At 33.9% G+C, this 142,345-nt stretch overlaps 13 protein-coding genes across 19 annotated transcripts; 9 read left to right on the top strand and 4 right to left on the bottom strand.

The window, feature by feature from the left end:
- Positions 1–831: 831 nt before the first annotated feature.
- Positions 832–19,261, top strand: LOC117917095 (histidinol-phosphate aminotransferase, chloroplastic-like). The gene is made up of 11 exons (XM_034833322.1): positions 832–855; positions 2,189–2,275; positions 4,955–5,038; positions 5,206–5,360; positions 5,493–5,590; positions 5,844–5,952; positions 6,216–6,373; positions 7,514–7,519; positions 15,834–15,970; positions 16,188–16,328; positions 18,901–19,261. The coding sequence occupies exons 1-11, from the start codon at positions 832–834 to the stop codon at positions 19,030–19,032; spliced, it is 1,131 nt and encodes a 376-aa protein (XP_034689213.1). The 3' UTR covers positions 19,033–19,261.
- A 1,730-nt stretch (positions 19,262–20,991) lies between these two features.
- Positions 20,992–37,115, top strand: LOC117916081 (armadillo repeat-containing protein 8). 4 transcript variants are annotated; one of them, XR_004651503.1, is made up of 9 exons: positions 20,992–21,394; positions 30,045–30,761; positions 32,042–32,137; positions 32,217–32,300; positions 34,336–34,570; positions 34,976–35,136; positions 35,832–36,110; positions 36,216–36,397; positions 36,874–37,115. XR_004651503.1 is itself a non-coding variant. In XM_034831904.1 (8 exons), the coding sequence occupies exons 1-8, from the start codon at positions 21,059–21,061 to the stop codon at positions 36,270–36,272; spliced, it is 1,965 nt and encodes a 654-aa protein (XP_034687795.1). In that variant the 5' UTR covers positions 20,992–21,058; the 3' UTR covers positions 36,273–36,637. The 4 variants fall into 4 exon arrangements, 1 of the variants encoding a protein (XP_034687795.1); XR_004651502.1 differs by having other exon boundaries at positions 36,869–37,115; XR_004651501.1 differs by having other exon boundaries at positions 36,836–37,115.
- A 244-nt stretch (positions 37,116–37,359) lies between these two features.
- LOC117916082 (chaperonin-like RbcX protein 2, chloroplastic) lies at positions 37,360–41,810 on the bottom strand. Its single transcript, XM_034831905.1, has 5 exons — positions 41,177–41,810; positions 39,319–39,410; positions 38,832–38,889; positions 38,047–38,112; positions 37,360–37,688 (listed from the first exon to the last, which is right to left on the bottom strand). Exons 1-5 carry the CDS (start codon positions 41,516–41,518, stop codon positions 37,566–37,568), a joined length of 681 nt encoding a protein of 226 aa, XP_034687796.1. The 5' UTR covers positions 41,519–41,810; the 3' UTR covers positions 37,360–37,565.
- A 2,658-nt stretch (positions 41,811–44,468) lies between these two features.
- On the top strand, positions 44,469–47,024 carry LOC117917142 (heterogeneous nuclear ribonucleoprotein F). Its single transcript, XM_034833386.1, has 2 exons — positions 44,469–44,570; positions 45,990–47,024. The coding sequence occupies exons 1-2, from the start codon at positions 44,557–44,559 to the stop codon at positions 46,750–46,752; spliced, it is 777 nt and encodes a 258-aa protein (XP_034689277.1). The 5' UTR covers positions 44,469–44,556; the 3' UTR covers positions 46,753–47,024.
- Positions 47,025–54,373: 7,349 nt separating this feature from the next.
- On the top strand, positions 54,374–54,706 carry LOC117917094 (cyclin-dependent protein kinase inhibitor SMR9). Its single transcript, XM_034833321.1, has one exon. It carries the CDS (start codon positions 54,374–54,376, stop codon positions 54,704–54,706), a length of 333 nt encoding a protein of 110 aa, XP_034689212.1.
- A 6,933-nt stretch (positions 54,707–61,639) lies between these two features.
- LOC117916880 lies at positions 61,640–62,146 on the bottom strand. Its single transcript, XM_034833086.1, has one exon. The coding sequence runs from the start codon at positions 62,097–62,099 to the stop codon at positions 61,815–61,817; it is 285 nt and encodes a 94-aa protein (XP_034688977.1). The 5' UTR covers positions 62,100–62,146; the 3' UTR covers positions 61,640–61,814.
- A 3,653-nt stretch (positions 62,147–65,799) lies between these two features.
- LOC117916114 (nuclear transcription factor Y subunit A-1-like) lies at positions 65,800–75,102 on the top strand. Its single transcript, XM_034831972.1, has 6 exons — positions 65,800–65,887; positions 68,044–68,360; positions 71,082–71,197; positions 71,361–71,432; positions 72,945–73,109; positions 74,318–75,102. Exons 2-6 carry the CDS (start codon positions 68,090–68,092, stop codon positions 74,729–74,731), a joined length of 1,038 nt encoding a protein of 345 aa, XP_034687863.1. The 5' UTR covers positions 65,800–65,887; positions 68,044–68,089; the 3' UTR covers positions 74,732–75,102.
- A 589-nt stretch (positions 75,103–75,691) lies between these two features.
- LOC117916113 lies at positions 75,692–84,738 on the bottom strand. The gene is made up of 5 exons (XM_034831970.1): positions 84,554–84,738; positions 81,394–81,708; positions 79,295–79,496; positions 76,415–76,643; positions 75,692–76,237 (listed from the first exon to the last, which is right to left on the bottom strand). The coding sequence occupies exons 1-5, from the start codon at positions 84,650–84,652 to the stop codon at positions 75,967–75,969; spliced, it is 1,116 nt and encodes a 371-aa protein (XP_034687861.1). The 5' UTR covers positions 84,653–84,738; the 3' UTR covers positions 75,692–75,966.
- Positions 84,739–93,914: 9,176 nt separating this feature from the next.
- Positions 93,915–97,349, top strand: LOC117915890. The gene is made up of 2 exons (XM_034831631.1): positions 93,915–94,218; positions 96,924–97,349. Exons 1-2 carry the CDS (start codon positions 93,939–93,941, stop codon positions 97,079–97,081), a joined length of 438 nt encoding a protein of 145 aa, XP_034687522.1. The 5' UTR covers positions 93,915–93,938; the 3' UTR covers positions 97,082–97,349.
- Positions 97,350–99,483: 2,134 nt separating this feature from the next.
- On the top strand, positions 99,484–106,920 carry LOC117915835 (calcium-dependent protein kinase 8-like). 2 transcript variants are annotated; one of them, XM_034831543.1, is made up of 8 exons: positions 99,488–100,626; positions 103,297–103,420; positions 103,555–103,698; positions 103,809–103,961; positions 104,074–104,189; positions 104,348–104,515; positions 105,410–105,640; positions 106,440–106,920. In XM_034831543.1, exons 1-8 carry the CDS (start codon positions 99,901–99,903, stop codon positions 106,578–106,580), a joined length of 1,803 nt encoding a protein of 600 aa, XP_034687434.1. In that variant the 5' UTR covers positions 99,488–99,900; the 3' UTR covers positions 106,581–106,920. The 2 variants fall into 2 exon arrangements, with proteins under 2 accessions (XP_034687435.1, XP_034687434.1); XM_034831544.1 differs by lacking the exons at positions 105,410–105,640; positions 106,440–106,920 and adding an exon at positions 104,702–105,370 and having other exon boundaries at positions 99,484–100,626.
- Positions 106,921–108,646: 1,726 nt separating this feature from the next.
- LOC117915637 lies at positions 108,647–124,576 on the bottom strand. 3 transcript variants are annotated; one of them, XM_034831251.1, is made up of 4 exons: positions 124,383–124,575; positions 122,393–122,938; positions 122,068–122,285; positions 113,949–114,671 (listed from the first exon to the last, which is right to left on the bottom strand). In XM_034831251.1, exons 2-4 carry the CDS (start codon positions 122,457–122,459, stop codon positions 114,651–114,653), a joined length of 306 nt encoding a protein of 101 aa, XP_034687142.1. In that variant the 5' UTR covers positions 122,460–122,938; positions 124,383–124,575; the 3' UTR covers positions 113,949–114,650. The 3 variants fall into 3 exon arrangements, 2 of the variants coding, with proteins under 2 accessions (XP_034687142.1, XP_034687143.1); XM_034831252.1 differs by lacking the exon at positions 113,949–114,671 and adding an exon at positions 115,315–116,274 and having other exon boundaries at positions 124,383–124,576; XR_004651426.1 differs by lacking the exon at positions 113,949–114,671 and adding an exon at positions 108,647–109,172 and having other exon boundaries at positions 122,068–122,938; positions 124,383–124,574.
- A 588-nt stretch (positions 124,577–125,164) lies between these two features.
- Positions 125,165–130,525, top strand: LOC117916454 (midasin-like). Its single transcript, XM_034832506.1, has 3 exons — positions 125,165–125,393; positions 126,369–127,916; positions 130,224–130,525. Exons 2-3 carry the CDS (start codon positions 126,455–126,457, stop codon positions 130,244–130,246), a joined length of 1,485 nt encoding a protein of 494 aa, XP_034688397.1. The 5' UTR covers positions 125,165–125,393; positions 126,369–126,454; the 3' UTR covers positions 130,247–130,525.
- A 4,755-nt stretch (positions 130,526–135,280) lies between these two features.
- Positions 135,281–140,607, top strand: LOC117916208 (sulfite reductase 1 [ferredoxin], chloroplastic). The gene is made up of 8 exons (XM_034832125.1): positions 135,281–135,587; positions 136,750–137,535; positions 137,618–137,914; positions 138,139–138,336; positions 139,096–139,230; positions 139,352–139,468; positions 139,586–139,744; positions 139,968–140,607. The coding sequence occupies exons 1-8, from the start codon at positions 135,423–135,425 to the stop codon at positions 140,172–140,174; spliced, it is 2,064 nt and encodes a 687-aa protein (XP_034688016.1). The 5' UTR covers positions 135,281–135,422; the 3' UTR covers positions 140,175–140,607.
- The last annotated feature ends 1,738 nt before the right edge of the window (positions 140,608–142,345 follow it).

Genomic DNA, 142,345 nt, shown 5'->3' with positions numbered 1-142,345 from the left:
ATGTCATCAAAATCCTTACAAAGGCAACAAGTAAAAGCCCTACAAAGGTAATAACTCTGAAGTTAAAGGAATAATCGAATGAATATTAGTTAAGTTTTTTATTCCCGATAAGAAGATTGCAAGAAAAACCACTTCAAACTCAAACATGTTTTGCACCATCAGAAGTGCAATGTCTAAACCTCCAATCCCAATCTCAATTCTTAAAAATTGGCTAAGTTATTGGCCCGTTGTCAGGAACACACATGTCAATCTCCAATTGGATTTGCTAAGACACCTAAGGCTCAACTCTATCACAAGCAAATGATCTAAAAAAGAGTTATTTTTAAGGCCTTAAACAACCATATTGGGCACTTCCAAGTAATTTCGACTACAACAACACAACTTAACTCTTTGATATCTTTTTCAGATCAATACTTAACACTTAAGTAAAACAAAAAATGACCAAGTACGAATTAGAAAACTAAAGAAGACTAAAGACAAAAAAAGAAACTACTTAAAGATCAAACCTACAAAGGTCAACATCCTCAACATGAGATAAATCTATTAGTAACTATCTAAAAGAACTCATCACACGCCTACTAGAGCTAAATTCAAACAAAGGTCTCCATGACAATTTTCAATCAAGCTCAAGCAAACTTATTGCTCCAATATGACTCCTTATATTAGAGCTCAACATCTTCATAAAACTATTTGATTAGAGATAGTTCATCAAATATAAAAAAATAAAAAATAAATAAATAAACTTAACCTTTTAAGTAAGGACCAACATAAGAAACAATTACTTGGACCAATGTCAGTGCTTAGGGCGAAGTGGGGGGTGGGAGGGTGGCAATGGGCAAGGGCACGAGGAAGGAGGTGCTAAAAGGATAAAAAAAATGATGAACTTAACCTTAGGGGAATTAACATACCCAATAACTTATCTTGACAGATATACCTAATATTTGACTAATTGACTTAAATTTAACTTAAAGTTGGAAATTTATGAAGAAAATTACCTTAAAGAGTTGGTCAACTTTGAAAAATATTTGCATTTAAATGGCATAAGACATGTGAGACCAAAAAATTATATAAAAAAAACCCTTAAGCTCCTTCAAAGGCAAGTCATCCTCTACTAGAGAAATCCCTCACTATACTTACAAAAATATATGAATAAAAATGCAACTACTCATTGAAGATTTTCAACATCGTCACCCGCCACTTCTCATACCTCACTGCTCATAAATGTGACTCTAGTTCACAAACAATATTTTCAACATATTCACCTACCACTTCTTATACCTCACTGCTCATAAATGTGACTTTAGTTCACAAACAATATTTTCAATATCTTCACCTGCCACTTCTTATACCTCACAGCTCATAAATGTGACTCTAATTCACAAACAGTTAATATTTCGTAACATATTGCAAAGTCTTCTTTACTCTCAAATCTCAATCCCTTAAATAACTCATTGGATTCATTACATGATCTAGTACATGATATGAGAGTCTTAGTAGTTGTATTATCTATTACATCCCAATTCAATTATTCAATTATATTATTTATTACACCTCAATTCAATTGTTTAAACATAAGGAAAACACAATATATTCATTTTTTTTATCAATAATATTATATTTTTATACCCTTAATTAGTCAATACATTTGTTAATTAGAGATATACTTAAATTTTCTATTACACTATTAAAACACATAAAATAAGAAAAATATTCGACGATTTTTCATGTAAAAAATCTGTACCAAATAAAAAAACATAATTGATAAATTTTTTTGTTAATTATATTATCATATTATTAAAATAACTAATAGAGAAAAGAAAATAAAAAAATAATGAACAAATACAATTTGATAATTTTCATTATTTTTCACGAAAAAAAAAATCAAGATAAGTTTCATGCATTTTATTTTTTTAAAACAATTTTCCCTCTTTTTAACCAAAGGCATTCTTAAGAAACGAAAACATAGAAAATTTATATATGGTGATAAATTAATCTATATACAGCATGCGGACGCGCGCGCGTGCGCGTGCAGGGTGCGTGGGGTAACCAGACTCCAGACACGAAGCCCTAACCGAATCAGCCGGTGGGAGAGCGAATACGACGAGAGTTGGGTCTCCAGACGGGAAGATTTCGCCGGCGGCTTCGCGAAGTTGGGGAACCTCAGGACCTCTGATTCGAATCGCGATAGATCTCTGATTTCCTCCGCCCACAATCCCCACGGTCTCTCCGCTCTCACCGCTTGCACAATTCTACTCCGTTCCCACGGTCTATTGAGGTTAGTTTGGAAATATATGACATGTTCCTATGCATTGGAATGTCTCTCCTTTTTCAAATTTAAAGTTGTGAGTTAAGTGGTGTGGGTTGAAGGTTTCATGACTGCGGGATAGAGGACATGTCTTGGTAAATTATGGTTTTTCATGTACTACTGATTACACATTCTGGGGTCTGTGTTAATATCATTTTGGGAATTTGCCAAAAGAATTTAGCTTTGTAGTTTATCGTGTGATTTGTTCTTGGCAAGGATGTTGTTGTATTTAAATCTGGTGGTATACATGTGTTTCCAAGAGATGATTGTTTAAAATCAATTTTTAGTGTGAGATCTATGAATGCCATTTGTGTAGTCAGTAATAATGAACATCTCTCTTGTGGTCTTGTTTTTTCTTCCTTGGAATTTTGATGTCCAACCAGATTAATGTTGGACGATTCAAGTGCAGGCAAATATGTCCTGCGTGGTTTTCGTTTCCACAAGTTTGGCGGTTGCGAAATCACTTTAATATCCACTTTAAAGGATCCTTTTATATAAACCCGAATTGATAGGCATTTAGTTTCAAAATAAATAAACCCACTTCAATATTCGATTGGGCATAAGGCCCAAAAATGAGTTCTGATGTTGGGCTAAAACCAGTGGGCAAAATCGAACCAACCTGACATTAAAAGGTTTGATTTGCTTCAGTTTTTCAGTGAAAATATATGGTTCTTTGGAATTCATAAACTATGTCGTTCCAGTCAATTTTTTCTCACAAAACTGATGGGACCAATCTTATTTACACCCCTAGGAGGGGCTAGCAACAAACAACTGACTCCTCTCAGAACTGTAGGAGATACTTGTCCCTTCTCTGCCATCACTCTGCACTATTCATGGTTGTTGTCATTGTCATCTCTTGTAGTTGACTCTATCTCATGTCTTTGGTACAATTCTCTCTCATATCTGGTAGCACAACCTCCATCTATCATATGCGATTGGATTCATCCCCAAAAACCCAAGGATTTGGGTGGTGTTTGGTTGTCGTGAAATGGAAAAAAAAAAAGAGAAAGAAACAAAAGTCTGGACCTCTCCTTTCTTGTTAGTTATAGATTAAAGTAAATGGCCAAGAGGATGAAGGCCAAGTCCGAAAAATAACCAAATCAAATTCTGAATGCTGGTTGTTTCCCAAGAAAATGAAGTTATGAACATGTACTAAATTGAGCTTGTGTTGAGCTCATTGGGTCAGTGGGCTTCTGTTTGAGGATCTTGTAACTGGTTAGACTTGGGTTGACCTTCACTCCAAAGAAGCCTCCAATAATCTTACAACAATAATTATTGTTATTATTTGGGATAAACATTGCCTAGATACAATAACGCTATTTAATTTTGGCCTTGGTTTAATAGAATTTTGCTTACTACTGTGAGTTTTTTAATGTTTGTATGTTTTTATCCATTTGGGCAGGGGTGTTGGGAGACCCCCCCAACCCCCCCTTTTTTTTTTTTTTTTTTTTTTTTTCTGATAAGTGGGTGTCAGGGAGCCCTTGATTTTCAAGACATTTCCATGATTTGGAACTTGAAGGAGTGGAGGCCTTTTTACGGAGATTGCAATCAAGCTCGATTAGAAGGGGTGAGGTGGGCAAAATGGTTTGAATGACTCTTAGAGTGGCAAGTTCTTAGTTAATTTTTTTTTACTTGGCTTGTGGTGGAAAAGGGTCATTCCTTGCAAACATAGTTTAGAGACCTTGGGTTCTATCAAGGGTGGGGTTTTTTTGCACAGGAAACAATTTTGAAAAAGATATTGATGTTAGATCAACTCAAAAAAAGGGATGAATAATGTCAAATAGATGTTAGCGTGTAAAGATGCAGAAGAATCAATTTATATGCTCCTTCATTTTTAAAAGGCAAGAATTCTGTGATAGTTTATTTTTTCTTTGTTTGGAGTAGCTTGAGTGATTCACTCTTCCATGAAAGGAAACCTCATTGATCCTTTGCGGAGAAGAAATGAGAGAAACCTTGGATGATTGCTCCCTTGTGCTTGTTTTGGACAATTGGACTTTATGGAGAAAAAGAGATAGGAGGGCCTTTGAAGATCTTGAATAGATGGATTGAGCCATCAAATCTTCTTTCATGTGTATTTTTTTTAATAGGTTCAAGTGTACATAGATAATCATTCAATGAGTACAATAGGTTTCATTGATTATTTGACCTTCAAGTAAAGGGAGGGAGCTTGTATTTTGTGTTCTCTCCTCTTTTGCTTGCTTGCTGTTTCCTTTTTGTATACACTTTGTGTACTTTGTTGCCCTCATCATAGATGCTTTTAATATAATTTTTTATTTGCTTATCAAACACACCCCACACCCCACACTACCACACACACACGCACACACACACGCATACACACATGCACACACACACACACACACACACACATATTATCCAAATGGATTGAATGTATAAATAATAGAGTGGAGAATTTGTTCATTATGCATATGTTCGTTTGGGTGTGTCTTTTGTGTTTGATTGGTTATTGTTGTAGTATTGAAGTTTCTTATAGAATTTTGAAGTTTCTTATGGAATCTTCAATTTTTGGATAAGTGTGCTATAGGGCACTTGGTAATTATGTATGGTTGATGAGGCACTTGAATGAATCATGATGTTAATTAGTAATTCGCCTTCAAATTGAATGAAATGCATTTATTATTAATTCAGGTTTTGTCATCGCGTCTTGGTAGCAAGCCTGAAGATATTATCAAGCTAGATGCAAATGAAAACCCTTATAGTCCACCCCTAGAGGCAAGTGAGACATGTGATTGGAAACTTTTTTTTAGTACAAAAAATGTTGCAGATTTTATAACTTTTTAATCAAGTTTTAAGACTTGATTTTGAAAGCTAATTATACATTTTTGGCACTTCTAACTGTTACTTATTCAATTATGTACTTCTTTCCCAATGTTATGCAGGTCTTCGAAGCTTTGGGGTCATTGAAATTCCCATATGTTTATTCTGATCCTGAAAGCTGTCGTTTACATGCTGCACTTGCAAAAGATTTGGGCATTGAGTCTGATTATATTCTTGCAGGATGTGGTACAGATGAGCTCATTGATTTGATTATGAGGTTAGAAATGGAAGATTTTTTGTTTACTTTATCTTTAAAATTATATTGATCTTCAGTTTGTAGTATCTATCTAATTCTAGTAATTCCTAATTATTTAATTTGTTTGTTATTGCATTGACTTCCTGATTACAGATGTGTACTGGATCCTGGAGACAAGGTTGTGGACTGCCCGCCAATTTTCACAATGTATGAATTTGATGCTGCTGTTAATGGGGCACTTGTTCTCAAAGGTAAAGTTTATGCCTTTTAGCTTTCAATTATATTAGTGACACCTTATTACTGAAAGCCACATTTATTGACACCCTTTTTTGAATTTTTCTACTTTTTAGTCCCACTTCTTAAACATGGTTTCCTGCGCTTAACTCCTGTCATCTACATTTATTTGCTAAAAATCTGCCATTTATGTTCTTATTTGCCTTATTTTTTTATTGTCACATCATCTCAAACAATTGTAATGCCGTAAATTTTCATATCACACTGTAGTACCGAGGAATTCAGACTTCAGCCTGAATGTAGAACTCACTGCTGATGTTGTTCAGAAGGAGAAACCAAAATGCATATTCCTAACTTCTCCTAACAATCCAGATGAAAGGTAATTCTCAGTTGTTACTGTTTTTTATGAACGTTATTTTAGGGATATAAAGAACCAAAATGGTGACATATTTTCTACTTGTTTACGTAACTGAGCAATGGTTCAAGTTTTAGATTATTAGTATAATTAAATTGTGGTTATGCTGATCCTGGGAGTTAGCTACATGCTTTGAACATATGATGATCGACACTGTATGCTATTATTTTATCAAGTGTTTTCAAATTCTGATACATTTTATTGTTGTCTTACTCCTTATTTTGTAGTATAATCAATGATGAAATTCTTTTGAAGATCCTTGACTTGCCTATTTTTTTTGTGCTGGATGAAGCATACATTGAGTTTTCGGGAATCAAGTCTAGGATGGGATGGGTGAAGAAGTTTGAGAATTTAATTGTCCTGAGGACATTTAGTAAAAGAGCTGGTATGTTCATAATCTTTTTGCCTACATAATGAGGCGATTTTATGTAGAGATGTACGTGTAGAATGGGATGAATGAAAAAGTCTGAGAATTTAACTGTCCCTAGGACATTTATAAAAAGAGTTGGTGTGTTCTTAAATATTTTTTTTGTTGTACCAATGAGCCAATTATATGTTGAAACATGCATGTACATAATACTTTTTGTCAGTAATTAACCCCAATTTTGAGTTTTTTTTTTTTTTTTTTTAAAGAAACAAGAATTGTATTATATAAAAAAAATGAGTTAGCAAAGAAGGATGAGAGATCATTTATAGTGATAGGAGTACAAAAAGAAAGATAATAGAGAAATAAGACCGACCTAACACGTAACCAACCAGCAACCATACCCCAGCCTAGAACTAATAATCCAATACAAAAACGAAGGCAGTGGTGAAGGTAAAGCTGGATGAATGCCCTTGATGCTTACCAAAAAATTTGGAAGAAATGTTGGTCCTTTAATTGAAAGGGTTCCATTTTATCTTTTTTTAGATGGTTTAGGTTCAAAGAAGGAAGAAGAACAAAAGAAGAAAGTAGAGTTTGTTGTCAGTGAGAGACATGAAATGTCTATACCTATTCCTTTATTATTTGTAAGATTTGAATCATTACCTGCACAAAGCGACGTTGCCCTTTGTAAGGAATATTTCTGCATATTTATACATTCCTCTTTTTGCATGTGCTATGGCAAGGGTTGTTTGCTTTAGTGGCAATGAACTTGGTGGTATGGGAGTGGTCACCTATCAAAGAGAAAAAAAACTTGATGGTATGGGAGTGGTCTCTCAATTTTCTTTGATACGTAAAATTTATACGATAGATGTCAAAAGGGGATGCAGCCCATGTGCATGGTGTATATACAATGATTAAAAACAATAGAAAGAAAAAAGGAGAAAAGAAGAGACTCTTCTCTCCTTAAGACCCAAAATATCAATGACATATATCAAAGAAAGGCTTCTGTTTCCTATTGATCTTCCGACTGATTCAAACAAGAATTTATAAAAGCATTTAGGGTGTGTTTGATATGTGGGAATAGGAATGGCAATAGGATGAGAATGGAAGTCAATCATGATATTGTATAGAAGAGAGGAATCAAAGTCCTAATGGAAGTAGGACTTGGTTTTTATAAAAATGAATTTTTTATTCCTACTCCCATTCTACAAAACAATCCAAGTACATTAGTGAATAAGAGATGATATTGATTTCCTATTTCTATTCTCTATTCTAGCATTTCAAACATAACCTTAGAGGAATCGAATGTAGGGAAACCTAGATCCTATAGTATTTCGTGGTGCTTGTCCCTTTTTTGGTCATATGGATTTTAAGGAGTTATTTAGAAGTAAAATCATGGATGATATAATGCTCTCATATAGTATGTTGCTTCTTCTAGGCTGACAGTTAGGATGGCTTTATTTTATTTTTCATTTTTTATTTCTTTTTTCTTCCCAAGATTATTGTATACTTGCCACTATGTGTTGGTTTCTACTGGGCCAAAATCATTATGATCATGCAATACTACAAGATCTTGAAGTTAAATATTTTTAGTTATTAGTGAATACTATAAATGAAATATATGTTGTAATAGGACATGGATATTGCAACATTGGTATTACCTTAATGAATGAGTGTTTTTAAGTCTAGCTTAAGACACATGTAAGAAGGTGGACACACCTTTCTCTTGTGGGTACCTTATGTGAATATTAGCTGGTCTTATTTCAGTTGTTTTATTACTTTCAGAGCAACATCTTCCCCCCACTTTTTTTTTTCAAAATACTATTCTTAGGTTCAAGAAGGTTTAGTGCGATCAGTATCCAACATATGGTGTTTAACTAATAGAACTGAGTGGCTTTTCATGTATTCCAATTCATATTGGATGTGCTAATCTTGTGCACTGACATATAATTATGCTCTGACTTCTGTCATAAGTGATATAGTTTTTTGACATTCTATGGTACTTTGTGTGCACCTTGGAAGATCAATATGTATCTTTATTTTCTTGTTGCTTTATGCAGGAAATAAGCAGGATTCCCATGCAATAGTAGTAAATCTTAAACTAATTAGTACAAGCTGATAGTATCAATGTATTGATGTTGTATTGAAATTTACATTGTAGCAGTTGATTATTGTCATCACCTTTAAAATTTGGTTGAAATTTACATGTTGTATTGAAATTTACATTCATAACTAAAGGTTGAGATGCAAATATGAACTGTGCATCCACAGATATAGTGGATATTATAATTTGGTTATTCACCAGTGTTGGACCAATCCTTTTTCCTTTCCTTAGTTGTTTTTTGTACAACTAGACATTTAAAATAAAAATTATATGCAAATAGTAATTTTAATTTATGCAAAACTGCTGGTTCAAGTACTGAAACATTCATTCTTTAGTAATCCTTTGTCATGGGGTAGCACGTATATAGAAGTAGGCTCAATATCTCTTATTGGTTTTGTTGATTGGGTGGGTTTTTGGTGAGGGAGGGGTTGGTTGTTTTTTGGGTTGTCCTCTCCCTTCCTGTATAACTTGTTTTATCGCATCCTTGTTTTGTTTTTTATAAAATTTATCCCTTTACTTATAAAAAAATTTCAATTATAAAGAAACTAAATTCATGGATCTTTGCAAGTTATTTGATTAAAATTTATCCATGTTGTCTCTCATGGTTCATGGATAGACTTCTAAATACACCCCTGAATTTGTTTCTCAAGTGCATGTCATTGAAGATGTATTTTTTAATACCATTATTTGTAATGTCTCAATTTTCATATCAGTTTACTTGATGTAGGTTTTTCATGTGAACAAGAAAATCTGACATTTTCTTTTCTCATATACATTACTTTTTATTATGTGAATCATGTCATCTTTGCCACTCCTCCCATACATGCCTTCAACTCTTTGATCTGTTGGTCTGCTAAGTAGCCACCTTCTATAGGGGTATTACCTTTGGCCTATTAAAAATAAAAATAAAAATAGGGGTATCACCCCTAAACTTGCAACCATAATATTTATCTTTGGAAATAAAGGGACTTGGATGACTATAAGTAACATCATAAAAGAGTTTTTTCTTTCAAAGTTAAAATATAATATTTTCTAATTGTAAATAAATGGATTGTGGTCTCATTCATGCATAGGATACTAGTTTGGAGGTATTGAAGATAGAAGTTGGTCCTATGGTTCATCTCTCATATTAATTTTTTTTTTTTTGATAAGTAAAGGATATGCATTAAAAAAGGCAAAATGCCGCAAAGCATACAGGAAGTATACAAGGCAGCTTAGGCCTCAAAAAACAAAAACAAAGAATCACCTCCCTTTAAGTGGAAGCTATCCACTCTAAGAAGCCTATAAGGGAGAACGCCTCCTCACCTACATATAATTTGGCCCAACTCCACAAATTACAAACAAAAAAATTCTTTAACTTTTGAACATTCAAAATCCCTCCCCTAAAAGCTAATCTATTCCTCTCCTTCCACATCGTCCAAAAAATACACAACGGAATGGCATCCCATATCTTTTTTCTTTTCTTTCCCACAAACGATCCCCTCCAACTAGCTAAAACCTCCTTTACAGTTTCTGGAAAAACCCATTTCACATCAACTAAACCAAAAACAATATCCCATAAAGCTCTAACCACTATACAATGTATAAGGATATGATTTACACTTTCTTCCTCACAGCCACACAAGAAGCAACGATTTGGCAGTTGAAGTCCTCTTCTTTGAAGTCTATCCAAAGTTAGCACCTTCCCCCATGTCGCCTCCCAGGCAAAAAAAGCAACTTTAGTTGGCACCCTTGCCACCCAAATGCTTCTTGAAGGAAAACCTATATCATCAGACTTCGCCAACAAACTATAAGCTTCCTTGACCCAAAACTGACCACTTCTTCCTTTCCTCCATAGAACTGAGTCTTCCTCCAAGGAGGGTTTGAAACCCCTCAATATGTGGAGAAAGTCCCCAACCAACTCCAACTCCCAATCATTGAAGTCCCTCACAAAGTGTAGGTTCCAATTTCCTTGACCCGAATTTTGATCCCACATTTCCTCAACCGTTGAATTCCTTTGCATAGCCATACCAAAGAGATGAGGGAAACACTGAGACAATGAAGATTCTGAGCACCACACATCTGTCCAAAATCTGATCATGTTGCCCTTCCCTACTTGGAATGTCATGTTATCCCAACACCACTCTGATTCTTTCCAAATCTCCTTCCAAACCCCTACTCCAATGGCCCCATTTACCTTTTTGGGCCTTCAATCAAGACCCTCCTGCCCATACTTCACCTTGATCACTTGTCTCCACAGATTATCTTTGTCACAGGCATACCTCCATATCCACTTGCCAAGCGAAGCTTTGTTCAACAAAGCTAGCTTCCTAAGTCCTAGCCCACCTTTATCCTTGTCTGTACATACCACCCCCATTTAACCAGATGAACTTTTCCCTCCATATTTCCCCCTCCCCACAAAAAATCCCTTTGCATTTTCTCAATCCTTCTAACAACAATCTTGGGCATTCTGAAAATAGACATTTGATAGATTGGCATGCTAGCCAAAGTACTTTTTATTAAGGTGACTCTTCCTCCTTTAGAAATATATTACCGTTTCCAAAGAGCTAGTCTCCTCCTTACTCTCTCCTCCACCCCATCCCATATATAAGGCGCTCTGTTTGGGGCCCCTAAAGGAAGACCCAATTACTGAGAAGGTAAAGACCCCACCTTGCAGCCTAGCTCAATAGCCAACTCCTCCATCTCCATCACCTCTCCAACTGGAATGATTTCACTCTTGGCTAAATTAATCCTTAGCCCTGAAGCCGCTTCAAACCATAATAAAATCCAACTTAAGTGAGTTAGATGATCCTTTCTGGCCTCACAGAATATAATTGCGTCGTCAGCAAAAAACAAGTGAGAGATGTTCAATGGGGGACCACTTCCACCCCTTATGTTGCATCCTGATAAAAACCCCCCCTCCACAGCTCTCCTGATAAGAACATCTAGCACTTCCATCCCCATAATGAAGAGGTAAGGAGACAAAAGATCCCCTTGTCTAAGGCCTTTAGTGCTAGGGAAGAAACCTGCAGGCACTCCATTAACCAACACTGAAAATTTAGCTGAGGATAGGCAACTCCACATCCACCCCACCCACTTAGTCCCAAAGCCCATCTTTTGCAACACCTTCAACAAGAACTTCCAGTTGATGCTGTCATAGGCTTTCTCTATATCCAATTTGCATATAATACCCTTTTCTTTTTGTTTCTGCCACGTGTCTATCACTTCATTTGCAATTAAAGAGGCATTAAGAATTTGTCTTCCCCTCACAAAGGCATTCTGAGAAATGGAAACCACCTTACCTACTACTTTCTTCAATCTATTAGCTAGCACTTTAGCCAATAACTTGTAAAGCCCCCCCAAGAGACTAATAGGTCTGAAGTCTCTAAGCTCCTCAGCCCCACTTTTCTTGGGGATCAATACCAAGAAAGTATTGTTGAGACTCTTGAGGAAAGAGCTGTGATCGTAGAAGTCTTTGAACATTTCTAAAATCTCCTCTTTAATGAACTCCCAACAACTTTGCCAAAATGCCATAGTAAAGCCGTCCGGACCGGGGGCTTTATCCCCATTCATCTCCATCAAAGCCACATGGATTTCATCCTCTGTAAAGGGCCTCTCCAAGTTCTCAGCCTCTTGTAGGCTGATATGATCAAACTGAAGATTCCCTATGTCCGCCTTCCACCCCATATCTTCTGAAAGCAAACTTTGAAACGCATTAGCTATTCCTTCCCTGATTTCCTGCTCCTCTACCAGCCACACCCCATTGATCTTTATTCTCTCCAAAGAGTTATTTCTACGGTGAGCGCTTGCCATGCGATGAAAGAAACCCGTGTTTCTATCCCCCTCCTTCAGCCATATTTCCCTAGAGAGCTGTCTCCAATGAGTTTCCTCCATAATCACCCATTTTCTATAATTATCCTTTGCCTCTTTTTTAAGCTCTGTTTCCTCCACAGTCAGAATTCTTTCACTTTCCTCCCTATCCCAGAATTCCACCTGCTGCAAGGCTAAAGATTTGTTGCTTTCCAGCTTTCCAAAGACTTCTCTATTCCAAACTTTCAATTTCTGTTTGATTTCCTTCATCTTAGTAGCCAATCTGTAACTAGCACTGCCCCTAACCTCAATTCCTTGCCACCAGCTGTGAACAAGATCATTGAAGCCCTCAACCTTAAGCCACATTTTTTCAAATCTGAATGGAGTCGGGCCTCGTCTTATCCCCCCCACTAACGTAATTGGGAAATGATCGGATACCGGACGAGGTAGCCTACACTGATTAATCCCACTGAATTGGTCTATCCAACTAGGGGATACCAAGAACCTGTCCAATCTTGCCCATGCCTGATTGTTTTGTCCCCCATTCCAAGTAAATTCGCCCCCTTGAAGGGGAAGGTCCACCAGCCCAAGATCATCCACAATTTTAGCAAATTTCCTCATTGCTGAATTCATTCCCCTCTGGCTACTCCTTTCCCGCGGAAACAGAGTAATATTAAAATCCCCCCCTGTACACCAAGGGTCTTCCCACAACCCTCTAATCGCCCCAAACTCATCCCATAATGCATCCCTTTCCACTTTGGAGAACAGACCAACACTCCCGTAAAAATCCATATAGCCCCATTTTCTACGTTCCGGAACCTGCAAGATAACGTAAACTGACCCTCTTCCCAATCTAGAATATCCAAAGACCTTCTATCCCAGCATATCAGAATTCCTCCCGAAGCCCCTTCCGCATTCATAGCTTTCCAAGCTAGGAATCTTCCGGATCCTAAACTTCTCGCAATGCTATCCGACATAGCTTGAATTTTTGTCTCCTGAATACAGATTAAGTCCACCCTCTGGTTCCTTATGAACGTCTTAATAACTTTTACTTTGGAGCTATCATTTGCTCCCCTCACATTCCAACTCAGAATTTTCATCTTCATTGGACAATCACAATCTGGCGCCCTTTGCCCTGTACCGAGCCTTTCTGTTTAATTCCCCCCTCATAATTAATGGAGCATTCCAGTCTTTTTAACTCCCTTTCGAACTTAGATTTTTCCAGTAGCTCTTTACTATGGATTTTCTCCCTTCTTTTTCTGATTTTGGTCAGAAAATTCAGGATTTCCTTCTCCAACCCCTCCGTGGGGAAACCCAAGAATTGGCTGAATTTCGCCAAACCACTCTCCTCCCATTTGCCCTCCTGCTCACCTCTCTCTGTTTGGGTATCAAAAATATCTCCGACCCCAAACATCCCCCTGCCCTTATCACTGCTACTTGTATTTGCTCCCAATTCCTTACCTCCATTGCTTCTTTCATTACAGCCCTCATACACCGTTAACCACATTGTATTATCAGCCCGAGCTTCCTCATTCCAGTCCCCAGAATGATCGAAAAACTCCCCCCCTGGAGTCCGATCAAAAAGAAAAGAATTGAGATGAGAGGTCCCCAAAACCCTTTTCCCCCAAGAGCACAATCCCATTCCATACCTCATTGACTCCTCTTTAAGCGCCTTATCCGTCTCTGATATCCTAGCCACTCCATATAACTTCCTCAAGTCCTCAGTCTCCCACGCAACAAAAGGCTCTGGCACATGAGGATTACCTGGAACGGGTCCTGTCGACAATGAGTCCTTCTTCTGAGAGTTATTTTGATCTTGGGCTGCTGAGGAAGTTGGGCCTTCCCTTCGCTTTACAACTAAATCAGACCGATGGGTACATCCCTTTGGGGTTGGGCCTTTGTTTGACAATCGGGCTTTTGGCGACTCTGGGCCTACAGTAGAGCAGCCCACTTCATCAAGCCTATGCGACGGGCCTGCTTCTGGGCTTGCAGCCACACCTTTCATCTTCAAGCCCATGACTCCGCTCTTTAAACCAGGCCCACCAACCCCTCTTGGCTCCTTTGGGTTCGCAATTGGGCTTAAGAGGTGCATTGCACCAGTTGGAGCCCAAGACCGGGATGTCGGGCTTCGAAATACAACCTGACCCGATCCAACCCCCTGCTTACCCGTCCCATCATCTGACGGGTGCAGGGTCTCGAGACTCACACTCACCCACCCCTTCCTCACTCGTTTCTCCCCGCGTGAGATCTCTTCACCCCTAACCTCACTGCTGTGACGACCATCTTTTTGTCTGCAACTCCTCCTTATCACCGGACGACATTCCCACCATAAGGATACAACATAGACCTCATCATCCGCTTCGACTTCCAGAACACTCGGTCTAGCTTCGCCTCTCCCTTTCACCAAGATTCTGGCCCACTGGAGCTCGCCTATCGTTTTCGTTTGTTCGTCGACTGTGATAAAGCCGCCACATTCATCCCCCACCTTCTTCAAGACCTCTGGGCTCCAAAGCGAAACTGGGAGCCCAAATAATCTCACCCAAACTTCCTCTGTCTCTTCCTCCTCTGTCCAACATCCACTCCTAGGACTCCAAAAATCCAGCCCTACCTGGACTCCATCCATCGTGCGATTTCCGGAGGATACAACACGACGAGCCTCTTCCAAATCTTCAAAGTCCAGCAGAATCCTTCCTTTTTCCAACTTAGCCAGCCCTAAGCTACCTTTAAGCTCCCACAATTTTGCCCAAAGCTGTCCCACCTTCTCAAGGTCATCTTCTCCCCTTGAGTTGTCTTTCCTGCTCGCCACGACACAATGTTCCAATTTCTTTAACAATCCTATTGATTCCTCCCTTTTCACCTTCACTACGATTGCGTTTGGGTTACCCGACAGTGCTCGTTTTGCTATTGTTGCATACGATCTCCCCCCAACAGTCTTCCCCATGTCCTTTCCTTCCTGGGTTTCTGGTCTACTACCAAAAGAGCCTACCATCTGGTTAAGCTTCTCCGCCATGATCATCCACCCCTTTTTATCCCTTCTGCCTCTCGGGATGAAGATGCAGAACCGTTTCCTCTCTAGATCAGAGACCCCTAGCCGAATAAATCCCCCCGCTTTGTTTATTCCTCGTGACATGGAATACATTCGGCCCTGCTCTTTCCATTCCCTTCCCCATCTTGCTTCTTTCTCATCCTTGATGCAGAGATTCAGTCCTTCCAAGAAAAACCCTAGACTGTCCGATCCCAATCGAACCCATGACGAAACCCCTCCCTTCTTCTCCACAATGAGGACCTGGATTTTTCCTTTTCTATCATCCACAATGATCTCGAACGCCTTGGATTCCACTATGAAGCTGCACTCCTTCCTTCTGCTTCACGGCGCCGACCCCTCCTCCCCCTCCTCACCATCACACTCGCCTATGCACTCTCTCTCGCCTTCTCTCGCTCTCTCTCTCTCTCCCATTCCTTCTGCTTCAAAATGCCATCTCTCATATTAATTTTATATTCTACTTTTGGAAATAACTTCTTTTGTTATATTTTCTTTCATATGAAATTGTTTCTTACATTTCAACTGAACATTGGCATAGGATTAAGCTGGACTCCGTGTGGGATATGGAGCATTTCCTTTGAGCATTATAGGGTATCTTTGGAGGGCAAAGCAACCATATAATGTTTCTGTAGCTGCTGAAGTTTCTGCATGTGCGGCATTGCTGAATCCCACCTATTTAGAGGTACTTTGGTCTTTTATTTTAGTATTATTTTTGTTGCATGTTTGGCTATATCCTCGCATTTTGAGGACCAAACATTTCAAGATAAAGGGATAAAATAGCATCCATTTATCTTGAACACTACTTCTCTTACTAGTTCCCAAACATTCAAGATAAGGGATGAATCAGTATCCCTTTAGCTTGAACATCATTTCTAATACTAGTTCACTGTATCTTCCAGAAGGTGAAAGAAGCTTTGGTACAAGAGCGGGATAGGCTTTATAAGCTTCTGAAAGAAGTGCCATTTCTCAACCCATTTCCAAGCTATTCTAATTTTATTCTTTGTGAGGTTATGTCTGGAATGGATGCTAAGAAGCTAAAGGTAAAATTACTTTTTGCTTCCACGTTTTATGATTGATTCTTTTGGGGTTGTAGTTTAACATCGTAACGGTTTGGATTGGGATTAGGATTTGTGTACTTCATATGTAACACATGTACTTTGTTGTGCTGTTTGTTAGGTGCTATTAATATATTTTTTTGCCTGCCTAATACAAAAAAGAGAGAGAGAGAGAATCAGTTCATGATTTGTTCTTCTTCTAATTTAACATAGTAATGGTTTGCATTGAATTTAGTAAAGAGATCACTAATCCCACACATTGTAACTGGGATGTAGGCTAACTGTATGCAATGTGTGTATTTGTGTTTCTTTTTTTTTTCGTAGATCTTGTAAGTTTGCATAGACTTCTACTTTCAAAGTTAGCTAAGGGAATGAGACTCTCCATTGCTTCAGGTTTGTGACCTCCCAAGCATTTGCATGTGGCTATAATGAAATATCAAGAATTAGGCCTCTATCCAGCGCATACTTTATCTAATGAATAGCTGTGCCCATTTGGACTTGGCTAATGATAACTAAGAGGGTGGTCTGTAGATCCTCACTCGCTTCTTACTTATACCGCATGGACTAGGAAGAATCAATTTTGTGTAGTATTAATTCTATAAGACTAAACCATCACAATTGTGCCCAATGGCAAAACTATTTTGGATCGACTAATGATTGTAAAGATGGTGGTCCATAGCTCCTCTAGCTTGTTATTTATCATGCATGGATTAGTAAGAACCTATTTCTGAAGGATTCGATTCTATAAGGTGTATCTGTCAAACAACTTCTTCTTGCGAAACGACTACTTCTTCTTATTTTAATTTTAATTATTTATAGAAATTTATTGTTTTCCCATAGTTGATTTACAATTCCAGGTTATAGATGAGTAGTAAGTTAGTAACTTAAGTTATGTCCCTTCAGTGGTAGGAGGGCAAAAGCCCATAGCTTCATGGCAGAGTGAGGAAACTAGGGAGCATGCTTGAGGGCAGCTGTAGTGATCATGAGAAGCTCTAAACCATGTTTCAAGTCTAGCTTTGATTTCAAACGTTATATGAAGAGCTCTCGGACATATTTTCCAAGTGTCTGGTTTCAATTTTTTTTTTTTTTTTTTTTTTTTTCTTGGGGGATGGATAAACAAAAGAAAAATACTAAAGGCACCAACTGAAGGTGCACCAAAGGACAGGCCGTATACAATGGGAGCTAGGAAAGCAACAAAAACCAATGGCCCATTCAAGATGAACCTAACCAGTCTTTAAAACCTACCGTGTCTGGTGTCATTTTATTAAGGGTTGGCAAATGCTTGACTCCTTTTCTCTGACATTGATTTAAAAAGAACTGGCTTAGGATCTCCTTGTGATTTTATTTGTAGAGGCTTTAAAGATTTCCTTCTGTCAAACAAATTTGTGAGAGTTTTACGAAATTTCAGAAATCCTCTCTTGGGTTGTGAAAACTTATTTGTAAGGAAACCAAGAGATTCCTAGCCACATGTCATTATAAAATGAAATATTATTATGCGGCTAAAATGTAGCACCTACAACTTCTGCTGTCGACCTGGTTGTGCACTTCTTTAACAGAATCTGAGTGTAGAAGTTTGGAGCAGGAAGTAGGAAGCTCTTGTCTTCAAGGAACTCAAAGTTTAGGGGCATCTAGGAAGCCTCCCAATGAACATTTGGTACCAGACACATAGAATCAAAGGTTTCATATAATTCCCTTGACTGGTTGACTCCTATCTTCAAAATGAAGGACCTAATGTCTCTCGAGTGGTTGAAAAATTGATTTGTTGGATTCCTCCGATTAACGAAAGATTCAAATTAAATTTTGATGGTTCAAGAATAGAGAATAAAAATGCATTAGGATGGGTTATTAAAGATTCTAATGGAATTATAAAAATGGTTGCAAGTAGACAAATAGGTAATGCATCAATAATATTGTGGAATCTATGGCTTTAAGAGATGACGTGTTAGCTACTAAGAACAATGGGTTTTTAAACCTAGAAATTGAAAGAGGCTCAAAAATAGTAATTGATTGTTATAATAAAAAATGTAACACTCTTTAAGTTTTATTATGATATTAATGGAGGATATTTGGAAGTTATCTTAGGATCTAAAAATGTACAATTGTCATCATATTTATTGGGAAACAAATAGAATAATAAATTATTTAGTTAAGAAAGGTATTTGTAATATATATAATCAATAATTTGGAGGTCAAATTTTCTTAGAGATGTTATAAAGTTTGGTTTCGAAGATTATTGTGTTTCATCTTTTAATCAAATTTGTAAAAATTTTGCTTTGTATTATCTTTTCAAAAAAAGAAAAAAGAAAAAAGGTTTCATATAATTCTGAAAACACGGGTGGTAATGTAATTATTGAATGTTCTCTGCTTGTTTTCAAAATTTCCTGAAGTTGACCAAAAGTATGCTACTCATAAGAAATAGTCCCGACCTGAGCCCAGAATTTGAAATATGCCACTCGTGAAATGTTCATCTTTAAAGCCATCTGGTGACAACTGAAATATGCACATAACCTTTATTGCTATGTTCTGATATCTATTTTGACAAATGATTTTGATGTAGGATGATCTTGCGAAAATGGGCGTGATGATCCGTTACTACAATAACAAAGAACTGAAGGGTCATGTTCGCGTCTCCATCGGGAAGCCTGAACATACAGATGCCTTGATGGCTTGTCTCAATTCCCTTTCTTGACTGATTTCTGGTGTTAAAACTTCCTAAAATCATTCAATTGCTTTGATTGGAATGATCCTGAGGATGCCTTATATATATTATATGAAAACTACGGACAATCAAACCTATTTCTTGATGCCAAAAGGAGTAAATAGGGTCCCAAATAACAAAAGACATGTAAAAAGTAGGTTCGATTATGCCTATTCCTAATCCTAAATGAAATGTAACAACATGGGGATTCTTATGTAAATATAGTATCTTTTAAGAAGAATGGTTCCTTCAACCATTTACAGATTTAGGCCCCACAACTCTTTGACTGGGAAAATATTGAAGCCTAGTGATTGTTTTGATTCTTTTGAAAGACTTTTCCAACTTTATGGATGTGTAAGCGGTTATGGAGGCCTCATATTCATACCTTGAATTACTTTCATTACCCACCTTCCTCATAGGCCTTTGGCCTTTGAGCCACCATTTGGTTCAGGAAAATATTAGACACTGAATAGACGGGAAAAGTTGGAGGAAAGAAGTGAAGAACAATGAAAAATTAGATTGAAATTCAATTAATTATTCTTATTTCTTATTTGAATTTTATTTTAATTCTTTTTTTATGAAGATTATATAATTTAAAAATATGTAAGTTTTTAATTATATTTGATTTTTTGTAGTTTTTTATGATAAAATCAAACATTAGAAAATAACTTTTTTAATTATTTTTTAAGATTAATCTAAAAAACTATTTTTTGATAACTGTTTTGAAAAACAAATGGTAGGTTTTAAACTGGTTTTGAAACTCACATTTTCAAAATGCCACTTCCCGCCATTTTCCCTCTACTATTCCCATTGCCCTCTTCTCTATTATCTGTATTTCTTGTTTTCTTGCATTCAAAAAACTAAACCTTAGCCCTAAAAGCTTCAAGCTCTCCAATATCTCATTTCCCTGATTCAATTGTTCTTTGAGTTGAGATCCTATTCCTAAACCTTTATATTCCAAATCTTATATCCATGTTTGATACCTTTTATATTTCAAATCTTTTGATCATGTTTGATTAATCGGATATAATTTGATGTAATGATATTATGATAAGAATTTTTTTTTTTAAATTTCATATTTCTATAATTTATATATATATATATATATTTCCTGTAGACCTGTTCATGAATTTGGCAGTTGAGTGTGTGCATATATGAGAATTTATTGATAAGAATTTAGCATTATTTTAATTCAGGATTTAGGGTTTTGGGTTTAGCATTTTATTTGAGAAATTAGGAAGACTCATTATAATTTTTTTGTATGTTGTCATAAAATTACCAAATGAAAAAATTATTGACATATTAGATTAGGTTAACAATTTGTTCCATTATAATAACTAGTAATAATCGCTTTCAAGCTACTTTGGGGTTAATTTATATTTAAGGTATGCATCTTATAAATATATTAGAACATGGAAAATACTATTAAATGTGTATTAGGTGAGATTTCACAACGAATATAAAAGAACATGCCAAATTTATGAATTTCATAAATTTGAACATGATGCATAGGACATTGAAATGTCTCTGGATAACTCAAATGTTCCATCAGTATTTAAATGTCCCTATAAAGGATTCAAATACGGATACCTTCGTATTTTTTGGGTTTGTTTTCGTATTACAAAGGATATTTTAAGTAATTTTGATTTTGAAAGATCTCTCTCAAATGATTTTTTAGTATTTTGATATAAATATAAAATCTTCTAAATTTAAATAAGCATAAAAATATATTCACTCTATATATATATATATAAATTCTCCATTTTTCAAAGATTTCAAAAGCAATCTTAAAAGAAATTTTTGCTTTTTTTTTTTTTAAATTTCCATCTCTGTAAATAAATAATGGAATTTCCATTGAAACGAGTCTCATTCCATTTTCACCCCTGAAAAAGGCTATATTTACGGAATCAGACCGCTCTCTAAAAGAAAAAGAAAAAAAATTAACTCCAAATCAAGCCCCATTTCTCTTTGTCTTCTGACACACGTGTGGAGTTCGCATGTCACACCGCCGGCGACCATGCCTACGTCAGCGTCGACTCACCGGCCGGAGGACCTGCTTACGCGGCTGCGCTCCGCCAACGCCGAAGCCGACGCCAAACTCAAAGCCCTAAGGGAGGTCAAGAACCAGATCATCGGTAACCGCACCAAGAAGCTCTCATACATCAAGCTTGGCGCCGTCCCTGCCGTTGTCTCCGTTCTCGCCGCTACCGCCGACGACTGCTCCTCCGTCCTCGTCCAGTCCGCCGCTGCCATCGGCAGCTTCGCCTGCGGCTTTGAAGCTGGCGTTCAGGCGGTGCTCCGCGCCGGCGCTTTTCCTCATTTGTTGCGCCTTCTCTCCAATTCTAATGGAAAGGTTGTTTCTCTACTGGTTTGATTTGTTTTGCATGTCGAGATTTCTTGCTTGTTGCGAAGAAAATGGAGGAAAAACGATTAAATCCTAAATTTTTTTGTTCGGTTGGGACCTGGGAAAACACATGCATCTCCAATATAGTGCGGCTAATTTCTTGTGCTTGCTTTCTGATTGGATTCCGAGAAAAGAGGGTGTAACAATTGGTTCTTGAATATTTAACAGTTCGGAATTGAAGTGAACACATTTTTTTCCGTGTCTGTTTTTTTGTTGATTTCTATTTGATTTCCTAAAAAAGTGGGGAGAATAAAGGAAACTGAGGGTGAAGTTTATGTCTGTAGAAGATAACACTTCTAACTCTACTAATCCAAATGGTTGAATTAGGTTCATTTGAAAGGTATTTTTTTGTCTGATTTGAAGTGTTTTGGACCAAGATTTTTTAGTTGGTTGCTGGGAAAATGTAGTAAATCAATTGATTCTTGAAATTTTGTTTGTTTGGCAGCAGATGATTTGTGAGAATATGAGATTCTCTCTTTCATGAAAAACAAAAATCCACTCTGAAGAATGCCTAATTTCCTAGGCAAACTAATAGGAAAAAAAAATGGAACTGAAATTTATATTGTTTAGTTTTCCATAGGCAATAAGAGAATATATAGCACCTAAGCAAAAGGCGCAACAAAGTATACACGATATATACATTTTGTAGCCAAAACAGGCAAGCATCCAGAAACCGTTGCATTAGGCTCTACTGATCAAAATAGTTGCAATAGGCTCATTTGAGTGGAGTTGTTTATCTTCCCTGCTGTATCATGAAATAACAATACAATGTAGTTTCAATTCATTTGATCTGTTTTCCATCTCATGGTCTTGCTTGGTTACCAAGAAAATTTAGGAAGAGAATTGAATCCTAGGTTTTTCATTGCCTGATAAACAAGAGAGAAAAATCTGTTCCAAAATCTGGCTACTTTCTTGTGCTTGATTACTTTCTGTTCTCCTGCTGAGAAATCAGAGGAAAGGGAAAAATGTTGAAATTTTGACTCTTAGGTTTTCTATTGTTTGTTTCCAAAGAAAAATGAAAATTAAGCAATGTAGTTGTATTAGATTATGTGTAATGGAGGTTTTTATTTTTATTTTTTTTGAGTAGTTATATTTGAAATTCAAGGATTGTAATTTTTTGTTAAGATGTGTTGGTTAGTTAAATTGGCAAAATGCAGGAAAGGAAATAAATCAAAGTTTTAATCTTGGATTTTCTGTTGTTGGGATCAAAGAGAGGAAAAAAATAAACTTAGCTGAACCAAATGTAATTATTTGGCTTACTTGAGTTTATGTTTTGGTTTTTTGGAAAGAAGACCGATATGGAATATGTTTCATTGATAGGCAAAGTTAAAAAGAAAATATATAAAAGGAGATGGAGGATTACACAATCTTGCCCTAACCTGAACCCTCCATTAAATTCCAAAGAGATATGTCAAGACCCCTAATGGACCCTAGCTCGGTCAAAAAATTTTTAGGAACCCATCTTTTACCGACTAATATAATCTATCCTCCTCTCTAAAACTTTTTCTATTGTGGTTCCTTTTCGGTGCATCAAAATAGCATAGAGGGACTACCTTCCATGCCAATGTTTTAAAAGTCACACTTAAGGTATGCCTATGTGCTAGGCAATATGATACATTTTCCATAGTGTCTCACCTAGAGGCTCAAGCTAGGTGTAGTGTCTTCAATAAGTTGCCACTTTAGGTGCTCGGGTGGATGCTTGGAGCCAGCAAAGGTGGACTTTTTTGTCTTTATTTATTTATTTTTAATCTAGGCCAATATGACACCATTTTGAAACTCAATTTTTTTAAAAAAAAAAAAAATCAAATCAACATCACTTTGGATTTCTTTTTCTTAAATTCCAAGGTAGAATGAGACCTTTTTACCAAATCCTTCTAGTCACCATGAATGCCCAAGTCCCTCAAACCCAACTTGGGCTAGCTTGCTCCATAGTCCTAACCCCTCAAACTGAACCTTGTAACCATTCTCTTTTGTTGGGACTTGTGAGTGCTTGAGCTCATGAAGAAGAAGCCTCAAACCCAACAAGCCATTCTCTTATCCTAGGGCTCATGTCTGCTATGACTCATGATGGAGATGTAGTAGCAACATACCTAGATGGTTGACTTTGTAGCACTATGTCATGGACTTAGGCCTTTCCTAAGTTCAAGTGCGGTACTTAGACAACTCAAGACACTTGACATTGCTAAGTCAACCTTTCCCACCCACTTAGCTAGATAGTTTAATTAATGTACACAACTTGGAAGCTAGAAAGCGCAACAAAGGCAATAGTTAAGAAATGAAGATTTGTATTGTACAAGGAATGTTTTACAAGGCTAGAAGCTCTCAACTTGCTCAATGTTTTGGCTAAATGAGACCACTTCCTAGTTATAAGCACCTGTGGAACTCTCTAGAACCAACAAAAGTTCCATTCTATCCTAAAGTTCTCTATACAAAGGCTATGTACAACATATGTACAAGAGTACTCTAGAACTCTTTGGAATGCGCCACACTTTTTCCTTACCTTCCACCCTTGTGTAGAGATGTGAGGACATCTCTAGGCTTCTCTAGAAGTTTCCACACTTCTCCACTATTAGCTAAGTGTAGATGGCTCTAGGAGATTTCAGAAGCTTCCTGCTTTTCTATATAAGTTCCAGGGATGGTCATTTGAGTAGGTTATGACACTTATGTCACGACTTGCTCAAATGACCCTTCCTTGGGTTTATATAGGTGAGTAGAAAGCTTCTAGAACCTTGGAGTCATCTACACTAGTGGAGGAGTGTAGAAGGTTCTGGAGAGAGTTAAAGGTGTCCACACATCTTTACACCGAGGGTAAAAGACAAGGGAAACCTATGTGATGTTCTAGAGACTTTTAGACATGCCTTGTAAATACTTGTACATAGCTTTTGTATAGAGTTTTCTAGATAATTCTAGGATGGTAGGAAACTTTGTGGGTTCCAAAGAGTTCCTAATGTGCTTATAAATAGGTAAGGGTCTCATTTGGCCAAGGCACCACCCAAAACCACCTAGATCACATCCTAACCAAGCAAGTAAGCTTCCAAAACATTGTAAAGCTTCCTTTGAGTAATAAAGTTTCATATTCTTTAAGTGTTGCCTACGGTTCTCTTAGTTTCCAAATCGAAAATATTATGTATCGAAAAAGTTCGATATGATATATAGGTAAGATATATCGTCTGACGGAAATATCTGTAAATATCGGTAAATATCGACAATATGTCGGTAATCACGAATATATCAGCGATGCAAGCAAAATATCAGCCCTAAATGGGAAAAAATCGTTGAAATTTCGGAGATATATCGGATATATCGGGGAAAAATCGGTAAAAAATTAAATTATTATAAATAAATTAATTTTAATTATCTTATAATTTATTTTGTATACTAATTAAATATAAAACAAATATAAAATCATAAATAAAATTATCAATATTTTTAAATAGAAATCATAAATATATTTAAATCATATAATTAGTAGATTTGCAATAATTTAATTTTAAATTAATAATTTTATTTTATTTTGATATTCAAGTGTAATAATACTATATTGAGAATAAATTAACTTAGTAGATTTTTAAATTAGTATAACATTGAATTTAAATTAGTACATTTTTACAATTAATTAATATATTTTCAATAGAGGTAAGTAAATTAACTTAACATAGTAATATATTTGAATCACATAATTAATATATTTGTAATAATTTAACTTTATAATGAGTGTATACTTACAAAATTCACATTTCTTATCAATCGACACTATATAATTAAATTTAATATCGCAAATCATATCATTCACATATCAATTTCTTCAACAAAACAACTTTAAAATGTCTATTATACTTCTAATATCATTTTTAAGAGTTTTTTTTTTTTTTTTTTAGATTTTCATAAATTTTGATAAATTTTTTGTCTATCGATATTTTATGGCAAAATATCCGCCGATATATCCTATATATCCTTAAAATCCAAGTATCGATATATCCATGATTATTGATATTTTCATAAATGAGTACAAGGAAAAGATTGACTTAGCAACTTCAAGCGGGGTGAGTTGTCTAAGTGCCGCATGTGAGCTTAGGAAAAGCCTAAGTCCCTGACACTTAGCTGTCTAAAGATGCTTTTTGTTTTCCTTTCCTTTCATATTTTATTTGTTTGGATTTTTCTACAAAGTATTTAGTCATTATTTTATGTATCTGAGTGAACTATGTTTTTTAATATATATTGTATTTTGTTTGTCTGTTTTTAAATTTGAAGGTGTTTGGATTGGCTGATTTTTTTATTTGCATTGAGTTTTTTCTTTTCTTTTCTTTTTAACTATATGTATTTAACATAACTATACTTCAATGTAAATAGAATAATATATATTAGTTAAGTAGCTTTTTTAGGTGAAATTATATTGCATTAACATCGACAATCTAGGAATATATATATATATATATATATATATGCACTTAATATGAGTATATGAAAAAAAAAAATGCATATCCAAAACTACAATATTTCATGAAACTACCCATGTGCCTTATGGTGTGCCTCACTTCACTCACACACACACCTTCACTCGGCCCTAGAAGGTCCTTGCGCCTCTTTGAATTTTGCTCCACACACTACTTTGCATTCTTGCCATGTTAGGCTAAGAGCACTTTTCTTATAGCTTCAAGGAACACCCAGTGAAGACCAAAAGGGCAAGCACAAGATCCTAAAGCATATAGGCTATGTGACACAATGGACTAGAATATTATTTGTTGACTCTTCCATGACCTTGCATAAACAACATTTATTTGCTAAATGTTAACCTATTTCATTAGTTGATCAACTACAAGGATCTTTTTCTACATAGTGACCCCACTCTAGAAAGAAAGAAAGAAAAAAGGATAAAAAAAAAAACACATCCACAAAAGAGTCTTGAAGTCCAAATCTCTTTAGGGGGGAACTTCGCAAATGCTTTAAAAGATAAGAATGAGTAAAATTATTTTATAAAAATCTATCTATTCTCCACATCCTTCCACACTAAACTATTTTCAGTAGTTCCTTGAAAAGGGACAGCATGGAAGGGTAGCAATCTTTTATTGGGGTTCCCATAATATCTATCCAATCAAAACTTAATTTTCCACACATTCCCACTCAAGGTATGAACTCTGAGGCAAAAGTTGTTCCAGCAGGTCCAATGGTCTTCTAAAGGTCCATTCCAAGTGCCTCTTCTACCTCTTTGGAGTTGGTTTTTATTTATTTATTTATTTTTATTTTTATTGATTTTTTTTTTTTTTTGAGTATCAAAGAAAAAAAAAAAAAAAATTCCTCCTAAGGGTATTGGAGATATGGTTATCATTTCATTTAGAGGATTGAGGAATTCAATCAGAGGCAAGATTCTTTGACATATCACTTGCCCCACTATACCGTGGATTGTGTGATAAGAGAGAAATGCTAGGATTTTTAAGGAAAAATTGCAGAATAGAAGGGATGCCGTGGGATCTTTTTCATTTCTACTCCTCCTTTTGGGCCTTTTGTATTGCCGCTTTTAGAGGAGTTCCACTTCATGTTCTTCAACTTAGTTGGTCTTCGGTTTGTAATTCGAAAGAGGTGGATAACGTTGAGAGAGTTCGATTTTGGTTTTTGTGATATTTTGTGCATGCTTTTATTTGTAGTCCTCCTTGTACGGTGGAGTATAGTCTTACTTTGATCAGGTTTTGCATTTTTGGGAAGGACCTCTCATCCTTTTCTTGAACCTTACTATTATGAGTATATATATTGTTTCTGATAAAAAAAAAAACAGGGAGAAAAAAAAAAATCTTGCCAAGCTTACTTGCAATACCTTGTCTCCACATACAAATATCATCTGCTGAGGTACCTACACAATCATTTTCCAAGAAGAGTTTGGTTTAGTTTCTCAGAACTTTTGATAGCAGGGCCTCCATTATTCTTCTCTTTCCAGACAGTGTCCCACTTCACAAGGTGCAACTTTTTCCCTAAAAGATTGTGCACCCACAAGAAATCTTGTTGAATCTTCTCCTGCCAGTTTCTGACTACCTTACGAATAATAAATAAAGATTTGTGATAAATAGTGGGTTGTATTTGGGTGCTTTTGGTGGGAATCGATCTACCTCCTTTATAAAGGTATTGCTTCTTCCAAGAGGTATGCCTTCTCTTAATTTGCTCCTCTACCACCTCCCACATTGCACAGGATCTGAAAGGGGCCTTAAAGGGAAGGTATGTATAAGTAGTGCACAAAACACATGCCTACACTTGGTTGTCAATGCCCATCTCTCATTATCAAGGATCTCCCCTACTGGAATAACCACTCTCCCAAAAATTGGCTTTCAAATGAGAAATCATTTTAAAGCAAAAAAGCACCAAGATGCTAGCTGGTCAACATTTCCATTACAGAGGATAAGAGGACATAATCTGTGTAAGGAAGATAAGATTTACGCACTCTCTCCTCCTCTTCCTCTCCAACCTTAGAGCCACTGATGAAACCCCTTGAACTGCTTTGGTGATGCAACAACTAGGGCTTCCATAATCACCATGAACATGTAAAGAGAGAGGGTCCCCTTGTCCTAACTCCTTGGAACTCTAGAAATAGTCTACCAAGGTCCTGCCAAATAGAATAGAAAAATATAACTATAGAAATGTTGATTCTCGTTCAACTCAGCCATTTATGCCAAAACTCATCATATTCAAAAGTAAAAAAGGGAAATCCAAATTCTTGTGGTCATAGGGCTTCTCAATGTCAAGCTTACTAGCCACCCTCTCTCTCATACTATTTTTTCTTAGTCAATTGCCTTAAATTCTATCAAGACGGCCTTAAAGATTCTGCTTGTCCTTTACAAATATATTTTGGTACTCAAAGATAACTTTTCCAATGGGGTTCTAATATAGATTTCAGGGGGGAATTTTATGAAGGCTTCCCATTAAGGTTGTTGGCCTAAAATTGTAGGCACCAAAACTAGGGAAGTAGTATTTAGGCTTCTCTCAAAATTCCTCTTTTGAGGAACTTCTCTAGGACGCCAAAACCTCCCCTTTCACTGGCCACAGTTAACCCATTCAGGCCCAGAGCTTCATCATCTCTAAAGATCAGCTAGAGCATCCAAAATCAAAGCCTCTCCAAAAGGACACTCAAGATCCTCCTTGTCAGCAGAAGAAATAAACTTTAACTGCAAATGCTCAAAGCATGTCCTCCTAACCAGAGGATATGAGTACAACACTTGGAAGAAGTTAGCCACCCCCAACTTAGATGCCTCATCCTTACCTGTTCCAATTTCATCGACTCTCAATCTTCTAATAAAATTTCCTTTTTGGTGCACACTAGCCATTCTATTGGATTCCTATCCCCTTCTTGAATCCAAAGTGCTCTTGACTTTTGTCTCCATGAGGTTTGTTCCATGATAGCCAACTGACCATAATCCTCCAGGACTGATCTTCAGACCTCATCCTCCACTGACAAAGTGAACTCCCTCATCTTGTTATCACAAACTGAATTTGTTCCAAAGCCACTTATTTGCATGCTAAAACATTATGAAAGATTTTTTTGTTCCATCTGTTCCAGTTCTCCATTAAAGCTTCTGGTTTTCTGCCCAAAACAAAATAATGGAAACCTCTGAAATCATAACTTTGCTCCCCAAGACCTAATCAAGTCACTAAAGCCTTCCTTCTTCAACCACATGTTCTTGAAACTGAACAGACTTTTACCACTTCTTGCACCATCACAATCTAGAAGAACATGGCAGTGATCTGAAACTTCCCTCGAAAGAATAGATTGGTTGACGTGCTCTGCTATCCCATCCAAGCAAAGATGAAAGGTGACCAGGTTGATGACCACTCTAAGTGAACCTCCAGTACATAAAGGAATGCCAGGAAACTGTACTCCTTGATGCAACCTGGAAAATCTCTCATTGCTTTGGACACAGATCCTTTCTTTCTGCCACCACCACCAGCCCATGCACCCAAGAAAACACCTATAGAAAACCATCCAAAGTTTTTCAACCGAAAGGACATGGAATACAGTACTACCATCATTTCCAAACACTCCCATGACTCTTAGAGTCCCAAAAACACTGTAAGAAATATGGTTCAAAGCTTTAGTTTATTTTATTTCCTTGATTTCCTCAGCGCTTTTAGACCACTCCAAAAGAGATTTAATAAGGATCTCTTCAACTTTTGGTTGTGGAGCTCTTCCTCATTGAAGATCCTTCTATTTCTTTCATGCCACAAAACAAGCAAAGTGGAGCCATGCTCCAAGCCTTCTTCTATCTTTTATCCATATACTTTACCTTTCAAGTTCCAACCCAAAAGGAGTTCGTTCATGGAATTTGGGTACAACCACTGCAGCCCAAGAATTGTGAATGACATGTCCCACAACTTTCTAACTCTATCACAATGGATAAAAATGTGGATTCCTCACTGACTTTACCTAGACAGCATCTGTTGGACATCAACCATCCTCTTCCATAAGGACATCAATGATTAGGATACATATTTTTGATGGAGAGTTCTGTTATATTGATCTCATCTGGATTAATCACTGAATTAACTATTTTTCTTCAAGTACTCTTTATCTGTCTGTTTAATTTTGAATGTCATTTGGATGGCTTTGTTTTTTCTGCAGGTTGTGGATGCTGGTGCTCGTTCCCTTAGAATGATTTATCAATCAAAACTGGCTCCAAAGTATGATTTTCTTCAAGAGAAAAACATGGAATTTCTTCTTTCATTGTTAAATAGTGAAAACGAAAATGTTACTGGACTTGGTGCAAGTATCATTACACATTCTTGTGAGACAAGTGCAGAGCAGAACGCATTGTGTGATGCTGGGGTCTTAAAGAAACTTATTGGTCTTCTTCAAGGTTCTCTAAGTCAGAGAGATGCTAGTTTAGAGTCTATTGCCACAGTTATCAGGAGCAATCCTGAAGTTGTTTCAAAGTTTGTGGGACCTGAAAATGGAAGAGCCTTAAGTGCCGTAACTGAGTTAACAAAGGATAGGTACCCCCGGACAAGGTTACTTGCCTGCATGTGCTTGATTGTTGTAAGGAACACTTCTCCTGGCTTACAGGATCTAGCAATTCGAACCAAATTGATTCTAATACTACTTGAGCTTCTTGATGATCCTGGTCAAGTTGGAGATGAAGCTTCTTTTGCTTTGTCTAGTCTAATTGCAGAAAAGGAGGATTTACAGAAACTAGCATTCGAGGAAAATGCTATTGATAAACTTTGCAACCACTTGCAGAAAGGTTCTTTACAGGCTAAACGCTTCCAAGGAATATTGCTGGCATTGGCTGATCTATGCTCAAAGTTGGAAAACTGCAGGTCCAGGTTCCTAGCATTGCAGGTTTGTTGTTTCACATTATTTCACAGGATCCATCAAATTCTTCATGTAATTATTTTTAGTGCTGTCCTTAGTTTTCTTTAGAATAATTTTTTTTTTGGCATGCTTTCACTTCTGAATTAATTAGCTTAATCACTTCTTTCGGTGAGTCATCAGGAGACATTGACCTAGATTTCTGATCCATCTTCTTAGCCTGTTCACTTGTTTGACTTATTATATGCTCACCTCTCTCCTGAAGAAAGTACTGCATTTTTTTTCAACTAAGAAAATTATGTAACTTAAAAATGGGAGGGAATATAAAAGGGGGTAGACAACAGAGATTAAAGGTCATGTTTGACAACTGTTTTTGAAAAAGAAAAAACGCAATTTTTCTTTTTCTGAACAGAACATTTTTTCAACTTAAAATGCATGTTTGACAAATTTTGGACTGAAAGTTTTTTAAGAATTTGTTCTGAAAACATGGTGATTTTCGAGAACAAATTGAGATGTTTTCAAGTTTATTTTTGTAAAGTATTATGAAAAACAATTGAAAACATAGAGAAGTGGTCTGGTACATGTAATCTATACATGTCAATATTGCACTCACTAAAAGTAAGCCGAGACAACTGTTTTTCAGAATTAAGTTCTCAAACTGAATTTTGTTTATGAAAAGAACAAAAAACTATTTTTATGAGGAGTTTTCAAAAACTAATTTTTGAGAATTGTTTTAAAAAATATTGCCAAACGGACCTTAAGGTTTTCTTGGTTTGGCTCAGTTTCAGTTTGCATATTTTTTTCCAATAGGATGAGGTCAAGGAATAGCTTATTAGTAGTAATGGATATTCCTATTAAACCCTTTTTCCCAACCCTGGTTTCAGTGGTTTATTTCCTCAGAATGAGATATTAAATGCTTTTGTATGAACAATGTTTGTTGACTTGAGCTGTACAAGTGGTTGCGTGGTCAAATATCCTTTGCTAAACTGAATTATGTGGGACTGGAAATGTGCATTCTATTCTAGAATATCCAAGAGGCATTTGTGTAGGAGCAGCTAGAGAAATGGTTGCAAACTTTTAATGCCTGATATAACAGTTCTCATCATATTTGGAATCTTTTCCCATATATACTTATTAACTATAGCTAAATTAGTTATGTTTTCCACCTTGTAAAGCCAGAAAGAACGTTACTGATGACCCAACATGTAATTTCAAGAAATTAGAGTTAATTCAAAGATTGCAGTTTGAAAATATTTACCATGTGAGTGCTTGAGTTACTTGTAGCTTGTAATATATTCTCATGAATGTAGGTCATGAACTCGGTAATTGATGCATTAACTCATGATAGTGGTGAAGTACGTGCTGCGGCTTGCATTTGCTTAAGAAGTGTCTCTCGGTCGGTCAAGGTTTGAACATGACCACCAAATTTATGATATTGAATCTGATTTAAACCGTAGGGACTTTTACTAATAAGATATCATTCAGAACCTGAGTGCAGGTAACTTTATGAATGAAACAGTTGTGATTCCCTTGGTTCAGCTTTTATCCGACACTTCTACTTCTGTTCAGGTGTGTGTTTTCTTATCTGATCAAAGATCATTTTTGTAGCTTAGTTGTTTTATTATGATATCTCTACAGAATGAACATGTGGAAGGGGTAGCTGAGTTTGCAATGCACATTTATTTGGTGTTACTGGAACTGAGAGTACCAATGATCAAAAGAGCCTATGATGAAAGTATTTTTTAAAGATGTCTTGATTGTGAATTTGGTTGGACATCCATTTTTTTTTTTTAATACTCAAATAAGAGTGTATATTAATAAAAATATTAAGGGTGCCAAACTAAAGTGGCAAACATAGTATACCGGAAGTATACAAGTGAGAGACAAAAAAAAACCAACTATAGTAGCTACAACCCCATTTTAAGAAAAAGAGCCCAACCATTCTATAAAAGATAACAAATAAGTTGGGCCTTCTTGCCCGTCTCCTAGTAGGAACCCTTGAGACCACATATACATATTAGTTATGAGGGAATCCTTGAGAGTTTCGATTGTGCGCTGCTCCCCTTCAAAAGTTCTTTGATTTCGATCCCCTTCCAAACTGTCCATAAAAGGCAAAGAGAGATTGTTCTCCAAACCTTCCTCCTTTTCCTACCCACAAAGCTATCATGCGAACCCTCTAACAAATCCTTAACGGAAAAATGGAGAACCCACAAAATGCCAAAGAAGTAGAAGAGAAAGTGCCATAACTCTCTAGCTATCCTACAATGGATGAGAAGATGGTCTACCGATTCATCTGCATCTTGACACAGAAAAAAAACCTGCCAAAACCCATCCTCTCCTCTTGAGCTGGTCCATAGTTAGGATCTGGCCCAAGTCACTTCCCAAGCAAAAAAAACTCACTTTGGTAGGAGCCTTGGAGCCTCATATTATCTTTAAAGGAAAAGTCACTTCACCCCCTCTTAGTGGATGTGCTTCTTTCTTTGACATTTTTTAGAAGAATGCTGCCCCTCCCAGGGTGGCTTTCTTTGTGTTGACTGTTGTCTGAGAGAATTTTGACTGTGGCCCATATGAAGGTTCAGGCATGGTTAATTGGGGTCTGCCAAAAGTTCGCTTCTCTAATCTGTTTTCTTTTCTTGCCATCTGAATACTTCATGTGTACATGGGTTGCCCCATTTTACACTTCCTCTGTAAATTTCAGTTGTCCTTAAAAAATTATATTATTATTTTAGTTTTTGCCTAAATTTTGTGATTTCAATCTCATTTTCAGAGTGATTGGGGATGGTTTTTTTTGTGAGACAAAACTGTGAAATAATCACAGTATGCTCCATGATGAAAAAATTAGTACTCAAACTTGTTTTTCTCTTCTATCTCCTTATGTGGAGGCTGAAGGCTGGAGTTTGGATGTCAGGTTCCTATTGGGCTGCCAAAATGGGGCCCAGCCACACTGTGCCAGAATCCAAAATTTCATGGAACTCCATCAAGGAAGCCTTCTATGCTCAACAGTTGATTGAAAATATATATTTCATAGTTGTAAAAATAAAGTGATTGTGTTGATTTTTGGCCTTATAGAGCTCTTTGCATCCATTGTGTTGGCAGTGCAGACATAACTTCAACAACTTGGAGTTTCATAATGATCTAAATCCAAATTTTCTTTATGTGATGTTTTCTTTCCTCAAAATGGTGTTTGGATGGCAAGCTGAAATATTTGTGTTATTTCAAAATGATGTGTTGATGTCTGGGTGCAGAATTCTTGTGAAGCACATGCGGTGAAAACAAAAATCTTGCAAAGTCACATTGTTTGAAGGCCCATAAAACAGTTATATGTAATAATTGAAAGATGTTGGGAAATATTGCTTCTTTCCCATTATACCCATGCCATTTAACTGCCTATCAGAGATGGTTATATTTTCAATTCTTATTTACCCAAATATTAGTTGTGAAGAAACCATATTAATGAGATCACAATTAATCTCAATTGACTAAACATCTTTGTCATGATCATGTCATCTATAAAATTAGGCTCTTCTCACATGCTTGAATGATTGCTTCTGAATTTTTGTGTTTCAACATTTAATGAGCCTCTCTTCAACTCTATCTTTGCCAGGTTGCAGCTCTTGGTGCTATTAGCAACATAGTAGTTGATTTTACAACACATAAGTCAATTTTTATGCAATGTGGAGGTGTTAAGCAGCTTGTTCAGTTATCAAAATCAATGGATCCAACAATCAGATTAAATTCCGTATGGGGTTTGAGGAACTTGATGTTCCTTGCGGATAACAGGTGCAAAGAAGGGATCTTTTTGGAGCTCACTGCATCCTTGTTAGCAAGCCTTATTTGTGGTAATTATGCTAATCATATCTCCGTGCTGGTTGCAATTCATTTTTAGTATGATGATATGTGGCATTTGCTTCATTTCCTTGTTTCTTTTTGGGCTTATTGTATAGACGTTTTTAAACCCTCCCATTTGAGTGTAATTCAGCTTAGTTGGCTCTTGATTTGTACACCTTAGGGCTGGGTCTACAAGGTCAGGGGCTGTTACACTTGTGTAGGCTTCTTGTTCTTTTTGTATAACCCCATTGTATAGTGGAGGTTTACTCAGTTCTTTTTTATCAGGTTTGTTTTTCTTGAGGAGGATTTCTCATCCTTCTCATGTTCTATTTATTCTCAATTAATACATACGTCTGTTTCTGATATTAAAAAAAAAAAAAAAATGTACTAACAAACCATCCAATTGTGCTGTGCAGATCCCGAGCCATCTGTCCAAGAGCAAGCCCTTGGTCTTGTCCGCAATCTTGTTGATGGCTGTATCAACTCTGTTGAGTATGTATTTGTTGAAGATAGTATTATATTACAAGCTGTTGGAAAGCAATTGCAAAGCACTTTGAAAGCTGAAGTTGGGATTCAGGTCAGAAGTTTTCCCATCCTATTTTAGTAGGAAGGTTTCAAAGTAACATTTGGTAATACTCACATTAACTATTCAGAATGAGAAGTTAGATTACCATGTTAATTTAATTTGACTTGATTATTTATATTGTGACATGCTAATATTTTTATAAGAAATCTTATATTGGTAGTTGCTGTTACATCCATTTGATGTGTCTTTTTTGAAATTGCTTCAATGTTTTGTGAAATGAAATCTTACATATTTACCTCTTAGCAAGCACTCTGAAATGCTGCAGTTTTTAAAATTGTCTCTACAAAATTTTCCTCAAAGATATTTTATTCCCAAGACTACCAAGTTGCAGTGTCACATACCAATTAAATGAGCTTGGACACGTCATTGATAAAAAAATTCTAGTATGATTTTCTTCTAACTGAACAAGTTGCATCTATAATTTAAACTCTTATAGTCAGAAGAAATCTGAAATACTTACTAGCACGACATATTAAGGGTTTTATATGGTTTCCATACTCAACCCTCAGTCCTGTATTGGCAACAGAAGTGCTACAGAAATGCTGAACATATGTTTTATATACCCATCAAGAATGCCTCTTTTTAATGGAATTATGTATGTCTTTCTGGTAGAGAAAGGAGGGGAGAAGGGAAGGGAATATCGGTTTCATTGCTAACAATATTTCCCCCAAATGATTCTCTTATAGGGAATGTATGTGCTCAGCAATGTGGCAACTGGAAATGAGTTCCATAAGGAAGCAGTAATGCATCAACTTTTTCCACAAGCAGGCAACAGCACCCAACCTATTATTATCAAATTTTTGCAGAGTAATGACAGCAGGCTACGCACGGCAGCAGTCTGGACAGTCTTAAATCTCACTTTTCCACGCAGTCTCGGTGCCTATGGTCGGTTTGTAAAACTATGCAGTGCTGGCGTATTATCTCAAATAAAGAATATGGCCAATGATCCCTGCCTGGATGTAAAGGTAGTTAGTAATATATATATATATATATATATTTGAACTTAGATGAGTTCTTGTCATTTTTTGAACTGCAAGCTGAAACATAATTCAATTCTTTACTTGATGCAGCTTCGTGTTAGAACAGTGCTTGGGCAGTCTCTGACTTTTGGTGATGGATCTACTTGATGCTGTTTTATCTTTCATTGATCCTGAGAGCTGAGGAAAGAATTTTGATGCTATCTGGTGCTTGGGCTCCACCCTGTTTTGTAAGATATCATACACCCTTTTTTGCGGAGGCCTGCTACGACATGGTATGCTTTAGTCAAGGCTTATAATGACTTCTATTTATGGTCTTAGAACTCGAGGCTTTCGATATATGTACCATTATAATGGTTAAAATGAGATTCTTTTGTATTGCATTTCTGAAGATAGATGCTATTCATTATTTCATTGAAAAAAGGTATTTATTACTCAAATGTGGTCATCAACAATGGAACAACAGCTGTTCTTAAAACATCAAATCCATATATAAAGGTTGTTTTTTGAAGTCATTTCAAATAGACTACCCTCACAATGACACTTCACACAAATGTTTTAAGATTACATGTCAGTTTTCGGTACCTTCAACCTGTTTATCACCAAATGATTCTGCTTGACTAATTCAACTTACCATGAAGCTTTGGTTGTGAAGACCAGGTTTGATATGAATAAAATCTCTGCTTCTATTTGTTAGCCTTTCCTTTTTGCAGGTGTAACCCATTGATTTCAGTTTTTCCATCCAGAGCAGTGGTGTGGCTTGCCAGGCAAATGGGTACTGATGATCAGTTTCAAAAGTCCCGAACCATGATGCAGCCCACATTCTTGTTTCTTGTTTTCTGATAATGTAACACTGTACCTACTGCCTTTCAGCATTTATCAGATTATTAAAGCTGTATCTTCGGGCTACCCTCGCAAAAAAACTGTTGTATGGAGCAGATGTTCCTCTCTTTTTAAATTTAAAGGCTTTAGGTATGCTTTGAAATTTGCTCAGAAAAGTGTGGCACAAACTCCCCATTCTGCTCTTAGGTTTCTCCTGAAGTAGTAGTAGCAGAATAATACTGTGAATCCTGCTTTTATGATTTGATATGGTGATGTCATGTGATTGGTTCTGGTTTTGATACTGTAACGGGAGATCATTCAACAAGTACGAAAACTATCGAAACCTGAAACTGTAATCAGTTACCACATTCCTGCCATCCAAACAACATTTCAGTCATCATGGAAGTCAGAGCAGTTGAAGTTAGCTGATCCAGCAATATTCAATGGGATGGTATATATTCATGTATACATTGTCCATAATACGATGAGGCATTTCTTATTAGTTGGGTGGCAAATAATATAAATGAGAGTCTTTCTGACTGCTTCTATACCTAGACTAAGAACAAGGGCTGCTGAAAAGACGAGACAATAAAAATCAAGCCCATGACAATTTCCAAATTTTCACCCAATTTTCTCTGTGTTTGTGTCGTCCGACGGCCATTTCACTGTTTCCATGAGTCGTTCCCGCATCAACTCCAAGTTTTCATCCGATATCTCCTTGTATATTTCAGCATGGTTGCATTTCTGCATCACACAAGCGCAAATAAAACTAGAACTTGTTTGATAATGTTTTCAAAATAGTTTGAGAATTTTAAAAAATAGGTTTCAATTGTTTTTAAAAACAAAATTCTGTTGGAAAGTTCAAATATGAAAACCAATTTTCTCCTCTCGCATTTATGCATAATACAAAAATTTTCGAGCTATTTTCCATGTTTTCAATTATTGCTGAGAAATAACTAAACACCTAACATTTATTTCAAAAAGCAACGTAAACTATGAATTTTGAGTTGAAAATTGTTTTCTGTTCTAAAGAACAAAAATCTGTTTTCAACAACAGTTTCTAAGCATGACCTTAAGCTCTAGGAAGATTAAAGTGCAATACCTTAATCCATTTTCCATACAAATGAAGACGTGTAACCATCACTCTCTCAGCGAGCTCCTGCTTCTCCTGTCAATTGTGATGAAATGAAAGTCACCATATGAAACTTGTAGACTATGTTTGATTATCGGAAAGTTTGAAGAAAAATGCGAAAGAAAGAAAATAAAAAGAAAAATGATTTTAAAATGTATAAGTTTTTTTTATTAATTTTAATTATATTTTACTTTCTTTTGTATTTTCTATGGTAAAACCGAACATGAAAAAATTATTTTCTTTAACATTTTTTTTTCCTTAATACTTTCGAGACCAATCTAACCATAATGTCCCATTTCCAGCTGAGGAAAAGTCAAGAAAACTAGAACCTAATACAACTTGAGTTCAGTTTTTGGGAACCAAAAGAAACGAAGAGTTGAGATTCAAAGATGCTTTTTCTTTTCTTTTCTCTTCTCCTTGTTTTCTCAGCAACCAAATAGAATGTACTGGTGCCATGATGCTCCATTTGTAGCTGAGAAAACCCAATAAAACTAGAACCTCAACTCAAATCATTTCAATCTAATGTTGCTTTCAAGTTTCAGTTCAGTTTTCCATATTCTTGGAATCCAAAGTTTAGTAGACATAGGATTTCAACCTGATCTGTGGCAGATCATTTGAATCTAATGCAGCTCTGAGTTCAATATTCCATTTATTGGAACCAAGGCATAGGATTCAGAATTGTATTTCTTTTCTTTTCTTTTCTTTTCCTCATTTTCTCAGCAACCAAACAGAGTGTAATAGTTTCTAAAAACTACCTTCACAAGAATGCGGATGAAACGCTTCCCCTCTCCAGGCTTGTTTGCCGCAACGAAACTGGAAGAATTAAGGATTGAAGCAGGAATTAGATAAAGCAAAATGTAACAGCTAATAAAATACAGAGTTTCCAAACAAAGGCCAGAGAACATGAGACTTGGCACCAAAATTCCACCAAATTCAGAATATCTGAAAGTGACTAATTGCCGATTTTGGAATCATACTAAAGTATAGCAATGATCATAATGTACACTACAGAAAATTATATGATGAACAAACCCATAAGAAATTTCAATACTAGCTGATCAGCATGGTCTATTGAACCGGAATGTTTTAACAATTTTCCCAAGCCTACTGACTCTGAGGCCCTAAAAGCCATTACAAGTATGCCTACTGAATTGGAAACCATGGAGCAAATCACAAATTGTTTGAAGTTGAAACTAGTGATGAATGATATTTGATGGCGAAAGATGATGATCTCACACTTACTCGTATAACCATCTGTATTGTGTTGGATTCATCTCATAAAGCTGGTGCATAACAGTCCTCACGGCTTTGTATGTGAAGTAATTGAGTATTTGCTACAAGAAGAAAAAGTATCAGTCAATCAGAATGGCATCACTGATAATTGTGAGAAAGGAGTAAAGACATGACAATAGTTGAGCTTAAAATTCACATTCATGCATAAATTCTAAGAAGGAAACCGAATAGGTACATGCAAAGTTTAATAGTATAAGATGCCTAAAAGAGGGTTTGTTCGATTACTGGTTTTGTGAGCCAGATCTACAGATAATACACTTGGAACCTTAGAAGAAAAGGGCTTCCTGATAAGTGCATGATTGCTTGTTATAAGCCAAGGGCTTCTATAAAAACTAGATGAGTACTAAGTAGAAATGGGATGTAATTCTATCCTAAAGAATCTAAACTAATTGAATTGTAGCCATTTTATATAGAAGAACAGGGGCATGGTCCCAAAACTTATGTAGCTGATGACAATTGAAGAGACTAGTATGGATGAAGGTAAAGCACATTGTAGTGACCTACTCCCTCCCATGTAGATATTGTCCTCTTTAGGCCCAAGGGACCATCACGATTTTAAAATGCGTTTACACAATGGAGGGAAGATCATACATATATAGTGATATAAAATATAAGATATCACAATCATCCCCACATGCAAATACAATGTCCTCTTTGTGTTTGATGGGATTGTGAGATCGGATAGACAAACAACCCTTACGAGGCCAAACAAACAGTGTCCCACACTAGGGTTGTGGATTGATTGTGATACTATTTTTAATGAGTTGTTTCCTTCCATGTAGATCTTGTCCACATTAGGCCTAATGAGCCTGTATGGCTTTAGAGTGCATCCACACGATTGAGATGTGCTTATACATGTATAGTGCCAAAAACTTCTTCCTCTATCTGATGTAGAATATCACAACCAACCCCTTGCTCTGCACCTTACAACCCCCCTTCCTCTCTCTCTCTCTCTCACTCACTCATGTAGACATAGCATCCTCATTGTGTCCCATAGGATTGTAGGGTTAAATAGACAATAGAGCCAAATAGACAAAGTTTTATACATGAGTCGAGGATTAGTTATGATATCATTTGTAATGGCTTACTCCCTCCCGTGTCGATATTGTCCACTTTAGGCCTAATCAATCATCATGGATTTTAGATGTGTCTACAGTTGAGAGGAGCTCTTTACATATATAACACAAGGAACTATTTCCTATGGGATATCACACAAACCTTTTAGCTTATTGTTTTATTCATTTGAAGGATCACAAGAAGGTCCACTGATATTAGATTTAATAGCCATAGGTGTGGTAGATTATCTATAAGTTAAAGTATTGATACTAACATGCATAGAAGATTTTCACTTGTTGTATTGACACTTGCATCGTGAGACAAGCTAGTTCAAAACAAGATACCAAAGATAAGCTATATATTTGTGTATAAATGTGCGGTGGTGGATGTAAGAGAACAGCTAGCTTTATGATGCAGAGACTGATCTCTGAAGGAGTTAGAAATATTGAACTACATGAGCCATTCCATGAAAGAAGATGCTAGAATAATTCTATAAACCTAACTAAACGAAATCTTCCCAGTTTTTTATCTTCCCATTCAATACTTGAAGCATTTTCGATTTCTACTGACATAAACTAAACCATAAGTCCTTAGTTCATGCTCAAACTATCCTGAATCAATGAAATGTGCAACAACTATTTTTCGAAGATTTGATTTCTCAGGGAAGGGAAATTTCATCTTTAGATGGTATCAATAATCATTGAAAATTCAGTTCATGTCGATTTTCCCACATTAAGAACAGTTTTCTCACCGTTTTAACATCCTCAAAACTATCTTCATACTGTCCAGCCACCTCACTGACAACAAGCAGCCTCCTGGCCTTGTGCTGCCTCCTTGAACCCTTATTAACAATACTAGAAAGCACTTTGGCTTCAAGCCTCCACTCATGCCAAGAATCAACAAAGGAACTCCCCATCTCCACCGTCCCCGGCCGCGACAACCGCTTTTTTCCCACTGAATTCCTCTGCCAAACCAAGTCCCCAGCTCCAGCCTTGACACTCATATTGCTTGAAGGCAGTGCATCCAGGCACAAACATGGACAAGTTTTCGGATCGAAAATCGATGAACCCACAACAGATAAAGCTCCCGCCATCCTCCCCTCACACTTCCAATCAAAACCCAGATCAAAACTATTCCCAAATTCAATGCCCAACCTTGTAATTCAATGAAGCAAGGTGGAAGGGCAACCACTTTCCACTGAGGAATTTCAACAAACACAGCTGGCGGTTGCCCAAGAAAATTGGAGAATTAACAAGTGAAGTCAAAGATGCAGGAATTGGAATCTATAAGTAGATGGGAGATTGAGACTTTGAGGAATAGAAGATGTTTGGGTGCAAGGAAAAGGTGAGAAAATGGAGATGTGTAAGCCCTGACCAAAAATTCGTTCTGAGGTCCAAAATTTTCCACCGCCCCAAGGGTTCGGTGTAATTTGGTGGCTATTTTTCCACGTGTAACCCTCCTATTGGCTGCATGTGAATATGCATAGATTTTTCTTACTTTTGCCTCCAAATTTGAAATGGAATTTTGGTTTTAGCCTTTTTGGGTGATTCCATGCCCACGCGCAATGCATGTGGGTTTGTGTTTATTTTCTTTATTTTTTTTCAAATTAAATAGATTTATTTTCAATTTAATTATGTAAAATAATTTTAAATATGATTAATTAATTCATTAACATAAAAATATTTTCCAAATTTTGGAGATGAAAGATGGTTTGATTTACACGATGTGTGAAGATGCGTGAGGATTATAGTAGAGAAAGGGTGGAAGCAACAAAGAATGATTCAAAATTGTTTTTGCTTCTTATTTCTAATTGCCCAAACAGTACACGTAACTCTCAATTTGAAATCGTTTCTGTTCTTCACAAGAAATGTAAGTTCAATATGCTCATTTTGAGAATATTTTTGAAAATGTTATTAAAAATTAGTTTTTAAAAATAATTCTTTTATATATTCTATTATTCAAGACACAAAAAAAATGTAGAAAATTTAGAGATAAACGAATGAAATTTATATCGTGATTATTTTTTTTTATAGTATCTAAAAATTACTTTTTAGATAATGACTTTAAAAATGATAATTATAATGTGTTATTTTCTATATCAACAAACCTGATTCGATTGAAAAAACAAAAGTATTTTATTATTTTTTTTAAAATTTGTTTGCTTAAAAATATTTTATTTTGGTTTTGATTCACAAATCTTATTAAGTTTTTTTTTTTCGAAATTTTGTAAATGTTTGCTTAAATATTGAACATTGCTAGAGGTTTAATAGTGGTATGGGTAGTTGAAATTTGTTTAGTTTGATGAATTTAAGGTTTTTGAAAATTTACTAATTAAATAGCTTGAATGGTGAAGTTGTTGGGTATGAATTTCATGGATGTGAAACTTTTTCCTTATTTTTTATTTAAAAATAAAAAAGTAGTAAATTTTATATAAAATATCCTAATTTTCATATAAAAGTATGAGCTTTCCTTATATTTTTAGAAATTACTTTTAATTTTTTTTTAATTTGGGGTAATAATTTTTTTTAATAACTCAATTTTAAAAAATGATTTTTAAAAATCATTATATAATATTTAAAAGAATTATTACATCTTGTCTAAAAGTTGACATTATTTTCTATTTTAAAAAATAGAAAGTAAAAAGTGTATTCAAATGAATGTTTAAATTTTTCGAGTATTATCATTTTAATTTCAAAAATAACAAATGGAAAACAAAATAAAGGGTAAAGTAGAGGGGAGAGCAAGGTGGTTTTAATATTTTTTTTAAAATCTTCTATGACAATTCCTTAATATAATTAATAATTAGGTATGAAGTTATAAATTTAAGATAAGAAATTTAAAAGCAAATTCTCAGAATATTTTGTCCAAATGCATTTAAAGCTAACTACAAGACTAAGAAATAAAGATATGTTGGACAATATTTTTTGAAGAAAACTTTTAATTACTTTCTAAAAGAAAATTCTATTTGAGAATTTAAAATATAGAAAAACCGTCTTCATGGTTTATTGATGGGCATTTACATATAAGTCAAAAGTTTTCAAAATATTTTTAATTATTTATCATGACATTTTATAACTACCAACTCAAAATACTTCAAATTTATTTTAAAAATAATCTATTTTTAAAAACAAAGTTTTATTTTATTTTATTTTAAAAGTTTAATAGTAAAAATGTGATATTTAATATCAGATATGAGAAAATGTTAATGAGGTTATATATGTATCAGTTTTTTTTTGAATTTGTAGATGTATTTTAAAATCATGAAGGTTCCTTTGAATTTAAACACGATTGAGTATGAGTTATTACAAAATAGTATCTGAGCTGATTCCTAACATAGTGTGAGAGTTTGTTTGGTCTTGTAGGGGGTATTTGTATGTTTAGTTTTACAATTTCATAGGATACAACAATGATATTATGTTTGTCCTACATAAAATACGAGAAAAAACACATTTTCAGATCATAAGGGTCTCTTTTATTTATTTTCCTATTTTTACTTAATGGAAACAAATTATTATTTTAATATTATATTTTTATATACACTCAAAGATAAGAATTAAAATAAAATAAATTCATTTATATTAAAAAAGGAATATGAATGAAAATAAAATATTCATTTACATTCCTCGTTTTCATATATCAAACACATCTTTAGTTAATACGATGGTCATCAAATGATTTTAGTGTTGCTATCATTTTTTATTTTTATTATTTTAATATGTTTACATGAAGCCTAACGTCTACACAATAATATTGCACTAATCTCAAAAATAAAATGTAATAAAAGGAATAAGAAGAAAATCAATTCCCATTTTAGCTATATGAACTGGCCCTGGCCCTGGCCCAGGCCCGGGCCCATTTCAGTAGGGCAAAGAGTGAGCCAAGGCCCAAGAAACCCAGCCTAGATTTGCCACAACAGAAGCCCAGTTCAGCCCAGCCAACATAATTCGCACTGTACTCACCCACAGAATGAAACGACATCGTTTTACACCACTTTCCTAATACATAGATAACCAAAAGAGCGCACCGATATTCATAATCAAAGTCGCACGGTCGCACCCCCCTTCACTCTCTCACGAAGTCCTTTGAAGGGCACAAGCCAAGATCTTTGTGAGGACTGTAGAGGAAAAAAATATGTTCTACAGAGGGTAAGACCAAAGCTTTATTGTTATTTGTTTCTGTTTGTTTAATTTTTAGTTATTTGTGTTTAGATTTAGATTTAGATTTGCATTTCTGTGCTTTGAATCTTTTGATTTTGGATTTTCCGGGTTTCTGTGCTTTATTAGTAAATTTTAGAGTAGGGTTTTTGTTCTTTATCACTTTGATAAATTTTTTGTTACGAAATTTGTGGGTGATAGCTTGGTTTTTAATGCCTGGTGCAGTATTCTTGACTGTCGGTTTTATCTTTAAAGATTGTTTGGTTTTGATTTTTTGTATTTTTTTTGGGTGTTTGTTTTAAATCGTTATTTTATGCTTTATTTAGAAATGTTTTGCGCTGTTCTGATTTCAAAATGTTGAAAAAAATAGGAAAAGGGGTGATTTTGAATATGTGAAGTTCTGGAATTTGATTTTAAATGGGTGGTATTGATGGGTGTGAAATGGGAATGAAATGAAATATTCAAATTTTCTGATAAGAAATTTGATTCATTAGTTAATACCCATAACCCAATTGTTCTTTTCTTTCTTTTACTGGGTCCGGGGTTTCACCTGTTCAATTGGGGAATGTCCAAAAGGGAAGGAAGCTATGAACTTAGGATAAATGAAGTGGTTAATGCATTGGTAATTGGGGAATATTCAAATGGGAAGGAAGCAATGAATCCAGGACAAATGAAGTGGTTAATGCATTGGTAATTGTGATCGTAGTGTTGCTTTTTATGGGTTTTGAGTGGCTGCTGTTGACGGGTGTGACACGTCGTTGATGAAGTGAAATGTTTAAATTTTCTTGTCGTTTGCATTACCTAGCTCATTCTATGTTTGCATTGGCGAAAAATACCCCTTTATTAATATTGTTAGTAAGATAAGGCAAGAGAGGGACTTTTCCAATCTTCATCCATCTTACCATTGCTGGTTTCCGGACACTTGTAGAGGTTGAGCCTTCATAACCTTTTCTCAAATGCCCCTTCGGAAAGTTTCAGCAGATTCTCTTGTATTAGTTAATTGAGATGCTTAGAGGCCATATTTTCCTTATGTTTTGTGCATATCATTTATTGTCATTTATTTACTGCTTGGTCATCAAGAGATTGTAGGAGCTGAGAAATTTCAATTTCAAGTCTTGGATTTTTTGCCCCATTTATCTTCTTGGCTGAATTGAGATGAGATTTTTATTATTTGGAAATTAAAAGGAACATAGGTACAAGACCTAAAATGTTATTGTTATCATCATCATCATTATTTGGCTCAATTTTCTTAGCAACCAAAGGGAGCATCAAGATGACAAACATAATAAGAAATTGATCAGTTAAAACATGTGAATTGAATAATATTTGATTTATTCTTAATTTGTGAATATTAATGGGTGGGTTTCCATTTTCCCTTTTTGTTGTTCTTGTGGATTTTGGTAACTGAAGTAAATATGCGGATGGGCTTGATGGGCGTGATATGGGTCCAAAGCGGCAGCGTATAACTGATCAGGGCTCTTCATTTTATGGGGGTTCCCCTGGTTCAAGTTTCATGTACAATGCTTCGCCTTATTCATATATTGGCCAACCTCCACCATTCCCTGTTGTTCGACTTCGTGGTCTTCCCTTTGATTGCTCGGAAGCTGATGTGGCTGAGTTCTTCCATAGTCTTGACATCGTTGATGTTCTTTTCGTCCATAAGAATGGCAGGTTCACTGGGGAAGCTTTCTGTGTTCTGGGCTATCCTCTCCAAGTTGAATTTGCTCTTCAGAGGAATAGGCAGAACATGGGCCGGCGATACGTTGAGGTTTTCAGAAGCAAGAGGCAGGAGTATTATAAGGCTATTGCTAATGAAGTTTCAGATACTCGTGGTGGTTCACCTCGCAGAACTGCCCCAAAGGCAAAATCTAATGATGAAGGAAAAGAATCAGCTGAGCATACAGGGGTATTGCGATTAAGGGGATTGCCATTTTCAGCTAGCAAGGAAGATATTATGGATTTCTTTAAAGATTTTGTGCTGTCAGAAGACTCAATTCATATGACAGTTAATTCAGAAGGGAGGCCAACAGGGGAAGCATTTGTGGAGTTCACAAATGCTGAGGATTCAAAAGCAGCTATGGCTAAGGATAGAATGACCCTTGGGAGTCGCTATATAGAACTGTTTCCCTCATCACTCGAGGAGTTGGACGAGGCTGTTGCAAGAGGACGGTGACTTCTTTTTGGCCTTCTTACTTTCTTTGATGTTTTGTACTCATTGTTGTCTTTTAATATTATTTTAGGTTTTGGAATTGCGCTTTTGTAGTTTTCTTTGAGGTGGAAACAATGAACTTTGCATTTCTTGCGTTGACAGAAGGAGATATTTGATGTTTAGAAGCAAATAGAAGCTATGCATATGCTTAGACAGTATATCTATTTTGGTTTATTGGCCATTTAGATTTTTGATATAATATTTGATAATATGCATGTGCCATCATGTTTTCTTAATCGGCTAACTCTCATTTGTGTCAACATATCAAAAGAAAAAAAAACACTTATATTATAGCATCAACATAATTTTGTTTTACTTATATTTTTTTTTTTTGATAGGCAGCCATCAATATAATTCTATTCACTTGGTTTGGCAGCAGTTTATGCTATTTGCCTAGTTCCTTCTTGTTCAGGATGCAAGAGCTAAGGTGGGGTGCTTTTCACCTTTTCACCTTCTTTTTCCTAGTAAACATTGATGAAAAATTACTACAGAATTTCAAAATTTTGAGGAACATGCTAAGGATTTTCCCCTTTCCATTCTTTTTTGTTACACTCCTTGGTTTGGATTCTTCATTTACCATTGACAGTCACCACCATTGAATTGGTTTGAACTCTTCATTTACTCTTGACATGTTCCATTACTTTCCTGAACTATGTAATTCCAGGAATTATCAATGGTCATTGGTAAATGAACCGACCTGCTTGAGCTCAGCTTGAGTTTGGCTCATTTGCACTTGTTAGCCTAATCAAGCCAAGCTTGAGCTTAGTTGAATGAGTTGACCTTAACTGACTCCATGTTTACATGGCTCACCTCAGCTCAATGAGGCTTGTTGGAGTAGGTTGCTTCATAGCTGTACTAACCCTCATGAGAGTGATTCTGTCAACATGCCTGCTGTTACTGGCAGCATAATTCTTTCTTAAGTTTTGAATAAGAGGGAGACTGATCTCTGCTGGCACTTGACTAGCCAGTTTGATTAAGAAACCAGTAGTTTGTCTTTTGTAATTTCTTTAAAGCTTTTCTCTTTCTGTAACCATTTGGTTTCCTTATGTTGAATGGAATTCCTTTAAATTTAACTGATCTCTTCATAAATGTGCTGGTGTGAGCACCTCAATTGACAGTTCTGTAAAATGTGGGTCTTCTGTTCTGCTTTTAACTCTTTCGGTTGATGAATTCAACAATTCACATAGTAAGTTTAAGGTATCTCGTTGCCACCAATGTGCACTTCATTTTAATTTTGAGTTCTACAAACTTCAATTCTATGTGCATCAGCTTTAGCATTGCATATGTCCCAAGGTTTTTTTGCTTGTGCAGTCCCTCTAGATAGTCCTGTTTAGGTTAGCCTGTTGTAGAATGTTCTGGCTTAGTATTTAACATTGCCGTAGTGCTTTCAACTCAATAAGTTAGAAATTACAGAGAAGGGAAATAGTTAAAGTATAGATTGATGTCTTACCTCACTAGAGCAAGAAGATTCAGCTTTTTCATTAAGGGTTTGTAGAATCTTGCCTCAAGTATATGTATCTACTTTGTGGAATTTCATAAATGGATGGTATCTTACTGTAGAAATCACTAAGGCTGTTATTTTCTCATTCCATTCAATACCTTGAATGGAGAAGTTGCTAACAGTTAGTCTATGAGTAAATTTCAATAAGGGGTTGGTTGAAGATTTAAATATGTTCCAAGGAACAAACATTGGTACTTAAATGTTGATGTGCTTGAAGGCTGAGCAACTAAGTTGATTCTGAAGACAATGAGGGAAGGTACATCTGAACTTGGCAATTAAGCTTTATAGAAGTAGGAAAGGTTGGCTAAGCAACCCAAGCTTGTAGAAGACATAATGGGGGAAAGCTACAAAAGTTCCCTCATCTAGTAAAATAACCACAACATCCTTTTGCTCCCTCAAATTCTAGGTGTGCAGATTCTGCAGGAAGCCCAGAAATTGGATCACTTATCATGTGGTACCCATGGTAACCCATCAGTCCTTAGTTGGAACCCACATGGGTTTTTCACACACTGACTGTTGCCATTTTTGTAGCTAAACTGCCTCCTCAGCATACAAGTTACAACCTCCTCCTTTGGAACCGCACATGGATGAATAGTTCTTCAAAAATGATGCAAAAACTCAATGCCAGTCCTTGATGTGAGCCTTCATCATTGGAGTTCAATTCTCTACCTTTAATCACACTGATTATAATTTCATGATATTCAGAAGAAAAGTACATGTCTTTGAACATATGAAATGCATATCGGATTCTTTTTTTCTTTCTTATATCCATCATGTTATCCATTTCTGGATCATATAACCTGCTCTCTTCCATTAGTAGATATCATTAGGAACTTCGCTTCATTGTCAATGTGGGATATCACTCTATGGCATAAAGCTGAACTTATTTTTGGATACTCTCCGTTTCTTTTATTTGCTTTGCTCGACTATCATCTCTCAAGGTTCAATATCACAACTCTTAATTGTCTGCATGATTAATTCACAATGTTTGGTGCTAGGAGGCGTCTAGACATTGAAATACTTCTTGGATGTTTAGCTTGAGTGCTTAGAAATCCGGGTGTGACTGCTCTGTTTTATGATCATAACCGTAAGCTGCAATATCAAGTCTCATCTGAATGAATCCCATGCTACAATATGTCTAGTATGAAGCTTCAGAGGGGCCATTCAAGAGCTAAGATTTCCATGGAAGTGATGAACTGCATGCCCTTTATCTTCCTAGCTAGGTGCTCACCTCCTCTGTCAAGGATTCTAGGGATACCCTACTTTATTTGTGAAGGAAAAATCTTCTTCCATTAACTGAATTAGGAGTGGTATATGTATCTTGGTTTGATGACGGAATCTCCTACACTTTACTTTCTCATAACTGGATTAGGAGGAGTGGGAACAGGACAGGCTTTTAAGCAGCTGTCTTTATCTCTTTTCTATTGCCATTCTATATAGACTTCATATGCAAGTGTATATGCCTAAGTGTATAGATTTGCCTTAAAAACAGAAACCTATACTGACATTCAATTTTGATCAAACCCAAGTGCCCGTGTGCTTTAGTCCTTTCAAATTTACAATTTAATTTAATTGCCAATCTTATTGACATCATTAATTGACTAAAACAACCTAATGTCACCTTATTCAAACCCACACTCATGAAGTAAAATGCTTTTTCCAACCAGAAAAATGACACTAAAAATGTGGAATGGGAGCTGAAAAAGAATGAGGTCAAAGCCGCAATCAAAGCAACTCACTATGAGATATGGAAACATACAAATTTTATAGTATTATTAAGAGTGGGAATCAAGATTTTACTCATCAAGAATTGCAAGCCCTATATTGAAGGGAATCTCTTTGAAAACAACCCAATAATGGACTTTTGAAACCCATTAGCCACAAAAGATATTTTTTCGAAAAGATTACAATTTATCATATTGCCATATGGTCCATTAGTCAACCTTTTTAGCTATAAGCATTTTTGTGGTGAAACTTAATCACATGTTTAATGGAAGTGATCAAACAATCATCCATAAGTGTTGTTCGCATATACTTAACAACTTCTTAGGGTGCATTTGGTAGTGTTTTTATTCAAAATACTTTTAGTAAAAAATATTTTTGGGAGAATCACTTATCAATTATTTCTCCATGAAACATTATAAGTAATTTTTTACTTTTTAAAAGTATTTTTTGAATTTTGGCAAATACTTGTTTTTCTTTTATAAACGTTTTTTTTTTTTTTTTTTAACACTAGAAGTGTTTTCTAAAAGCACTACCAAATAAACTATTAGTATAAAAAAATTCACGAAATTTTTGTGTTTTAGGGAAGATCTATCAATATTCTTGGATAAGCAGAAAACTCCTCCAACGATAATTTTTCTCAACAATATTATGCCAATATGGGAATTTTTCACATTGAAGAATTATTGATGATATAATCATGTTTTCATGCAGGCAAGGTCTTCCTACCTACATGACTCTATGGTCATTTTTGCTATTATGGTTGAAGGCTTTTTTCTTTTTTCCCCAAGGCAACCGGACTAGGCCTATTGTGCTATCCACTACATGCAGACTACTCATGAACTAGTTTTCATAATTTGATGAAGTATGTGCTATTATCTTCTTAAAATTATCTCTTAAATCTTTGAGTTACAATCATTCTATTATGTGATCAATTAACACACTCTAATTCACAAAGAGCACATGTCAAATTCCGTTTAAATAATTACTATGATCATAATTTTCTAGATTACATGTCCTTATGATCGCCTAAGAGAACACGTTATCTTAATCCTACAAGTTATCATGATGCCTTTATCGAGAATACCTATTGTCACTAGTTTTCATTAATAGTAATCTAATTTGTAAAAAATATATAATCACTTTAAGATCTCACTTATAAATCAAAGTCTCATATTGACTTCAGCACATACTCAATATCCTTTCAAAATTGAGAATCTATGTAGTCTAATAACTTGGTGAATCATGACCATCCAATAGCTAATATCATGATTCACCATATGTCCTATCTAATGTATAATCATACAAACTATTATACTCTTTATAAGAAAATCATCTCAATGACCAAACCAATTTATCACTGTAGTTTTTTTTAAATATTCTTCTTTTCCCTATGAATGACTATATGATTAGGTAAAATTAATCTACCCTTTTTTTCATCCTTTCTGGGTGTAATTAAAATTTTGGAATTTGAGTACCAATAATGAAAATTCTTCATCTTTGATCATGAATGTAAGTTTTATGAGAAACCATATAAATCATCGTATGCTTTATGTGTTATCTATTTCTATTCTCTTATTTTCTTCCCTTGAGTGTATATATAATAAAGAGAACATTCTATAAATGTATGTTATTAAAAAGAACAATAAATAAGATTTTTGTTAATTACAAATTTAACATAAAAATAAAGTTCCTTAAATACCATCACAAAAATTAAAAAGATAAACTACAAACACAAAAAACAAACAAAAGGAAGACAAATAAATAGAAATAAACCAAAAAAATCAATTAATTACTCTTTCTACTCCACTAATTCCCAATCATCAGAAGAGCTGCTCTAGCCCCCCTCATAATTTCTAGCTAAACAATCCTAGAAATAATATAATAAGGTACAATAGTATGGAAGAGAGTGTATGATTAAATAACTTTGAAGTCCCTACAAAGTATCTACATAGTAAGGAAAAATTATAAGGAAGCACACATTTTTTTCATGATTATATAAGAATATTTTATACAATAAATTTATTATTTAATTATTAATAATTAATAATAAGAGGGAAAGTCTTACAAAGAACATATGAAAAAATATAAAGAGAAAAATATAAAGAAGGTATGTTCCTTTTAATAATATAAGTTCCATATAAGAATTAATTCCTTCATAATGATAGGAATTATTTAAATATATATATATAATAAATGAAAATTGTAATTATAAATTAAGGGGTATTTTTTATATAAAATAAAGTAGATAGATAGATATAGATATATAGTCACTATTCAAGAAAACCATTTCCTAACCAAAAAGTGAAAATTTCCAAAATAATCAGGACTTAAAGCCTTTTCCCAACATGAGAGGAAAAGATATGAAGAAATAACCTTTCAAAATCAAGTCTGAACAGTGGCCATGATGAACATTTGAAGAGAAAAATCCAGGAACCCCCCATGTGTATGCAGTGCTAGGATTCTTGATTAAAAATTTGGGAGTACTTTTGGAAGAAATTTTCCCTCAAAAAGCCAAGAAAGTACGCTCAAAATGCAAGTTGCCATGAGTCCATGACTAAGCAAATCATGCTTTGCAGACTTTAACCCAGAGGCCCAGAACCAGATCAGGCAGAAGAATATGTTCTTTGCCCAACCCACAACCTTAAAGGCACAAAATCCGCTTCTCCCTTGGTACCATTGCTGATTCTCAAAATCCTCAAACCAGTCCCACCCATCAACTCCACACTACCTCATTGTTTTCTTCTGCTAGCTTCTTTTAACCTTTATTCTTTTTTGTTTTTCATATTCCTCTTTCTTAATTGCTTTCTCAATACATCAACTTGTGCTAAGAAACCCATTTGAAAAAAGGCTGGTTTATTCAAAGTTCACCCATGATGTTTGATAAATTTCAAAAATTTACATAGATTTTATACAATTCATAGTTTCAATCTTAAAAAGAAAAAAAAAGAAAAAAAAAAGCCTTTTTCCCAATTCCCTTTTAGTTTTGTTTGGATTAATCAATGAATTGAACTTTAACCCAAAAAAAATTAGCCTAAGTCTATCCAAGTGTGAACACACTTCGTCTAGGATACTCTGTGTGGGATTTGAAAATGTGACAGAAAACGTTAAGGAGGGAAAGGAATCCAAGCATGAATTAAGTTAAAAAAAAATTGTCTGACCAGGTAAGAACGAAGCTAAGAAATTGGTCTCACATGCACAAACAAACAGTCCTCTCATTGTCAACTTCCTCAGTCTTAATTAATTAGTGATTTATATCTTCATGGGCAATGCCCAGTCCCAATTTATCATCTCACATTTCATCTGTCTTTTCCTTTTTTTTTTTTTTTTTTTTTTATGAAAAAAGGAAAAATTATTGATTCTATGGCATGTGATTAACTGTACAAGAGACAAAGTATGATAATATATTTTAGAAAAATGAAACAAATTTACCCAAATTTGTGATGTAATTATGATTTTTAATTAATAAATGTGGGCTTTTTAAAAAAAATTATGGTTTTAAAATTGGGAATTGTCTACATGTGATGTACAATTTTTTTTCACATTTTCTATTTAAAAAAAAAGAAATAAATTTGCTGCCAAAATTATCTCCTATTATCATCATTTAATAACTTCATTTTTGAAAAATATTTTTTCCCTCTCAAATTTTAAATCAAATGTTGCAAAATCTACCATGGGTTAGGCTTACGGCTTACCTATTATATACAGTCCTTTTTGGGTCTCATAATTGTTCCCAATAATGAAAATTTCCTAAAATACACAGAATTTGAAACATCCCTCTCTCCTATTTTTTTTGGGTTTTACTTAGGGGATGGGAGTCATGGGACACAACTACTGCTATTATATAAACCCTAAGAATCACAAAAGTGTGATCTCTCTAGGGTTTTGATCAGGGCTTTTTCAATAAAGTGGGTTCACTCTCTTTTTTCTAAGTTTAGGGTTTTTGATGGGGTTATGAGGGGTAATGATCTGATCATATGGGGTGTTTGCAGATTTCTTTGTGAGAAGTGGGGTTTGTGAAGATTCAACAGTGAAGTTTCTCCCTAAATCTAAGTGGGGTTTTCAACAGAAACACAAGCTGTTGATCTGAGCTTGAAAAGGTTTGTTTCCAAAGAGGTTGTCTCTTCGCTTTTACCACTTTTTTCAGTCAAATTTACTTGCTTTAAAGTACCTCCCCGCCCTTATAGGTTTTCAAGAAGTTTTTCTGCTTTGGTGTTGTTTTTTAGCCATACCCTGGTAAAGGTTTTCAGCACAATTCCTCCTCTTTTCCCCTCTCAAAAACTGCCTGTTTCCGCCCCTTTTAACTGCTCCATCTTCATTCATATATCCACAACTCTGCAGAAGCTTTCATCATCCTCTCCAATGGCTCAAAGGAGGAGAACAAGGAGACCAAGAAGAACCCAGTACAGCAGACCTCCTGTACAGTCCAGTGATCCACAGCCTTCAATGGATCATGCAGCAGATGATAATCCATCCAATACTCCGGCTGTAGAATTGGAGAGTGTGGACATCTCAAACAATGGCTTCTCCACCCCTAAGGCTCAGAGGTTTCGCATACCAGAGATACTAACATGCCCACCTGCACCCAAGAAGAGAAGGCCAAACTACTCACTAAGAAGGTCTCCTATTGCTTTCTTTGCTCCACCAGACTTAGAGCTTTTCTTCTTCTTTGCTCTTGGAGATGTCTCAGTTTGAAGCAGTACTACTGGTGTGTTCATAGAGTATATATTTATAAAATATATATATAAAGATCATTGATCCTTTAGACACGATGATCTTTATATAATGCTCTCTCTTTCTCTCCTTCTCTCATTTTGTTTCTTTTGTTCTTCAATTGATCATTGAAGTATAGTGTGAGAATTGAGTGGTCTTAGAGGAAGAAGTTGCTAGCTTTCTCCTTCTCTTCTTTTGCTAATTTTAGTTGGGTTTTTTTTCTTTTTCTTTTTTTCTTTTTAATTATTATTATGTTCAGGGTATATACTAATATTAGCTAAGTTCTTAGCCCTTTTTCCTTTTTCTTGGATGGATCCTGACTCCTGGTGTTTGGAGAGTCCACAATGTAGTTGGTGGATTTGAGCTTGTGTGGGTGTGGCTTTTAGCTTGTGTTTTTCAAGTCAAATTTGAGGAAGTAAAGAAAGCACATAGACTTCTTTTTTGTGTGTCACCTCTTCTTTCTTTTTTTTCCTTTTGGATTTTGCCATTGATGAGTGATCATGAAACCAGTACTGCATGATACCATATATGTATATAAAATGTTTGAATCATCTCAAGACCAAATCATTAATTTGCTTTATATCAATGTCAAATCTAGTAAAAATAGGCCACCACAAGACCCCATACCCATACCCCATTGTCGGTTCAAGTCTTCTAGTCTAATAAATTGGCCATATCTCAACATGGGTATACCCCATAAACCCTAAATTCTCATCCACCATTCTTTCATTCATTAAAGGGTTTCAAGCAATATGAAGAATTTTGATATCATAAATGAATATGAGCTTCACACATTTTGCCTGTAAAAGCCATGAGCAAAAGGTCATCACATATTCCACTTTTGGATAGGGTTGGAGTAAATTTCCTCATGCCATGGGTAACCATTTGCAGTGGAAATTCTTTTGGGGGTGTGAGCCACAAGGCAGAAGACTTTTGGAGGAAGGAGTTGGGAAAAGAATTGGTCACAAAATTGGGGTGAAACTTTATTGCAGAGAGAGGAATCAGTGTGCAATAAAGGTGGGGGGGAGATGGAGTGTTTTTTTACATGAAATGGTGTAAGGTGAGATCATGGGGGTCAGATTTGTGGGTGTCTGTGTCTGCTGCAGACCCAACATCACAAGAGAATCCAATGAAAGGTCTCGTGCGGCTTTGTGATCATTGTCACTCTCTCAGAATCTCTGCAAATTTCTCTTTCCTTTTTTTTTTTTTTTGGTATTTTTACTTTTTTTTACTCCCTTTGTTCTTGGCAAGAATTTAGGGTTTTTGATTTGGCCACTATAGTAGTAGTATGGGGGACTCATCGGAATCTTTCAATTATAAATTTTTCATCTTTTTGTGGGTGGAATTTTATGCCTATTTGATAACTATTTTTAAAAACTATTTTCTAACATTTTATAAAATAAAATTAGATTTGAAAATATGTAATATTTTTAATTTATTTTTAATATTTTTAAATATATTTCAAAAAATAGTTCTCAAACTAGACATGAGTTAATTTTTTTTTTACTTTGATTCACCACAATGATTTTAAGCAAATACCGTTCTCTTTTTTTAGTAATGATTTTATTTGTTGGATCTTGAACTCCATGACAGTAAAGGGACACGTGTGGATTAGGGAATCTCGAGAAATGTCTTATATTATATATATATATATATATATATATATATTGATAATTTAATCAATGAAATTATTGATGGGGATGTTGAAAAATATATATATATTTACCCTAGTTTGTTTCTTTTGAAGAGAGAATTTGAATTTAGTCATTGAATTTTGAAGTAGTTTTTTTTTTTTTTTTTAAATAATTTCAAATTTTAGAATTTATATTAAAATTATTTGTTTAAAAGATAATATAATGTAATTATGTTAAAATTGTGTCTTAAAACGACAATTTATGTTAGAATTTTGTAAACTATATAGTAAATTTAGAAATAGTTTATTAATTACATAAATCATAAATTACTTTTATAATTATTATTTTTACAAGTATTATATTAACAACTTTTAAAATATCAAAAATCCAAAAATTTAATGTAATTAATTTTAGAAACCTAATATATTGTGAGTGGAGTTAATTTTTTGTGTCATGTAATGTACTACTCAGTAGAACTAACAATTTATAAATAGGGGTAAAAAGGTGAGTCAAACCCAAAACCTCTTGTCAAATCAAATTCTAATACCATGTTGAATTATCAATTTTTTTAAAAAAAATTAAATTTATAGGATTTTGTTTAATATGCAAATTATACTCCTTAACATGATTAGTAGTTCAACACAGTATTAGAATTTGGTTTGATAAGAGGTATAAGGTCTGATGCGAGGGAAAATGTTAAGGAACGGAGAATTGGTAGTTCAATGGTGTCTCTTTCTTTCCCAAGTTCACTACAAAGAAAATGATAAAACTTTTTCCAATCATTATTCTTTAGAATACATATTTTACTTTGGAAAAGCATTTTAATAAAACAATAATGATGATTTTGCTTCAAAATTGAAGAAAAATGATGTCTCCTTCATTTGCAAAACTTCTTTTATGAAAAAGAAAAAAAATACCCAACTGAAAATTTTGATTGCCGGTGGCCAAAATCAACCTTTTATTAACAGAGAAAGTAGAATTTTGAGCGGTGCCCCATGCCCCATGAGTTAATAACACAATAGGAGGGTAAGAATCACTGCTCTAGTATTTGATGATTTGACATAAAATAGGACACTAGTGACTAAGCTTTAGCTTTGAATATTTCTACTTGTTGGAGCTTTTGGGAATATATAATTGCACAAAGAATATTATGTGATGAGAATGGATTCATTCATTACAAGACCCCCTTCATAAATGATGCTTTCTCTCTTTGTAGGCCATCCTTGCTGGTCATATATGATCATTGTGCTTTTCCTTACAACCCTCTCAACAACTTTTTCATTTGAAAAATATGACTTTTTTTTTTTTTTTTACTATTTGTAAAATTGCATGTAAGTGTGCAAAATCAAAATGGGTATTTTTAATTAATTTCATTATTTTTTTAAAAATATTTAAAATATTTATATTTTGTATCTAGACATTAACATATAAAATTACAATAATAATAATATTAGAGTAGACTCTATTGTGACTATTTTGTTTTCTCATTTATAGACATGGATATATAAGGTTTGAGCAAAAGCTTATCAAGTATTTTTCTTTTGATGGATTGAAAAACTTCCTCAATCGGATTAGGTTTAATGGTTGGTTAAATAAAGCTTGTAATTACCCAACAATCATCATGATATTTAAATCATCTTTATTTGGTGTAAAGTCTCCATAATATTATTATAACTCAAAAATTATAAAATTAATGGCAAAAAAGTTAGTTAATATGATTCCCATTAATTTTGAATCCCTTAAAAAAATAGTAAAATTGGCTTGAAACCCAATTACATTAACTAGTGAATATAACACAAAAACTCACAAATCAAGTGAACTTGTGAGGATTGAGGATTCATTGTTTCTTTCTATGAAAAATGTGTGTGAGTTTGGGAGGGGAAGAGATTCTTGGAATGAGGATTAGTATATAATTTATAATATCTAAAAGTGAAAATGCTTATGGATTGATGTCTTTCCCATCTCCCTTTTTCAATTCCAATGATGCCTATTAATTTATGAATTAGTAGAGAGACAATGCTTTGATTAATTAAATTTTAATCTATCAACATGGATGACTTTTCTAGAATCCGAGGTTGCCCCCACCTCTTTCACAAAGGAGATTAACTTCTTTAGCTTTTGGGTCAAAGTTGTGAGAGCTACACTCATTTTGGTGCAACCCATCTTGGCCCTCTAAGGACATTGGTCTCTTCATTTGTACCATTTTAGTGATAATTTATTTTACTATTAATGGATCGATCACTAGGGGCTAATCCATTTGGGAACTTTCTTGAGTGTTGATTTAGATGCAAAGCTTGGTTTTTCTTGATTTAAGAATAATAATAATAATAAAAGTAATAAAGATAGCAATACGGATGGTCTCCTCGTCTCGATCTTATCCCGATAGATCATTTTTCATTCTTATTTCACAAAAAAAAAAAAAAAAAAAAGATAGGGTGGGGGAATGGAGAGCCGAATGACAAAAAAAAAAAAAAAAAAAAAAAAAAAAAAATTCTATTAGGAGGTCTTGACAAAAAAAACTTGTTTTATTATCATCATTATTTATAAATTCATTTATTAAAAAAATGATTCGGATGAACAATATATATACATTCATCATAATAATATATTTTAATGGATTTGGTCATATAAATCAATGTCTTGTAATTAATAAAGGTTAATAAGGCTAAAAAAATATTTATAATAGTTAAAAATATTTTGCAATATGTTAGATTATTTAAGATGGCTTTAAATAGTAGATATCTGCCATTAGAATTTATTTTTCATTTTTTTAAAGTGTTAGATGGTATATTTGATCACAAATTAAAGCATTTTAAAGCAATTTAAAGCCATTTTCATAATTGATTTTTGGAGAATAGTTTCACTTGAAAAAACAAAAAAGAATAATTCTGCCAAGTAAATCTTAAATATTTAGAAACAAAATTAGAATGCTTATAGGATGATTTAATGCCACTGAATCTACATGGACCATGTGTCATGGGAACTGGGCTGGGCTTAAGTAAAGTGTTGGACCTTGGGCCTCCAACACTTGGTGTGGATCCTGTATGGTAAATGGGCCACACCCATCCACAGCATTTTTATAGCATTTAATTAGTAGCTGTGGAGAGGGAGTGTGAGGAGTCCTTGCCTCCAGTCCACCTCCAAATATTGGAGAGTTGGGTGCAACTGATTTGTCTTAAATGCTATCTTTATAGAATTCAAAGGGAATAATTAACAAGATAGAAAGTAATATTGGACCTTCACAAAGAAATATAGTAAGATTTTATAAAGCGCCCACACCCATGCATATGGGTGTGTATGACACAAATTCAGAAAAATAGTATATATATGATAGAATATATTAAGGAAAAGAATAAAACTACATATATTGTCTTGAAGTAAGTAACTTTAAATTAACTAAAATTACTCAAATTCTTATTAATCAATCTATAAATACTTAACTTTCTACTAAAATTATCTTAAATTTCTTTCTATTTATTTATATTCATTTATTTAAAAAATAAAAATAAAATCTACTAATGAAATATTAATTTTATTACATTTTGAATAAAAAGTTAAATTATTCAAACTTTTTAATAAGATTTTATGAATAATCTTTCTTTGAAAAAAAACTGTTTGAAAATGTTTTTGCCATTATTTTATTTAAATTATTAAAAGTTGTATTTACAATTTATTTTATAAACAAAGTATAGAAACTACAAAAAAAAATTGATAAGAATGTATAATAAATAACCGTGGGAGGCTCTACACATTGATCAATTGACTTGGACGGTCAACCGGTGGCTATTATCAAAGCATTGCAAAACCACCATGAAGTCAGGTCGATTGGTCAACTTGGACACTTGGGTACCCTTAAGGTTTTCACAATCTTACAAATTTCTTAATTTCAACTTAAATTAAAGAGGATAATCTGGTTATATGAATTCCTTATTATTTTGAAAAACTTTCATAAAGATATTTTTTTAGCAATTCAAGCTTAAATCTTATTTTAAAAAATGATGATAATTTCATCCTATTTATGAAATGATAAAACCAAATTAAGATCAATTTATTGGGTGAGGTAAGATGTTTTGAAATAGATTCAAGGCAATATCATCCTAGTGAATTAATCAACCTCACAAAATTATGTACTAAGGAGTTTTCAACACGGTGATATCTTTATGATTGCTTTAATTGATCTTCGTATTGCTCTTGATGTGATGAAATTCTTTAAGCTCTAAAATCAACAAATTCGATCTATCTCCCCTTAAATATGGAAATTAAATACCTCTCTAACCTTTTTAATTATTATTTTCATTCTCCTATTCTTTAATTCAAAATATACAAGATATTCAATGAAATTTCAGACTTATGGCTAAATATATATAACCTACAATAAAAGGGAGGTAAGAGAAATTTACAAATCAGTTCATCTTGTTAATCATCAAAATATAATTAAATAAGCTATAGGTTGACATTATTTTCATTCTAAAAAACAATTCAAAGACATCACTACTTGTTTTCTTGTTTCCTTCTTTATTCTAGTATTCCAATCGCATGGTAATGGGAAATTTGGTATATAGTGTTGGTGCATGATCGACAATTCTCCCCTCAAGCAAGTTTCTCACTCCTCCTGTGTTAAACGGATCTATAAAAATGCGTGTTTGAATTTTTGTCATAGTAAACCCTTTCAATGGTTAAGTTAGTTTAAGAAGATATAATTTCCTTAAGAATCAAACTGTGTATCTTGTCCTCTGGGTATCTAGTGACTTTTATAATGGGTAGCTTCTAACATTGCTCTTACCCTCATGACTACCTTTTATATATTAATGTGTAACACTCAATCATTAACCATCAATAACGATTCTTTATTTATAACATATTACATCTGCTTGATTATCCCATAGAAGATACATAATTGACTCACTTATGGTATCTAGTTACTTAGGTGTATGCTGCTTTGGGGTGATCTGGCTTGGTCGAGTGCTAAGCTACCCAAAGTGTCCATTCGAGTAGGTCTTTTCAAGTAATTCACTATTCAGTACTCATACAGGATTAATACAAATGAAAATAGGATGAAAATACAAATCAACCACAATACCAAGAAATGAATCGAAATTTTGATAAAAGTAGGATTCAATTTCCATAAAAAGTTGTTATTCCCATGATTAAACCAACCCAACTAAACTATTGAATTAAAACATGAAAGGATTCCTCATTCCCCTTCTCCATTTTAGCATTCCAAAGCCTTTGACATCCATCCATAAAAACCCCGAATCCTTGAATTAATTATTCTCATGGGTGGTGGGTCAATGTAAGTACTATTTAATTTCAATTGTATGCACGAAATATTTCTATCAATACAAAACCAAAACTTCACACAAACCCCAAAAAGAATACCATTTCAAAGAACAAAAGAATCAATTCCTAAACAAACGCCAAGCTGCCATAACCAACTGTGAAATGCTGAAGAACTCTTAGTATTTATCCTCATCAGCAGTGGCATATTCTCCAGTACTGGGTGCCAGCAGGCCTCTTGATGATCGCGATGACACCTCGCCGCCGGCAGGCAAATCCGAGATGACAGCAAGAATGCGGCGAATGCTAGCAGACCGAGCAGGCTTGAAGCTGAGAGATCTCATCTTGTTCTTGGAGAACACGTCTGAAGAACTCTTAAGGATCAGAAAAACCAGGCCTTGAACAAGAGCGAACACCACCACCTTGATCAGCATATCCGCTGCAGAGCCCTCCATAAATGCCATAGTTTCTGAAAATTTGCAGGTGGGGAAGAAGATTATGAGGAATGAGATATGGGTTTGAGGGTGTGAGCAATGCATGAGAGGTATTTATAGAGGAGAAGAGGCTGCTGCCAAGCGGCCAGTTTGACTTGTAGCAGGCCAAGGGCTTTTCCTCAGGGGCCATGGAAGTCCTTCTTTGACTGCAAGAAAGCATGAAGAAACTGCAAATGGATTAAATTATGCAGGTTGAAGAGGTCATTGAAGTCTTTGGATAATACCATAATTCTTTATATCAATTGGTGTGTGACCCACCTCTTGAATCATTCAAAGGTTAGTGGAGATATCATTTTCATGGAGAAAATGAAGGAAAATTGAAGGGATGTGAAAGTGATTTGCTAGAAAATGAAATGGAGAAAAAAGTATTGTGTGTATATCAATTGTGTATATTAATTAATAGTAGAGAATAATGAAAAGAAATCATTAAACCCACTAGGAGAGAGAACTATAGGTTTTAATTATAATGTAACTCGAAATATTTGTTGTGTTTTCAAATTTTTATTTACAATAATTTATTTTTAATTATTCTCTATGTTTATATATCATTAATTTTTGAAACAGCTCAGTGAAAATAATTTAAAATATTATAAGAAAATACTCTATTTTAAGAATAGTTCTTAAAAAAAAAAACCCACTTTAAGAAGAATTGATTAATAAACATGGTTTTAGATTTTTTTTCTTAAAAATAAAAAATGTTTTTTAAAACCGTTGCAAACTTGCACATATGTTTTCATATTTAAGTTTTTAGATTATTTTATTTTGAAAATAATGAGAACTTTACACTTACATCCTCCACGATGTTTTCTATTTCTCATACAAAGCAAAAAACACCTAAAAAAATTTAGATTTATTTAAAAATATCACATTATTTTTTGAAGATAAATTAAAATTCTGTTTTGAATTCAAAATGTGTTAAATTGAAGAAAATTATATAGATATTTATATATTTTCCATATTCGTTTCTCCAAGGGTTACATATTGATGAGTCCGAGGGATAACAATCTAGAAAGAAAAAACAATGTGAAACCTACAAAAATAAAAGGTTGTGATGAGGTCATGAGGTGACCTTAGATATATGCTTTAATGCTTAGTCTTTGAATTAAGCCTCATTTTCTATATCCACTTTTCCTTGTAAATGTTTTGAATTCAAATAAAGGAGGCTGATTAGTATGAAACTTGCTAAAGAGATAATAACTCCACACAATTTTTATTTTTTTATGATTAAAGGTGTTTTCATGATTTAAAACGTGTCTACAAAGTTAAGAGAAGTTTATATATATATATATATATATATATATATATATATATATATATATATATATATATATATATATATATATATATAGTTTTAATAACTTTGTCATTTATCCGATATAGGATATCACAGACATTTTCAATGCAGACATGAGATTGTAGAACTAAACTAACAAACGCCCCTTATAAGGTCAAACAAACTATCATACTTGGGTTGAAGATCAATTCTGCTACTATTTGTAATGACCTGCATCATACCATATAGATATTGTTCATTTTAAACCTAAAGAGACTTTAACGATTTTAAAACATATTTACAAGATTAAAATGAGTTTATATGTATATAGTTTCAATAACTTTATATTTTATCTAACATGGAAAATCATATATGTATATAGAGGCTATAATAGTCAATCACACAATCCAACACAAGATATAATGCGACAAAATCATTTATAAAATCCTATATTTAAGAAACCATAAATGATTTCTCAATTATTAAATACTCTACAAAATATAAGAAAAAGTAATACAATTTTATTGGACTTGACGCATCTAATGTATAGGGTCTTATACCATTAACACATGCATTCCCTTTTCACATTTATGATGTGGCACTCCTTATGCTTTAGGTGAATTTTTTTGAATCTCTTATTGAAATTGATGTAATACAAGTCTCCTACTTTCATTGTAGTGATCAATTGAGACCTTTAAAAAAATATCTTGAAAGTTTTAAAAGATGAAAGCACAAGCTTATCAAATGACCATCTTCTTTATGTTTTTTATAATTCAACAAATAATCTTTTTATACTTGAAAAACATAAGGTTAATTTTGGAAATAATTAAACCTTTAATATTACCCTCAAAAACACAAATTCAGAATGAAATTGTACTAAAGAGACAACAAAAAAATTAAACGTCCTATAGAGAGCATTTCAACATTGGGTTGAAATGAGTTCAAATGTTCCAACTAAAAAACAATATCAACATTGTTTCTCATGTATTTTCTATTTAATCCATGCCTACGGAATCATAATGTATTAATTTCATTAATTTAAATAACTTTAAATGTACACATACCTCAAATAGAATTGACGATGAGACATTCCAAAAGTCAATTTATCTATTATAAGATCCAATTAAGTATGTTGCAACTTAATAAACAAGAATCAAGATAAAATTGTCAATCATTTAATCTATATATTCATTATGATGTATAGGGACCACCTCCAATTTCTATAAAATGAGTGTCTCGATGTTATGTTTCATTCATTGATGATTATACTCGTTATTAATAGGTTTATTTTATGAAACATTATTTCAATTTTTTGAGTATTTAAAATGTCTTTCAATCCTTTGTCAAAACTCAACATTCTACTATTATCAAGTTCTTTAGGTCTAATTTGGGTTAGGAGTATGTTATCATTGTATTATTTGAATTACTTGTTTCACAACTATTCATCAAACTTCTTGAGACTCCAAAGCAAAATTATGGTGTTACTTAAAGAAAACATAAGCGCATTATTAAAATTTTCCATTCTCTTTTATTGTAAGCATATGTACCCAATAAATTCTAGGGAAAAGCAATTCTTACTGTAGTTTGTTTAATTAATAAAATCTCACTATCATACATCTTAGACTTATCGTCATTTAAAAAATTATATGACTGCTTATTATTACTTTTCTTAAGAGTCTTTGATTATAATTGTATTCTCCTTTGTTCTCGTGTAAAGTATAGTATATCATTTTTTTTATTTTCCTATCTATGTTTTTTTAAGGATATTATGAAAATAAAAAAGGATATTCTTATTCTACTCGAAAATTTATGACCATTTTAAATTGTTAAGAGTTGTTTCTTATCCTTTTATATTTTAATTTAATTAAAGATAATAAGTTAAAGTTTTGAAAAGTTATTTAAACCAAGGCAATCCTAAGTAGAGGATATAAAATAAAATAAAATAAAAACTATTTCTAAATTTACAATATTTTTGTAACTTTATTTCTAAATATGGGAAATGATTAAAAGTAAAATAATATATATAAAAGATATTTTAAAAAATATATAAAATAAGTTAAAAATACTTTAGATTCGAAAGTAAAATTTTTTTATATAAAACATTATAAAATAATTCTGGAAAGCTTTCCAAAAACCTTTTTCTTGAAAACATGTAACAAACAAGGATTACCCTGGTTGCAGCGCTACCGAAATTCAAAGTGAAAATTGTATGATCCCATATAATAGGAACATAGTACAAGTGAGAAAATGAGGGAAAATAGGAAGCCAAATGGGGAAGCAGGAAGGAGTCGAAGTGGAGTGTGAGCCACGTGTCACTGCAGAAATATGGAGGACCTACGTGGGTCCCCAGCTGGGTGACACAATCACTATCCTGTTGTTGGGTATAAAAGCCCAAATCTATTTGCTGTCACTGTTGCACTCAATTGGGAATTTGCAATTGACTTGCAAATTCTTCTCTCCATTCTTCGGGGTTTTTCCTCTCCAAGTAAGGTTTTTTTTTTGTCTCTGTTCAATCAGTTTCGTCGTTTCTGTTTTGAATTTCGATTTTTTACTCACCAACTTTGATTTCTAGGGTTTAAAAGATTTTGGGGTTTTTTTGTTTGAATTCTTGTTTCTGGGTTTAATTTTGTTATTGTTTTGTTGTGAAGTTTATGGGAAAGTTTAGTTTTTGGGGATTATGTGGTTGGGGTATGAGGAATCAGAGCATGCCGGGTTTTCTTTTCTTGTAATTCTTGTTTTGGGTTTATTTCGTGTTTGTTTTGTAGGGAATTTCTTTGGATTAGTTTAATTTCTTGAGATTACGTGTTTGGGTTTTCAGGAATCTTGGCATAGTCGTATGATGTGGTAATTGAATTTAAGATAGTGTTTGTTTCTGAGTTTTTGTTTTCTGTTTTTTGTTTTTTGTTTTTTGTTTTTTTCTTAGTGTTATTTTATGGTGATTTTGATGAGTTTTAGTGTGATTTTCTTGGTAAATTACAAATTTTGGACTGGGGCTTATCAGGGTTTTGTTGGAATAGGCTGGAAAAATTCGAGATAAGCTTGAATGTTTGGAAAGTATGGATGTTTGAAACATGTCTTTTGACTCAATAATTATTTGGAATAATTTGGAATTTCTGAAATAGTTTGTGAATTATTTGTAACATAATAACCAGGGGAATTAGGGAATTATTGAAACAAGGGGACATATTCAGTTTACATTTGTTCAACTGAAATTTGGAGATAAGATTGGAAATAACTTTTGGTGATCTGTAGGCTTATTGTGTTTCTAAATTGTGGGAGTTTGAAGGTCTTTAACCCTTTCAGGGAAACATTTGAGAATATTACATTTTTATTTTGGCATATATACCGAATCTTTGGTTCATCGCAGAAAATTGATCAGTTTATGGTGAAGGTATTGGGTTGCTTCATTTTCAAAATAAAATGAACCCACAAAATTTTGCTGAATTTATCCAAAACTTGCGTCGGTTCAATTAGGGCCCAAATCCTTTGGTGAATTTGTCTCTCCCCCCATCCCCACTTCTCTCCTCAACCCAAACCCCCACCCCACCCCCACCACCCCCACTTCCTTTTTTTTTTATTTTTTTTAGTTTTTATTTTTTACATATTGGATAATTCTTCTTTGGAAAGTTCCAGAAAATTCTTAAGCACCACAAATATATATTGGCACCTTCATTGAATTTTTCAAAGGGCTCTTGCTTTTAGTTTTACTTGCTAGTTTGTGTGTGAAGTTCCAATCCTTGATCTCATTTTGTCATTTTCTGCTATTTGGTTGGTAATAAATTGTTGAAAATAATTTTCAAATTGCCATTTCTACCCAATTTGTTATGGGATTCTAATAATTCATTTCTTTAATTATGATTTCTTGGAAATCAAACTTGGACGTTTATCTGTTGTAGTTGAACTGGTGGTTGCCCCATCAATACAAGGGTTCTATGAATGTTGTTGAGCTCAAGACTTTAAGCACTGTTTCCTTCTTAAAAATTGTGCATGATATAATTTGTCTAGAAAAGTACAGAGAGGTGATCATATCTTGTTCCTCTAATGCTGCATTAGCTTATGGGTTTTTTATGATATGATTTTGCTTTGTTGTTCTACAAAAGGGAACTTACTGGTGTACTAATTCTTTACAATGTACTTTTCAAATTACTTTTTATTTAAAACTACACTCTTGATGAATTTTTCCTAGTGAAATTTGGGTAAAATTCATAATGTCCATTTGGTTTGCTTTGACAACAAACTATTTCAATCCTTCTACTTTTTCCTTTTTCTTATTTGTGGTTTTTTTTTTTTTTTTTCTTTTCCTCTGAAATAATCTTCCATTGAAACAACTGAAGGCATGAGGAACTTTTGAATTTCCCTCTAGAAAGTATTCACTCTAAAATAGTTTTTTTTTTGTTTTTTTCCACTGTATTTTTCCCTTTTCTGATTCTAATTAAAGGAACATATAAAAAATATAATAATGCTAAGGTATTGCTATTTTATCATTGATAATCTTTTCTTCTTGTAGTTGAGGATGTGTGATACTTACTTTTTGTTGTTTCTGCTTCTTTCTCATTAACAATTGATTTATAGTATGTTTTTGTTCTTCTGAAAGATCACCCTGAAACGTCCTTGTTGACTTGAAATTCTTCATTTGTACAGTTGGGTGCAGCATTAAAAGATTGATTGTTGTGAAGGAATTTGAAGCATGCAGTCAAATTCCAAAGGTCCAAATCAAATAGGACCCCCACATACAGCTCCACCTTCCTCTGTTTATTCTGAACCTTGGTGGCGTGGTGTTGGGTATAACCCCATTTCCACAACTATGACAGGGGGGAATACAAACAATTCTCCTTCATCTGAATGTCCAAATGGTGGTTCAGAATCCAATGATGGTCAGTCACATTCTAATGGTGGACTGAATGAGGAAGATGATGATAGTATCAAAGAATCACAAGCTACTGCATCCTCACAATCAAGTACCTGTCTAAATTACTATAGCATAATTCTTATAGCAAACATACTTAAAATAAATGCATAATGATGGTTGGACTGGTGCAATTTGGTTCTCTGACCACTCAGCCAACCATAGGGCCCCCCAGCCCCATTAAGCCACACTTTATGAAGGTCTTTTTGGCATCGATTTTGCTAATTTTCACAGATCTCTCATAATTCTAGAGCATAGTTATTGAACTTTGTTAGCTTTGTTGAGAATTTATATTCCTTTGGTCTACTTTTAGAGGAAATTTGGATAAGAATTTAGTTTTGACGAATATCTTGCAGTTCATTACTTGTTTTTAGCATGATTGTTTGCCAAATTAAGGAGATGGAATTTTTTTTTAGATATATCATGCTTGACTATGTTTGCTTCATGATATTTAGGATTCACATCTCCGTATTACCTAGTTCATGGCCATGTCCTGTTGTTTGAAATAGAAAACATAACGAAGGGTAAATACATGCTGCATCACCTCAATTGTTCCTATAACAGAGGCATCCTTTCACAAGTCTAAGTTATCTTAGTTTCAATGTTGCCACTTTATGGCCATTTCTTGATTACTTTAATCTTTTTGTTTTTTGTTTTTTGAATGGGATCCAAAATCGGTAACTTCTACATGTTTTTACTGTCTATGAGTGTCTCTTTTTTTTTTCCATTGAAAATAAAATGTTGCCTTTTTGGTGTATCCCTTGATTTTTTATATCATGTTGCATAATTCTTTTTGTTTTTTGGTTAATTTCATTTGCCTTTGCTGAGGTTTTACCTAAATACACTTAGCCACCACTAGTTTGAAATTTCATCATATACCTAGTTTGTCCTTCTCATTTGTTAATTTCACTTACCTCTCCTTTGACTCAAAGCAAGGGAGCTATTTGATGAAATTTCAAACTAGTGGGGGTTGAGTATATTTGGCCCAAACTTCAAGGGAGATTAACAAGATTAATCTTTTTTTTTTTAACCCCATTGGAACTATGAACGGGGAACCTCCCACAACCCTACCCCAACCCCTTACCAGTTGTGCCAAGCCTCAAGGGCTTCATAAATTTTGATTTTATATTGTGTTTCATTGACTTTGATTTTATATTGTGTCCTACATGTACTCTTTTCTCCCACATGTTATTTTTAGGTGCATATATTTATTGGATTCTCAAAATTTCTCCCAAAAGCTCATATGACCTTGGGGTGATGCATCTAGAATCTTCTCAATTTTTTTTAACCCTATAATATCACACGAGCAATTTTGGTCAACTAAGCACAGGTGGATCTTAGTACCAACGAAACTTGAAAAAGTTCAGAGTTCACACATCTTTGTAACTACTAATTCACTGCAACAAAAATATTAATAGGATGTATCTTTTAACTGCAGATTGCATCATACACTGTGCTACCTATCTTGTGTAGTGTGATGCAAACCACTGTGATTGCAACACCTACATGGCTGCTTCAACTAATCTGTGTTCCTATCTTGCAATTTCATAAAAGGAACATAAGAATTTGTACTAAAGCATTTTTATGGTCAATTTTCAAATCAAATTCAGAAGATAAAAGTTTAGTAGCCTATCCTACAAATGCAGTATTCAGAATCTTGACAATAGCAATTGAAGTTGTAGGTTACTAAGGACTCATTATACTTCTCCAAAAATTGATGCCGTTGCTAACTATCACCTTAGTGAATCCTGTTTTGTACTTAAACTGCTGCATTTTTTTTTCCTGATAGGCAAATAAGAAAAATATATGAAGTGCTTTGCAGAAGGGGCTGCAAACTAAACAAAGTATAAAAGAAAATTGATGACCAGAAAGGAAAATGTAAATGCTACAGACACTAACCAAGCCTTTAACCCTTTGCTAAACTTTCAATAAAAATTTAATGATGACAGGTTTCGCAACCTCCAAAGGACACAGATTTGAGAAAGTATTCTTCCAGGATCCCCTTCTAAATCATAAAGTATCTTTCCATTTCATTGTTTCATTAACTCTAGAAGAACGCAATGTACTATCCTCTACACCCATTTTCTGCTCTTGCCAATAGCACTGTTGTTCTGACCAATCTGGGTAGCAATTGATCAGTGCAAAAAGGCAAATAACAAGAATCATAAATTATATACACACTGAGGAATGAATATTGGATGTGGTTAGCCGACACTTTTGCTTGCAGAGACAGCGTCAATTAACAAGAATACTACCTCCTCTCATAAAATGTTGGATGATAAGAATCTTCTCCTAAGCAGCCTCCCAAATAAAGAAACCAACTTTAGAAGCACTTGAGCCCCACATCTTCATTGCTGTACACACTTCCACATTTATTTATTCATTTATTGTGCCTTTTTTTATGCCTTTCATATGCTTTGGTGGATGTTAGGGCTGTAGTTCACATTGGCTTGATTTAAATCATCGGCTCATTACCTAATAACTTGATTTTTTTGTCAAATTGGTATTTTAACATGGTCTCAAAGCCTTGGTTTACGGGAAGTCATGCATTGAAATTTCACTGCTTCTGCTTGTTTAATTTCTCTGATGTATTGGCCATGCAAGCCCACAAAAGGTTGTGCATAAGACTGGGTGTTAGGATTGTAGCCCATATCAGCTTGATACACATCATTAACTCATTACCTAACAATTTAAGTTTTTGGGTCATTGTTGGCTTAATAGTGGATATTCGTTCTTTGTTATACATTGATGACACTTTTATTCTTGGGGACAGATGGGAACTATGGACAAGAACATCAGAATTTGCAGCATATTGCACCCAATATACAGATAGGAAGTTCTGAATGCCTCACACAGCCTCCACAGCTTGAACTTGTTGGTCACTCAATTGTTAGTGCCTTTTCTCAACTTCCTCTTACTAATCTAGACTTTGCATTGTGTGCTAATAATTGCTTAACTTGTGGATTCAAGATTCTTTAATATACTAAAGAGAATTATATTTACCTGTCTTTGCAATAGAAGCGATTCCTAGCATTCTTGCAACCTTTTGCAGGCTTGTGCGTCAAATCCATATCAGGATCCATATTATGGGGGGATGATGACAGCTTATGGACCTCAGCCTTTGGTATGTATCAGGCCTTAATTTCCTTCTTAAGCAGCTTGATTGTTGACTTCTGGATGTAACAATTAAAAGCCCTTTCCTGTTTTCATTCTTGAAATCATTGATTTTGCAACAGAAGAGTTTCCTTCTTGAGATTTTAATTTAATTTTGTCAATTTTGATTTTATATCTCCTCTTAAATGGACGTCATTTCAGCTCTTCACATCTTGTGTCTTTTTCAAATCAACAAGTGTGTTTTTGGTCACAGATTAACCAATTTAGTTGTTGAAGGTGGTGTTCGAGCCAGCTTTTGTTACAAAGAGCCTTATCCTTATTTGGACCTCTGCTGGTTTACTCCTTCATAGAGGAAAATGTGGAGTGATTGTTCATTGATTGGGTGGTGGCTGGGGAAAGGAAATATTCTTTTAATGGACCAAAAATTTTTCTAGAGCAAAAGGGAGGCCTAGGTTAGGGTAATGTGATACTTACACCTTAGAGGGCAAAATTTACTTCCTTTTTGAAAAAGGGGGGAAAAGCTTGAAAGGAGGATCTGTGGATATGGAGATACATAGATGTCCTTGAAAGTTCAGCACTCAAGACCTAGATGTTTTAATGGACCAAGCTGTCGGCTTGGCATGATAAGAGGCTTTTTTCAGCAACTGGACGCTTGTGCTTTATCCTGGATCCCCATTTCATACCCATGAGGTGTTGAGTCCAAGCCAACCCATGCTCAGCTTCATTCGCTCCTAAGCGTCATATTCGCATGTCTGGATATGGGCAACTGTTAGGGTTGATAAACAAATAAGCATTTTAAAAACAGGTTCTGGTTGGCTCCACGGTTAGACCATTCAATCTCACTTGTTGTCCTACATAGGATGTGCTCAAGCTTTTAAGTTCCAAGCTTGATTCCTTAACAAGCTAAGTATTTGTGATCCCAACTTTGCAAGTTTGGTTGATCCGCTTGTGTAAAACTCTGTGCACCTGGATACACCAACCCCTCAAGTTCACTAATATCCTTTAGTTCTTACATTATTATGTTGAGCTGAGAATGCCTTCCAAGTTGATGGAAATACTTAATTTTTTTTTTTTTCCATAAAGTTGTATGTTCACCAATAGTATTTTTTCCCTTCAGTGCTTTAGCAGCCTTCCTGTTTTGAAGAAGACTTCCTGGCAAAAGAAGGGATTATACTCCTAAAGTGACTATCACGAGTGCTTATATACAATCATATTTCCATTTGGAGATTTTTCTTTTTTTTTTCCCTTTTTTCCTTTTTTTCTTTTTTTTTTTTCTTTTATTTTTTTGACTCATCATTTCCATTTTCTCTTTGTTCTAAGGACTAGTTGTCCTCATGCTACTTGTACTGTTTTCATTTTTGAAGACTGGTTCTTCTTGTGCTGTTTGTGCTATTCTCCCTTTACAAAATAATTCTAATTCCTCTAAAGGAAAATTGTCAGGAAACTTTGGGTTTATTTAGAACCTCTAGAATAGTAAGCTCTTAATGCTTAAAATTTTCTAACAAAACTTTGTGATAGCCAGGTTCATCCTCATTTACTTGGAATGCATCAAGCTAGAATGCCTTTACCCCTTGAGATGACACAAGATCCTGTTTATGTTAATCCAAAGCAGTACCATGGGATTTTGAGGCGAAGACAGTCCCGTGCCAAAGCGGAACTTGAAAAAAAGTTGATAAAAGTCCGAAAGGTAGAAATTAATGAATGCTTCTTTTATTGTCAGGTTATTTGATTTCATTCTGTTGCTTAAAATGAACTTTGGCCTGTACTACATGATAAAGATTGTCAATGAATCACATATTCCGCATCAGATAGTTTGCCAATTTATCATCTTAGTTAAAACTGTGCATTATTTAGAAGTAATAGTTTGTATGATCTACATTTTCTTAGGCTTCTATATTACCTCTGTAGTAATTTAATGTCTCAATTTTGTATTGTAATGTCTAATCGCTCATCTAGTACCCCTTATTGAAGTATCAGTAATTATTCAGAATTTAATTTTTCATGGATATTTGTTTTCACTTTTGTTCCTCTTAAGTCTTATTTGGTTTGTATTATAAAATAAAGATTGTTAATGAGTCACATGTTCTATCAGGTTGCTGATTTATGGTCTTATTTTCTTTATTTAGAAGTAATAGTTTGTATCATTTTCATTATCTAGGGCTCTTTATTATCTCTCTCACATTTCATAATATCCAAATTTTACTCCTTAAATTCTCAGTACATACCCAGTTGTTTTTATATTCAACAATAAAGCAGAGGATATTAATTGAGTGCCTGTGGGGAGCAAATCTCTATCGATGCCTTTCAAATTAAATAAGAATTTTTTAAAAGGTTTAGATTGCTTAACCCAAGTCCAGCCCCAACAATTAAGGTTAAGTTTTTTTGGTTGAATTGTTCTCTGAGAGGCCAGTGGGAAAATTTTGTGCAGTTCTGTAGATTATAACCCTTAATGGTGTGACGTGAATGACAGTTGAAAACACAGTTATTAGTCTAATCTCACCTTTTTGTTTGTAAGGCATGAATCTAGGAGTAAAGCATTCCCTGTCAAAGTTGTTCATATTCAGGACATTGATCTATGGGTTGATTCAACTTGTGAGGATGGCTGGAATCTCACATTTGAAGAATCAATGTGTTTGTTAAAGTGAGCATTGGCTTTGGATCAATGCTTATGGTCACGTTGTTCATACTCACTGAAAATACCTACATGAGGGAGAATTTACTTGCTGGATATTGGTGTCAATATGTATTCCTTTCTGTACGAGATTTCATCTATTTACAGTTTGCCAAACTAAACTCATTGTAGGATTCTAAGTTGCCTGATTGGAAATTGAATGATTTGTAATTTTGCAATCTGATTACCAGCTTTATGACGTCCTATTACTCCATTTTTTGCAGCCATATCTGCACGAATCCAGACACCAGCACGCCCTTAGAAGGGCAAGGAGTAGTGGAGGCCGTTTTGCAAAAAAGAATGCAGCTGAAGCTTCTAAACACGCTTCTGAAGAAAAGGTCACAGCTTTAGGCTCAGCCCCTTCACCACAATCTGTCAGTTCATCGGGTTCAGAGCGGTTGCCGTCTGACTCTACTGAAACCTGGAATTCCTCCAGTAGACAGCAAGAAGCAAGAGGGCCCCAAGCACATGACACCCATGAACCACCCAAATATAAAAATGGCAGCGGCTACTACCAAAGTCCTGGTGACTCACAGACAACAAATCATTCACACACTAGTGAGAGAGGGGAGGAAGACCAGCAATGGAAAAGCTTCTCTGCTGACCAGGGTTCTCAGAGGCCCCATGCCTTCCAGTGAGCCCCCTGGGAAGCCCTTGGTCATCTGGTTTTTATCCAAGGCAAATGAAAATATTCTCGGCTTTTGTTTGCTGGGCGGCAAATCATTCTTGGCTTTGCTTTTGTGCCTGCAGTGAGGGGGAAAAGAGGTTACAAGGAAATGAGTTGATGGGCATTGTAGCTTATTTTGATATCTGATAGAACTTCACTCCATTCTTCCCATAATACTGTCTTCTGTACAAAAAAAGGTGGACGAACTCAAGTAGGATAAGTAGGAACAATCAATCTGTAGGGACATTCTAAGCAATCAGACATCATTCTGTTGATCCATATGAAGACCCACATCTTTAACAAAGGCTTGGTTTCGGTCTGTCACCTATGCTGGTTAGACTGCATTAATGTTGCCAACAGAAGCAGCAATACCCCCATCTTTGGTGCATGACCCTTGATTAATCATGTGCATTTGATGATAGATCTGAACCAGCCACCACTATAGAGATCCATCGTCTCCAGAACTAGACTTTTGCTGAACAAGTATAAGATCAATCTATTTTCACCTAATGCCTTCTCTTTATTTTGTTTTCTCAGGTGCATTATTAATGCAGTAGAGCATTGCTATAATTTCCAGAATGAAATTTTGAAAGCAAAAAGATTCCTTAATCTTACAGTTATGTTGCAATAAAGTTGCTGTGATTTAGAGTAGGAGCTGATGAGCGTGAAGAGACTCCAATTGGTATTCAAGTCCAGGCCAAGCATGGGGGGAAAATCACCCCACCTGAGCTGGAAACCCTAAGCAATTGAGCTAAAAAGGCAACCAAGAACGTACTTCCAACATATTTGCATTCCAAACATGGTTTTAAGTTCATTCTCAGTATGTTGATTTGAACTTCTTCAGGCCAATGGATGGCTCTTAATGGAGATCACACTAGTGTGATATAAGAGCTAACAAAGCATAATTTCATTCAGAGTATGATATCGAATATCTTTTAAGTGGGTTCACAAGCCTCCCCACATTGTCAGCAGTCATCAATTTCCATGTATCCTATATTATGGGACCACATATTGGAAACCCAACTGCTTATTGTCATGATTTTCATTACATAGTTCTACATTCATAAAATCAAAGATGAAAAGCCAAAAAGTTTATAAATTTCAGAAAAAAAAAAAAGAAACAAATAAGTAAAGAAAGAAAACAAAATGGACACAAAAAAGAGCAAACTATGACCTGTTGTCTGCTAGGCATAGCATGATCTACAATCACGTACGATCCTCATCCTGTTGTTGATCATCATGCAACCTAGTTCCAGCGTCGTCTCCATCCCCATGTTGATCTGAGACAGTTTCTCCATCCGTGCCATCAGGTGAAACCGCTTCTTCAGGGCTTGCTTTGCTCCCATCTGTGAAACCGTTGGTGGGTTCTGTGACATCATCAACTACTGGTTGCTGCTTCTCCATCATTCCAGACAAAGCCAATCTTGGTGACCACTCAAGAACATCATCTATTATGTTTGAGACCCGCTTCTGATACCTGCAAGAGTAGAATAATCACTTCAGACAGACACATGGCAAACAATTAAGATATAATCCACTCCTGGGCTCCCAAGATTTCATGTCATGGATGACATTTGGAAGATGTATGGATCTTAGACCATTACAACACAATCCAGTTTCCCAATACATGTGTAGCATTAATAGTGAAACTTACCTGGCTCTTGCAGCTTCATCAGGGGCATGGTGCCTGAGCAACAATATAAACAGCACAGCCAACACTGCAAACAAAAGCCTAGCTGTCCACTTTGGGCGCTCCTCCTCATCTTTATTGGGCAAAAACCGGAATAATTCTCGTAGTGTTACTTCCTCTACAAGGATGTTAGGGAAAAACCAGACCCGCTTTCCAAGAATTATCCATAAAGCACCAAAAATTGCAACTCTCACTGCATGTATAAATAAAAAATAAGAACAAAAAATTAAACAAATTGAAGCAATCATTCTAGCTTCCCAACAATTTATCATCTGCCACCAATCTCTTCCTCATATTTAATTATCCCCATTAGTTAAAGATTATAGGAACAGCAAATCACAAGGCTTGATTTAACAGTAATTATGACAAGTCATCCCCATACTTTAGGCACACACTGCAACTGATCTCTTCCTCGTATTTAATTATCCCACAGCAAATCACAAGGCTTGATGCACATTTAAAACTTTAATTACAAGAAGTCCCTATGCCCTAGGCAAGGGCACACAGGCACTCATGTGCATACACCCTCATGCACGCACACATGCCCACCCACCCACAGGCGTGTGCACAGACACACACATCCATGCACACATGGAGCGTTAATCTCAAACCTAGAGATACAAATAATATTGATTACTCTGAACCCGGAAACCACAAGTTATAAGTTTGGAAAGATTATTCCACAATCCTTACAGCTGTCTCATTCCAGGTGAAAGACACAGTAAATTTAGTCTTAAAATTTTATGCCATGGCCACAATGCCTACACCTCAAATAAGATCGAGGAATTGATCATCATAGGAAAGTCCGAAGGTGGCCAAGTATCCTCAAAGCTGTTATTTGTTAAAGTACCAATTTAACATAAAAGCTTAAGTTATTAGGTAACAAGTCGCCAATGTTGAACTAAAGCTAAAGTCTTAACACTCCATCTTATGGGAGAAATAACTGAGGTTTTGATACAATGTTTAGATACTAATTAACCCAAAGGTTTAAGTTGTTATGTAATGGGTCAAGGATACATATCAAAAACAAAGGCTAAAGCCTTAAAATTATCCATATGAAGAAGCTGCCTTCAACTGTGGTTTGAGATCCTAGAATCCTTTGGCAACAAAATCCAACTACTCCACCTCAAACATCTTATAACATGACAACTGTGAATCTCTTATCCAAGGTGTGTCACCCCACAAAATTATCATTTCTATTTTTGACATTCCATCACATTTGAATATGAGTCAACAAAGAATACTACTCTCTATGTCCCAATCATGGACCTATGACAAACTGTGTTGAAAAGAATGATTTTTTGTTCATACATTTCTGATAAAATGATACAATATTTATGGTGTACAATCTTACAAAATTAGGAAACCAAATTACACAAAGTAAAGAAGTTGTCTAATTCCTAGAAATCATCTATCCGACTTAGAGCTCCATATTTAACCCTCTTGCTTCTTCAATGATAATAGAATGAGAAACATCAGTTCTGCTACCTTAGTCTAAATATTTTTAACTACTAGTATTGGTAACTTGCATCCATGGGGACAATTTAGCCCTTCTCCAAATTGACCTTCAAGTAGTCCCCATACAAAAGCAAATAAAAGTATGCCAAGGCAAACTAAACTGATCTGGCTCATCCTAGAAAAAAAACATACTTCCTCCAAGAGTAAACAAAAAAACACACAGATCACTTTTGAAGAGAGTATGCACCCGTACAAGGTCAATACCAAAGTTATGGTGGCATATCCACCCCCAAAGTAATCCTTTACTAGCATTACTGTTGATATGCCTTTGGTGCCTTTGTACACAGCATGTATACTTGAGTGTTTTTTTCTAGGTGTTGTTAGTATAATAAATTTCTGCCTATCAAAAAAAATTACTGTCACTATGCCTTGTTCAAATAGAAGGCTCATCACAAATTAGCCAATCTAGAAGAATCATCACTCCAAGTCTAATGATATTTCTCTCTCAAGAAATTAGAATGAATAAGTACTCCTATGGCCCTTTAAGTATTTTTAATCCTCTTGCTTCATCATTGATCAATTGAAAGAGAAATATCATCTTCCAATTCCTCACTCTAAATATTTGTACCTAGAAAAAGATTTGGTAGTAACTTAATCGCCTTGAAGTTTTATCCAGGGTTACTGTATGACTATCTCACCTATGGAATTTTAAAATTGGAAGTAGCTTTCGTGCAATGTAAGAATCCAAATCAACAAGATGATATGTACTTGCCAGGGTAGCCCAGTTGGTCAGGGCGAACACTAGGAAGTATGATCCCAATAAGTGGCACATAGTCTTGGGTTCAAATCCTATCAATGATGATACCTTGAATTTACTTAGTGTTAGTTGTTGCAGGGCGGTAAGCACCCTAACATTTAGGTCCTCATGGAGAATCCTAAGGGCTTCACCATGGAAGGTTCCTTGGTTATCAAAGAAAAAAAAAAAACAAAAAAAGATTTTATGTGCGGGGCGAGCACACATAAGATAAAGAAGAAACTCTCTCTAAGAGTTAAAGGAAGAGTATGCTTGTACAAAACTATGTGAATGGGGAGAATAACAAAGATTTTCTAGCATGGATATCAGATGTACAACATAAAAAATAATAATAAAAAAATAAAATAAAAAATTATTCTGAAGAACTGCCAATGCCTAAAAGGTGCACAATATGCATAATTATCAGCCAGTCCAATATGGCAATAATTTAAAAGGTACAAAATGGTACTAGATTTATATGTGACACCAGTACTCCATAACCAGGTAACAACAGTTAAGAAGGGTAAAAGGTGCAGTGCCTGAAAGAAAATTATGAATAAATTAAAATAAATAATTAGCTCTCCAGAACTTACATAATAGCAGGGAGAGTATGAGTAGTAGAACACCAGCACATGTATATAGTACTAGTAACTTGCACCCATGAGGATATACCGGAAACAAGCAAATAGCAAGAGTCAACACAGGCCAGAAAAATGAGAGAAGTGTCTGCCACAATGGCCTCCGTTTGACAAATGTCCATGCGAAAAAGGCATCATTTTCAGAAAATAATTGATCCTGTAAAACAGAGTCAGCAAGCAAAGTAATATGGTATCAATAACTTGACCTGGATAAATGGTTACAGAAGCATGATTTCCAAGAGAAATTGAACAATGCAGTAATCGTATCTTGAGGTGATGTTAATTGAATGTGATTGTATCAAAAGATCTATAGAGCAAATATAGCAAATGCAAAAGAGTTAGCCAAGGTAACAACAAATCACAAATGAACAGAATAATGCAACCGTTTGTAAAGCAAGGAAAGCACCAAATTTCATTTATTTAACTGGACAGTCCAACTGGAAACCATGATTGAGTTCCCCATGACCCACCAAAATTAAGCGTCAATGTACACATCAAAGGAGAACAGCAAGTTCTCATTACATGTAATAGTAAAAATCAGTAATCGTCAATGGGATCATTATCTTAAATATCCGTCAATATGTTGATAATTCCAATATGACAAGTATCGCATACACTTTCCAAAGTTTTCACACAAATTTCCCTTGTTTGGCTACTAATTCCACTTATCAAATATTCAATCAACATCTCCCGTAAAATCCCCAAGTACTCAGAACCTCAATATATACCATGCTTTTCCCCAATTTGAAGCACCATTTTAAAATTTGGTCACTAGTTGCAACTAGTCAACCAAATTGAGATCCCCACAGTCATCATGATATAAAATGGGACAAGATATGGCTACAAATTTGGCCATGAAATAAGATATTCAGATGGAATTCAGAAAAAATTTATTCCCAATTTCAACATATATAATTCAGATGAAAAAATAACAGAAACTCATTCAGGAGCTCAGGTGAAATTAGAGAACATCAGTTTAATATTAAAAAAGAAAAAAGACAAAACTGGATTTCAAAATACAGGCTGTAAATTTAGAAATTCAGACTTAAAATCCAATTCATCATTCAAGGAGGAAAAATATCTTGCCACCAAACTGCAAATTGGAAACCAGGATGTGAAGTACGTGACGAGCAATTTTAAATGTAACAAAATTCAATACACATCCCTAATCCTTGAACTGAAATAAGTGGTGAAAGAAAGCTATGTCAAGGCTTCTTCCAATATTGCTTTTTCTGAGATCTGCATAATGCTTATCTCTTCTACAGGGTTTCTTTTTGGATAATTTTATGATGTGTATGAGAAAAAGTTAAGAGATATGAATTGCTTGGAACATGACATGATATATAATTTGGAACAAGTCAAATCAAACCACATATATCACATTTCAGCCAATCTACTACAAACATTAACGTCCTTGAAAAATTTTAAATTATAAATCAAATGAAAAGCCATTGCTCAATTTTCTCTGAAGTCAAGGATGCCATGAATCATATCAAATATTCATTTACAACTTGAACAAATGACCCATAAAATCGATGAACAGGAGCTCACCTAAGAAATCCAACCAGTGTAGCAAAAATTATTGAGCAATAACTTTTGATGGTCATGGAAAGAAACAATGAAATCGACCAAATTAAGGGTATAAAGTAGACCTCCAAGCCATTTTGAATCAAATTCTGCCCTTTTAACCATCAGATAGGCAGATTTCAAGAAAATTTTCTTCCTCTTGTTTTTCTTTAAACAGATTTATAAGAAACATATGTAAACAACAAATCAACTCTTGAGAAGGTTCATTGTAGTATAAATGATCAAAGACCATTAATGTTACTTGTCATACATAAGCTGGTACCAAAACAAAACAATATTGCTAAGCAGACTAATTCCATATAGGCAGTGGAGAGGAAAAAAAAGTAAGATGCCATCATAATATGAACAGTAAAACCAGAAATTCAAGTGGTTCAACTGCCTCTTTGGACAAGCAATATGTTATATTCATAAACTACCAAAATCAAAACATTTAATTACCTCCTCAGGTGAAAGTTAAAAGAACTTACAGGGAAGATCTCTAAATGTGCTGGCCAAGTAGACAGTTTTTTCTTTCCAGGTCGAACAGTTTTCACCACACGATCACAGCGCACTAAAAGATTCTTCCTCAATAGAACATTGACAATATCCTCTACTTCTAGGTTTCTATCTGATTCGAGTATCTCTTTAAGGTCTGGATGATTTCTCAAAAAGCTAACAAAATCCTTCCCTCTAAAATATTCAACACGTGTCTCCTGTAAGACAGCCCACCTAGATACCAGATCCTTGTGATCCCTCACTTTCTCAGCAAACAACTGAAAAACATCCTTTTTTGCAGCTTGTTTCTGAAATTTGAATTTACAAACAAAGGTAATGTCAAATACCAGTAAAGAAGGAAGGAAAAAAAAAAGGAACACAAGGCAACTCAAACAAATTCACAAACTGTAACCATAACCAGAGATTAGTAAACCAAAATATTGCAATTCCCAACCAAAAGTTATAGAAAGTTCACCAGATAAAGGTCTGCATCAAGTACAAAGCATATAAACAAGCATGATCAAATATAAACAAGCATGGTCAAAAACCTAAATTACAAACTATAGAGAGAAAATGACATGAGCACGAGGCAAGCAGACAGAATAAGCACTAATGTACTAAAATAGAGTCATAGTCCCCTTATCTATCCATTCCTTCTATGTTTGCAATGCAAGAAATAAAAAAGAGAATATTTTTCAATCCACCAAATCATACACAAGGTTTTCGCTCATAAGAATTTCTTCACAAAAGGTTCTTTTGAAGTCAAAATAAGATTCTTATATAACAAACTAGGCTTAAGGAAAATCAACAACATATTAGGAGGGCAGCATGAACAAGAACCTTAGCAACAACAAAACCATACCAGATGACACTAAAAAGTCCATCAGTGTTCAAAAATTTGTATCTAACATGAGGAAAGTTAGGTTTGGGTCCCAGTCCAAAATACTCATCCATGGAAGGTTCCTCAATTATCAGGGAAAAATAAAATAAAAAAGGAGAGGAAAGTTAGATTCAGTATAATTGAGTCGAAAAATCAAGCAGTCAAATAAGAAGGCCCATGAAATAAGTTAAAAATAAAAAATTTGATCCATCACATATATAATTGCCATGAGGAAAGGGCACCAAGATATAAATTTTAAAGTTGAGCTAAAGCGCACAGCTTTCACAGAGGGTATTGATGTCAAGAACCTACTCCTACTTCCAAAATTTTGAGATTTTGATCACAACAGGACATGCAGTCATTTTCAGTAGCCAAATATCCTAACTAGGCATGAGAAAATTTTTGCCATCTCTGAAACCTTTCCTCTTGACAGAATTTATACAATCATGCCACAAAAGAGAAAATCTCATTGTAAGGTTTAGATTTTCCTTTGTTATTTCCATCTTTGCATGTCTTCTCATATTGCATGTGGTTCGAAGACTGCATGCTTTAGATGGAAGAGTAGCAGAAAACATCCTGACTTTGATGGCAGTTGATGATCATAGGGTCACAACAGGAATCTTGGGTGTGAATGGATGGACAACAGGTCTTAAAAGGAACTTTATCACAAGTATGAAAAAGAATGTAGGTAAAGGGAACAAAATGGCAATATCCTATTTTCCTCCTAGCAACACATGCACAAGAATAACATTGACGGTAGGTTTCTTATGTTTTCAGGAGCATGACTTAGAAATCTAGGGAGGCTTTTTCCAGAATTCAAGAGCAATGGAGGGTTGGAGGATGACTGTTTTTATATGGATAAGAAAGTTAACTAGGACCCTGAACACTTGCAACTTTGGCATTATAATCCCAGTTGATTACATGGGTCATGAACAATAAAGTCCAACTCAAAGAGCTATAATTAGGGTTCAAGTGACTAGGGCAAGTACCTAAAGATCCAAAATTAAAAAAGAACAAGTTTCTTGTAAATAAGAATCTATAAATGCATCTAAAACATATTCCCCATTCTCAACGACTCCATTGGGAGGTCATTGGGCAATGTCTACAAGTTAGAAACTATACAGAATCCCCACTTTCAAGGCCTATATAGATGCACAACCTTATAGTTATAAAATATTCCTCTCCATAAGCACTCTTACAAAACCAATTAGACACATAAAGGATTCTGCTGAGAGGGATAAACACCTCTTCACAATAATATGCCCCAGTTTCCAGGGAAGAGAGAACTACCTATAAAATCATTAAAGTGAATTGGTGTTGCCATAAAGGAAGTGTTACTGCTTTAATTTGAACTCGACTAAGAACCTGTGCCTTTTCGAGTCCAATAAAAGGAGAGAATTCATTGCAAGGAAATTTAGGGGCTCAGAAAATTGACATGGAAATAGACATTATTCAGTGTATTATCCATTTCTGAACATCAATATTTACCATATTGGAATCATGAAAAAGTTTGACCCCGTGCCCATCCAAAAGGATGTTCTATTTACAAAATGGGATTTATTTCCTTAGTATAATATAAAGATAAGAGGCCCTCATATGGAGGCACCAAATTTAATTCATTAACATCCTAGTTCAATATCGGTTCAACAATGTCAAAAACATGAATTTTAATGGGTTTGTCCTCCTGATACTGATTGTACCATATTGAATTTGTGGAAAATTCGAAAACCGCTGAACCAAAAGGTCAAAAATCCCTCCTTTAAAATATCGTCATTTACTTATTCCAGTCTTAAAATGAAAAAGAACCTCATATAGAGCCACCAAATTTAACTCATCAGCACCCCTAATTCAAAATCCGTTCAACAATGTGAAAAACAGGAATTTTGAAGAGCGTATATTGCTAGCATCAATTCTACCACATTCACTTGCGAAAAGCCTCAATCCCCATCAGTTCAGAAATTCAAAATGCCCCATTCCACGTTGGGTTCCATTCTCTTTGACGAATCCAATAATTGAAAGGAAAAAAACCCCATCCACCATCACCAAATTCAATTCACCAGTAGCCCTAATCCAATACACTGCTTCCCACAAGCCAATAACAACACCAAAAAATCCCCACATTTACACCAAATTTCACCGCCAAACTCAACAAACACAAAACAAATGCCCTAGAAAACGATCTAAACACACGAACTCTGAAAGAGAGAGGAGAGAAAATTTTTGAAAACCCTAGAAAAAAAAAAAAAAAAGGGAACGGGGAAAGAAGAGCAAACCCTGGGAGGAGTGTCGGAGTTGGAATCTCTGATGCCATTTTGTAAAGATCCTGATTGTCGTTTCACTCTCTTTTTCTCTGCTCCTGATGACTTCTTCATCTTTGCTCTTTCACAATACTTTCCTCTCTTCTGATTCTGTTCTTCCCAATGGAGTTTTGTCTCCGCTCAGAACTGAACTGGGTTCACGTCAACTCACCAACCCGGTTCGCAATTATTTCCTTGGAATTATATTTAGAAATAAATAAAAAAGAATTTATATTCTAACGCCCGTTTTGGGAATATATTTAGAATAATTTTTTATTATTTAAAATAAAAAACATAGAAAATATGTTTGATTTAAAAAAAAAAAAAAAATATATATATATATATATATATATATAATTTTTTATTCTTAAAAACAAAAAATATAATATTTTTAAATAACATTTTTTAGTTATTTTATATTGTTTTTACATTTTTTCTAATGATTGTTTTAATAAATAATTATATAAACATATAAAATAATTAAAAATAAAACACAAGATATAAATTTTATTTTTAAAATATTAAAAATAGATTAAAAATATTTTAAATTTCTAAATAAACTTTTATTTTATAAAAATCAAAAAATTATTTTCAAAAACTATTTTTCATGATTATTTTAAAATTTTTGAAAAATTACTTATAATATTGGAAAATCATTTATAGTATTTTATAGAAAAACATTTATTAAGTGATTCTCCTAAAAATATTTTTATATAAAATACTTTCCTTAAAAATACAGTCAAACATACTCTAATTTTTATAAAAATAAAAAATACTTCCACACATTATAAAAACGTCAACATTTTCAAAATAAAAAGTGACTATAAAAGAAAATGACTCCCCTCATCAACAAATTAAAATAATGGTTGTTTGGATTATTAATCAAGTTTTGGAAATTAATCTATGATTGGAAAACAAAAATTAGTTTTTAAATAATATAACAGGGTTTTGGGAATTAAATAGGATATTTGAGCTCGTTTGGTAACTATTTTATAAAACAGTTTTTAAAAATTGTTCTCTTATATTTTGTAAAACAAAAGTTGGTTTGAAAACCTCTTTAACCTATTTTTAATATTTTTAAATATGTTTTAATCATTCTACCCAACTCTTAGAAAATAAGTGAAAAATAATAGAAAACAATTAAAATATGTTATCGGAAACACCTTATTTTCTATTTTTAATAATAAAAAACAGAAAATAGTTTTTTTTTTCTTTGTGAAACCAATTTCTTAGGTTTTTTGTTATGAAGATGGGAAAACTGTTCTTGAAAACAGTTACCAAATAGACCATGATTTTAAAATGATATAATGTAGTCTTGAAATTTATACGTAATATAATAATTAATTATCAACTTAGCACACACTAAATGTCATACTTGAAACTCATATTGAATTATAGTTTATAACATCTTTAATTGCTTTTCATCAACATAATTATAAGTAATTTTACTTTAACACTATGTTTGCTTCAAATTACTAAAAAAGAAAAAAAAATATTAAAAAATGATTTTACCTTGTTTTATGAAAAATACAAAAAAATCAAACATAATTAAAATATAAAAATAATTTATTAATTTTAAATATATTTTTTATTTTTCTTCTTTTTAAAATTTTTCTCCCTATTTTCTTTCCATTGTATTTTTCCTTAAATTTTATTTTCTAGAAACCAAACATATGCCAAGGGTTAGGAAAATAGACTTTGATAATTAAGTTTTCAGAAACTTTGAATATATAAAATAATCTGGGTGACATAACAACAATGTGTAGGAAGAGTGTAAATAATTTCTATTTTTATTTTTGGGAATTATTTTTAATTTATTTTTTTTATTCTATTAATCTTATATTTTTTAGAAGAGTCTAGAATTATTGTTATTTTATTTTATTCATTATATTTATGGGAAGAGTCTAGTGGAGTCTCATTCATAAATCCCCTTCCACTTTGAGTCATATTCTAATCACAATTAAATTCCCATTGTGACTATGTTGGTGGCCTATAAAAATAGGTCTCTCGAGCTTGAATATTTTCAGGGAGTATTTTCATACATCTATTTAGAGAAATTTTTTCTAAACTCGAGTTGTACTAAATAGAGTGTACCTAAAGGCTTACAGATCTGCTTATACACTATTGGTACCTTAATGCACCGAGTTCATCTTCGAGGAGGGTGAATCTATTTCAAGAATTTATCACACCTCAACCGATAAATTTTTCTTCTTATTTATTATGTTATTTGTGTGTGTCTTTTTTATTAGTCTTTTGTTTTCCTAGCGTTAAATCCAACACAATGGAAACGATTTTCTCAGAACTGTTGACTGTTCACTTAAAATCCAAAATTTTCCAACGGTTAAGGTGAAAGGGCCAGATAGCATGTGATTTGTAGGGACAGTGGCTTTGATTGGTAGGGACAATGACAATGGCTTTGACCCATGATGGCTAGCCTTCTTACGGGTCAAAGATAATTCATTGTGGAGTTAAGCCATCAAAGGCAAAGGACCCTAGATTGGTGGCATTCAATGGATGGTGGGTATTATAAACGTATTCCAATTAATGTCATTTATATGATTCAACGTAGCTGTCCGTTTAAATGTCAATGCCCACCATTTACTTCCTAATTCAATAGATAATTCCAATTTCTCAAGTGACATCTTAGACATTGTACCTTAGTTATTATCAAGGTTTGAAATATCAGTAAATATGAATTTTAAGGATATATCGAAAGTATGGATAAAGCGAAAATTATACAAAATTTATGAAAATATTTGAAAAAAACTCTAAAAATGATGAATATAAGCAAAAATATAATGTTAAAGTTATTTTTGAGGGTAATTGATATGAGTATGATTAAATATAATATTTATTAAATTTTTATAAAAAATTGTTTAAATTCTTTTAATATATTTATATTCATTTATTTTAAAATTTAAAAAAATATTTTTATTAAAACATGTTTTATTACATTTTAAGTAAAAAATTAAATTGATTTATATAAAATATTTTATTTGAGATTTAATTTTTAAAATTTTATTACAAATACGTGGTGACAATTTTTTTATTAATACTAATTTATTTAAACAATTAAAATTATTAATAATTTATCTTATCAAATTAATTTTAATTTATAAAATATTAGGACTTCATTAAAAAAAATTATATTATAGCAAATTTTGAGTAAAATTACATTTTTAATATTTTAAAATAAAAACATTTAAAATTAAATAAAATTAAAAGGATAAATAAATAAATAAAATTAAGAGTGAATTGACGGTAATTTTTTAAAATAGGATTAATGAGATAAATATAAAAAGTAGTTAAAAATAAAATGATAATATAAAATAAAATGATATTATAAATTTAAAATAAAAGATGTACTAAAAATAAATAATTTAAAAATAGATAAATTAAAAAAAAAATTCATAAAACCATTGATTTTTTCTAAGATTTTGTCGAAATTCTTGTTAATTGGTGTTTCAGGTTCATCGATATCCGATATTTCGATGAAAAAACCAACATTTCAATCAGTGGTTGTGTAAGGACATCCCTTTTGTGACCACGTGGCAGATTGCCCTGACCCCACACAACACCCTTCTATTAGATACGTGACATCCCTCCATCTCTCTCAGGACAAGCACAAACAGGTCGGAACACCCAATCCGGCCCTTAAGTATCAATGGTCGGCTACCTTGTGTTCCTTTAAGAGTGCATGACGTGTTCCAAGCAGGTTCCCTAACTAGCTCCCACGAGCAATCATTCTTCCCCCTGCCAGAAGTACGCTCGACGGGATGTCTCTCTGTCTTTTCGAGCGACTTGCTACGCTCTACACCATGCCGCCTACAGACTGAGATGACAAGCTAATCACCAAGTCGCCCCACCAACAATCTCTGTCAGTCGCCTAAAGGATGATGATTGCTCTGCCATCCTCTATGCTGTCATCATGACTGCGAAAGTTAATAAGTCATCTCAGTATAGATGTGACAAGGCTCCAGACACTATAAAAGCCTTCCTGCGGCCCAAAGGCAAGAAGGGGGAGTATTCTAATCCATTCTTTCCCAAGCTCCTAAAAAGAGGGCATTCTCTCTAACTATTCATCTTACTTGAGCTTCGGAGGATATGTTCTGACATCCTGTCCGAACATCTTTTACAGGAATAAGGGAGAAGTGTTTCTTTTGATTGACTCAGCATCAACAGTTTGTTATTAAGAATTGTCTTTCACTAGGGAGGTAAGTGAATGCCTATATGTTGTAGTCATAGCAACTTCGAGGGTGTATCCACTTAGGTTAATGCTATTGTGGATTTTTACCTTCAGGTTTCATAAAGCTTAAGTAGACTAATGGTTTTGATTGAACATTTGTGTTTAGGCATAACAATATCCGTTTTCCTTTAGTCTAGTTGTTTTTCGGTTCAAGGTGTTTAAGAGATGATGTCACATCATATCACTTGGAATAGAAAAATGAGAGTTTTGGGTCAAAATGGCCCATTTTTTAAACTTAATGTTGAAAACGGGCACATTTTCAAACTATTGTTCAAAATGGCCTTTTTGATGCCACATAGGCGCCACATCATTTAATTTTTTTTTTTCGTCATTATAATGAAAGCCGCAGTTAGGAAACGCGGCTTCATTTTTGTACTTAAGCCGCAGTTGGGAAACGCAATTTCATTTTTGTACTAAAGCCGCAGTTGGCAAATGCGGCTTCATTTTTGCACTAAAGCCGCAGTTGGCAAACACGGCTTCATTTTTGTACTAAAGCCGCAATTGCCAAACGCGGCTTCATTTTTTAACTAAAGCCACGGTTGGCAACTGCAGCTTTAGTTAATTTTTATTTAAATTTAAAATTTAATTAAAAAAATTATTAAATTACAATTTATGAATGAAATTTAAAAATATACTTAAATAATAAATTATTTATATTTAAATTTAAAATTCTAGTATTACTTCAACAAACATAAATTGATAAATAGAAGATATTATAAATGAATATTTTATTTATTAATAAATTAATAATCTTAAAATAATAAATGTATATAACATATAAATAATATATAAAATTGTATAATTTATTAATTTAAGATATTTAATTTGTTAATTTTTAAGATATTAATTTATTTATATTATGATAAATTTATCTTTATCGAAATAATAGTATAGTAGTTAATAACTGAGATTTCAATTATAATATTTTTTTTTACTTTCAAATTTAATTAAAAACTATTAAATTACAATTTATGATTAAAAATTTAAAAATATACTTAAATAAAAAATTATTTATATTTAAACTTAAAAATCTAGTATTATTTCAACAAACATAAATTGATAAATAGAAGATATTATAAATGAATATTTGATTTATTAATAAATTAATAATCTTAAAATAATAAACTTATATAACATATAAATAATATATAAAATTGTATAATTTATTAATTTAAGATATTTAATTTGTTAATTTTTAAGATATTAATTTATTTATATTATGATAAATTTATCTTTATCGAAATAATAGTATAGTAGTTAATAACTGAGATTTCAATTATAATATTTTTTTTTTTACTTTCCAATTTAATTAAAACCATTAAATCACAATTTATGATTGAAATTTTAAAAATATACTTAAATAAAAAATTATTTATATTTAAACTCAAAAATCTAGTATTACTTCAACAAACATAAATTAATAAATAGAATATATTATAAATGAATGTTTTATTTATTAATAAATTAATAATCTTAAAATAATAAATTTATATAACATATAAATAATATATAAAATTGTATAATTTATTAATTTAAGATATTTAATTTGTTAATTTTTAAGATATTAATTTATTTGTATTATGACAAATTTATCTTTAACAAAATAATAACATACTCTTAAGCCGTAGTTGTCATATATAGATTTTTTTACAAAATTAGTTAATGAAATTAATTACAAAATGTCTACTACAAAATGTAATTTTTAATAGTTTAATTAAAGTCACAAAAAATATCCACTAAACATTAATATAGTGGAAAATAAAAAACATATATAATCTCACATGCCTCCACAAGGAGAGAACCTATATGTAATTGGTACTCTCTTCCTTTTTGGACAAGAACCTATATATAATCACACATGATAAAATTTATTTCTCACATGGATACAATTGGCCAAATAAATGCCGAGGCTAGAAATTGGTTGGAGCAAATTCCTCTTGAAAAATGGGCACTCTCATATGATGGTGGGCGGAGATATGGGATTATGACAACTAATATGTCTGAAGTTTTTAATGGTGTCCTTAAGGGTGCTCGTAACTTACCGATAACAGCTTTAGTCCAGTTAACTTTCTATCGGGTTAACAGTTACTTCACAGTCAGGCGGGAGCATGGTGCCAGTCGGCTCACTTCAGGTGAAGAATTCACTCCACATATTGACGCCAAGATAAAGGCTAAAGTTGTTAAGGCGGGTGCACATGAGGTTCTTTTGTATGATCATGTGGCGGGACGTTTTCATGTTAAAACTAGACACTCTGTTGGAAGCAGTAATAGGAAACCTCACACATATCATGTTACCCTTCAAACGGGGTCTTGCACATGTAACAAAACACTTTTGTTAGGATTCCCATGTTCGCACATTCTTGCTGCTTGTCATTGTCGAGCAATTGATTTTCGACAATTTGTACAAGGTTATTACACCACACGTGCTTACCTATCAACATGGGCTCCCTTGTTTTATCTCATATTTGATGAGTTGGAGTGGCCTCAATATAATGGACCGATAATTGTGCCTTCAGACTCAATGAAACGGCTAACTTCTGGTCGACCAAAATCAAGTCGTTTGCATAATGAGATGGATGCAAGGGAAACTAGGACTCCACAAACATGTGGACTTTGCAAGCAATCGGGTCACAATCGGCGTTCTTGTCCAAAAAGGAAGAGAGTACCAATTACATATAGGTTCTCTCCTTGTGGAGGCATATGAGATTATATATGTTTTTTATTTTCCACTATATTAATGTTTAGTGGATATTTTTTGTGACTTTAATTAAACTATTAAAAATTACATTTTGTAGTAGACTTTTTGTAATTAATTTTATTAACTAATTTTGTAAAAAAATCTATATATGACAACTACGGCTTAAGAGTATGTTATTATTTTGTTAAAGATAAATTTGTCATAATACAAATAAATTAATATCTTAAATTAATAAATTATACAATTTTATATATTATTTATATGTTATATAAATTTATTATTTTAAGATTATTAATTTATTAATAAATAAAACATTCATTTATAATATCTTCTATTTATTAATTTATGTTTGTTGAAGTAATACTAGATTTTTAAGTTTAAATATAAATAATTTTTTATTTAAGTATATTTTTTTAATTTCAATCATAAATTGTGATTTAATAGTTTTTAATTAAATTGGAAAGTAAAAAAAAATATTATAATTGAAATCTCAGTTATTAACTACTATACTATTATTTCGATAAAGATAAATTTATCATAATATAAATAAATTAATATCTTAAAAATTAACAAATTAAATATCTTAAATTAATAAATTATACAATTTTATATATTATTTATATGTTATATAAGTTTATTATTTTAAGATTATTAATTTATTAATAAATAAAACATTCATTTATAATATCTTCTATTTATCAATTTATGTTTGTTGAAGTAATACTAGAATTTTAAATTTAAATATAAATAATTTATTATTTAAGTATATTTTTAAATTTCATTCATAAATTGTAATTTAATAATTTTTTAATTAAATTTTAAATTTAAATAAAAATTAACTAAAGCCGCAGTTGTCAACCTCGACTTTAGTTAAAAAATGAAGCTGCGTTTGGCAACTGCGGCTTTAGTACAAAAATGAAGCTGCGTTTGGCAACTGCGGCTTTAGTGCAAAAATGAAGCCACGTTTCCCAATTGCGGTTTTAGTGCAAAAATGAAGCCGCCTTTCCCAACTGCGACTTTAGTACAAAAATGAAGCCGCGTTTCCCAACTGCGGCTTTCACTATAATGACGAAAAAAAAAATATTTTTTAATGATGTGGCGCCTATGTGGCATCAAAGAGGCCATTTTGAACAATAGTTTGAAAATGTGCCCATTTTCAACATTAAGTTTCAAAAATGGGTCATTTTGACCCAAAACTCGAAAAATGATAACAATTAATTAAACACTATAGTTCTTGACAGCTAATGAAATCTTTCTTTTTTTTGTTTATTTGAAAGGCAATCGTTTACATATCCTTTAGATGGAAAGTAACAAACCAGCTTTTGATAATGGGTGGTTGAAAAATTCTTTTGTTTATATTTTATAATCTTGTACAAAGATTTATATAAATGAAAGCCCTTTACTTTTAATAAAAAAATTTTGATTGGGCGGATGCTAAGTGAGGGTAGGTGTTGTTTCCCGTAATGTTTTCTTCTTTTACCTTTCAATAATGTTATATACTTTCTATATGTGTTTGGGATGCTTTTTGGGCACCCTTTCTCTTTATATATATTATCTTGAGTCGACATATAAAAAAAAATTCTTAGTGAAAATTAGGAGAGAAGAAAGGTTGCACCACCCAACACATAAGTGTCATGTAAAAAATAATTATAAGTAGGTTACTCGCCATGTTTGAATATTTTGAGTTAAAGTTTGACCACTACATCTCATGTATGAGCTCTACATACGGGTTTTGGGCTAAAATAACCTTATTATGGAAAAAAAAATTTCAGTTTAACTATTTTGCCAAACTTATTTTCAAAATGATAATTTTATTTTCACATATGAGCCATATCATTAGAATATAATTTTTTTTTTAAATTTAAATTGAAGTCTCAATTACCAACTGAGGTTTTAATTGACACCTTAATTGATACTTGCGACTTTATTTTTGAATCGAGTAATTGAGACTTTATTTTCATGGGAGAATGATCTAACACTTATGACGATAAAGAAACCATATTAAATATAAGTTTTAAAAACGACCTAAAAGATATATTTTTGTATTCAAACCTGTCATTTTGACTCAAAATTCCACACATAACCCAACTTGACCAGCCTAGGGCTGAGCCCTAAGCTCCAACCCAAAGGCAATCTCCAACATATTTGTGAGGGAATTTCATCCCCTTCAACTTGTATTAAAATTTGATGGCTACCATTTAATTTAATTTCAAACATTTTCATTATTTATTTAATTTTGGGTTTGTCAAAAAGCCCAGTTCGAAACCCAAGTCGAATTAAGCTCTTAGCCCAGCCCAAAGAAGTTTGTTGTAAAAGAAGCAAAACGGAGAAACTAAAACGACGTCGTTTGGTGTGAACATCTGTTTTCCTTATTGAGGATAGACAGTGGCAGTGGTTGTGGTGCACCCATCGTTCAAATGCTTCATCTGCAATCTCTCTCTCCGTCACCACTTCCACCGCTCTCTCTTTCCTCCAGACAACCCATCTCTCAGTTTCTATCACACTGTGTTGGTAATCATCCCACCTGGAGTAGGAGGAGAAGATCATCAGCAAGCTCTGTTTCTACTGTTCATGCAGTTGATAAAGATTCACAGCAGTTCGAGGTTGACCCAGATAAGGCCCGTGAAGCGCTTCAGAAGCTCGATCAGCAGCTTCAGTCTCTGTCCCAGAAACAAGTTACTCCTCCCAGGAAAACTGGTACTTTCACTCTCTGTATTTACACTTGCCTCCGTACGTACTGATGAACTTGGAAAAATTTTTGAACTTCTGATGAAGTTTTTTTGAGGGTTGCAGCGAGTGTGATTTGATTTTCATGTAGGTGGTTGCTTGTAGATTTGTGGGTTGGATTTATATTCTCTGTTTGACGAAACGCACTTTTTGTTTTGCTTGGTTTGGATAGATATATGTGGGTTTGCGTTTGCTTGAACGGCCATGGATTGGAGACTGCCTGCTATGGTTTTGGTTCGTTAATTTTCCAGCAATTTTCTTTGAGGCCCTGATCAAGAAGTTGTCCAAATTGATCTGTCCATGGCTCTACTTTTGCAATAATTTAATTATTCAATCCAATGCTTCCCAAATTGTTCAAGTTCCAAAATTTTGTCTAAAGTCAGGCTAAATTAGTACTAGGAGACAGACCAAAATGTGACCATCTTCAGGCTTTAATGGTAGACAATGTTCCCTCTTCGGGAGTAAGTTCATTGTTGGAATTTGGGGTGATTAGAACCAATATACCCCTTTTGATTATCTAGGGCTAGCATGGATTTGAGGAGTGAAGGTAACCATGTTGGATGTTCTGTTTTTTAGCTTTGTAGTTGAAGAATGTGGTTACCAGTTCAGAGTATTTTAGTAACATTTCAATTCATATTTCTTATGGATTCTCAAGAAGAAAGAGGTTATGGTCACTTTGGGAGTAGTGGGTGTGGCTTATGCAGTGATGTATGTGTTCTGTGGTGCAGCTTAACAGATAATTCATTGTTGTAATCTAGTATAGGTGGTGCCACATATGTTCTTGCTATTATTGGAACTTGGAAGGAATTTCAATTTTGGTTTTTCGGTATCATGGATTGTGTTAAAATCTTAGTCTGCAAGAAACATTTCTATTTCCCCGAGACATACTTACACTGCTGTTAGAGTCAATTTTTGATGTTAACATGAAGCAACAAGCAGGACAGGTTTTGGAATGCAATGACTATTATCTAAAATTTAGATCTCTCTTTCAAACTAATGGGCTTTGTGACCAAGTCTGTGTCATATTATAAAGGCTCATGTTGATGTACATATATTGCAATCATTCTTTAACAGCTAATGTTTTTTGGACAAGTGGTGGTGTAATATGGTACTAGAGTGTTGGTTCCCAAAGGTCCACAGTTCGAACCTCTTTGGCTCTTTCTCGAGTGTGAGTATGAGATGGAGAGAGTTCTCTATCTGTGGATTTTGAGAGAGGTGCTGACTAGATAAGAAGGCACAATGAACTGCCCATCCCTTGGTTAAGAAAGCAGTGAGCTTTTCAGAAGGGAGCTTTGAAGCTATACAAACAAACTGGTTACTTAGACTATTAAAAATGATCTCTGTTGACCTATGAAAGATAACTCATATTAAGAATTATGTATAAGCAGATGGATTTCAGTTACCTTTGGCCTTTTTGGAGAAGCCCCCATATGTGGGATGGATGGGGGTTTAGTGTCATGCAACTGGCTGCTATCTGTTCATAAGTATAGGGAATATTGTGTTTGCCTTTTGGGTTCACAATTCTTGCCACTGGTTTACCACCAGAAGGGTTAATAAGATTCAGGTGATTCGTACGCAAGGTTGTGATTATTTAGAAACTTCAATGCAAGATTATGATAGTTTAGAAACTTCAGCCAAAAAATTGCACCGATGAACTTTTCTAATTTAAACATTTTCTTCTATATAGTATACGAGATGTATGTGGTATCTCAGCATTGTATGCCATATGATAGGTTAGCAAATTGTGTTACTGATTGAGCTCGCATATTTCTTCTTTTTCCTCTTTGGATTGCTAAAATCAGCCTTTGAGTTTTAAATGGCTTAAAATCAGAAACAAAAATGTCAAAAATCTGAGGAATTCTAATCTAAATTTGAAGCTTTCCCATGACATAGATTGGACTATGAGTTCAAATTTGCACCAAGGATCAATCTACATTTTGATACCTCTCTCAACAAGAGTGCTTTTGGTTGGAAGTTTTTATGATGATCGGGTTTGTGCTGGTAGTTGTATAGGCTGCTTTCAGTTTAATTCTTCAAGAGCTGCATAAGATTTATACATACAGCAACGGTTTTTTTCTTGTGGCTAAGTTATTAAACATACCTAAGAGAACATGATAATTGTTGGGACGTCATTTGTTTGTTTGGCCCTGGTGCCTAGGCTTGGAGCCAATGCGGCGCCCAGAGTGGCCTACCCAGGATTCGAACCTGAGACCTTAAGGTCTTTGCAGTTGCCCTCCTGGTACCATCTTGGCTGCAGGAGGGCAACCGCAAAGACCTTAAGGTCTCAGGTTCGAATCCTGGGGAGGCCACTCTGGGCGCGCCGCGCAGGCTCTTCAGCCTAGGCACTAGGGCCAAATAAACAAATGACGTCCCAACAATAATCATCTATATATAAGATTAACTTTTGAAAGCTCAACAAAATCGGATTTCTCCAATGTGTTTGAGCTGTATGGTTTGCTTTAATGGCTGTCATTTTCTATAATGGTCTCATTCTCAATGAAGTGTTGAGTAGAAACACAATAGAATCCCTCGATTTCCAGGGAAAGATGTCCTGCTTTTTCAAGTAAGAAGTCATCCTTCTTTCTGGGGACAATGAGTTTGAATTCATTTACATTTGTAATCCATTGAGTAAAACTTAGTATACTAATATCATCTGTGTTTGTAATCAACTGCAGCTTCAAACCAGAATCTTGCAGGGGATCAAATGAGAGAAGAACCGGTGAAGTTGTCGGGATCGTTTCTAGCATATTCAGCTCTTGCACTCCTCATCTTCACCATTTTCTACAATGTACTATTTCTTACAGTGATACAACCCTCCATAGATGGACAATAGCCAGTTTTAACTACTACTGCTACTGTGACAAAAGCTCCAAATTAGCAGTTTTGAGATGGTGGCTTCTAATACCAGAAGCTGAAGTTTTGGCTATTTGTAAGCCAAAAAAAGGAAGATTTTTATTTTATTTCGTTGCTGAAAACTCAAAGCAATTATAAGAATTTCCAGGCCTTGTTTGGCCTTTGGACTAATCTAGGCCTTGTTTGGACTAGCGTTTTGCTTTTAACTTTAGCTAGAAGTTGAAATTAAAATCATTCTTTTGATGGGATGGTTTTATATTATTAGACATTAAATAATTTCTCCTTTTTTGCTTTTAAATTTAAGCTTAAAGTTGAAATTAAAATAATTATTTATTACTTATTTTATATATTCATACATTGGTGTTATCATCCATAATTAGAGATGACAATGAAACGAGTTTTTATGGTATCCGTTCTGCCCTACCCTAATAGGATGAATTTATAATTTAAATAAAAGGGTTAAGGGTGGGTTTGGGATGAGGGCAACCCGTCTTGAACCTGCCTGTTGTCATCCTAAACATAATCTATATTATTTGAAAATGATAGCTCTTGAAATAACATTTTTTTAACCAAAACATATATAAAATTGAATTCACTTAATATTTTATGGTTTCACTTTATATTTTTGTAGTTGAAATAAGTTTGAAATTAGCATCAAGCACTTAGTAATATTGAAAGTTTTTAATGATTTTGTTAATGGACATTAGAAAAAAAATCATTATAGTGGAAAATTCAATCAATATTATTTATAAATTTAATTCACTTGCTATTTAAAAAATATATTTATTAATCAATGGAAGTAGAAAAACTTCAAAATGTTAAAAGGATGTTCTAAGCATGGAAGAAAATATCGAGATATATTGGTGATATATCGTGTGTATCGGAGGTTATGGAAGCGATATTTGGTGGAGAAATATTGTTCTGGCGAAATTTTGGGAAAAATCTCCAAAAATTGGCGATATATCGAAGATTTTTCTTGATATATCGAATGATCAACGCTGGTCAACGACGGTCAAACCTGCTATACAATGCTCCTCAAAAATTCCAATTTTGTTTGGGTTGAGGCCACCTTACCTACCACTAGGGCAAGTTTGCCCCTTGTTGAATATGAGACACTAAAGATATATATTTAAAGTCGTCATACAAATAAAATATTAAAAGAATATTTTAGAGAGCAAATTAATTATAATTATTTTATAATTAAATACAAAATTTTATTTTAATTGATTACCAAAAATATAAAAATTATCATGATAATTTTCTTCATGTTTTTAATATCATTAATAGATTAATTAAATATTAAAAAAATGTACATACACCACAATTTATTTTATATCATTTAATACAATTGAATTAAATAGATTATAATTTTAATATTAATATATATTTTAAAATTAGATATATTATAATCAAATATCATAATATTTGATGTAATTTGATAGTAAATGTACACTTATAAAATTCATATTTTTATCGATGCATATGATATTGTTATCAAATATGATAAATCATATTATATATATCAAATTCTTTAATAAAACAACTTTAAAATATCTATTATACTTCTAATTACATATTTATGAAGTTTTTATTATATTTTTATAAATTTTGATCAATTTTAGACCTATTGATATTTTTTTTCTCCGATATATCCGTAAAATCCAAGTACCGATATATATGTGATAATCGATATTTTAATCCTGGGTTCTAAATCCCATGATTCTCTCATTTATAATTTTTTTTTCTCCTTATTTCTAATAATTTAGGCAATTTTCATAATTAATTTTTTTTTGCCATCTAGCTTTAAGAGACTCCCATATATAGCTATATAATGCAATTTGATTAAAATTTCAATAACATTTTTAGAAATGAAAGAGAATTATACTACACCTTTAATAAAAAAAAAAAAATTTGAATATTTCAATATTTTTATGAGCTTTTAAAATAATTTTATTCTTCACATTTTAATGTAAAATGTCATTTAATATTACTTTTTATTGAAGGAAAAATATATCTTTATTAATAAACATTTAATGTTATTTTTTATTAGATAGCCCATTATTTAATTTTTAAGTCTAAAATAAAAAAAATTATATAACTAAAAAAAATTGAAAAAATAGGATAAAACAAATTAGGAAATGTTGGGGTGGTTTCAAATTAAAATAATTTAATTTTATGATAAATACTTAAAATAGGAAAATAAAAAAGATTATTTAGAAAAAATGGCAGATTCATAAAAAATCTAAAATCCTCACTCTTCACCTGTAAAATAAAAAAGAAAAAAGAAAAAAGAAAAAAAAAACCCTAATATATATTTTTTTTCATATATATTCCAAACGAAAAAAAGGTAGGAAAACAGCGGAGGATTGGTTTCATGCATTCTCTTTCTCTCTGTCGTTGAATCTTCTGAGAGAATATTTGAGAGGAGAGAGAAAGGAGGGAGAGAAAGAGAAAGGGTTGGGAGTGATGAGCTTTTAATCCTTTAATGTTATTGTGCATGATGGGTTCGCCGCATTGAATTCCTCAGTTTCACCTTCTTCCTCCGTCCCCAACCTCTTCTTTTCCATACCCATCTGAGTTTTCCTTGGATTTTCCTCATTTTACATCCCCCAAAAAGAAACAAAGGTTTTTTTCCTTTGAAAAATCCTTGTTGGGTTTTTGCAGTTTCATGATAATTAAAAAAACTGTCTTTTTCATGCAAAATTGTGCACACCCAGATGGGTTTCCTCTGATTTTCTCATTTTGCACCCGAATGAAAATTTCACCGTAAACAAAGAAAGAAAATAAAAAGAAAAAGGAATGAAATCCTCGGTGGGTTTGTTTTTCTTTGACATTGTTAAAGTTCTGTCTATTTCTTACAATTCCATTTGTTTTCAAGCTTCCAAAGTCTTCCATGGTCCTCGGAGATTTTTCTCAGCAGCACACATTTTCTTTTGTTCTTGCAAGGAAAGTTTTAACTTTGATTGGTTTCTCGTTCCCTGCTCAGAAACATCAGATTTTTGCTTCTGTTTGATTGATTTGAGGCATTTGATCATGGGAAATTGCTGTGCGTCACCTGGTTCTGAGAAAGAAAAGAAGAAAGAAAACCCATATTTAATTGATTACAATGTGCTTCACGGATCTGTCAGTAGGAACAGGGGCCCGGTTCTGAAAGACCCAACTGGGCGTGACATTTCTCTCAAATACGAGCTCGGACGCGAGATGGGGAGAGGGGAATTTGGGGTAACGTATATGTGTACTGAGAAATCCACAAACGAAAAGTATGCCTGCAAATCGATAGCAAAGAAGAAGCTTAGAACTGCTGTAGATATCGAGGACGTGAGAAGAGAGGTGCAGATTATGAAGCGTTTGCCTAAGCACCCGAATATTGTGTCGTTGAAAGACACATTTGAGGACGAGAATGCCGTTCATATTGTGATGGAATTGTGTGAAGGCGGAGAATTGTTCGATAGGATTGTTTCGAGGGGGCATTACACTGAGCGGGCGGCTGCAGGTGTCATGAGGACAATTGTGGAAGTTGTGCAGGTTGAATTTCGCCCTTATTTTTATTTATTTATTTATTTATTTTTGGTTTCTTTTGAATTTGTATTTCATGCCTTGGTTTGGTTTTGCTTGGTTTCTGGTGAATTCCGCTTGGTTGTTGAAATGGTTTTCAATGCTCTTGTTTTTTGTTTGTTATTTGTTGATGGTTTAGTTTTAGGTTCCGTTTGGTTGCTGAGAAAAGCGAGGAGCAGGAGGAAAAAGAAAAATAATTTTGATTCATATAATATGGTGTTGTTTTGATAAGGGCCGTTCGAAAACTGTTTTATGATCTATAGAACAAAAATTAAAAGAAAAAAAGAAAATACTTTTGACAACCAGATCAAACAAAAACTATTTTCTGTTTTTTGAAATAGAAAATCAGGTGTTTTCGGATAACCTTTTTAGTTGTTTTCATTTTTTTTTTTTTGATATTTTTTTTTTCTCATTTGTTTTTTGAGTAATGTTTTTTAAAAAATAATTATACAAATATGAAAAATAATTAAAAATCTAGAAAACATGTTAAGAATATTTTAGGTCATGAAACAGACTTTGATTTTACAAAACATTATGGAATTTTTTTTAAAAAAAATTGTCTCTAAAACTATTTTTTGGAATTGTTTTTTAAAACACTTCCCAAATAGGGCTTAAGTATCATTTTTGATGTGCTTACCGTTTTTGTTTTTAAAATAAAAACCTTCTACATAAAGTAGTAGAATGTTGTCTATGCTTTATGTCATTAAAAATTATTTTAAAAAATTTAAAATTTGAGATGTTAAGAAACCCCAATTTTTGTAAATAGTTTTTAAAACCGTAGTTTTTCAATATAAACCATTCAAAGTTCTTATATCTTATATGAAAGTTACTATAGTTAAGCCTTTGTAAAATAATACTCTTGGAACCAAGAGAAATTGTTATCTTAGTAGTAAGTATTTATTTATTTAGAGAGCGTGTTATGTTTCTATTAGAGTACTTGTACATGAAAAAAACTTACTTGAAATACTGTATACATTTTAAAAAATTAAGGACGTTCAATTTAGGTACGAAGAAAAGATGAACAACTTTAGATGCATATTTTGAGAAAGAGTTGAATCGAGAAAATAGAAGTTGTAAAAAGTTACTCAATTCTATATTATGAATTTTTGTTTACTATTTTTTTTATGTACTTCATCAATTATTAATTTATATTTCTTTGGGCTTTGAGGATTTATAAGAATATTATTATCTTATGCATTTACTGAGGTTATTAATTTAGCACCTGGATTCGAGTTCGGACTAGACGAACAAGAAGTGTATCCAAATGGACTCTAAGCTAGGAAGTATATCAAATTTTCTTTCCAATCAATTTGTAAGGTTTATATAATGTATTGATAAGGATATATTCTATTATGAGATTTTTTTTTATAGGAATATTAAATATGCATATTTTATAATTAATTAATTAGGTTTTTTATATACAATATTTTAATGTAATTAGGGAAAATAAAAGAGAAGATTTTGAATTGAAAGAGGATTTTTTTTTTTTGGTGAAAAATATAGGAAGGGATTTTTGATTGAATGAGTGTCTTTTTAGGTGTAATTGGGGCTTTGGGATTTGAAAGCTATGAGATGACAAATCTCTTTCAGCAGAAGTAAAAGTTCTTCATTATTTTCATTGATACATGTAGGTTTTTTAGGTTGAAACATATAAATCTTTGTGTGCTTTGTGTGTTATCTATTTTTATTCGATTATTTTCTTCTCTCTATTATTGTTATTTGTTGACAAACCGGTATCAAAGGTTTTTTTTTTTTTATCTAGAAAAACCAGTCTTTCTAGATTTTTTTATATGGGATATTCTTATGTATTAGAGCGTTTTCCAATATGACAACTCTGTGTAGAATTGATATGGTTATGAATGTTGATGTTTATAGTCCTACAATGAATTATATCTCATGTAGCTAATTGTATTTTGCTTAATTTTTTACGAGGTTGATATGGTTTTGATTTTTATTACCTATCAATGGTTTGATTTTTCCCTCTGTTTGCCTGGGGATAGGAAGGAAAAGGGAGGAAATAATTTGTTTTATGTGGTTTTTTCTCTTGGTCTTTCATGAAATGGAAATCTTACATCAATTGAGCCTAATAGATGTATTAGTCTTAATGGGGTGAGGCTTTGTTTCCTTGGGTTTCAAATGGCGAAAACTCAAGGACCTATTTGGCAGTGGAAGAGAAATGTTTTTGGTTTTCAGAGACAGAAAAAGTGAATGTTACACATAAAAGAGTTCCTGTTAAAGTTCCAATCTGTTGGCTTCTTTTTCTTTTCCTTGTTTTGTTCTTCTTCCAGAAAAAGAAAAAAGAAAAAATAACTCTTTGTCTCTTCTTTTTTCTCTGTGGTTGGATGACATTCTTTTCCACTAAAATCTTTTGCTGCTAAAGGAGGCTATTCTTGATTTCAGCTAGATATATGATTCATGCAACAGAAGTTGGTTTTCCATGCAGTAAGACTTGATGCTTATATGTTTTGAGTACACGTCATACCATGTGTTTAGACCTCTATCTGCAAAATCTCTCTGTCTCTCTGTCTCTCTGTCTCTCTGTCTTTCTCCCTCTCTCTGCTATTAATGATTGATAATGGTCCCTTATAAATTATCTTCTCCCTGTGAAATAACCTTGTTTATTTGCACTTTGCATTGTAGATCTGTCACAAGCATGGAGTGATGCATCGTGATCTCAAGCCAGAGAACTTTCTGTTTGCAAACAAAAAGGAAGCTGCCCCCTTAAAGACAATTGATTTCGGGTTGTCAGTCGACTTTAAACATGGTACTGCCATTGCATTTCTCAGTTTGGTTTTTGTTATTATGTCACCTTCAGAACCCTTTTTAAGATCATTTTTGGCCTTTTGTTTTCTTTTTTAAAATTTCATATCTATATACAAAATTTGCCACTTCCTACAGGCGAACGATTTTCTGAGATAGTGGGCAGTCCTTATTACATGGCTCCTGAGGTTCTGAAACACAATTATGGCCCAGAGATTGATATCTGGAGTGCAGGAGTTATCCTATACATTTTACTTTGTGGCATTCCACCTTTCTGGGCAGGTTTGTTTCTCTACTTTTGATGGTCCTAATATTTTGTTGGTTCACAAACATTTAGTTCCTCAGATTCAATTTTTTAATTTCTCATAAAATTTGTTATGTTTTGCTTGCAGAAACTGAACAAGGGGTAGCACAGGCAATTATTCGTGCAGTTGTTGATTTTAAGAGAGACCCTTGGCCTAAAGTTTCTGATAAAGCAAAAGAACTTGTGAAGAAAATGCTTGATCCAGACCCTAAAAAGCGGCTTACAGCTCAGGAAGTGCTTGGTAAATGCAATTACATTAAGTCGGTGCTCTTCATATTTGTTAGAGGTTTATTTGTTCTTCAATGAGAAGATTCAAATTTAGGTCAGAAATGTTCCAACTCTTCTGAATGCAGATCACCCATGGTTACAAGATGCCAAGAGCGTTCCCAATGTTTCTTTAGGTGAGTCTGTGAAGGCAAGGCTCAAACAATTTTCCATGATGAACAAGCTCAAAAAGAAAGCCTTGCAGGTAACGATTCTAACATGACCCCCAAAAAATTACGGACTTATGCATGATTACTGAAGAAAAAATTGTGATGGGTTCTTTTGATCTTGACTGGGGTTCAGCCCTACATGTCTCGGCAACCCCCTTTTTAATAATTGGACTTTCGTATTTCATATCTACAGGTGATGGCAGAACATCTATCCATGGAGGAAGTTGCTGGAATAAAGGAGGCATTCAAAACAATGGATATCAACAACAGAGGCCAGATAAACCTTGACGAGCTTAGGACTGGATTGCACAAGCTTGGCCAACCAATTCCTGATTCAGATCTTCAAATCCTAATGGAAGCTGTAAGTACTGTTATGTGTGCCCAATCTGTTAAGAAGGAGACGTTTACCCCAAACTAACATTTTTTTCCCCAATCTCATTAAAACATGATGATGGATGAATGATATACCAAACTCTTTGCAGAAATGGCGTCTTTTCTCCAACTTCTTTCTACCTTTCCCATGAAACACCTTTATTTATTTTGATAGGCAAATAGATGGATTAACAAGCACCACAAAGGACGGGGGTTGCAACGCACATACATTGGAAGTATACATAGAGCACCCAAAAAGGAAGAAAAAAGCAAGAATGATAGAAGAGAGGAGGCTTCAGGCTTCCTAACCCAAAGCCTGGCACCACCTAAGTGTAGTAAATTTAGAAACCCCTAGGGAACCCTTGACCATTCCAAAAGGGGTTTAAGAAAAGGCTCTTTCAGTAAAACCTGGCACCACTACCTCTGGGCCTAAGTGTAGTAAGGTTGAAATATTCAAAGAACAAAGTAATTTCATCAGGTACCCTCTTTAATGAGGAGCTGTAAACAGATTCGCATGAAACACTTATGATCAATGAAAGTTCTTTATTCTTCTAATATTTAGAAAGAGCAAAGAATAATAAGCCAGTTAAAAAAAAAAATTTAAGCTCAAAATGGTCATGATTATGGGGTTTCAAACTGTTGAGCTTTTCTTGAAAGTGGATAAAATTCTCAATGTGGTGCAAGCTCCATAAACTTGAATGAAATAGTGAAATTTATATTTGAGTTTTGGCTGGTTTTCTTCAGTTGCCAAAATCTTTTACTTCCAGCTCTCCTTTCTATTCCCTCAATCACTTCCCTAAATTTTTCAGTTTGTTACCTATAAAACATCAGGCTTATTAGGTTTTTCTAGGTTTTACTAATTGATTAACTGTGGTTTCTACAGGCTGATCTTGATGGAGATGGAACTCTGAATTATGCAGAGTTTGTTGCGGTTTCAATTCACATTAAAAAGATAACAAATGAGGAACACCTGCACAAGGCTTTTGCATTCTTTGATCAAAACCAGAGTGGTTACATAGAGATTGAAGAGCTACGAAATGTCTTAGCTGATGAACTTTCCACTAACAGTGAGGAAGTGATCAATGCCATTATGCATGATGTTGACACTGATAAGGTTAGTGTATTTACCTTGATATAATTCATGTTTAGTCAAACATGATCATGAAAATTGGGTCATTACTAGTTCTTATTTGCATAAATTTTGTTTTGGCACTCTGGCTGTTTCATTGGTAGCCTCATCCTGCAGCTAATAAAAAACCATGGGTTATTCAGAACTTCAATTCATACTCTTTCTCGTCTTTCCACCATTGTCTTTGTAGAGCCTTGAACATTTTCTACCCTGTGCTCTATATTTCTTTGTTGGTTCTGTATCACAAGGCCAAATCATCCTAGTTGTCTATGAAAAAATAAAAAGAGGCCAAACCATCTTAGTTCAATTATATATGATTCTAACATTATTTATCTTGTTTCTAATTCCTGCAACACCCGTTCTAGCCACATGCTTGTCTCATGACCTCCTAGAAGTTGCTTGAAACATGACATAACCTTTCAAAATTTCCCTTCAGTATGCTGTACATAATCTGCACCCCACAAGACTTTTGGGGGCTGCTTTTCAATTTGACCACTCCATTTTCTGTTCCATGGCGCATAACTTGTTCTTTAAACCGTTGCAGGATGCATGGCTTGGTTTTTTTAAACTGTTCCATAAATTTTTTGTTCATTATGATGTATACATTTCGTCTATGTTGCTTACTTCTATCTTACATATCACCCTGCCCTTGTGCATCTCCCAGTCAAAAAGGAGGGAAAATCATATTAAATCTCAGTCAAGCCAATTTCTAACCTTTTTGATTCCATAGCTCATTATGTATACAAGATTGTAAAATTAAGTTACTCATCCTGTTAACTTGCAGGATGGGCGCATAAGCTACGAGGAGTTTGCTGCAATGATGAAGGCTGGTACAGATTGGAGAAAAGCATCGAGGCAATATTCACGAGAACGATTCAACACTCTCAGCTTGAAGTTGATGAGGGATGGGAGGGATGGGCAATGAGGGTGAATGTTGAGTTCCAGAAAATTATTATTCTTACTGTTAAAAAAATTTCCTTTCCCCCATGCGGCCTTTTGGGGCAATGTAGGATTGGGCTGAGGGTGTCGATATCATTTCAAGTAGCTGTGCTTAGGCTTTCTTTGTTCAGAGATAGTTGCAGGATAAGAGAATTAGTGTCAATTGTGGACCACAATGGTTGTAAATATTTGAATTTTGCAATAAGGCTCTTTCCATTGAAAATTATTGTCTATCTTGTGCTGTTGATGACAGGAGTCTCATGACCTCTTTGTTGTCATGTTTGTCTTTTTCAATTTTCAATATAGAAATACTAAACATTCCTTGAGGGGTTTTGTTTTTGGTTTATTCAGTGTCAAGCCCATACATGTAGCTCAGGATTTGTTGTAACAACTCAAATCTTTAATTAGTATTACTATTTTCTGTATTGGGTTATGGTTGTTTTATCAACTCAAATCCTATGTATCATAATTTTCTTTTAATCAGTTTTTTGTTTTTTAATATACTCATTTTACAAAATAATTTTTTTTATTATAAATTAATTTTATGATTAAAAATGAAAAAAATTAAAAATATCTATAAAATAATATTAATATATAATATATAAATTATTTTTGCATATTAAATGACATGATATAAAAAAATTTATTTGTAAAATTTAAATATTTTAATCATGAATATTGTTAAATAAAACAAAATTTTTAATTTTTTTAAATAGGAAATATTTGAATGTGATATAATTTTTATTTTTAATATTAAAAATAATATATATTTCATATTATTTTTGTTCATTTTAAAAATTAAATATAAATATGATATAACATATCTCATTGAATATGTCATCTTAAAATATTATATTCATAAGATATGTACAAACAAGTATATCATATCTCATTGGAAATCATATTTTAAAATATACATATCCTATATCCAATATGATATAATATCATATTCTATCATATCCCGTCAATCAATCGTAACCTATATATTAACTGGGATTGTGCCAATATGAAAAGGCTCATGCCTGTTTGGTATTAGTTTTATTTTTCTTTATTTATTAGACACCACAAATTCATTGGAATTGAAATAAATTATTAAGTATAACAAAGGCATGCAAGCACCATATGGACTGTGCCAATGTGAAGAGGGCTCATGGCCTGTTTAGTATCTGTTTTATTTATTTATTAGAAACCTCAATTTCATTGGAATTGAAATGAATTGGTAAGCACAATGAAGGACAAGGTGTCTTTCCAAAAAAAAAATACAAAGAGTTGATTAGGAAAAAAAAAACATAGAAAAAGTAATAAAAAAAAACACTAAAAAAGAAACCCAAGGATGGAGGTGCATAAGTGACAGATTCCTAAAAGGTAATAGTTTGTTTTTCAAAGGTTTTAAAAAACACTTCAAATATAAAAAAAATATTTTTTTAAAAAAAAATATTTGACAAAATTTTGAAACTTTTAAAAAATAAAAAAAAATCACTTATAATGATTTTTAAAAAAGCAATTTATAAGTGACCATCTCAAAGATACTTTTAAAGAAAACACTTTCACTAAAAATACTTCGAATAAAACTACTATTAAATACACTCTAAAAACCCGTTTGACAATGATTTTAAAAAATGTTTTTAACTTTTTTAATACTTAAATGAACAAAACTTTTAAATGTTATAAATGTTAAAAACATTTTCTAGAATCATTACTAAACACACTCTAAATTTAAATGATTTATAATTTGTATAAGATTAATTTTGATTAAAACATTTTTAGTCTATAGCATTTTTAAAAATGATTTTTGAAAGAAGCACCTTTAAAAAAATGATTCTCTAGCATTTTAAAACTTTGTCAAACACTCGACTTTTATAAGGAATTACCAAGTATTAAAAATCACTCTTAAATAGAGTGTGTTTGAAAATGATTTTAGAAAACGTTTTTAATCTTTTTAATACTTAAAGAGATAAAAAATTTCAAATGTTAAAAAAAATTAAAAATGTCTGTTAGAATCACTATCAAACAGACTCCAAATTAGGTAAATTGTCTCCTACAAAAGTTGCTTTTGTTCCCTGTTTTCCTAAAAGATTAACTTGGTGAAACCACTCATCATATTTTCTTGAACCTCTTTCCTTGTTAGCAACCCATGCTATGATGATAGAATAGTCCTGAATACAGAGATCAATTCAAAGATTCAAGAGACTCAAGAATTTGGTTCATAACAAAAGCTTTGGTTCTATAGCGAAATCTACTGGAACCTTTTCCAAATGGTATGATCTCCAAGGGCTCTACAGTTTCCTGGCTGTCCCAGGTTACCTAATGAATATCCACCAAAAGTTTTAACTTTATATAACCAAATTCCTACCTATTTCGGATTGCCTGATGAACATTCATCAAAATTTTAACTTCACATAACCCATAGGAGGTGTCTCCACTCCCAATTGTTTTCTTGGAACTGTAAGTTTCATTGCAGCAAGAAGAACTCAAAAGTGTGACCTTGAAGGCATCAGTGATGGAAACCCAGAGGTAGGGAAAGAAGTGTATCCCAAATGGCTTCAATCTCCTTTTATCCTTGAAAATCCTGGCAATCCTTGTTCACCAAATAATCCATATCAAAGTGAGGTTAGCCATGTGCCAAAATATCCTGCCTCTCAAATGACAATCAAAATTTTTAAGAAGAAAATAATCAACATATCCCCTTACTCTTAGGTTGTATTCAAAGTTCAAACAATTCCATCACTTCTAGATAAAATAACTTATGAGAATTGGTCATTTTTGGAAAATACTAAAAAGAATGTATTAAAATAAAATTTATTATTTCACTTTTCAAAATGAAAATATTCTGACACCACAGAAATGATAGCTGTAAAGTGCTATATTACTTAGATTTCATGGATAAATACTTAGAAACAAAGATATCCTTTGTATAGAATTGATGAACATACATGGATAAATATGGCTTATTTTTTACTCAGATTTCATGTAATCTGTTCATATCATATAAAGGTCATGTCATCTTCTATCTCTAACCATGCCTTGACAGTTATGGCAATGAGCTTGCGGGTCCATGTCCTAGTTGGCTCAATGTTTTGTTAAAGTGACAGACCATTAGGTATTTTGTTACCCTTTAAGTATAGCCACAATAATAGCAGACAAAGAGAAGATTGCATCTTGGGTTCTAAATCTTCTAGTAGTCCATACTCTTTCTTTCTTTTCCCCCTCAAATTTTATCACTACTACATGAATTAGGATAAAGATGTTTATATAAAGTCAAATAATAAAGATGTCCATTAGTTAATGGGGATATGCATGAATTCAACACTACTCATATGTGAACATTTACGGCTTTTGGCATCAACCTTCACTAATTAATTATTTTGCTTTTTGATTCTCATCTAGAGTTTTTATTCATTTTTTCTCTACTCATATCTAGGGTTTCCAATTGACAACACTGGTCAGAAAAATATAATAGATAACAAGGTTGCAATTAGTTTGAGTCTACATTTTGTATCTATAGGGTTTGGAGAGCTATATATAATCAATGTAGCTCATGTAGTTTGTAAGACTTCAAGCAATATGATTGGTGTTTTGAGAATTCTAGGGATGTGTGAATCTTAGGTCTGCTTGCTGAAAAGATTGAACATGGTTCTGGGTTTGAGGATTTTGTTCTAGATTGGAGTTTAGAAGTTTAAATTTTTATCGATTAGGGACCTCAGAATTATGGGGTTTACTAGAGTTGGGTTTCATTAAGGTTTTTTACATGAACTAGTGCTTCATTCCGTTAATTTGTGGTAATTTACTGTTAAGCATACACTAGTGTCTTGCTGGATTCAGATTTCATCTGGTCTTTACCACTGGGGATGTATTGAGGAAAAATTAGGACACATGGGGTTTGATACTTGAGCATACTAGGTTTTTGAGACTGGAGGCAAAGGTCTTGTTAGAGACATAGTTAACATACCTCCTGTCATTATGAAGAGATATGACCCATTTGGCAAACCATCTTCTTGCCCTGATTGACCGATCTTGACTGTCCTTCCAACAATACAAAATCAGCCAACTCTACATTTCGGAAGGTGGGAACCTTCTTCCTGGGTTGGAACCTAGATGAATTCTCCCCAGAGATGGCAAGAAAGTCTAGTAACATTTCCTCTTCAAGGCCCCTCTATTGCTTCTTTAGAGTCCTAAGATTCTCCTAGATCAATTCATAACCTCATCTCTACGTCACAAATTATTCATTTTTTTCTATAGATTTCTTTCCCTTGGACTTGCCATCACTGCTGCCATCAATCTTCCCATACTTACATCATCCGACAGAACCAATTTCCTCTCATCGCTATTTACAGCTATATCTGTTTTTTCCTTTTACCTCCAATCCCCTTCTGAGTGCATCTCTCCCTTTCTTTTGCTACATTTCTCAACCAAAAACTTAGCTTCCATTCTCAAAACCTTAGAACTCTGTAACTTCAAATCCTTGTGTTTAAAAATCCTCAAGAATTCCCAACAATAAATACCAAATTAGATCTAGGGCCTGCAAAACATCAATTTGTGCTCAGAAGTTAAACTGAACAAACAGAGCACTTTCATGTAAGAGGACCATAAGAAAACCAATTGACAAAAAATCAAGTAGACCCAATAACTGTAACAACCCTAATCAATAACATTTGAAACTAAAATCTCTAATCTGGAACAAAATCCTAAAGGCCCACAACCCCATTCAATCATTTCAGGCAGTAGACAACATAACTCATGTGGTCCCTAGAGTCCTCAAAGTGCTGAATGGTAACACTTGAAGGCTTCCAAACTCCAAAAACCTCATTGATTCATTCTAACTATACAAACCTAAAAAAGGCAACAAAACTCTAATAGATACAAACAAAAGACTCAATGATATGTAACCTATTAATCTATCATATCTTTCACCTGTTTAGTGGACCAAAAACCCTAGATACAAATAGAGAGAAAAAAAAAAAAGAAGCAAATGCTGATATTGAGAAACCCTACATGATCACCACTAAAGACTAGTAAATTTACATGTAACTGAATTAACCCATCAAAGCTCTACAACCAGTTTATGATGGAAACAAAGAAAGGCATGAAGTCCCAATAATTATGAAATGGAAGAATTCAAGAACAACCTAGAAACCAAAGCTACCGAAAGCTAAAGGTTTGATGTTAGGAAGCACTGATTTTCCAAGAAAAGCCTCTGATTCTAAAGATTAAAAAATAAATGTAAATTTCTTAAAGAATTGAAGCTACTAGGCAATGATATAGGAAAAAGAAAGATGCCATGACTTTATATATGCAAGACAGGCCGATTTTTAACAGCATGGGATTAAACAAATACAAATGAATGGGAGGGATAAAGGGTGCCATAGTTAGCATCTTTACGCTAGTTAATATTGTGCCTTGTGGGGAGGAAAGTGTTGCATTGAGACTGCAGAGAGCATGTTGTGTTACCTAGAAAAAGAGTGGCAATATCAAACTACCAATTTAACCCAAAAAAATCATAAGTTGTTAGGTAATGAGCCAACAATATATATTAAACTGACTAATACTTGGGCTAAAATAGCCTTAACAACTCACTTTAAGGGCATCCTTCTCTCACACATGGGTTCAATAAATCAGAGGATAAACAAACTTTGAGGTTCAAACCAAAGTTTTAACAAAAACTAAGGCTTTATACCATATATATTTTTTTTGATAAGCAAAAAAGAGTACATATATAAAGACACCTAAAAGGAGCATGATGTATACAATATTCACCCAGGCTAAAAGCCTAAAACAAGGAGAGAAAAAGCAAAAAAGAAACTCTCTCCTTACTTGAAGTTCAACTACTGTACAAAATCAAACATTGCCAAAGGATGGTTCTGATCCTCTATATACATCCCAACCCGTCCCAAAAAAATGCACATAAAATCAGATTTGATTGTTTGATCTGACTGCTCCACATCATTAAACACCCTCCTATTTATTTCTTTCCAAAGAATCCAAAACAAACACAAGGGGGCAGCCCTCCAAGTTTTTTTCCTCTAATTGTCAATGAATGAGCCATGCCAACTCAGCAAATTCCCTTTAACTGATGAGGGGATGACTAGGATCATGGTATGAAGCCTTCATTTTTGGAGGTCTTGGTTTACAAGAGCTGGGTTTTCTCAAGTTCTCATTTTTATTTTTATTTTTTACTTTCTTACATGAAGTAGTGCTTTGTTCCTTTTATTAGTGGTAATTAACTGCGTTAATATTTTTCCACATTATGATTTCATCTGGTCTTTATTGCTGGGGATTTATTGACAAAACTCAAAACACAAGGGTTTGATGCTTGAGCATACCAGGGTTTTGAGACTGGAAGCTAAGGTCTTGGTTGAGAAACATAGGAAAGAGTAAGTGAGATCTATGACATTCAAAGGTACTGCAGGTAAAAGCAAAATGCAAGATGCAGCTGCAAATAATGATGTGAAGGAACTGTTTCTGAAGGATGAAGTAGAAGGTTATGGTGATAGTGGTAAGTCCAAGAGAGAGAAATTAGTAGCAGAAAAGAGGATATTTGGGAGGTGGCCAAGGAAGGTGGTTCCTAACTTAAGGTAGAAATTGGCTGACATTTTTAGTGAAAAGGCTGTTGAAAAGAGAGTCATATTCTAATGGTCAGGGTCAAGAAGATGTGATGGTTCAAATCATTTTAATAACTGACAAGAGCAGTCACAAGATTGGGGCTGGTTAGAAAGAGGATGGTTTTGAGGCAAGCCAGGTTTCAGCTCAAATCCATGCCTGGTAATAGTTCCACCCTGAGAACTGAACCAGAATTGATTAGAAAGTCAAGGGTCAGGATTATGACAAAGACAGTGCAGAAGCATTGAAAGATGGTTAAGGAGGGTGACGCTGAACAACTGAAAAAGAGTTCAGGAACAAAGAATAAAAACATCGAAAGAGGTTGTAAGAAGGGAGAGTTCAGAATTGTGGAGGAAAAACCAGCCAGGTTAAGAAAGTGGAAGACCAAGTTGTGAAAGTTAATTAGGGAGTGACGTGGTGGAAGAACGGGGATGCTAGTTATACTTCTTGTAAAGGCATTATAGGTATAAATCCATCATGGAAATAACCAAGGAAGCTATTGTAATATTGAAAGCACAAGCTGGAGATGGACCCCATCTCCTAACCTAACTCTATTTCCTAAATTTGCAAAGTAGAACTGGTAGCAGAACATCATGGTTCCTTCAAATCTCAGCTGATTTTTAACCCCCAAATTGCATGATCATGAAAGAAAATGTATCCTGACAACATATACAATCCAAGGTTAAATTTTTAGATGGTGTGAGGAATATATATATATATTTGATAACCGAGGAACCTTCCATGGCCAAGCCCTTAGGACTCTCCATGGGGACCCAAACCTCGGGGTGTTGACCGCCCCCAGATGGTGTGAAGGATATCCAAAGTAAGAGTTTAGAATCTTGACTTTGCACTCGGGAACCCAGGAAGTCAACTTAATCAGTGAAACCAAAAGATTGTGGAGACATAAATGCATCAGTTAGTATCCAATAAGGCAGAATATAAAAAATGACATGTAATCATCCAAGTGCACACCATGAAAGGAGGTAGACAAAGGAGAGAAAGGTATACGAGTGAAAAAAAAATATATTCAACCACTAAGCTGTGTCTCTCTCTACTACTACTATCATTATTATTGAACCATGAAAGCAAGTAAACAAAAGAGAGAAAGGTATACAAGGAAAAAAAAACTATTCAATCAGTAAGCAAAACTATTCAACCAGTAAGCTGTGTCTCTCTCTGCTACTAGTAGGCAACTAAGACTTTTCCTAACTTGATAAGTCAGAGAGTCATGAGTGGTGATTCTGTGGCCATTTTCTGATCTCTTGCAGGCAAGATAGTGAGGCTGCAATAAGATCAGCCTGGAGAACCAGACGAGAACCAGCCAGGAGATTTCCAGCACCTATAATTTAGTGCCACTAGTGACAGCCTAACTTGACAAGAGGAGCACAATCTGGACACTCAGGGGTCCGCACCACAAACATGGAACCAGATCTGTTCAAGAGGTCATGCACACTGGAGGCTATGAAACTGAGGTGTCCACCTGTCCATGGCCCCACAGAATTGATAAGACTGCTGGATTCAAGAATTCAGTGCATATATAGCTAACTCAAGCAAAAGACTTTGGACTAACTAGTTTGGAATATTATAAAGGGGTTAATGGCGTGCTCATTCACAATTGATATTTTAAGAGAGGAGACACATCGGGGATATTTCATGCCAAAGTTCAATATTTAGGATGGAACTTGAGACCCTGTGAACCATGTGATGCATTCCCATCCAATAACCCAAGTGCACACCATAAAGGGGGTAGACAAGGGAGAGGAAGATATGCAAGAAAAAGAAGAGATTCAACCCGTAAGTGTTTTTTTTTTTTTTTGGGCAACTAGGACTCCTCAGAACTTGATCATCAGAGTACATGAGCCATAGATGCTCTGGCTGTTTTCTGCTGATCTACAGGTAATGATGTGGATGGAAAGAGATCAGCCAGGAGAATAACCAGCCATTTTCATCTACTACATAGATCCTGACTGGGGGATCAATTAAGTCATATAGAAACCAAAAAATAAAAGCAAGAAATGGGAAAATACAGAGACAAAGAGTGAGTCATTGAAAAATGTAATTAACCTTCTTCCCATTTCAAATTTGCAAGTAAATAATAAACAATCACAATTTGATGATCTTCTAATAGAAAAGATATTCACATTATCAAAGTTTTACATGGAGAAAATAACAAATTAATGCAAGAAAAAAATGTTCTAACCCTTTATCACCAAGTTTTGATCATTGCTGCACAACTATGCCTACACAGTCATAGAACTTGACAACTCAACATTGCAGTATATTTCACGTGTGTTAGGTTTTTCTAGATTTTACTAATTAAAATGTGTTTACTACATGTCAATATTGATGAGGATGGAATCTGATAATACAGTTTGCTGCAGTTCCAATTCACTTTAGTAAGATGGCAATAGTGGATACCAACACAAAGATTTTGCATTCTTTGATCAAAACCAGAGTGGTTATATAGATATAGAAGACCTGCAGGATACATTTAACTGATGAGTGTTGCCCCATTGCCTATTAATACCCACCTAGGTCTTCTTTGATGCAGTTATAGATAATTCTAACATACTGTATTTTGTTTCTGATGCCTTCAGTGTTTTCTATGGACATGCATGTTCTGTGACCTAGTATTCTGTCTTTGAAGCATGAAATGGACTTCTAATCATCTTACATAATTCCCCATTAATCACACATGACTCAGAAGGCATCCTTTCAATTTGACCACCCCATGTTCTCTTCCATAAAGCATGATTTGATCATTAAACTGTTGAAAATTTCTGCCTCAATGTGATCATACATCACTGCAATCACATTACACTCAAAAGGTACCTCTCCCCTTCATCCTGCTCTGTCTTCCATATTGTCCTGCTCTTGTTTCTCTGCCATCTGTTCCATACCCATTTCCCATTTTCAAAGCACCTCCACAGTCCATCCTCACAATCCAAACAAAAAGGAAAAAAAAGCTCACCTTTTGGAGTCTGTTCTATCTCTTCACTATTTATCCATGCTTGCAAAAATGGTAATCCGACCTTGTTCTCAATTTTTATTAACTTGAAGGCCACCTAAGTCATAGGATATTTCTGCAACAATCAGAACAGATTGGAGAGAAAACATCCAGGAATGTTCAAGAGTATGATTAACAGCCTCAGCTTAAAGTTGATCAGGTATGAATAGTTACAATTGGCCAATGAGGGTTGAAGAACAAAAAACTTAAAAAAACAATGTGGGAAAGAAAGAAAAGGAAAAACGATTTTCTTTTTCTTCATTGAGTTTCTGAAACTATTAACATATTATTTTGAAAATTTCCCCTTTCCTTCATTTGAAGTTTGAAGTAAGATACAATCAAGGTTAGGGTCTCAATTTCTTCTCAAGTAGCTGTGTTTTCGTTTTGTTTGTTTTGTGATAGTTGTAGGATCAGGTGAGTTGCAGCCATGTGCTGTGAGTGACAGGAACTGCCATTGGCAATTGTTATATGAATCTCATAAACTGAAGTTGCACGGGCAGCTCCATTCCAGCAACATGAAGTTTACAGAACCTCAAAGAACAAACATGTGGATCCAAACACCATTTGCACCACTTGGTAGAACCACAGCCAAGTATGGAGGATGATGAGGCTCTTTTTAGAGGAAGCTCAAGAAGGAAGAATTTAACTTTTGGAATGCAAAAAAAAATTCCCCAAATGGATGAATGAATTTAAAAATATATGGTTGGAAATGGCATCAGTATCAAATAGATTCCTTCTGAAAATGGCTTAACTACCATATAAAATTCACTCTCTCCTTTTAACTGCAAGGTCTGTCCCCATCTTAACTCTTGCTCCACTCAAACGGCCATGAAGAATCAACCAAGCACATATGCGAATAAGTGTGGGTAATAGGACCACAGACTCCATGCGCTACTATCTCAATTTTTTATTTACTTGACAAGTAACAGATCAAAAAGGATTTTGTTACCCTTCTAAGCTATTTCCTTGACTGTTGCAAGTAGTAAAACAGGTAAAGTATTTGATGCTTTAGGAAACAGCATGAAATCATTACCAAACAAATGAATAAGATATCTGCTCATCACTTTAAATATCTTAGTTTCAATAAACATTTTGAATTTTCACTTTCATAATACTTTAGCTTTTAGTAAGAATAAAAACATTCCATGTTTTGGGTTTTCATTTGACATTCCTCTATATAGGCAAAGATAGTATATCAACAGGTGCCTAATAAAAAGAGAGCACAGACAACATTTATCTTTGTTGTTTGGGAATCCACGCTAAACTTCTAATTTTTTTCATTCTTCTTGGCTTTTTTGTTGCCCACATAATTCAATTTATTTTGGGTTTTAGTTGTACAATTGGTATACTTCAATATAACCTGTTAAATTTGTTTTACTAAAGTTTCTTGTTAAAATACTAACTTGGTCTGTCAACTTAAGATTTATGACTATTCTAATTTTATATTACAGAGGAAACCCAAGTCTTGAACAGACATGTGGCAGGAAAGAGCACACTAAAAGCTCCAGGGGCTTGAATCCAAGCCAAGAAGTTGAAGTTACAAGAGTTGAAAGCTACAAACAACGCTTGTGATAATGGGATCCAACACTCCAATCAAAAAAAATAATGGGATCCAACACTGCCATTTGGTGACACATGCCTTGGTCTAATTTTTGGCCTTTTACTTTAAAGAGATTAACCATGGTTTGAGGGGGCAAAGGAGGGAGAAAGCTGGCATAAAAGCTCCAAACCTAGCAAAAGAATGTATAGACAAAAACCCTAGCTGTTAATATATGAGAAAACCCTAGCTGCCATTTAACCATGTTTTGCCTTCTTCGATTTTGACTTTGAAGTGTAACCACCAAAGGTTTTCCGATGTTTCTTTTCACAGTATCTGGAATGAGGTATTAAAAACTCCTATAACTGCTAAAATAAGCTATGTAAAAAACCCTAGCTACTATTTAACCCAACTCTCTTCCTTTTTTTTTAGTTTCCTGATTCTGGTGTTAAAGTATGTACATTGAAACTCCTTTTATGTGATTTTTCAGGTAAGTAGCAAGGGGTATAAATCCTAAAAACCTCTCCCATCAACCAAAATAAGGTACGTGCAAAAACCCTAGCCTCCATTTCACTCACCTCCTTACCTTTTCCTGACTTGGGCGTTGGAGTGAAAAATATCATCACCTGTGATAGCTCAAGGCCCAACATGACTCAATTGCGGAATTGGGGCATCAGGGATACAAAATCCTCTCTAACCTATCAAAATAAGGTATTCACAAAAACCCTAGCAGCCACTTGACCTACTTTTGTTCCTTTCTCTGGCTATGACATCAGAATGCACACACCTAAGCTCCTTTAGTTTGTCTTTTTAAAATATCGAATGAATAGCGTAAAACCCCTTTAACTTTTTTTTTTTTTTTTTGATAGGCAAATAAGAGATTATATGATAGGCAAATAAAACCCCTTTAACTTGATAAAGCAATATGCACAAAAACCTTAGCCACCACTTAATTTACCTCTCTTTCTTTTTCTGAATTTTGTGTTAGAGAGTACACATTAAAGCTTTTTTCATGTGACTTTTGTAGATATCATGGTTGAAAGTATCAATTGAGACCAGTATGACTCAGCCGAGTCATATCCATCTTCGGCATGGCCATGATGAGTTTAAAGAATTGTGCACCAAGGAATTCGCTATGAGGTAAACAAAAATCTCTAACTTGCAAAAGTAAGTATGAGTAAAAAACCTAATCATCACCTTCCCTTTGTTATTTTAGACATGGGTGTTGAAACTAGAACTTTCAGAATGCTTTTTGTAGGCACCTTGAGTTCAAGAAGGAGCATGACTTGATTTTGGGGCAAGGGGAAGGGGTATGGGTTGGGTTGGTAGGGATTAAGATTATAAAAACCCCTTTAACTTGTCAAAATAAGGTAAAAATCTAGTCCCTGTTTAACCTACCCTTTTTCGTTTTTTTGACTTTGGTATTTAAGCATACAATTGAAGCTCCTCTTATATGTCTTTTGCAAGTACCCAATAAAAATATAATTTTATAAGAGCCGTTTAACTTGCCAAAATACGATATACACAAAAACCATAATTGCCATTCAATATGCTTTTTTTCTTTTTTTCTTTTTTTTTTTTTCTTTTTGAGTTGGTGTCCATTTTATGTAAGGGCAAAGGGTACTAAGACCCTCTTAACTTGTTAATAAGCTAAGCAATAAATAAACAAATAAAAGAAAATGAAACACACTCACACACACACACACTAGCCACTACTTAACCTACCTCTCTACCTTTTTCTTTGGCATCAGTGTAGACCTACTAGACCCACTTCGGGATGAGTTTTGTAGGTACCCAAACAAGATTGTAAAAACCTCTCTAACCTGGTAAATAAGGTATACATAAAACCCTAGCCACCACTGACCTAGTTCTTTTCTTCTTTTTAACTTGGGCCTCTTGTGTGTACACAGAAGCTCCTCTATTATGTCTTTATAGGTACTTTCATGAGCTTGAGGCTTGACATGACCAAAGAAGAGTTCACCTTCCTTATTCCTCAGGATTAGAGTACCAACAATACCAAGTTTTGCAGCATTTGATTAGGGATTTAAATATTGATTCATTTTCTTTGAATTTTAAAAAATTTAGTGTATTCTTTCTTAATACATTTACTAGTTGTAACTCTTTAAACATTTTACTTCGTTGGAGTTAGTTTAGAAGTCAATTGCAACATTGAACTTTTTATTTTAAAATGAGTAGCATTAGAAAATAAATTTTTATGTTATCTTTATTTCCAAATTGAAAATTCTTTTTTGCTCTTAATGACCTCATATATTTAGAAAGCTCAAAGATTTAATAACAGTAAAGATCTCTCAGATTTTGTTATACATCCTTATCAATTGTTTGGTGTTCCCTAATTCTCTTTTTCTTTTTTCTTTTGTAGGGATCACATTTTTAGTATCTTTTCAAAGTCAAGATCAAGATAATCTTTTTCACCTTTCACATTTCTATCGATTGAAATAAGTGTTACCTCCTTATCAATTGTTTGAGATTTTCCATAATCCTTCATTTTGTTTCGTCTTTTCTTTTGCAAGAATCAAATAATAAAAGGTAAAAAAGAACTTTTTATTCCTCATATTGATCAAATAAAATGTTTTTTGTAGTTTTCTTTTTTGGTTTATTGATTTGATTAAGGGAATGAGACGAACACTTCTTTTTCCTCATTGTGTTTATTCAGAATTTGGTTATATGCCTATTCACATGGCATTTTGAGTTTTGAGGGTTTAAAGGGGAGGGGGGGTGTGGGTTGGGTGGACGGGGTTTGCAGTTTGTGTGGGGATGGGGCTGCACATGAATCACATGTGAGGCAGGTTTACATGTTATTCACTGGTGGGGAAGAGCCTTGGCTTCATATACATTGTTGTTCCATCTTAGTAGTTATTTAAGGATAACTGGTGAGTTAGCCACTCCAATCAATTGGTTCTGTTCAGGAATGACTATGGTAGCTAAACAGTGTACTTCCCCAACAAGTTACAATGTATTTACCAGGGACTATTCAATAGTTTCTATCTATTTGTTAATTTAGCACTGTAAGTGAATTTAACATTAGAACTAAGTAGGGGATTAGGCCCTGATTTGGGTGCATGAGCACCCTAGAAATCACTATTTAATTTTAAAGTTTTATATTTAATAATTTTTCATTTTTTTCTGCTCCTGTATGTTTATGTTCCTGGACTTTGCCTAATGCCATATATTTCTTACACAAGTAACTTTATTCTAGGCATAAAGTCTTCAATCGATTGTAAACTGTAGAACAACAAATAAATTTTTTTGACAATAGAATCATAGTTCAAATCATCAAGAATAAAAGACTGAGAGAAGAATAAGTACATGAAAAAAATGCTAATACTTTATATGCGTCTACTAAGAGACATGTCACTGGCCAATATTTTGTATTGATGTACATATCAAATGTAAAATTTTCTCTTGAAAATTAAAAGAGTACTCAACTAACTAATGTTTTATTTTGGGAATTTAACTTTTAGATAAAATATTTCAGTAAGAATGTTCATATTAATGTAAGTAGTTTCTCAATATCCTTATATGCATCAATTCAGTTTTGTTACTTTTGCCAAATCCAGAAAAATAAGTGTATACTAGTATAGTTATACCAAATTTAAGAGCTAATAATTGTTTATTATGAACCCACTAAGCAAGGTTGTTCACTCAATAAAGAGGCATATACCTTTACTCTTCATGTATAAATAAAATGAATCTTTCACAAAGTTCTGATGTTAGATCTCTACAAGAAGAGAGGAGATATTTGGTGTTCTTGTGGCTAACAGATACAACTTCAAGAAGCCCATTCAGCTTACTTCTCACAATCTCAAATGTTTAGAGGTATGCTTTCATATAATTTTGGTTATAGTAGTGAACTTGATACTCTAAATCCTCATTTATTCAATTTGGTTTTAAGAAAGAAAAGTTGGCAATATATTCATCTCTAGTTCTATCTATTGGCATATAGTTTTCAGGATTCTTAGGCGAATTTCCATGTTCATAACTGCAATCTTATTTTATGCACTGCCTTGATTTTCTTGATTAAGATTGTGCAAACCAAGCAATCAAGCAGATTTTTAAGGTCCAATTATTTGGCCTTAGGTGGAAACTCCTAGGCTAAGCAGCCTCTCACAGTTTCAATTCCAAACTTTGATTGGTCACTTCATGTTAGTAGACATTAAGATGATTATAAACATGTTTTAATCAGAGAAAAAGATTAAACATAGACATTGATATAAACATTTTATCAACAGCGAGAAAAGACAGACAAACCATTCCAACAGAGTCTCAGGTCAAGATAAAAGAGTGTACATAATGTTAAACTCGGTCTTCTACCTTCTTAACATCGTTAGCTTTCCTCCTCTGTTCAGAATACAACTTTTCATCCCTCTGAGCATTTCTTATTTCGTCTCCGAAGACCTTTTTCAACTGTTCTGCATCACCCTCCTCAACAGAGTCTTCTGATTTCAATGTTTCTGCACTAAACTTACCACCATCCTGATCCTTGGCTTTTTTCTTATACTTGGGTTTAGTTCTCAGAGTGAAACAATCACCTGGAATCAATTAAAGGTCAAACCTCTATTGCCCCAATACAAATCTTCTTTCTCATCATCTCGAAACTGAATCTTATGACACCTTTTGCTATTATCAAATGACTAACCTGGCCAACAAACCATCTTCTTGAACCTGACAATTGACTTTCTCACCAACAATCCTTTTAATATCATTCTCAGCCAAATCTACCTTCTGGAACATAGGAACATCCTTCCTTGGCTGCAGCCTCAGTGAACTTCTCTCTGTCCCTGACAAGAAACCCTGTCCCATTCCCCCATCAGCACCCCTCTTTCGCTTCATTGGAATCTTAGACTTCTCCCTGGATGGAGCATTATCACCCTTTATAACTTCATCCCCACTTTCCAACTTACTCTTTTTTGCTGCAGATTTCTCTCCCTTGGACTTACTACCACCACCAACAATCTTCCCACCATCTTCATCCTTTGCAGCCAATTCCTTTTCATCATCCTTACAGCAACATTTTTTTTTTGAATACCCCTCCTTGTGGCCGATCTTGCTTTCTTATTAATCTGCTTCTCAATCAAGACCTTAGGTTCTGTTCTCAGAACCTAGAGTCCTCAAACTACAAACCCTAGTGTTACAGTTATCTTCAAGACGTCCTAAAGAGTAAATACGCCATGAGATCTGAATCCTGAAAAAGACGAGCAAGTGCACAAAAGCTAATATTACAAATAAAAGAAACAGAGCAATAATACATATAAAAGACCATTTAAAGAAATCCGTCATCAAACTCAAGTAAATCGTAGAAACTCTAAAGACCTGAATCTACGATGTTTGAAATTTCCATACAACAACCCAGATGGAAAATGCAAAATCCCAACCAGCAAACCACAGAACACATGCCATCCCTGAAGTTATCAAAACTCTGATTGAACATTTGAAAACTTCAAAACTCCACAAACCTCATAGCCCTTCTAACTGAAGACACTAACAAACCCAAAAACCCTAGTTGATAAAAAGTTAAGAATCTCAAACAACACACATCAATCTTAATGGATTCAAAATCTTAACAGAGCATGATAACAGTGACCCAGGGTTTTGAAAACCTCAGAAAGTGATGGGAATTCCCATTTTTTTCAACCTAAAAGATTCTCTTAACAGACTACCATTTAGAAGGGAAAAAAACCCTATTCATCATAGGCTACTAAACCACCTGCAACCCAATTAGTCAGTTGACCCAATCTGAACAGTGTTATGGAGGAGGGAACACAACGCTAGATATGAAGCACCAAAAAAATAATTCATAGCATGCAAGTAAAACACCCAAATACCAAAACCACAAACCTGAAACCCTTGCATTTGAGAAAAGCCTAGATTTTCAAGAAAACCTCTTCCATGGAAGAGGAAAATAAAAACTGAGGGGGAATCTTAATAAGAGAATTCTTCTCACCTATACAAAATCCCAAAAATGAAAACTCTCAAACTGTCCGCAACCTTATTAATCCATTGTATCTTATCCAGTCTGAGTTGTGAATTGAAAAGATTAATAACCCATGATACAGAAAACCATTGAACCAAGGGTTTTGAAAATTTTTGGAAGCAAAGGAAAATCATCAATTCTTTCCATCCAATAGATAATCCCGAAAAAAGAAAAAAATAAACAATTTAACCAAATAGATCATGATTTAACAGAGAAAAGACCCAATTCATACACAAGACATCTAATTGATCACACCCGAAGATTATTAAATTTATAAGCAATTCAATAGCCCATTTTAGTTATCTAACATGAAACCCAAATGATATTGAAATGAAAAGAATCAAGAAATACTCAGAAACCAAAACCAATAAATCTGAGGCCCTGGCTTCCAAACACCCTAGTTTTCCACAAAAAAAAAAAAAAAAAAAAAAAAAAAAAAAAAACTCTGACCCTGAAGAGGACATACAAAACCCAGAAAAACGCTTGAGCAATTGAAGCTAACAGGCCATGATATAGCAAGATAGAAAAAAATAAAAAAATAAAAAATAAAAAATAAAAATAAAAGGGATAACCCACGATTTAGACATGCTAAAAAGCAAGTTCCAACACCTAAGGGTTGTAGCCTTGAAGGAACACAGAAAATAGTAGTGAATACCTTTGTGGCAATTGAGATTGTGCTTGGGTCTGGGCTTTAATGTGGGCAGAGATTTGCATTGCATAGAGAGCACAGCCATGACATACTGAAGAAGAGCGGGAACTGTTTGTGAGATGTTGATTTGTTGCCTACGTACACATCCTCCTCAAGACAGTCAACTCTAAATTTTTCTACACTTTCACACACACCATCACTTTGGTGGGATGACGTTTTCAAACCCACACACCATATAAAAATCGCTCATTTTTATTAAATATTTTAGTGGAATAATTTTTTTAATTTTTTTTAAATTCATTCACCATATTATGTACTTTACAGGAGAGCTATTGGTCATTTATATAATTGAATTTATTGGAAAATTATTTAGAAGAAAATCTAACTGAAAATTCAGTCAACCTACCTCACACATAGGTCATGTTATTTTTCAAAGAAAAAATCCTTGTGCAAAGATAAAAGTACAGACCTAATAAAGACAATAGACTGCTAGAAAAAGAAGTATTTCTTGTGGGTTTATAACTCATTGAAAATCTTTGTTTTCATTTCATAGTGCAAGCCCACTCAGAGACAACACAATCCAAATATAAGCAATCAAGTATACATGGAAAAAAAGGGGGATTTGGGGAGAGAAAAAAGTTGACTGATGAATTAAAAAAAAAAAAAAGGGGAAGTTTTTCAAAAGAAAGTCTGTACAGTGGAAAATATTGGGCACCAAAGAAATAGCTCAGAACTCTACTGCCACTAAGCCAAAAACCAAAGCAAATGAAGTTCACGTGTCACATCTCACGAACAATTCCCGCTCTTTTTCAAGCTGACATGGCGTGTTCTCTGTGCTCTCAATGCAAACCTCTGCTCACATTAAAGCAGAGACCTAAGCACAATCTCAAGTCTCGACTCGCACAACCCAGAGTTACTTATGTATTACTATAAGTCCATAACGCTCCCTTATCTCTTTCTCTCCTTTCTTTCTTAGGCTTCAAGTTGTGGCAGCTGGGAAGCTTGGCTCTTGTGCATGTAAGTTGTGGGTTGTCTTCTTCTTTGCTCTATCCTACCTTTTAAGCTTCAGATGCGTAGGGTTTTTCTGGGTTTTTTTTCTTTTTCTCTTAAGAATTCTTCTGGGTTCTTAGTTTCTTTTAAGAATTCTTCTGGGTTTTGCTTTTCTCTTAAAAAATCGTCGGGGTCTTTTTTGCCCTTACGAGTTCTTCTGGGTTTGCTACCCGGAAAAAATTCTTTTGAGTTTTCTTCTCGGTTTGGAGTTCTTCTCGGTGTTTATTTTTCTCTTCCGGGGAAGAGGTTTTTTTTTTCGGTGTAAAGCTAGGATTTCTCGAATGCAATACTTCATATCTAGGGTTACTCTTCCCATTTCAGAACCCTGTTTGGATCAGTTCAACTGGTTAATTAGCTTGTAGGTGGTTTAGTACCCTTCGATCAATTAGGGTTTCATATGTGAATTGGGTTTTCTCCCCCCTTGCTAAAATGATAGTCTGTTAGGTTAAATTGACTACGAGCGTTTTAGGGTTTTCTTTGGGTTGAAAAAATTGGGAATTTCTTCACTTTCTGATATTTTCAAAACCCTAGGCCAATTATTTTCTACCATGCTCTGCAAGGGTTTTGAATTCGGAAAGATTGATGAGTGTTGTTTGAGATTCTGAACTTTCTATCAATTTTGTGTTTTGTGGGTCTTTTAGGGTCTGGAGAGTTAGAAGGGTTATGAGATTTGTGGAGTTTGGAAGATTTCAAACTTTCAATCAGAGTTCTGATAACTCTAGGACGACATATGGTCTGTGGTTTACTGGTTTGGCTTTTACATTTTCCATCTGGATGGTTGTTTGGAAGTTTCAAACACCATGGATTAGGGTTTTTAGAATTCTAGGATTTACTTGAATTTGATAACTTTTTTTTCCCCTTAATGGTCTTTTTATATGTATTATTGATATGTTTCTTTGCTTTGCAGCATTAACTTTCAAGTACTTGTTGGTCTTTTTGCAGGATTCACATCTCATTAGGCATTTAATGTTTGGGATGTCTTGAAGATAATTTTAACTCTAGGGTTTGTAGTTTGAGTACTCTAGGCCATGAGAATGGAACCTAAGCTCTTGGTTGGGAAGCATAGTAATAAGAGAGCAAGATCTGCAACTCGAAGGGGCATTGGTGGTAAAACAAAAAACGATGTAACCATAAGTGATGATGTAAAGGAATTGGATACAAAAGTTGAACTAGATAGGAAGGTTGCAGTTGGTGGTGGCAAGTCCAAGGGAGAGAGATCTGCATCAAAAAAAGGTAAGTTGGGAGGTGGGGATGAAGTTTTAAAGGGTGGTGGCAAGATTCCATCTGAGGAGAATTTTAAGACTCCAATGAAGCGAAAGAGGGGTGCTGATGGGGAAATCGTACAGGCCTTTTTGTCATCTACAGAGAGAAGTTCATCTAGGCTGCGGCCAAGGAAAGATGTTCCTACTTTCCGGAAGGTGGAGTTGGCTGAGAATGATAGTGAAAGGATAGTTGGGAAGAGAGTCAAGATTTATTGGTCAGGATCAAGGAGATGGTTTGTTGGTCGTGTTAAGGCATTTGACCATGACAAAAGATGCCATACAATTCACTATGAAGATGGTGAGAAAGAAGATCTAGATTTGAGGCAGGAGAGGTTTGAGCTTGAAGTCTTTCCTGGTGATGGTTTCAACCTCATAGTTGAGCCCAAGTCTGAGAAGAAAGTCAAGGCTTGGGATGGTGTTAAGGACAGTGCAGAGAAAAATAAAGAATCCTCAAAAAAGGCTATGAGTGGGAAAAAGGTGAAAGTTAAGGTAGGAAATGCCAAACCAATGAAAAGTCCCGTGAAGTCAAAGAAAAAGAGAACAGTAAGAGCTACAAAAATGAACATGTCACTATTAAACAGAAAGGAAGAGACCAAAGAGGAGGCAAACCTAACTGAAAGTGTTGAGGTTGATGTTGAGCATGATGAAGTCAAGACAGATACACTGCATAGTGAGATCATTACTGAAAAATCTGCGGAGGTTAATTACCTGGAGAATGACAAGGCTGACTCTCCTGTGAAAAATGCTAGTGGAAAACATGGTGAAATTTCAGCCCAAGCTACGAAACCAAATTTCAATAGCGAGAAGGGAAAAAGCTGCTTGGATGATGGTAAGATCAGTGGAGAGGCAGGTGATGATGCAGAAAAGCAGACAGAGACTGAGAAGAAAATGGGGTTCAAAGATGCAATGAATAAGGAGTGCTCAGATACACAGGATGTAAAAGATAATATGGTGGACCTGGCCATGGATGTGGAAGTTTCTGTTCATCCTGAAGAAGTGGAGGAGAAAGTGATACGTGGAGAAACCAATGTGGAAGGACCAGGGGGTGTTAATACTGAGAAAAGTGCAGATGATATCCAGGGGACTTGTGATGTAGCTGTGGATCTGCAGGTGAGCCAGAGCAAGGAGGTAAGTGGCTCTGCTGGAGATATGCCCAAGGATGAAAGCAATGATGATGCCGAGATTCCGAAACCCCAACCAACAGAGAATGATCCAAAATTCAAAGAAAGTGAGTGTTTTTTCCATTTTCCCCTGAAGAATTATATATGTGCGCAATTATATCTCTTGCTCAATTGCATGTTGGGATTGGGTGTACTAATGGCTCATTTTGCACTTTGTTTTGTTTTCTGGGGTCTCTTTCTATCTCTGTGTTTTTTTAGTACACTGCCTTTGTGTTGTTTTCCTGTAAATGACCTTTCCTCAATGTTTGTCATGTATTTCGATTTATGGAAATTTTAATTGTCCAAAACCTTGAAGGTTTTTTTTTAAAGTTCCAGAAAGAATTCATTATCATGATTGTCATGGTTTATGTTGGCACATGATTTCCTGAAATTAATGTTTTTAGAGTGGCAAACTGTCTTTGCATATATTTTCTTTCTAGCTATATGCTTGAACATTAAGCTGTCAAGTTCTGTAATTGTGTGGGCTAACTTGTGCAGTAATGTTACCAGGCATGGTCATGACCTGTTAGAATGTTTTTCCTTCACAACTTTGTCCTTTTGCACTTGTATGTGGGCATGTATGTTGGTTTTTCTATTTTACTTCAGTTATCTTCCATCCAAAAATTTAACATCTGATTGGTTTATGTTGTCAGGATGTGTTTTCTTTTCACAATTGTAAAATCACTTTGGAATCAGAAATTTCAGTTGAGATTAGGAGATGACTTTACCCAGTTAGGTCATACGATGTACAAAAGAGAGCCCATTGTGGAAACTATATTGTCCAGTTGTTTTTATCTGTTTCTAGTGGAAAAAGGAAAGTGTCTAAACATGGATTTTACAATTTCATGTTGTTGTTGGTCACTTCCATTTGGTGGTTCATGTGTATTATCTATTTGGTGCTTTTATTGATCTTATTCAACATTTTCCCATGACAAAATGCTTTGTATTCTGAACCTTGATCGGAGTTGTGAGGAATGTCTGTGCAGGCTCTTTTTGGAGTCTGAGGAACCAAAATTTTGTATTGGGTCAATAGCTGGTGACCTGAGAGAATTTTATGTTCATCAATATAAGACTGCTGTTTTGACCAATTCCCTTGCTCATTGCAGCATCAGAATTGAGTTTCATATATTCTTTGTGCTACTACTATCACCATTCAAATATCATTCATAGTAGTCTCACTTTTAGGGAGATGTACACTTAGATCCAACTCAATAAAGCTGTATCCCAGATGCTTGGGTTCAGTCATATGAACTCTATTTTGCTATTTTGCTCTCCCACAGCTGTATCTCTTATTAAATCATATGCTCCCCCATGTCTTCTGCTCAGCTTAAATCACACTGTTTTATTCTGCCTCGGCACTAACAGTCTAGAACTTGAATCAAATCTGTTCCCCTTCTGCAATCGTTTTACTTCATTGCACATCAGGAGATCATCTTGTCCTCTCTTTACACCTCATTCATCTCACCTTCCCCATTTTTATGGATAACTTTCTTAACTGCCCAACGTTTCACACCACAAAGCATGTATGGTTTTCTTGCTGTCTTGTGAAGTGTTCTCTTTAATTTGACAGTTTTTATTGATCACACTACACTTTTGAAGCACCTCTATATTTATGCATCTAGATTTGCTCTCTATGCAGTGTTCTCTCCAATCTGCATTGCACCTTCTCATGGATGATAGATTTTCAATAATTAAAATTGGTCAGGTTTAGGCGCCTCCAGGATGACTAAAGTCTTGCCAATCTATGTTCTCATGAAACTCTTGTGTACAGTTCTGTGATGGAGTTCCCCTGGTTTATCTTTTAAGTGACCTTTAGTAGAATGGATATACTGTCTGAATTCTACTTATCATCATACCTTTTGATTCGAAAACATCTTCCCTAGTTCTAACTTTGGATTGACCATGTATCTATCAAAAAAAAACTTTGGATTGACCATGTGCTCAACATCCAAAAATTTTTGCTTGCTTACTCTTAACGTAAACAATATAAATACATTAATAGGAAAAAAACATGTCAAAGCTATTGAAACACAATGTGATCAATTGGATTGTCTTTCTTGATTATGGTCCCTGTTGTAACTGATAGCTGTCCTGAGTCTTGAGATTTAAGCGGTATATTCTTTGAGGTGACCCCTTCTGCTAAACTTGTGATGTTTATCAAGATGAAAGAGGTTGTGAAGAAAGCCTCTTTTCTCTCTTGCTTGCTTCACACCCCCTTCCTCCCTCCCTTCCTCCCCCTGCCAAAATTCACCATTTCCACACTGTAAACTTGGTGTACACTTAGTATCGGTTGCAGGAAATTGTGGGTTTGCTTGCTTTAACTTGGAACTCAATGAATATGATGCTGATACTTGTTCCTTGCTCTGGTATTTCAGATGATGGTGGAGCTCCTTCATAAATGAAGCCGGTTTGCAGCAACATGAATGGGGGGTATAAGCTGGGTTTCATCAGGAGTAGCCGATTTAGTTAGAAGATGCTTGACCTCATTCCAACTTTGATGAATCTTTGTACCATCATCACCTCTGTTTCTGCCTTTCTTTTGTTAAGTTAACTGCCTGTTTATAGATTACCAACTCTCCATTTCAGCTTCTGTGCAAAGTACAACTACCTAAGCATTAGATGTATGAATTATGAATCCTGCTAGTTTATTATATTTATCTACTCCATTTTTGCATCATCATGAGTTTTCCCCCTACATATTCCTGCAAATTCAGCCACTCGCTGCCACTGGGAGACCAGCTTCAGATATTTTGGAGGGAGGGCTTCAATAGCCCACTCTGTTATTAAACTTATTATGATTGCCCAATCCTTTGTCTTTTGGCTGCTAGCCTGCTAGCCTGCTACCCTTATTTATCGCTGTATAGTATATACCCATTTCAAAATTCAGTTCCTTTCATTATTATTTTTTGTTATTATTATTATTGTGTGCCAATTTTTGTTGTCTTGGCTTTAAAGAAGATTAAAATTGCAAATAACTTTTATGAAATTTATATAAAGGTCCATTAGGTGCATAACAGTTAAAAAGTTTGTTTTGTCTCATAAGGGTGTCTGTTGGGTTCTATAATCCCAAGTTTGTTTTGTCTCATAAGGGTGTCTGTTGGGTTCTATAATCCCGATACAACGATGTTGTATTTACATAAATTATTTTTCTTAATATTTTTTCTTTTCTTAATACTTTCTACTACCAAATGTAGATGAAGGGTAAAAATACCAAAGTGAGGTTATATATATATATATATATAGATATATGTAATTTTAGAAATATTGAATTTTTTTTTTAATATGACTATTATCTTATCCCTTTTCATCAAATATGTCATCTTTTTTAAATAACATTTTCAAATTTCAATTCTCACTAATCATTAATAAATTCAAAGTAAGCTTGGTTCATTGGTCTCTCAACCCAAATTACTTTTTGGAATAAATTTTAAAATCTTATATCTATGATATTGACATTCTAATTTTTGGTTAATGCTAATAATTTGAGATTTACATTAATATTTATTTTAATTAGAGCATTTGGAATTACTTGTAAACTAATGCAAAATTTCGTGGAAGTGGATGAATAAATGGATAACAAAAAAAAAAAAAAATCAATTTATGAAGTAATATTGAATTAACAATCTAAGCTACAATTATGATTTCATTAATTTAATTATCCATGGCCTTTTCTAAGCATTAGGAGTTTGTTACAATGGGGATTCGTCCACTTATTGATTCCAAACAAGTCCAATTTACTTAATTTTTATAAAATATAAATAATAGATAAATAAATAAATATGCAGAGCAAGATGGGTGACCATAGATAGTGTAGAAAATAAATTTTAATTTTAATCTTATTTATTATTTTATTTAATATTAGTTATACAATGTTTTTACTAATTATAATGAAATATATAAATCTTACGTAATTAGTTATTTAATTTTTTTTAAATGGTATGATCTTTATAATTAAAAATTATCTATTTTTTTAATTTAAATTAATAAATTTATATAAGTTAAATGTGTGTTAGGATTAATAGATACATTATTTTGATTTAATTAAGTAAAGAAGCTAAATGGGTTATATATGAGCCGTTTTGACATGATTAAATAAATGGGTTAAAAATATTCTATGGACTGAATAGTTAAAACCCAAATATGAGGATTTATTAAACAAATTATAGGGGTTAACAAAATTACAACACAAATATCGTCGTACTTAATTTAAAGCATTTAGGTTATGATTGTTTACTATAGAGTACTATTGAAAGAAAAAAATTTTAAAAATAAATAAATTTTTTATGTTTGATTATATTATGAAAATTGAAAAAAAAAATTAAATTTCAATTAAATTAGTTAAAAATTTATGTATTTTTAAATTATCTAATTTTTATATCAAATAGTTCAAATAAGTTAAATGAATTTAAAGTAATATATAAAAAAGGAAACGTTAAATGCATTTATCTAAACTCTCTTTGTATTCACCTTATGTACACATCTGTTTAAAAATTTTAAAACTTCTACATACATCCATCTTATTATTTTTAAAAACTCAAAATCTTCTCTTCCTTTATCCCTCAACCCATTTGATCTCAACTACAAACCCTAACTATAAATCGTCTTATTTGAAATTTATTTGATATTAGAAAACTATTGTAGCTATGTTCATGGCTAATTTCATTTTTTTTTAATTTTTTTTTTGTATTTTGTTTGAATCCATATAACATAAAACATGAAAATCTTTTAAGGTTTATTCATATATAATTTTTGACAAAAAAAAATGTTGTAAAACAAATTAGGCAGGATGTAGGCTTGATTTAGAAGTGAGAAACAATGAAAAATCGTAATAATGTAAGTGGAGCATTAAAAAAAAATAAAAAAAAGGATCCCATAGTGTTTGGAAGGCTAGACATAATTGAGAGATTGGACATAAATGAACTGCCCAATTTTTCGGTTTTGGATGTCTCAACTATGCCCGATTCTTAAGTGTTGAACATGTGATTTATATCCAATACCACGATTTCCTATTTTCTTTTTCTTTTTTTTTTTTTTTGCATTGGAGGGTATTTTAGGATTTTCATCAAAGGGTACTTATGTTTTAAAAAATTTCATTAGAAGAGTTTAGATGGTTGCATTTATAAACTCCTATATAAAATTAATTTATTAATTTTTAATTTTTTCTATTTTTTCTTTTTTTACTATTTTCTTTTCCTAACATTTTCCCATAAAATTTCCGAAAACCATAAGTAACCTGAAATTTGTGCTATTTTTCAATCATATTATCCTGTTAATGTAAAAATTGCCACCCTAGGGCTGCCCACTTTGACTACTTTGACTACTGTCTCGGAAGTGAAATGCATTCCCATCCGGTTTCAGTGTATCATCCCATACTTAATGTATCCTAATTTGGTTTTGCCTCTTTCCCATTTTTAATTCATTAGCCTTTTTCTTTTCGCCACGCGCTACCTCCCTTTTTGTTTTCCACCCCACCCCCGGCGACTCCTTCTTATTTTTACAATACTATATTCATTATATTTCTATTTTTTATTTTTAAAAACATAATACATAATATTTTTAGAGAACATCTTTATATTGTTTTTATTTATTTTCTAAAAATTGTTTTAAAAATTATTATGCAAATGTATAGAGTGATTAAAAAAAAAAATAATAGATATAAAAATTATTTTTAAATTACATTTAAAAGTATTAAAAATAGGTTAAAATTATCTTAATTAAGATAAATAATTTTAGTCATAATATTATTTAAAAAAATTGTTTTTATAGCTCAAAATTAGTAATCACCATAATTATCTTCTATAAATCTATTCATTTTTTGAACTAAAATTTTCTATCCCATGACTTATTAATTTACCATAAATTTTCTTCCCTTTTAGGTAGTTTAGGGAATGTTTGATTAAATTTAATACTTATTACTTAATGATTTAAGTTAAATTATACTTCAATTATTTATTTAAAATTTATAATTTAATTATAATTTTAAGTATTAAGGTTATTTAATAAAATTAACTTAAAATTTATTATAAATAATCAAATTAACACATTTATTCTCATAAATTATAATTAGGTAAAAGACATCAAGAAACGATAGAAATTGTGGAATAGTAAAAGATAGTAAAAGATATCGTAGGGGTAACTAGGGTAAATGAGTGTAAAAAGATGAAATTAAAATATGAACTTAAAAATAAATTAATTATTTTTATTTATTATTTAGAATTGTTTTTTTTTTTTATTTCAAGTCATATCATTAAATTATTTAATCCAGGATACTTAATTTACTTAATGATTTAAATTAAGTTATTAAATCACTTTAAGCTATTACGTTGATTTATCATACACTCACTTAGATGATATTTGATATAACTTAATATTTATTATCTAATGACATAAATTACCTTTAAGTTAAATTATATTTTAGTTGTTGATTTAAAACTTATTACTTAATTCTTATTTTAAATATTAATATTGTTTGATAAAATTAACTTATGATTTATTCTAAATTATTAATTTGATGCATTTATCTTTATAAATTATAATTAGAGTAAAAGAGATCAAATTACAGTAGAGGTTGTAAAGTAATAAAGAGGATTATGGAGATAATTAAATTAAATAGAAAAAATAAAAATAAAATAAAGTGGTGGATTTAAGAATAAATTAATTATTTTTATTAATTACTTAAAATTATTTTTTTTATTTTAGTTAATAACTTATAAAGTTATTAAGTCGGTTTATTACTATAAAAAGTACCGATCTAATTTCATTAATTTAATTATTTTTGGCCTTTTCTAAGCATTAGTAGTTTATTAAAATAGAGGTTGGTCCACCTTTAAGATTCTAATCAAGAGCAAATTATTTACTTTTTAATAAAATATACATAAATAAATAAATAAATATACGGCGCAGCCCCGCTTTGACCAATGTCTCGTGGGTAAAACACATTCCCGTCCAGATTCAATGTATTTACCCCTTTCTTAATATCCCAATTGGATTTTGCCCCTTCTCCCTTTTACTTCACTCGCCTCTTTTGTTCACGCGCTCCCTCCTTCTCTTTTTACTATTTCAGTTTTCATCTTTTTTTTTTAGAAAAGACTTTTCTCAAAATATATTTTTTTTATAAAGAGAAAAATAATTCTAAATGAATATTTGATTCAATTATATCTTCAAAGATTTTATTTTTGATTATTTTAAAATCTAATTTTTAATTTTTTCATTGCATTTAAAATTTAATTTTTTTTCTTGCATTTGAAATTTATTTATTTATTTGGAAAAATTTAAAGAAAATCAGAATTTTAAGCTAGTGGAGTTGAGAAGTGATAAGAGAGCGCCTGGCACTTTCATCTGAAGCCAAAAAGGACATCCCGTGTCAGGCACGTGACGGCGCACATTAGCAGAGCTCCATCTGATAAAGGAGGGCAAAACATCACCACACTCTCTCTCTCTCTCTCTCTGGTCTTTCCACTTCATCATCCCCACCCAAAAAAATCTCAGTGACCGTTCTTATAAAAAACCGAAGCATTTTTTCTAGGGTTTTGTCTGTCGCTCTCATCCATCTAAGCTCTCGACCTTTTCCGGCCATGGCGACGTCCGTCGGAGCGGCGAACGCCGCCGTCTTCAAGGATCCCAAGATTCAGACTCAGATTCAGACTTTCAAAGCATTCAAGCCTTGGACTGCTCTTCCTGTAACTACTCCACGCTCACGCCCACGCTCGTCTCCTTCAGTCATCAGAGCTGTTTCCACGGTGAGGATTTTCATTTCTATCTGAATTTTCCGTTTGGTTGGTGAGATTTTTTTTTGGATGAAGGAATGAGTTTGGGTTTCTGGAATCGTGAGTGTTGGAGGTTTTTCTGTTTGGTTGCTGAGAAAACATAGGAAAATGGTTTTTTTTTTTTTTTTTTTTAAATTTTTGTGTGTGCGTGCGCGTGTGCGAGGAATGTGTTCTTGGGGTTAGTGAATGAATATTGGAAGGATTGGGATTTATTGGAAATGTAAGTACAGTTTCGTGGTAGCCAAAAGGAGTATAAGTTATTTGATTAGCTTTCTATTGCATGATTAGTTGTTTTCGTGGATCAAGTTTTTGAGCCCCCCAACAAAAAAAGAAAAAAAGAAAAAAGAAAAAGGAAAAAAAGCTACTATGATTTTTCCTCTTAAAAGCAGGTAAAATTCTTTTCTTTTTGTAGGAGGAATGCTGCATTTGCTGAAGTGATTCTCCAAACCGGTTCTCTGCTAAGATTCAGTGCACAGATTACCTTGATTTTGCAGAAAATTACATTTCATGCCACTAAATCTGTGGGGGATGAGATTTGGAGAAGCATTCTATTCATATTTATTAAAATTTTGAACTCAATAATGTTCATATACATTTATTGGCATTAATATGAACTTTTTTCGATTATGTTTCACTCATAAACAAATGGGAGCTGAATCTAAGAAAACTGCTGTAAGTAGGAGAAAAGAAATTCAAATTTTGGATTGTGTTTCTTCTTGTTTTGGAGTTGTGAATGCTAGAAAATGGAGAATAATAAACATGAAGACTCAAAATCTTCAGTCTTCCTCTGTTCCTCTGTTTTTTCAGCAACCAAAAGTAGGTTGCCGAAAGTTATTATATATGTAAGCAAATTTTATTTTAATTTCCATCAAAGTGTAATCTATTCTAAAAGTTATTATAGGTTGATGCTGTGTTGAATGGGTTTCCATTTTGGTGTTGTTACCTGTTGTATGCAAGGGAAAAGTATTGTTTTTCCTTTGTGTGGTGCATAATTTTGTCCTGATTTTTGCTTTTTAATGGAATGGACTAGGGTTTATGAGGAAATTTGCAGGTTTCCAGCTAGATATTCTGTATATTTATGATTAAAATTTTGTGGTCTCTTCTTTTCTTAATAATTGAAAGGATCTATTTGCAGCCAGTAAAGCCTGACACCACTACCTCTGAGCCTAAGCGTAGTAAGGTTGAAATATTCAAAGAACAAAGTAACTTCATCAGATACCCTCTTAATGAGGAGCTGTTAACAGATGCCCCGAATATAAATGAGGCTGCTACGCAATTGATTAAGTTCCATGGAAGCTATCAACAGGCTAACAGAGATGAACGTGGTCCAAAGTCGTACTCATTTATGCTTCGGACCAAGAACCCTTGTGGAAAAGTCCCTAATAAGCTCTACTTAGCCATGGATGATCTTGCTGATGAATTTGGAATTGGAACACTTCGCTTAACCACCAGACAAACTTTTCAACTCCATGGGGTTTTGAAGAAGGACCTAAAGACAGTAATGAGCACCATCATTAGAAGCATGGGTTCAACTCTTGGGGCCTGTGGTGATCTCAACAGGAATGTTCTTGCTCCTGCTGCTCCATTTGCAAGAAAAGATTACCTGTTTGCCCAGGAAACGGCAGATAACATTGCTGCACTCCTAACTCCACAGTCAGGTTTTTACTATGATATGTGGGTGGATGGAGAGAGACTTATGTCAGCAGAACCTCCTGAAGTCACGAGGGCCCGCAACGACAATTCTCATGGAACCAATTTCCTTGACTCACCCGAGCCCATTTATGGAACTCAGTTCTTGCCCCGGAAGTTCAAAGTTGCAGTTACTGTGCCAACAGATAACTCGGTGGATATTTTCACAAATGATGTTGGTGTTGTTGTTGTTTCTGATGCTAATGGAGAGCCTCTGGGTTTCAATATCTATGTGAGATAAACATTCACTCTACTAATTTACTTTTCTTATTTCATTTTGGAGTCTTATAATTGTCTGTTAATTTTTGTTGCAGGTTGGTGGTGGTATGGGAAGAACACATAGATTGGAGACCACTTTCCCACGTCTGTCAGAGTCATTGGGATTTGTACGAAAAGAAGATATACTGTATGCAGTGAAAGCTATTGTTGTTACCCAACGGGAAAATGGGAGAAGAGATGATCGTAAGTATAGTAGAATGAAATATTTGATCGACTCTTGGGGGATTGAGAAGTTCAGAAGTGTTGTCGAGCAATACTATGGAAAGAAATTTGAGCCTATACATGAGTTACCAGAGTGGGAATTTAAAAGTTATTTGGGATGGCATGAGCAGGTTTGTCCTCTTCATGTGGATGTACAATTACTATGTGATCTGCCACCTATCAAAAAATCTGTGATGGCTTTAATTTTGTTTTGGGGTTTTAATAATTAGATCCATCACATGATGATGTTGGGAGTTGTCATACTTCCCTTAATAATCAGATCCTACTAAAAAACCTATGGCCTCTGGCTCTCATTTCTGACTCAGTTCCATGATTGTTTGAAAATTTTTGGCAGGGTGATGGTGGTTTATTTTGTGGGCTTCATGTTGATAATGGTCGTATTGGGGGAAAAATGAAGAAGACATTAAGGGAGGTAATTGAGAAGTATAACTTGGATGTGCGTCTCACACCAAACCAGAACATTATCTTGTGCAATATTCGCAGTGCATGGAAGCGCCCTATCACTACTGCTCTTGCCCAGGCAGGTCTGCTGGTAAGATATTTACTATTTGCCATAAACCTTGGTATTATTTTCTGAGAATGCAACCCTATACACAAAAAAAAAAGAAAAAAGAAATGTCTGAGAATGCAGTTTGCAGTTTGGAAAGAAATGTAGAATTGAGATGGCATCCTCAATTAACCAGAGAATATATGATTTGTCTAATTGTTTGAAGTTGATGTTGACAAGAGTACATTGGTCATAAGAAAAGGATAAAACTGGAAATAATTTTACAGTTACTTTTGGCTCACTGTATGTGTTGATAGTTTTTAGGAAAGCTTAATGTTCAAGAAAAGTGAGTTTCATGAATGTAGCATTGAGATGCCTTCTTTGCTTTACATGCTCATCCTGATTACTATTATTCCATGCTCTGTTTGTTATGTGGAAAAAAACATGAATTTTGTATATAAACTTTTGTATCTCTCTCTCTCTCTCTCTATGCTTAGATATCAGTCACCTTTTTTTTTTTTCTTTATTATCTTGTGCTGAAGTCTTCCATGTATTTGCTAATTCAAATCCTGTTTGCCTGTAGTTATGCTAGTATTTAATTCTATGATTTTTTTCTTGTCTTGACCTCCATCTTGTGCTGAAGTCTTCCATATATTTGCTAATTCAAATCCTGTTCGCCTGTACTTATGCTAGCATTTGTTTCTATAATTTGGCTTTTAAAGTGTCTTACTCTCCTTATAAACCTATCGTAAGAACCTCATAGTCATAATTGAACATATCTTGATTGGTTCTGGTTGTGGACAGCATCCAAGGTATGTAGATCCCCTTAACATAACGGCAATGGCATGCCCAGCTCTACCACTGTGCCCTCTTGCAATAACTGAAGCTGAGCGGGGAATACCTGACCTCCTCAAGCGGGTTCGAGCTGTATTTGAAAAGGTATATTACTGGAAACACAATTCTATTAGTCCAGCAAAGCACCCTAGATGAGAAGTGGCAAATGATCATCAGGTGTAGTTTCCCATTGTTCACTCATTAACAGGATTCTCTATGATATCAGGTTGGTCTCAAGTACAATGAATCTGTGGTTATTCGGGTAACTGGCTGCCCTAATGGTTGTGCGAGACCTTACATGGCTGAACTTGGACTTGTCGGTGATGGTCCCAACAGCTATCAGGTAATTAAACCACTGACTGCATTGAATTTAAAAAGAACTATGAAGAGGTTGATTATTGCCCTTTTAGACAATATGGGATATATTTACACTAAAATATTTGTTATGGTTTTCAAACAGATCTGGCTCGGGGGAACACCCAATCAAACCTCATTGGCGAGAACCTTCATGAATAAAGTTAAGATTCAAGACCTTGAGAAGGTTTTTGAACCTTTGTTCTATTACTGGAAACGCAAGAGACAAACTAAGGAATCATTCGGCAACTTCACCAACCGCATGGTGAGCACTAAAAACATTTTAAGAAATTTTGATCTATTCTTCCTTGGAAAATATATGGAAAAATTGATTTTTCTATCTCAGATTTCTACCTACACCTTAATTTTTTTTCTTTTTTGGTCATTAGAAAATTAACAAGAACCTGTTTATACTGACAACCAAAGTATTGAATCCCACTGTAATTGTTTTTATTGATCTGAACTCTAATTGTTGTTCTTCTTGTCAGGGATTTGAGAAACTTCAAGAGTTGGTTGACAAATGGGAAGGTCCAGTGATGTCTCCATCTCGGTTCAACCTGAAGCTTTTTGCTGACAAGGAGACATATGAAGCCGTGGATGCACTTGCAAAGCTCCAGAACAAGAATGCCCATCAGTTAGCCATGGAAGTAATTCGCAATTTTGTTGCTGCCCAGCAAAATGGCAAAGGTGAATGAGTTGGCGATGGTAGTGGTTCAAAAATATGACAGCCCAGGGAAGTGTTTGAAGAGCAGAAAAATATTGAAGGTGGATGAGGATATATATATCTCTCTTGGCATGGTTACTAGACTGTAACAGCCAAAATAAAAGAGGAGACTGAAGTTTTTCCAAAATAAGTGGATACTTGAGAGTTTTCTCCAAATTTTATTTATGGTCATCTTTTTGTACTGTAGTTTTGCTGGAGTGGATTGTTTACAAGGATCTGGTTCCTGTAGTCGATTTATCCAAGTTGTGCAAGGGTAGTTTCTTGGTTCTCAGATCCCGGCATTTGATCATCTATGTTTAGCTACAATTAGCAAGATCATTTTTGCAGGAAAGACCATGAAGCCTTCTCTGATTGCTTCATACCTTAACATTTTTTTTTTCAAGAAGAGTTTATTTTTTGCTATACTTTCTATAAAGAATTCAACTGAAATGTACTGGTGGTTGAAGATTGAGAGAGAGATCTGGGATTGGTTAATTGGGGTACAACTTACAAGCATATGCACACATATTCTGCTAGTACAATTACTCAACTGGGGTAATATACTTAAATCCTCACTTGTGATAAATACGAGCAGTAGGCATGGTAACACAGACAGCAGCATACTTTTGCCTTTGGCTCATCCGCCATTGCTATCTTCGCTACAGTGCAGGCAGCACGAGCTGTTGCAGCAAAACAAAATCCCTCCTCCCATTTCTTCTGTCTTCCTTGCTGCTGTTCTTCAAATTTAGACTTGGTTCTTGTCTTGAGGTCTAGGCCATGAGGAACCCTCGACGTGCAGTGGTCGTGGTGGAGGGATGTTGCTTGGACTGGGGGTTGCACTGCCTAGGGGTGAGGCTGTCCTCATGGTCATGGAAGCCATCTCTGATACTCTGATACTCTGTTTCTGTCTTCAGCCTCTGAATCATAATCCTAAATATCATTGGTTGAAACGTGAAAGTGAGATTGAGAATAAAGTGGGTTGTTTGACGGCCAGGTCATCCATCCACCAATCCATTTGCTTATCCATTAGACACTTTCCAACCAACTGGTTATGGCCACCTATCTTGGCAAAGATGGGTGGTTCTTGAAGCTTCCTTATAGGTGATGGTGTGTATGGGATGGAAATTTGGCAAGCCCCCATGGTATGGATGGATTGCCCATTATCTTAGTTTTCAGAAAATGGAAAAGAAAAATATCCATGGAGAATAAATTCTAAAAACTAGTATTATGAAAATTTTCTAAATACCTAAATATACCATTCTTTTTCATTATTTAGATAATTATTTTTGCCCAATTTTTTTTTATTTTTATTTTTTTTATATTAATTAAGTTAATTTTTTATTTTTATGTTTATTTTTTAAATTACCAAACTCACTAATGGATTCAATATATTATACCTTACTTGATTCGGAGTCCGTTTGTATAGAAAGAAAATTTAGGTATAGTTGTAGGTATGAAAAAACTGGCATAGTCACTCCCTAACAGTTAATTTGTTCAAGAGCAACCATGGTGGTTTCTTTAGACTAGTCTTATTCTAGGAATTGCTAGTATTAATTGACCTAAATTTTAAGTATCAAATGATTTTTAAAAATTATTACTCTTTGACAAATCTAACCTTGTTTGATTTGAAGTTTATTTTCCAAATGGGAAAATTTAGAAAAATATAATTTTATGCATAGAAGAAATTTACATGGTCATTTCATATCACTTTTCTTTGGAGATATTTCGATTAGCTCAAATTTTGAGTGTCCAAATTATTTTTTACAAATGACTAGATTCATTAACAAATCCAACGTATTTAATGTCGATTCATTTGGAATCCATTTGCCTAATAATAAAATTCAAAATTATGTGTGCCAAATAAATTAGCATAGTAATTTTGGATCAATTTTAGTATTAATTAGCTTAGTGTTCATTTGGATACACTTCTTGTGTAGTGACTTGTCCTAATAAGGGTTGCGAGGAGATAGTGAGCTCACTCTGGATTGGAATCTGAAGTGAAATGACCATCCTAATAAATATATGGAGCATCAAAAGAATGAAACACACTTAGATAATACTAATAAAAAAATGATTAGATACTACGATAGCATAAACAAAGTTTACAAAATGAGCCACATGACTAAGAAAAACTAAATTAAACAGAAATACATATTGAAAATA

The sequence above is a fragment of the Vitis riparia genome, chromosome 6 (assembly GCF_004353265.1).
Source record: "Vitis riparia cultivar Riparia Gloire de Montpellier isolate 1030 chromosome 6, EGFV_Vit.rip_1.0, whole genome shotgun sequence".
NCBI classification, from domain to species: domain Eukaryota; kingdom Viridiplantae; phylum Streptophyta; class Magnoliopsida; order Vitales; family Vitaceae; genus Vitis; species Vitis riparia.
The sequence above is the reverse complement of the archived record's forward strand: the minus strand, read 5'-3'. Positions and strand labels throughout refer to the sequence as shown.

What these genes read in the sequence shown, in the direction of transcription:
- LOC117917095 (XM_034833322.1), top strand. Translation starts at nt 832, where the DNA reads ATGGGCAAGGGCACGAGGAAGGAG. An exon ending in CTTATAGTCCACCCCTAGAG is followed by an intron (nt 5,039 to 5,205) that starts GCAAGTGAGACA and finishes AATGTTATGCAG; the next exon opens with GTCTTCGAAGCTTTGGGGTC. An exon ending in TGAATCCCACCTATTTAGAG is followed by an intron (nt 15,971 to 16,187) that starts GTACTTTGGTCT and finishes TGTATCTTCCAG; the next exon opens with AAGGTGAAAGAAGCTTTGGT.
- LOC117916081 (XM_034831904.1), top strand. Translation starts at nt 21,059, where the DNA reads ATGCCTACGTCAGCGTCGACTCACCGGCCGGAGGACCTGCTTACGCGG. An exon ending in GTTAGCAAGCCTTATTTGTG is followed by an intron (nt 34,571 to 34,975) that starts GTAATTATGCTA and finishes TGTGCTGTGCAG; the next exon opens with ATCCCGAGCCATCTGTCCAA. An exon ending in AAGCTGAAGTTGGGATTCAG is followed by an intron (nt 35,137 to 35,831) that starts GTCAGAAGTTTT and finishes ATTCTCTTATAG; the next exon opens with GGAATGTATGTGCTCAGCAA.
- LOC117916082 (XM_034831905.1), bottom strand. Translation starts at nt 41,518, where the DNA reads ATGGCGGGAGCTTTATCTGTTGTGGGTTCATCGATTTTCGATCCGAAA. An exon ending in GTTTTGAGGATGTTAAAACG is followed by an intron (nt 39,411 to 41,176) that starts GTGAGAAAACTG and finishes TTCTTCTTGTAG; the next exon opens with CAAATACTCAATTACTTCAC. An exon ending in TGTATGGAAAATGGATTAAG is followed by an intron (nt 37,689 to 38,046) that starts GTATTGCACTTT and finishes TGTGTGATGCAG; the next exon opens with AAATGCAACCATGCTGAAAT.
- LOC117917094 (XM_034833321.1), top strand. Translation starts at nt 54,374, where the DNA reads ATGGCTCAAAGGAGGAGAACAAGGAGACCAAGAAGAACCCAGTACAGC.
- LOC117916880 (XM_034833086.1), bottom strand. Translation starts at nt 62,099, where the DNA reads ATGGCATTTATGGAGGGCTCTGCAGCGGATATGCTGATCAAGGTGGTG.
- LOC117916114 (XM_034831972.1), top strand. Translation starts at nt 68,090, where the DNA reads ATGCAGTCAAATTCCAAAGGTCCAAATCAAATAGGACCCCCACATACA. An exon ending in TACTGCATCCTCACAATCAA is followed by an intron (nt 68,361 to 71,081) that starts GTACCTGTCTAA and finishes TCTTGGGGACAG; the next exon opens with ATGGGAACTATGGACAAGAA. An exon ending in CTTATGGACCTCAGCCTTTG is followed by an intron (nt 71,433 to 72,944) that starts GTATGTATCAGG and finishes TGTGATAGCCAG; the next exon opens with GTTCATCCTCATTTACTTGG.
- LOC117916113 (XM_034831970.1), bottom strand. Translation starts at nt 84,652, where the DNA reads ATGAAGAAGTCATCAGGAGCAGAGAAAAAGAGAGTGAAACGACAATCA. An exon ending in ACTCCGACACTCCTCCCAGG is followed by an intron (nt 81,709 to 84,553) that starts GTTTGCTCTTCT and finishes TTCAAATTTCAG; the next exon opens with AAACAAGCTGCAAAAAAGGA. An exon ending in CATACTCTCCCTGCTATTAT is followed by an intron (nt 76,644 to 79,294) that starts GTAAGTTCTGGA and finishes TTATACATGCAG; the next exon opens with TGAGAGTTGCAATTTTTGGT.
- LOC117915890 (XM_034831631.1), top strand. Translation starts at nt 93,939, where the DNA reads ATGCTTCATCTGCAATCTCTCTCTCCGTCACCACTTCCACCGCTCTCT. An exon ending in TACTCCTCCCAGGAAAACTG is followed by an intron (nt 94,219 to 96,923) that starts GTACTTTCACTC and finishes AATCAACTGCAG; the next exon opens with CTTCAAACCAGAATCTTGCA.
- LOC117915835 (XM_034831543.1), top strand. Translation starts at nt 99,901, where the DNA reads ATGAAATCCTCGGTGGGTTTGTTTTTCTTTGACATTGTTAAAGTTCTG. An exon ending in CAATTGTGGAAGTTGTGCAG is followed by an intron (nt 100,627 to 103,296) that starts GTTGAATTTCGC and finishes TTTGCATTGTAG; the next exon opens with ATCTGTCACAAGCATGGAGT. An exon ending in ATGATGTTGACACTGATAAG is followed by an intron (nt 105,641 to 106,439) that starts GTTAGTGTATTT and finishes GTTAACTTGCAG; the next exon opens with GATGGGCGCATAAGCTACGA.
- LOC117915637 (XM_034831251.1), bottom strand. Translation starts at nt 122,459, where the DNA reads ATGATATTAAAAGGATTGTTGGTGAGAAAGTCAATTGTCAGGTTCAAG. An exon ending in GAAGATGGTTTGTTGGCCAG is followed by an intron (nt 122,286 to 122,392) that starts GTTAGTCATTTG and finishes AATTGATTCCAG; the next exon opens with GTGATTGTTTCACTCTGAGA. An exon ending in AAGCTAACGATGTTAAGAAG is followed by an intron (nt 114,672 to 122,067) that starts GTAGAAGACCGA and finishes GGCCATGGACAG; the next exon opens with GTGGACACCTCAGTTTCATA.
- LOC117916454 (XM_034832506.1), top strand. Translation starts at nt 126,455, where the DNA reads ATGAGAATGGAACCTAAGCTCTTGGTTGGGAAGCATAGTAATAAGAGA. An exon ending in TGATCCAAAATTCAAAGAAA is followed by an intron (nt 127,917 to 130,223) that starts GTGAGTGTTTTT and finishes CTGGTATTTCAG; the next exon opens with ATGATGGTGGAGCTCCTTCA.
- LOC117916208 (XM_034832125.1), top strand. Translation starts at nt 135,423, where the DNA reads ATGGCGACGTCCGTCGGAGCGGCGAACGCCGCCGTCTTCAAGGATCCC. An exon ending in TCATCAGAGCTGTTTCCACG is followed by an intron (nt 135,588 to 136,749) that starts GTGAGGATTTTC and finishes ATCTATTTGCAG; the next exon opens with CCAGTAAAGCCTGACACCAC. An exon ending in CTCTGGGTTTCAATATCTAT is followed by an intron (nt 137,536 to 137,617) that starts GTGAGATAAACA and finishes TTTTTGTTGCAG; the next exon opens with GTTGGTGGTGGTATGGGAAG.